Source organism: Spermophilus citellus (genome assembly GCF_964194105.1).
Source record: "Spermophilus citellus genome assembly, chromosome: 11".
NCBI lineage: Eukaryota > Metazoa > Chordata > Mammalia > Rodentia > Sciuridae > Spermophilus > Spermophilus citellus.
In genome coordinates this window covers 53,226,453-53,337,307 of record NC_138192.1, presented here as the reverse complement: position 1 = coordinate 53,337,307, position 110,855 = coordinate 53,226,453, and the positions used below count along the sequence as shown (strand labels likewise).

The 110,855-nt window shown below is 34.2% G+C and overlaps 1 protein-coding gene and 1 pseudogene across 2 annotated transcripts; both read right to left on the bottom strand.

Moving 5' to 3' along the window:
• Nucleotides 1-939: 939 nt before the first annotated feature.
• On the bottom strand, nucleotides 940-84,898 carry ACVR2A (activin A receptor type 2A). Its single transcript, XM_081261076.1, has 11 exons — nucleotides 84,767-84,898; nucleotides 35,792-35,999; nucleotides 33,155-33,264; nucleotides 32,817-32,971; nucleotides 17,821-17,964; nucleotides 15,755-15,898; nucleotides 14,690-14,835; nucleotides 12,703-12,817; nucleotides 9,313-9,451; nucleotides 6,043-6,173; nucleotides 940-4,978 (listed from the first exon to the last, which is right to left on the bottom strand). Exons 1-11 carry the CDS (start codon nucleotides 84,819-84,821, stop codon nucleotides 4,784-4,786), a joined length of 1,542 nt encoding a protein of 513 aa, XP_081117202.1. The 5' UTR covers nucleotides 84,822-84,898; the 3' UTR covers nucleotides 940-4,783.
• On the bottom strand, nucleotides 57,481-57,925 carry LOC308631221 (small ribosomal subunit protein uS12-like; annotated as a pseudogene). The gene has a single exon. The product of its transcript is annotated as a small ribosomal subunit protein uS12-like (transcript).
• Nucleotides 84,899-110,855: the final 25,957 nt, after the last annotated feature.

Genomic DNA, 110,855 nt, shown 5'->3' with positions numbered 1-110,855 from the left:
TCTCATTAAGACTAAGGCATGCATACTGGTTCTGTGTCGTAGTCCATGAATTTCTAGCTCATTTGCCAAAATACTTAAAACAGTAGCATTACTATTATTACTAGAGGGAAGAATTTTAAGCTTTATTTTTCCCTTTGAAAATTTTTCTGAACTATGTGAAGAAAGTATTGTCCACCTTAAAGAGTGAGCCTAATGAAAAGATGTGAGCATTCCTAATTTTTATTAGGTTTTCATGCCACTTGAAAGCTGAGAGCCCTCATGTGCTTTCCTGGCTGTGTAAAAACTATAGAAGATCCATCAACAACAAGGTACATGAGTTTAAAACTAAGAGGCAATAAGTGATTATAGTAAAATATGACAGTTAAAAGCAAATGGCAGGGGGACTAGCAGAAATATTGTACAAGTGATATGGCTACATCTCAAAGGCATTTTTGTGGGGAAACTTGATTTCATAAACTGGTTAACTATATAAGTGAAACAAAAACCAAATCTGAAAAGCTCTAGTTTAAAAAAACTTTTAAAAAACAATGTAAAACTTAGAAGCATAGCTTAAAGATACCTACATTATTTCTTAGGAGGAATTATAGCAAAAACAAAACTCAAAACTTCCCTCAATCATCAGACTGAAAAGCAAATGAAGAGTTTTATTCCAGAGCAATATTAACTTATTATATTCCTTCCCAAGTGGTCCACCAAAAAACCTTGTTCAAAGACCTGATTCAAATGTATGCCTGGGTTAGTAAGAAATTAAAACCCATGTTATCTAAATTTTTATTGTAATGCCATTTGTGTCAAAAGAATAATATCAGGTTCCTGAAGATTCAGTTTTTGGAAGAGCATGCTTTGGAAAGTTCAGTCTTTTAAGAGAATTCATGCACATCCCACCATGGTTTGCATTTTCATTTGGTTTAGAAGGCACTGCAATTTCTGTCAAACCACCATTACCTAAGTGCTGCCCTTTCCTTCCTTTTTATCCTAAAAAAAACTGATAATCTGTTGGAATGAACTGTTATACAAAGCCAACAGGCCTCTGGCTGCCTAATGCTGGCAGGTCCACCATATATACTTGGGTGCAAATACAGTCTGTTTAGATCAAGGAGGAGAATGCTACAAACCTCCTTTCACCACTATCCCCATTCTTGCAATTCTTAATGCAGAAGCCTCACAATAAATTACAAAGCTACCATTCCTCCCCTCTTTAAGAACATAGCTAAAGAAAAACTGCATATGCAAATCATACCATATTCACTTTTTTATTTAACTTGGGGATTGAATGGGGATAGCATACATTTTATTTTTACAATATTTAACAATCACTTAACCAAGATGGGGTTTTACTGGGGGAGGAGGGTTTGCGTGTATGTTGTTTTTAACTTTCTGTTAAATAAATACTTGCAGAAAAAAATAGCAAGTATGATTTGACAGTAGTACAACAACCTGTGCCCAAAACACTGACAAGAAATACAGAGTAAAGCTAAAATAATTGCTCACCAATATTTTGAGAGGTAACAAATAGGGATATGGGTTGAGACTGCATAAAAAACGTACTGCTGGTTGAATATCTGAGGTAAATGATGTTCAATCAAGATGCTACTTGTATCATTTTGCCCAAAAATTTTAAATTATTTTATGCACATTATACCAAATGTTCCTAAAAAGTAATTTTTCAAAAGTAAAAAAGATAAACTGGAAAATATCTATGATGAAGCATTTTTTTAAAAACGGTAATCAGTTTATTCCACTAAACTACCATCTGACCAGTTTTTCCAAACCATCTACATTTTACTTAAATGTAGTTGTTGGTCAGGGGCAAGGAAAGGGGCAAAAGAGAGTCTTTAATTTCGTGATTATGATTCTATTCCTAAATTCCAAAGGTGTTGGTGTTTTTCCTGATTGTATTTTCAAAAGGTCACCATGAAAGATAGTGCAAGGTCATGGGACCAACACTTGTGAGGCACAGTCTCTTTTCTGGAATTCACAAGGTACCTGTAATAAAAACATCCAAACAGGAATCACATATCACATGCTAAAAACTTCCTAGCATCTAAAATACATACAAGATCTCTACAGGGCATAGACTTCAAATAAAGCCAAACACTGGTTAATCCATCAGTCCTATGGCAGTTAATCATAAAGGATTTCTTACAAGGGAAATCTGGGTAAGGTGAAAAGTGAGTGAGAGCAGCACTTCTGATAGGTATCAGAAAGGCAAAGAACAAGACATCATGAGGAGCACCATACACACGAGGAAAAGTTATTGGGGTGTGTGTGGGGGGGGGGGTCTTAGTTTGCCCCCAAATAAATCACCATTTTTTCATCCTTTGATCTTTTTTCCAGTATCCCTAGCTTAAATTTTAACTTGCCCCCTCTACACTGATTATAAACCAATGCCCTGCAAAAAGAAAGTTTTAGTAAGATTACGTATCAGGACAAGCAGTCACTGGAACATTCTTTCTTTACTGCTTATAAAAAGATTTTCTAAATATATATTTTCAGAAGGATACAAGTTTTAAAATTGGTTAGACTTAAGTACAATACCCAGAATTTGTTTTTAAAAAAAATGTAACATGAAGACAAAATGTTTTATATTGTGAATAACTGGTCTTATAAAATTTATCTCTAGTATTCTCATAAGCCAAACATTCATATTATCCCTTTTTTTTTTTTTAAGTTTTAAAAGGGTTAAATGTTTACAACAGGTAGAAATCTGTCTTTAACTGTTTTCTTGATTGCACATTTTCCATATTTTCTCCTTGTTTAGTTTCCAGATGGAAGAAAACCCAAGTCAAGAATTTGAGAGGGGCCAAGTACTTTTTGAAATGGTAAACACTGAAATGGGAATTCTCAGGAATACAGTGAGACCTTGGGTACACACAAGATATAAAAACATAAACAGATCTGTATGGGATGTGGCACACAGACAAGAATGCTATTACTCTCCTTTTCCTCCCTGTTTAGAGTCTGTTGGCCTATGTTTTGTGTATAAATAATAATTTATTCTTCCCAGAGATTAAGTGCATTTTACATGTAAAATGTAGTGTACTGTGTGGTTAAATAACCATTTGAAGATAATGTATTCACAGTAAGCTCCTGATAGTGACATGTAAAAAAAATCTGTTTGTAAAGTTTATGTATGGATTTCAAAATGATCTGACAAAAAGTATAGCATAATCCTGGCTATTTCTTGGCTAGTAATCTAGAAATTCAGGAAACTAATGTTTTACTTTGGCCTGTATAAGTAAGTTTTAAGAAGCATCCAATTATACTCCAATACAGTATTGTTTGAAAAAGCACTTTGGCACCTACCTACCATCAATTCCATTTTCTTAGCAAGGATAAGGCATGAACTATCCTAAATTAATATCCAAGTTAGTTGTAAAAGCAATTTGGGGGAGGAGGCTAAGCTATGTTACCTACATCAACACTGGTTACCTCTAAATGTCATTGCATATTTTTAAGTTATAACTTTGTTATCCCTGATAGGTTTTAAAGCAGTAACATCTGAAATCTGTGCTTAAAGTTAATTAATATCTCTGTCCTAAGATAATTCTTTACATATCACAGACGTCAAATATTACTCTGACAAGATGGCACCAAGCAGAAGTGATAAAAGTTACAAGTCTCAAAGCAGAGAGTGAGGGATTCTGGGTAATGACACTTCCTGAGGTGGTCCTAAGACAGTGATAAAAAATATCCCACACACTGTTTTGGTGAAAAGAAAAACACTACAGTTTTACATATATAAATAGGAAAAAACAAAAGACTTTTAAAAGATAAAAAGAGCTTTCCAGTGTCACAGCTCATTTAAAAAAATTTAAATCATGCTTTAAATTTTTCAAATACTCATTCCCCAAACACAGCACACCTTTAAAAAAAAATACTTAGGTATGAATGCAATATTTTGGGATATGGATATAAGATGAAGCTTTAAAATACGGTAAGGGGGAAATGACACCATTTTTTTCATTTCAAAAAACACTTTTCCCTAAATTACAAGCCAGCACAAGAAAAGCTAAAACACTGTTTTACGAATGGCCACTTACTATTGGCACTAAGCACAGCTTACTTTTTTTTTTTCTTAAATAACACAGTGAATTTGTGATACCTTGTTACAAAACATGGATCGATTTATTATTCAAATTTTGTTAGTGTTTTCAATTTTATAATTTAGCAACCGTGGAACTGAGGTATACCTTGTTGAGAGGGAGGTTAAAGTAATGCTTGGAAGCCTCTTTACTGTACCCCACTTTGATGACTTTGTTTATGTACACAGAACAGCAGCACACTAAACATTCACAAGCTGTGTCATATTGGCATTACAATAGTCATTTATAGAAACAACAACAGCAAATGCAATAAAAACAAGTTACCCTTTTTAAAATCTGAAATGAAAAGTTTTTGATTTAAAAAAAATAGCAGTAGTTCATTTAAGGAATTAGTGTCTTCTGACAGACATTAAGAAATCTGATGTCAGTTTTCAACACTTGATTAGCCAGGTCCAAAAGATCCTTGATTTGGAGAGGGCCACATTCTTCATGTACATTTTCTCAAAAGTTTCTTTATAGAGTTTGCAATTTTTCTCTTAGCCTCATGTCCTTCACGTCTGTGCTACAGGCAATGCAGTAGTCTCCCAGAGCCACATTTTTCAACAAGGGGCTGCTTTCTTATATTTCCAGGAGGCATCCTACTCATTTCACACAGAAAATAAAACTGTAAGCAGTTTGTTAGCTTAGCAGCTCCAGTTCAGAGTCCCATTGCTCAGTGTGTACAGATGATGCAACCATCATAGACTAGATTCTTTGGGAGGAAAGTCAACATTTGTCACCATCGTGACCACTGTTACAATGTCCTCTGTAGTAATGATATTTGTGAGTCTCTGCATCTGGGTAATTCTTTCACCTACACATCCTGCTGATAACCTGGCTTCTGCATCATGATCCCAACATTCTTCTATCGTTTCACAGAGCATCGCCATTCCCTAAGAGAAGAAAAACATGGTCAAACACCACAACAATTGTTTCTATTAGAAATTAGAGTAAAATTTTCATAAACTGCTTTTTGTAGGCCAAGGAAATTTCAAGATTACCAAAGTATAATATTATTTAACATTCATTTTTTTTACTGATGATATGCAAGTCCATGAAAGAGAAGCACAAAGAAGAAAATATTTAAGTACTGGACACTACTACAACAGGAATATTTTTTAATTCCAAAAATTCCTATCCATTTTTCATAAACCAGATCATTTCAATGCAACCTTGAACTACACTCAAAAGCAAGGGTAATGGAGGTTATACTATTTTTCATCTTTTTCTTAGCTAATGTCAGCATTTCCATCTTGAAATTTAATTCAAAATTAGAAGGTGATCCTTCAGGATCTCTACCTGGCTTTATCCACATTTCTAATTATACTTGGACCAAAACAATCAAGGCAATAATATACTGTACCATCCTCTGCCTAATCTATAATTTTTTTTTAATGACAGATGAGTTTATTTCTTTTTCAAAATATTTTTATTTTATTTACTTATTTTTATGTGTGCTGAGGATCGAACCCAGTGCCTCATGCATGCACTCTACCACTGAGCTATAATCCCAGCCTCCTAATCTATAATTTTAAAGTATTCTTATAAACTTCAAAATCTAAGCCTAAATCAAAAGGCTTTTGAAAAAACTCCCATAGTGATTTGATGGATTGATGCTGTTCAATACATTTAAAAATGACATCATATGAAAGGTAGTGATCAACAAAGTTACTTAGCTGTCCACAGGCCCAGAATCAGTCATTCTTTTTTTAAAGAAGGTTTCCAAATAGAAGATACATGCACAGAATTATAGAGATGAGCCTTGTAAGGTTCTGTGACTTTACCATCTCCCTGGTTAGTACACAAAGCCCTGATAAAGTGACTTTTGCACTGTAGTATGAAATATCCTGTGTGAAGATCACCTTCCCAGAAAGTCCTCCAAGAAATGTGCAGAGAATAAATCATGCCTCTGAAAAATGTTTTATTCAAATTTCAAATGAAAAGCTGAGTAACTTACAGCATGTTTCTGCCAATAATCTCTTAAAACAGGCCTCTTTTTTTTATGTACAACAACTTCCTGCATATCTTCAAGAGATGGATGCTGGCCAATTTCCTCCTCAAATGGCAACATGTACTCATCTACAGGTCCTGAAATGTAAAACCAAAAAACAGGGGTGGTCATTTTAATTAAAATCTTCCTGACTTCCAAACTGGTATAAACTTTCTAAAATATATTCTGAATCACCTTTTTCCAATTCCACCTGCTGTAATGACAGTAAGAGCAAGAGAGCAACTACACTTACACTCTTCTTTAAGGGACCCACTCCTTCTTGCAATTCAGAGTGAAAGGTTAGCAGCGATGTTTCCACCTCTGAAGATTTTCGGTTAAATGTGTTATAACCACCTTTATTCTGTGGCAAACTCAACCCCCAGTACATGTCCCCTATGAGGAACTAAAACACGTCAAAGTCACACCTCTTCTCTACCTTTCCTCACAATAACTTTAATATTTTTTAATAACTTTAATATTTTAATATTCATTTTATGTTAAATTTTTTAAGTCACAACTATCTCCAACCAGGGTTCCCAACAAGTCAATGTACCTTCACAGATAAAATGTATTCAACAATAATTCTTTCTTTTACCTATTCATATAAGAGTTAATAATAACTAATATAAGAGTTAATAATAACTAAGATTCAATGAGCAGCCATCCTGACCAGAAACTTGTATTACATATATAATTTATCACCATTTTGCCTTCACAAGGTGAAGGTCCACTATCTGTATTTTGCAGATAGGAAGTTCAGAAATTTTTATGTAAATTTGCACAAAGGCACACAGCTATCCCATGGAATTTGAATTCATCTAAGTCTGCTTTTTTATCACTACATTAGCTCCTCTTGACAGTCAATACTGAGCTATTTCATTGACCAGACAGATACAAGTCTTGTGCAGTCTAAAAAGCACAATTACTGCTGGGTAGATATAATGAATCACCAAGAAGTCATTAGGTCTCCGCAAACAAGAATCTTTAATGCCTGGACAGTTGGTCTCTGCTTGAACACCTCCAGTGACCGTACTGATGTTCAACCTTGCATCTACAGGTCAGCACCACTGGCCTTAGGTGATGCCTTTTCAGATGTGGATGCTCTGGCCCCAACCCAGATCACTGAGTCAGAATCTCAATTTTAACAAGATTTCCAGGAGTCTGGTATGCATATTTATATGTGGGAAAAAATCACCAAATTTAACCATCAACAACTAGTCACCAACAAATTTAAAAGCACCCACACTGTCCCTTTGGCCCCAATTTCTGACTTATTAAGAGTCAGAAGTACCTGATTCTAATTGTGTCATTGCACATATGAAGCATTTAAGAATAGAAGGCATTTACCCTTTTCTTTTTCCATAAAATACTCCCTGATGACTCTTCTTCACCATCAATTTCTCCTATGAACTACCATAACACTGCCTTGTGTTATGGAAGTTACATTCATCTCAAAACATTTACTGAATGTCTAGGTACCAGGCACTGGGCTAGATAATTCACTTACTTTAGAGTTAATTGTCCAGAATGTTTTTTATTACCTTAACTGTATATTACTTAAAGACTGGGCTTTATGTCCCCTATGACACCCAATCCAGTGGTTTACTATGAAAAATTCATATTAAAGTTCTTATAAAATGTATTTTCCTATGACATCTTTCCTTGACCTACTTCCATTTCTATAAATGCATGCAATAATTGTAATACTACTTCTACTTTTGAGTCAAAACAAACAGCTTATGTGTTTTCTTATACACTTAAAAGCTAAAAGTTATTCTCAAGTTGCTTCAACCTTTCTTAGGTTCTGGACCCACCCCAATCCTAAAGAAATAGATCCGTCCATTTCTGAACAGATTTCTAAACGGTTCAGTAGATCTAGTAAAACTCAAAGTATCTTGTGGTCTACCCCTATATGTCACAAAACTTTTCAAAATATCACACAAGAATGTTGTCAAGCACCAACCAGAGCTAGCTGGTTTAAAGGGAACTTTTCAGTTCCCTTTAAAAGTGTAGTCCCCTAAATCAAATTTCACATTTCAGAGGAAGTTTGTTGTACACCGAGAGCCTTTAACAATATTTATTTTTTTAAGAATTTTTTTTAATATTTATTTTTTAGTTATTGGCGGACACAACATCGTTGTTGTATGTGGTGCTGAGGATCGAACCCGGGCTGCACGCACGCCAGACAAGCGCATTACCGCTTGAGCCACATATCCAGCCCAATATTTAGAAAGTAAAATATTCTTAGTTGGTTATACCTTTTGAAATATTCAACATATTTTTTCTATGGTTTTTGACACCTGGAAGAAGTTTTTAGGTAATTAAAAGAAAAAAAGATCAAGCTCATTTAAATTTATTTGGAAGTTTAACAGGAAGTTTGTCTTATCCAAAAAAAGTACTACCACATATTTGAGACAGAGTACAGACCTTATGAAGGAGCACTAAAGATCAAATATGTAGAACTTTATAGTTTTTACATTACAAATATGGTATGCAGATTTATAACCAATGAATAAATACCCAATGCTTATAAGATTTAAAGAAGAACTTTTCAATAACAAGAACAAAGAATAAGAAACCCTTTAGAGCCACCCTGCTGTGGTGGAGAATATGACTAATGTCTATGTCAGGTCAAACCTTCAAAGTTTTAGGGGGCAGAATTTTATCTGTGGTACATGTGAAAGCATGATCACAGTTCTGTCTTAGAGGATAAAACTAAAATTTAATATGGTTAACGATATGCTGGCATTTCCTGAGTGCTAAACAGACTCAGCCTCAGAGTCTTGAAAGGCAGTCAGAAGGCCCTCCCACTTTACATACATGTCCTCTTACCAAAATAGTTGACTTGAGAACAAGACAAGCAGGACCTACATGACCTAGCTGAAGTAGCAGCTCTTTCTTTACAACTGGATCAGAATCACAAATATAAGTTTCATCAATTACCTTGAAACAATTTCCTCACCTGTAAAATTGTGATAACTACTACCTCCAAAGTGGTTTAGGAAATAAGCTAAAAGTATGTGAAGTATCCAACAAAACATCTAGCAGCAGTAAAGAAGCAAACACTGACCAGTTCCCTTCTTCCCTGTCCCATCCTTTCTCCTTCCCTGCCTCCTGAATTCTCTATCATCTCTTGGTTATTAAAACAGAAATGTACTTTATTACCTTTGAATGTAACCATCCACTTCATAAATGTGGCATATGTACTTTTTAAAACAAAATACTTTTTTCCCTTACCATCTGCAGCAGTACAGCGAGAAGCCAGTTCCCACAGGACTAATCCCATGGCGTACATATCTATCCTCAAAAATGCATCCCTTTGGAAGTTTATAGCACCTTCTAATACCTCTGGAGCCATATACCTTCGGGTACCAACCTGAAAAATATTTTGAAATCAAACAGTACTCATTCATTAACTTTATGAACTAACATTTTACATTTTTTTAAGAATCAAAACCACATATGGTCTATTAAGAGGGTAAAGCAACTAAATTATGAACACCAAATTATAGCATATATACATAGTAAGATCATGTGTGAGTATACTTAAAAAAAATATATCAACAGATGTTATTCTGGTAAAGATTTAGAATTTTTCCCTTTCTAGAAGTAATCACAAGGTACTGAACAATGAACAACAATGGGAGAAGGATGGAACAGAGAAAGCTGCATAGTTTTCAACTGTACCTCTGCAAATATTTGAAAAGTATCTTTAAGAAACACCTTTTTTTTTTTTTGAGGGCTTCAATGACAGATATTATAAAATGTTTTAAAAATACTTAACCAAGCCTGTGCCCAACAACTTGGTATTTCTTAGTGCTATTACTATGGTTACTAAGCTAGTACAGCTAGCTCTATTTGGTGCCTGACAACATTCTTCTGTGATATTTTAAAAAGTTTTATGACATATAAGGTAGACCACAATATACTTGAGTTTTAGTAGATCTACTGAGCAGCTGAGCTATCGCTATTTTCAAAAAGCTCCATCCTTAGGTGACTGTGATTCCTATTCCACACTAGAAGTTGGGGAGTTACATGCAATAACACACACAAAAAACACACACAGCACAGATGTTAAAAATAAATAAATAAATAAATAAATAAGGACAGATCACTAAACTCTGAAGTTTTGAATATTCAATTTATTTAATAACGAGAACACTTTAAAGAAAGAAAAGGTAGCTTTTAATTTTTTTCCTCTTCTGAATAACTATACTACAAATTAACACCTCCCAGAAGCCTACTTTAAAAAAAAAAATTATTGGTGCAGTATAACTATACATATCAGTGGGATTCACTATTACATCTTCATACATATGCACATAATAAATTTCATTCCCCAGTACCTCCCCTTTCCCTCTCCTCCTCCCTCCCCTGCTCCCCTTTCTCTACCCTGTAGTCTCCTTTCTATTTTCATGAGATCCTCCCCCAACTTTTTTTTTTTTCTCTCTCTCTCTCTAGCTTCCACGTATGAGAAAAAAAAACACACATTTATGAGTTTGGCTTATTTTGCTTAATATTATGTTCTCAAGTTCTATCCATTTTCCTGAAAATGACATAATTCCATTCTTTATAGCTAACTAAAACTCTATTATATGTGTGTGTGTGTGTGTGTGTGTGTGTGTATGCCACATGTACTTTATATGTTCATCTGCTGAAGGGTACACAGGCTGGTTCTATAATTTGGCTATTGCGAATTGTACTACTATAAACATAAGTATGCATAGATCACTATAGTATTTAATTCTCTTAGACAAATACTTGAGAAGTGGTATTGTTGGGTCATATGGTGGTTCCATTTCTAGTTTTTGAGAAACCTCCACAGTGATTTCCACAGTGGCTACACTAATCCTACCAACAGTGTATAAGGGCTCCTCATACCTCCACATCCTTGCCAGCATTTATTAATGTCTGTATTCTTGACGACCGCTATTCTAACTGCAGGGAGATGAAATCTCAATATAGTTTTTATTTACATTTCTCCCACTGCTAAAGACATTGAATCTTTATTCACATATTTCTTGGCCATATGTATTTCTTATTTTGAGAAGTGTATATTTAGTTCATTTGCTCATTTATTGATTGGGTTGTAGGGGTTTTTTGAGGGAGGAGAAGTATTTTGAGTTCTTTATGTATTCTGGATATTAATCCTCTTTTTAAAAAGTTGCTGGCAAAGATTTTCTCCCATTCTGTCCTCCTTTTTTCTCTTAAAGATAAATGTATGCCATCTGAAGTTCTCTTTTGTTATAAGATCATGGCTTATCTAAATTTTTAGCCTAAAATATTCTCTTTTATAAATTGATAATAGATGAAAATTTGTATTTTTCCCCAGGGTTCTTTCTTTGCAATATATAAAATTTACAATAACATGCAAGTACCTTCAAATAGTGTTCCAATTTTCTGGTACATAAAATCTAAAGTCAAGGATCAACTGGTATAAGTAATTGGTTATTTTTATCCAACCATATGACCCAACTGCAAAGGAATTAAAAGTTGACATGAGTGAGTCCCCCAGTTTTTCTCAGAAAAAATGCCAGAGGGGCTTATGAGGTACCAAGGATGAAACTTTCCAAAAGTTCATCTTATGACAGTGAGTCATAAGAAGTACAGAAGTACAGAGGTTTGTCCCCAGGCTTTCTACATAACATCCATCTTGGTAGTATTTGCCACAAAAGTGTCTCCATTTCTAAAGAGACTTGGTGTCAACTTCTGTAGAGTTCTGTGACTGCTGACCATTGCCCTAAATTTTTTAATTGTTAGTCAACATTGGCAAAATTTGTGTGCCATGACTGTTTACAACTACGTTCTTAGAAACTTGAGGATATGCTGAAAAAAATAAAGCTCATAAATAGCTGACCAAAAATTGTATAACAAAATTTAACACCAAAGCCAATGAATCATTTGCTTCGTAGGAAATGTCACCTATCAGGTTAAACTGGTTTTCTTGAAAAAAGGTTATCTTATAGGAGTGAAAACATCTTTCCTAGCCTCACAGCTTCTGAGAATAAAATGTACAGACAATCTTTTCTCTTTGGCCTTTCTATAAGGTTTCCACTGCCAAGTTCTTGTTGTATAGACTTTAACTAATCAGGTACCTCACTTAGGCCTATACAAGGGCTTTGTATTCTGGAGAAAATTCACAGAAAGTAGATTAAGGAGTGAGTGAAACAATAAAGAAAAGCAAGAAACAAAAAATAAAGCAAGAAATTGTTGGATACAAAAATGGGAAGGGGATCTTAATACACTGAAGCAAGAATAATGGCTGATTTTTCTTCTATACCACAGGACGGTGAAAGAATAAAAGAATTAAAACTACTGAGTTAATAAGAAGATATCCCTAAGAATGTGGTCCGTCAAAAAAGGTGGGTTCTTCCATGATCCACTTTTTTAAAAAAAATCCTGTAACATCTAGGAGTTATATTATGAAGTAGTACTCTAAACCACCTGAGTCCTCCACCACAATATGAAAATGACATTTTCCTCAGAAAATGTAACATATAACTTTTGACTGGATGCTAATTTAATCTCCACAACAATTTATACCAATTCAATCTTGATATGCCAGTCTAACAAAATATGAGACATATTTATTTTTTGTTACATGTTATAATTACCACCCTTCCTTACCTGTCCATGGGTGTCACCTGCAGACTTGCCAGCCTCAAATTTTAATGCCAACCCAAAGTCAGCAATGCAAGCCGTCAGATTGTTTTTCAACAGCACATTTTTACTTTTGATGTCCCTTGCGAATATAAAGATAGTACAATTAAGTTTCAACAAGTTATCTTTTAAATTTTTTGCTCTTAATCGGAAAGAAGGAGAATATCTATGCTATAAAATAGTAGTTAAAATATGACATGCAAGGAAAAGAGAAAAGAAGAACCTTAAGCAGAGACCCCATACAGCACAAGAGTAAAGTAACAAAACTCCTATTCCTAACACAGATAGAAGAAATCCTCTCCATAAAGCAGTTTTATAAAGAAATGCCATTCCAAAAACACTTTATCTATGTCATTCTCACATATCAATAATAAAATTGCTATGATTTAAGAGGTTAAGAATATTTCAAAGCTTACAGTAACAAACTCCAAAAAAACTAAAATTTTTAAAAACTAAAGAATTTTTTTAAAAATACCTAAATTGTGTCCTTTTGTCAACTGTATAGACCTATATTTTAGAATACTCCCTTAGTGTGGTTAGTGGTTCTTATATTTTTTTTACCCAGTTGTAGAAAAACATCTCTAGGATATTTAACATCTCTAGGATATATAACACATTTTATCATAAACATATACTACTCTAGCTGTATCCTGTATTCTGAAAAGGGTAACAGTTTTGAAATAGGAAGATGTCTTTCTCTACACACTTGCCTCAATCAGTTCTTCCTAGAGATTACTATACTCTAATTAAATACATCTTTGCCATGACAAATGGCATGTGTACAGTCACAGGAGACAGCAAAGGGACAGGTATATATGGATGCTCCAAAAAACAGCTTGAAATTCAGGATTTTCAGGGCCCCTACTCCTAATAACCTTTGGGACTCCAAAGGATTAAATCGTTCCCTGTATGGAAGACAGTGCATGTAGGAAGGTGAGAAGAAAAAGGAGCCATTAAGCCAAATCTTAAATGACTTCTTCTTCTGAAGAAGAAGAAGTCATTTAAGGTTTGCAAAACCAGAATCTACATATAAGACATACGGTTAAAATAATGTCTCCCAGTAACCTCAAATACCACCTGGTGATAATCAACTAAATATTTGTTAAATGAATCAGTCAGTGCCTACTTTTAAAACAACCACTGTTAAATTGAATACAAGATGACAAACTGAATCCCATGTTGAAGGAAGTTAAATACATAGCAAACTGAATCAATGTTTTAAGGAAAAATATTTTGCCTTCTGAGAAATGACAACTGTCTGGATATTACCATCTCACTGACAATTGTTTGAATGATGTCTCCTTTGACCTTAGCTAAAAGAAGAATATAAGATAATTCAAAAAATAAGCAAAGAGATGAACATGGTAGTACCAAAGACTTGGGAGGCTGAAGCAGGAGGACTGCAAGTTCAAAGCTAATCAGGGCAACTTAGCAAGATCCTGTCTCAAAATGAAAAATAAAAAGGGTTGGGGATGTAGTTCAGTGGTAAAGTACCCCTGGAACCTGGATTTCACCCCCCAGTACTACAGTAAAAAACAATATATTTTTAATTAAAAAAGAAAAACAAAAAGATACACTCAAAAGACTTTCCTTCATTTACATCCCCTTGAATCTACTTAAAATAACCTTAAATCTTGACTTGAATTAAAATAAATTTATTTTTCCTTTGAGCTAAGAAAATATACTTTCATTCTCAACTATGGTTTTAGAAATGAGACTAAATTAAGAAATACGGAGATAATTAAACTTAACTAATGATGTTAATATATACATTTTCCAAAATACTTCCTGGCCATTATCAAAGCTAATTTAAAAAATAAATGAAAATCATCTGCCTCCTAGGGCATGACTGGATAACTAAGGGAAAAATTAATTTTACTCAAGGATTTAAAAGCTTATTAAACCATAAACATATTCTGAATCATCTGGAAAAACAAAATAAATTTTGCTCTACCTGTGAGATATTGCGGGTTTGTGGCCATCTTTGAGGCCAGGTATATCCTCATGTAAATATGCCAACCCTCTAGCCATGGTTTCTGCAATATGACACAGTTCATTCCAAGAGACCACATTAGCCTTAAGAAAGTCTGACAGTGAGCCCTAAAGAAAGGAGGGTAGAAAAACAAAAACAAAAAAAACTTAAGCTCTTGACAAAAGCCATACGTACACGGGAATTTTTTATCTATAAGTGTAAGACAGTGTATCTTTTCCTTTGAGTACATAAAAATATACAAAAAAATGGTCCCAATTTCCTTCCAATTCACATTATTCCAAGTTTTTCTTAATACATACTGAAAATCTAAAGTTCTAGAAAAAATTTTAAAGTGAAATTATAGCAATTTTAAATATATTATACCAAAGGACTAGGATAACAAACATCAGAATATACAAGCAACCACTAATAAACCTTTCTCTAGAGGTTATGGGCATTCTTATGGTGAAGAATTAAGGTATAAGAGCCACATACTTAACAATGATGAAAGTATCAAAAATGAAATTTCCTTATTAATGGTACTTTTAAACATCTCTGGAAGTTGAAAAATTGAGGGAAAAAAAACACAAGGGTTTTTTGGTGATAATTACCCTAAAAGATTATATAAATTTTCTGATTCTGGGTTTGTCATTATAGATTTTAAATAAGAGTTTTAAGGTACAGAATTCAAAGTGAAAATGGCTTATGAAATCAAAATAGGTCATTAACAAGTAAATGAAAATTACTAAGCACTGCCTATACTAAAGTATTTGCAAGAGAGGTAATTACAGACAGCACAGGAAATCTGGGACAAAAGACTGGTATTACAAATAGAGAGGCTACAAAAAAAGCTACTTCATTCTTTTGTTAAATAAGTTATGCTTTAAAATGGATTTTTATTTAAGAGCAATTTGCACTTTACGTTAAATAATAATCAACTATATAATATATTATCTACTGAAAAATAGGTCTGAGGGATTTGTAGTCAACATCAGGTAGGTAGGCCAACTCTTGATTTTACTGAATTCAAGTGTTAGGTAGTTTTACCTTTTCGTGAAATGCTGTTATTAGCCAAAGGTCCACATCAACACTGGTGCCTCGTTTTTCTGCACCAATGAACTGTAATATGTTTTCATGCTTCATTCCTGGTAAACTATAGACTTCATATTCATTTTGCCATGACTGTTTATCCTAGGGTTAAAAAGAAAGAATAGTAAGAACAACAACAAAATATTAAATAAATCACATCTAATAAATTACTTAAAAAGTTCTAAAGAAACAAAAAAAAATGTACTTAAGTAGAAAAGACCTTTTGTTTTGACCTTTCATTTAATGAAAGGAAGTTCTATTAGTTAACACTATCAGAGTTCTAGTAGTTCTATACTAAACGCCTGTCCACCCTAATCCTTTAAAACATCCTTTTCTGTGTTTCTAGAGGAACAGTAGTTGATCAGAAATGTTGCACTTTTGCATACTACAATGGCAACACATTCTACTTCCAAGTTATTATAAGTATTACACTGTAATTTCATCATGGTGTGAAGCTGCTCCTGTCAGTAATGAAAATAATCTCTCTGAAAGATGCAATTCAGGTGGAATTACTCTGTCCAAACAGAAAACATTTTTGTTTTCAACGACTAACATATTATGTAACATTCTTTAAAGTCACCATATACTCATTTGTGCCTGCAAATGATTCATGTCTACTACATTTTTACTTATAAAAGATTAGTTTCTTTTCACTATGAAAGGACACTGAAAAGACAGGCACCAAAGCATATGGATTAGGAAACCTCTGGCTCCAAGCTACCTAAACTTAAATTCTGAATATGCCACTGACCTTGGGCAATATATATAATCAATTTCCTCATTAAGTAAAACAGGGATGCAGTATCTGTCTCATAGTGTTGTGGTATTACATGTACATACTAATAATATACATACATATATGTAATATATAACACCTGACATAAGAGCATTCAATAAAATGCTACTCTTAATATCCAAATACGTTCATGTAATTTTTAAGATTCCTCACACATTAAAATAAATTTTCCCTGACTTTTTTAATACCTTTATTTTATTTATTTATTCTTATGTGGTGCTGAGGATCGAACCCAGGGCCTCACATGTGCTAGGTGAACACTGTACTGCTGAACCACAACCCTAGCCCCTTCTCTGACTTTTTAAAAAATAAATCCTGGCATTACAGACTGTACACTCTAGAGTTCTAAATTGTAATTTATAGGATATGCATTACTAACAAAAATAACCAATGAAAGTAATAATCTTCTTCATAGATTCTACAATACAAGCTTTAGGAGAGGTAAAAAGGCTAAAATCTAGTTATAGTAAGGCAAATTGCTTATAGGATAGCTTTGCAATAAGGAAAACTTAGGTGTAGGAGTAGAGCTTATATCCTCAAATCCAACCTGGGGCTTAAGTACTAAGGATAGCATTAGCCACAAGGGTACAAAAGCAAGAGCAAGGGAAAATGGAATCATCATCAAATTACACCACTGATGCAACAAAACAAAAGAAGGGTAGAAGCTTGATAAGGGTTTTGTGAAAAGTCCAGCTATTTTTGAAAGAAAAACAACTCAATAGTAAACCAATTATTTGGAGTCTTGATTCACTGCCTCTGAAATTCACCAAACAAAAACTTAAATAATTACATAAACACTCAAAGTAGAATGAAAATAAATCAGTCTGTTCACATACCTCCAAACAGCAATTCTAAAACAAAACACGCTACTTCTTCACTTTTATGTTTGCGATAATGTAAGGGATATTAAAATTTAACCAATGGGGTTTTTTAATTGGAATCCTTAGCATTTTTATAGGATTTTTATTGGCAAAAGATCACCCATGTTTATTTAATATAATTCTACCACTCCAAACAAACATGTTTTTGTACTAATAATTCCATTTCTCAGATGTGAAGGCAGACATAAAAAGGCTAACTGCTTTTCCCAGTATCACAGTATCACTTTGGAATATATGTCCTATATGTTTAGACTGCTTCTGAGTTATAATGTCCTAGTTGGTTTCAGATTTTAATATATATATATATATATATATATATATAAAACTTTATAACTGCAATAGCATACCTGTATTGGGAATATTTTAACGGCAACATATTCATTGAGCAACTGGGCTTTCCAAACACAACCAAATCTTCCCCTTGCTTTCACTTCTAATAATTGCAGTGGCTTCAAACCTAGTAATGGAGAAGGTGGGGGTGGTCCTGGGTCCTGTAGATAAACAAGAATAATAGTGTAAATAAGCAGACCCTGGAACATATCAATTCTAAAAATGAGAAATAAGTGAGTATACTGAAGAATCAACTGACAGAAATAAATGGTAAACACATAAGGATGACATTAATTTCAATCTTGCTAGAACTGAGTTTCTCAAGCATCACTAATCTGTAGGGATTACAAAGCAGGCAACTTGATTTAAGAGTTGTCATAATAACAGTTAGCACTATTGCTTCTCAGGTACAACAGTAGAAAAAAATCTAATACCATTTTTGATCCAGTCTCTCTAATTTTCCCCACTAAGATTTTCTGTGAGCTTTAGATCACTCATAACAATATTTCCTTAGAGAATAAGTATTTGAAAAGTGCCAGAAAAAGCAGATTATGACTATGTCTTAAAGAAAAGCTCAAAATATACTTTTTCTAATGGCTATTTAATTTAAAATTTTTTCTTCATTAATTAAAATATTTTCTTCATTAATCTTAGAAATAACCAGTCATTCTTAAGTACATTGTAGTTAGATGTATGAAATACAAAAGCATGTAAAAGAAATATGTTATAGCCAAATTGTTTATACTTTGTCCTCATTTTTTAACATATTAACAATTCATCACTTTGTTTATAATTATTCCCAAAATAAATTTGTGTTCTGAGGCCAACTGACAAAGAAAATATAAACCAAAATTCAAAAAAGAAGTGGTCATCATATTAGATAGCAAGGTATAATAAATAAAAGAGAAGAACACTGCTATAATTAATTTTTAAAACAGAACATACATAGTATATAAATAGGAGTACAACAAGGGAATCTTCCCTATACAAAGTAGGATGACAACTTTTCTCTGAAAACATTTTATTGGTTGGTTATCTGCCATTCCAGAAAGCTTCTAGAGAAAAGCAATAGAAATATTTCCAGGGCTACATAACAAATGTTGTGAGGAGGACATAAAATTTTTGTTGCAAGAGGGAAAAGTATGATGGCACTGGGTTCCTCAGACATTTAGAAATGTTATGCTACCCAGATCAATACATCTTACTCTGCCTTTCTTCTCCCTCTCTTTTTATCTCCTCTCCTAATGCCTCAAATACTCCTAGTGCTCCTTAGGCATCATTCAGCCTACTGGTGCCACTTAGGAGTTTAAAAGTTCACATCTATCATTAGAAAGACCCTCAACAATAGAAACACTGCAAGATTATAAAATAGGAAAAACATGCAACTAGACAATCTTTATAAAATGGCTTGAGAACTCCTATTTTAAAACAGCATACTGTAAAACAGATTACTGTAACTCATTTTAAACTCAGATATTTATTTTAAAACATCTACAGAAGTTGCTTTTTCTTTCCAGGTTCAAAATATGAAGGATTAGTAAGCTAGAGTGTTTCTATTAGCAAAGCAATAGGGCAACGAGGTCAGCTATTAATCTTACAAGAAGGACAGGCTCTTGAGAATGATTCTCAGTGGGAGGGAACACAAGACTCTCTAGAGTTTCTATGGAAACTACACCATCCCTATCTCATTCTTCAACTATCTCTACCTGTAATTAGAGATTCTACCAACAGGAGTAGTTTGCTTATATAAATGTGAAGACAGGCAAAAATGCTGAAAACTACTTTTCCAGAGGCAAAGAAAACCCATCCAGTCTTCAAGGTCCAAGAATAACTATATAACTGCATAAAGGAATGATTAAGCTAAATAGAAAAGGCTAGAAAGGTATATTTTTCAAAGCAAAAATGCCAAAAACTAAAGTATGCAGATAAGAACTGAAAGCTGAAGAAAGTAATATGGTAGAAAGTAATACAGCTCTAAACTGAAATTTTTAGTGACATAAATAAACTGAGAATGTTTGTAGATAACATATACATTTATATACTCTCTGTTCTAAAGGGTACCAACCACGGAGATATGATTCAATCTGTAAAACAAGATTTAGATGATTTAATTCACATCTCAAAAATATATCAGTAGTTCAAACAATGATTTGAGTATATTAACTTTAAATTCAGAAGATATACAATAATTTTTAATATGTATGTTTAGGGAAAAAGTAGTTATTTGTTTTCCAAATGCACAGATAAGGAAAGTTTCTAAGGCTCTGTTGAGCAAATTTCTAAGCTACCACTATTTCAGAAAGATATCTTAAGTCACCCTCTTAATATTACAATTATATTCAATATTGTATCATAACAACCATAACACTTCTTTCAAAATTACTTAAAAGTAAAAATCCTCAAATTATGAGGAAAAAACTGGCCTATTTTATTTTCAGAGTGAGAAAAAGGTCTACAAAGGCACATTCTTATAGTATTAAAACTTTTAGAAATGTGTTTTTAAATGTAATTTAAAATAATATTCTTTAACAATTAAAGGATTAGGTCTAAAATTGAATAACTTTTTAGCAAAGATAATTGTATAAAATCTATAGCACTCATCAATATAAACTTTTTGCTTTTTTAATCAGAAATTACTCAAATAAAATATTAAATGCATTTCTAATATGTTTTATTTATCCAATAATCTAAGAATATTAGAAACAATTTTCAGCTTATTAAGATCATTATAGTAGTTTACCCACACAAACACACACAAAAAAAAAACCTTATTTGATTCTAGAAATAAAGACTTAAACCTTTGAAATGTATGACACCCTGGGAAGACAAATGCAAATGTAAATGTCAGAAATGACAGCAGCATTCTGTCTGATGTTATCCACAAAATACTGCTTTGCCCTGCTATACTGAAAAACTACTTTTGGGAAAGCATCTAAAAAGGTTTTAAGAATTCATAAAAACTTTTCCTAAGTATCCAGTTATCTTGCAATATACATACTATTTGGAAAACTAAAAAGATATACATTAGAAATGGCTCTGATTATACTCATGTCATCAGAAAATATCATGCTAAAACTACAATTATTAGAAAAAGTCTTCTACCCCAGGACTCCTTCCCAATATCATTATTATAACCAACACTAGAATACACAGATAGAGATGGACAGTTGTGAAGTCATCTGTTATCATTTTACTATTTCTGAATTCTCCATTTGAAGGGTGAATTCTAATAAAGTTATATAGCCTTAAACATTCAGACAGCAAAAATTCATCAAAAGTTGTATTTCTGCAGCTAGTTCATTTGCTAGAAATGCCAAAGATAAAACTATCTGAAAATACAGATTTCACATTAAAAGATAATGGGCTGGACTAGAAAGCTCTTGTTAAAAATGAGCACATGCTAACATTGAAACTTATGACATCCTCTAAAAATTAAACGATACAAAATTTTTAAGGCTATTAGAGTCATTTGATGTTCTTTTAATCAGCTAAAACAGTCATTTCTATATTCTACTTTAAATAAGTATAAATACTCTTAGCATTCCTTTAAAATCAAAACCTATTACTATGTCAAATCAATCATATTTTTATAATAAAGGCAGGGGGAAATCCTTATAACATAAATGTATATAAACTAAAGGATGCACAGTAAAGCAACAATAACAACAAAAATCTTAAGGACAAATGTTTAATATGCATCCACAAAAAATTCCACAACCATAAAACAAACATCAATGCATCTTACCTCTATCATTATATGAAAGGCGTGCTTGTGAAGAAAAAACACAGGCAAAAGAAATTACGATTCATATTCAGAATGAGATGAAAAATGACACATCAGTTACAAAAGGAAAGAGAATAATGATTTAGCTTTTAAAAAGTTGGCAGTGATCCAATGTATTATATCTTTAAATGAATTTTGGGAACTACTTTCCTTATGAACAGAGGAAAGTAATATCAAAAAAAAATTCAAAAACAAAAACAAAAGGACCACTTGGATTTTACCTATCAGATGAGAGGTAGTAAACAAATTATTGACTCTAGAACAATACGAAGTTATCTGACCCAACATACTTCAAGCTAGCAAGTGAACTAAACCAAGTCTTAAATAATTTACTACTGATTTTTTGAAAAGTACCTAGAGTCTACACTTTAAGACTAAAACAAGCATTTTAACTCAAAATGATATGAGAGAGAACTGGCTTCTGGACACCAGAGGGCAGTATTGCTTTTAACAAAATCTAGCTAGCAGCCCTAAAGAAATTTCTATAGAGCTAGAATCTCTCCTCTGATTATATTTTCTGGGTTGTCTTAAGAATTTTTAGAATCTCCTACTTCTACTGAGTGAATTGCCCCACTCCTTTTTCATGGAAGACAGCAGAATCACAGCAGTAAGAGAAAAATGTTTCTGGTGTCTATGACTATGTACAACATACTACACTGGTAAAAATAATAATAATAAGACAGAAAAAACAAATCACCAGAATTAAGTAAAACAGTGACAGACCAGGCCTAATTTTTACCTACTTTCCAGACACATAAAGGCAAAGAAATTAAAATGAGTCCTAATTAAAATAGAATTTAAATGAGTTAATCCACATTTCAAACTGATAATATATCAGCAGTTCAAATTTTGATTTAAGTATAATACTAACTTTAAATTTGGAAACATTCAATAATTGGATAAGCAGTAGTGGCCTTGGGAATGTTCCACACACATGTCTCACAGTCTGAGGCCAGTCGACTGCTAACAGAGAACAAGATTTTCATTTTTCTAGTCATCCCCAAATAGGTAAGGACTTGAATTTATAAAATTGAGAGAAACATTGTTGCTGAGAATTATTCCCAATAGATGGTTATATTCCCCAGTTTCCAATATTTCTACAACATTTCTAAAGAGAAAAATAGCACAAAAAAATAACTGATAACTCCTTTATCTTTACCGGCTGCTTAGCCAGTTTTTCTTCCTTCTTAATATTCTTCCTGTGATAATGATTCAGAACTATTCATAAGTCATCCAAAAGGCTGAGTTAATCCCACCATTAAAATATCTTATCAGTATTCCAGAGAAAAATTCATCCCGTGAAAGCCATGCCATCTGGATAACTACAGATTCCCAAGGTTCAAGGATCACTCAGATCTTGCTTTAGTACAGGTGCTTTCAAAAATAAAGACACCACTGTACAAACACAGTGCAAATAGGTGCTATCCTTACATCTTACCAAAAAGGATAACTCTGCTTATATTATTCCTAATAAATAAACATTAGAATAAGTTATAAAATGACCAAAGCTTAAATGAGTGAAAACAAGAACAGAGCTGAACGTGACAAAAAGGATCATGACAGAATCCAAAAACAACAACAAACTCACAAAGAGATTTTTTATAAAAATGTATATTTGCTCAATATATTTCCAAATAAACATCAAGATAAGAAAAATGACCCACACTAAACAAAAGCCACCAACAACATCCTTAAAATATACCCTATGTGACAAAATAACAAGTTAAAATAATAAAAAAAAAAATCACTTAAATGTACAGATTAAAAAGTAACCAAACAAATGAGCTGGATTCACAAATTTAAAAACATAGCTTTGAGTATTATGTTCTACAACTCTAGGTAACAGCAAAAAGAAAATCAGCACATTAATGTCAAGTAATTAGTTTGGGGAATTAGAAAGAGACTTGCTGCTCATCCCTTAAGTGGGAAAAAAAATTAGTGCCAAACATCAGAAAAAAATAAAGAGTATTTCTTCATTCATCATTTCAAAAACTGTTTAATAAGCACCTTGTCTGTGTCAGGTACTGACTACCCGAACCCTCATGAAGCTTACAGTAGTCCAGGGTAGAGAGACTTACCAATGATTCACACTAAAGAATACATAATTATAAACTAACAGCAATACAAAGGAATTCAGAACCTTAAGCATCTATAAAAAGATACCTGACTTTCACAGGCAGGTAAAATAAGATTTCCCTGAGCACAGTCTCAAGTAATGGAGTAAGAACTAGAGGGATGCAGAAAACAATTTTGGGACTAGATATCCAACTTAAATGGGCAATTATTCCATTTATTGAAAACCAAGTTTCGGAGTGGTAAGTGTTTGAAGATCTAGAAGTGAGTTATTTAGGAGTTAAGATATGCAGATATGAAATACAAAGAAATCTTTCCAGAAACAAAGATTTTTGTTTATATACTATATATATGTTTACATGATTATGTACTATAAATATTCTTTTATTTACTATTTAATCTATTCCAAGATATCTATAGCTCTATCTATATACATATATAAATTTTTCCCTTTTTTTTGTATACCTCACTCAATAACCTGTTGGGACTATCAAAAAAGATTTGAATGTCTCCTCTTTATTATCTAATTATTTTACATTTTAAGAAATTCTACAATTGTTCATTTTTTAAAAGCCTATTGTCAAGCAGATAGAAATAAAATAACCCAGTGTATCAGGGCAAACATTTCTGAGCTAGAAAAGGCAAATATACAATTACAGATTCAATAATACTGATATTGTTAAATGCACAGCCATGAGTCTATCTAATTAGATCTTCCATATTCCTTTGTAATGTATCCTACTTCCTACAGTTCCTTTCACCTTGCTCCTCCTGAAAGCAAAGCAAAAATTAACATGAATGAGACAAGGATTCTGGAAAAGTTCCCTACAAAGTGGTTAGCACTTCAGAGCAGACAGAACTGGGATGAAAAGTCAGAAAGAAACGAAGGCATGCCCATTTCTCCTTTTGATTATTGGTCAAAAGCATCGGGTTTCCGACTGACTACAGAAGAAATTTTATTTATTTTAGAATTTGTATTCTGCAGATTAAGATGAAGAAAAGGAAAAGGATGATGTTGTACACAAATAAATTGTGTTGTGGGTAAAATGGTTGTTTATCTACTAGGCTATATATACTTGAAACAGAAACTGTTTTAAATGTAAATTACATAAACTTATCCCTTTATCCTACTTGAATTTTTTATAGATCCTATCAAATTATTTATTGAAATAAGTCATTTATAAGTAATTCAATCAATGAACCTCAATACTTGGAATTAAATGCCCAGGCTTTGCCACAGGGTCGGGGACTCTAAACAATTCATCTATATGTGCCTTAATTTTCTTTATGAACTGGACTTGATTAAACAGAACCCATTTCATGGGGTATTTAAAGATTAAATGAATTAACAGGTATAAAGTGCTTTGTATACTGCGTTATACAGAATTCAAAATGAAATATTTTATTACACAAAATTCCAAGTATTAACTTTGATATATATCAATGATAGTTTCAATAAAAAATGATTCCTTTTGAGTTCAATTTTTTTTTAAACCAGGTATCAGGAATTGTACCCAGTGATGCTTAAACAGGGAGCTACATCCCCATCCCTTTTATTTATATATATATATATATATATATATATTTTATTATTATTTATTTAGAGTCTGAGTCTTGCTGAGTTGCTTTAGAACCTCACTAAATTGTTAAGGCTGGCTTTGAACTAGAGATCCTCTTGCAGATGGGATTATAGATATGAGCCACCACACTTTGGGTTCAATTCTGAAGTTGCTACTCTGTTGGCAATAACAGCTAACAGTTATTTGAGCACTTAACATTAGCAAAACACCCCAATGTTTTCCTCCCAATCACTACAGAACTGGAATCAGACATTTCTTCCTTCATACTTTTCTTATAAAATGACTAATGCAATTCCTTTCATAATCTTTGCCCTTCATTTCTGAGCTGCAAAGTAATCAACCAATCAACCTGTTTTTAGTTTACTTAGATACTAATCCACAAAGCTTCCATAACAGTTGTTTTACTAAATAGAGTTTTTCAATTCTATTTTCTCAAATAAATTTTAAAAAATGACAACAATGAAATAGCTAGCATGAAGGAACAAGTCTAAGATGAGGTCTAAGAGATGAAGACTACAGAGAAAAAGCAAACTCACTCCCTCCTAACTACCATCTCTTTTTTGTCAGGTAAGAAAAAAGATAAATTATATACTCTGGTCCCTATACATGGTTCCCATTTCCAAAGGGAAAAATTAATTTAAGATTTTGAAATTTAAATGGAGGGCAGAGGCTATAGCTCAGTGGTAAAGTGCTTGCCTAGTATGTGTGAGGCCCTGGGTTCAATCCTCAGCACCTCATAAAATTAAATAAATAGAATAAAGGTATTGTTAAAAAAAATTAAATGAAAATCACTTTTAGAAATAAGCTGCTTTGGTTAATTTCAAACTGCTCTAAGCTATTAATAAAACTACATTTTTCTCCCTTCTCCCCCTTCCTAACTTTTTCCTTTGGGCATAGAATTTTAGCCATCTCCAAGTGACCCTGTCTGAGCACTTGTGGGTTGGGGGTGGAATAACTGAGAATTGAACCCAGGGATACTTTATTACTGAGCCACATCCTCAGCCCTTTTATTTTGAGTAAGAATCTCACTAAGTTGCTTAAGGCCTTCCTAAGTTGCTGTAGCTGGCCTCAAAACTTGCAACCCTCCTACCTTAGTCTCCCAAGTTGCTGGTATTATGGGTATGTGTCACCACACTCAGCCTCTAAGTATTTTTAAGTGGAATAAATTATATATGCCCAGTGAAAGTAATATTTTCTCAAGGGACATGTTTATGAATAGTTTATGACACTGCTCACAATTTTAAAGAAAGCTATAATTTAGGTTATCAATATAAAAGTAATCATATACCATAGTGGAACACAGAAGGAAAAAATATGTATAGCAGCCCTGTACTATCTCTTAGGCATATGGCAAAAAAGAAAAAAAAAAACTCCAAGCTGATAAAAATATCACATTGTGCACCTTAAATGTACACCGTTTCTCTCTCTCTCTCTCTCTCTCTCTCTCACACACACACACACACACACAGTTTTGATATTTCCTGAGCATACCAAAACACTCCACTAAATCTCACTTAAAAATACATCATTTAATCAAATGAGATAGATTACCCATAACAAACTGAAAATATATCTTCTGTATACTGTTAAAATAATTCAATTTTAGAAAAATACTTTATAATTGATAAAAGAGGAATAAACTATATTCTCAAGTGAGGTTACAGAAAGGTACAGAAGGATATTCACCAAGCTGTTTTATAAACTGATTATTTTCAGGAAAGTGAGAGAAAGGGGAAAAAGGAGGAGCAAATCATTCGCTTTTTTTACACACCTCTTTCTAAATAATTTATCTTGATACAACAAACATGTATTAATAAGTAGTACTTTAAGTAAAAGAGAGTTTTAAAAGAGAGGGAGAAGGCAAAAGAAAGAAAAGGCAAGAGAATAGATATGTATTAATTAACTCCAACCATTTAGCATCAACTTATGACTTCAAGATGTGCTTCTATGGATACTATAATAACTATTTTGTAATAAAATAAAATTTAATATATTTCCCCTGCATCCTCCCAAATAAGGAAACAGCATATTTTTCCAAATTGACTTAACAAATGTTATCCTACCCATTCCATGTCTTATTAATTCTAAATGGATCCAAACAGAGACCCATTATCAAGAGAAAAACTTCTACAAAGTACTTTCACAGATAACTTAGTTTCTCAGTGGGTACTAATTTGGCATAGCATAAAATGACAACCTATTATTACTTTAATATTAAGGTCAACAGGATTATTTTCCAGTCCAACTCAGGGATCCCAAACATCAGAAGGTCCTTACTTCTTATCAAACTAAGACCTATTTAAATGTCATGATGCAAGGACTAAAGAAACTGGTATCATTTTTATAACTATTAACTCTGAAATAATAAAGTGCTAATTATATAACCTTAAAAAAATGAACAAGTGGCTAACATCATACCCTGTTAAAAGGGGATCATTTCTAGCCCCTAAAGTTAATTTTCTTATCAAGTGGTGTTTTTTATTAGCACAAATATAAATCTTATAAGCAGGAAACTTAAACTCACATATAGTCATGAAAGCAATGCAAACAGTTTTATATTTTTACATTCAGTTTACTCACTATATTTTATAAGAGCAGCTTCCTATATGTGGAAAGATAGTTTCGGCACAGACAAAAAAAAAAAAAAAAAAAAAGTAACCTGGATAACACAAATTGACAGAAAGTTTCAGTCTCGTTCTCTTATAAAAGCTGGAATATTTCAACTTCTTTAAAATCCCTCCAAAAATATGACCTCAAGATTTATCTCAAGGCAAAATCCTAAAGCACAAAACGTACAATTGAAGAAAAAAAACTGGAATATTTTATTAACATCTTGGTATAACTCTACAAACAACAAATTCAATTCACTAATTCAGCACTTACAGAATGGTGATTACACACAAACACCTGTGTAAAATATAGCAGTAATTACAATATATACTCAGTCTTTAAGGAGCTTACAATCTAACAGAAGAATGGAATATGAACACAAATTGCTATAAGCCCTTCCCAACATAATTCATCCGAATTGCAGAAAACAGAAAATGACTTGACCACTATTTTGTCAATTTTTTCAAGGATGGTAAATAATCAAAACAATTCAGATACACAGGATGAATGTTCTATGGTGTAGTGGGAAGAAAGAACCACAAGGCAGCGTACAAGACACATGTTATGCTCAAATTTTATATCCTTTATAGTGGATCACTGGGCGATATCAAATATTTTTAAACACAGAAACAACATAATCAAACATGTAAAATGCTATTCTAACAATAGTACAGATGAAGGAAGAGAAATGAAAACAAGAAAACCAACTATAAGATACAGAATTAATCACAACCACAGATGTAAAAATGTCCTGAACCACAATAGGATCAGTAAGGAAGAAAAAGGTGAAGGAACAGGATTTAATAAACGACAAGGCCAAAGTCAGAAATAGTTGTCTACAGGGCTTTCATCCAGTGTAATTGGGAAGAAATTAAATAGTGGTAGAAACAACAGTAGTTATCCATCATAAAGAAGCATGGCTTCAATTTTTTTAAAAAATAACAAAATGCTTTTTCTGTTCTTTTAATTATGCTAGATTTGTTTTAGAATGATTTTTGTTGGTTACTAAAAATCATAATTAAAAGAACCATGTTTTAAAGTATTTATATCCCTGTATCACTTCTTCAAGATAAAAATACTAATGAAACCAGAAAAAAAAAATCTAAACAACCTGATGTCTTAAAGAATCCTACCATTTAAATATCAGAACAGTTTTATTAATTATGATGCCACCAATTCCTAACAACAGACTACTTTATTCACAAAATAGTCTTTAGCCAAGATATTTTTATTGGTATAATTATATGTAATAGTGGGATTCATTATATCATATTCACACATGCACATAATTTGATCAATCTCATTTCGCTAACCAAGGATTTGAGAAATTTCCCTAAGAAAGTAATAACAAATTTGGTCATTGTTGTAATACATTTAAAGAATTTGGAAGAAGAATACTCCAATAATCCATGGCAAAAATGTTAAAATCTTTTCTCAACTAGTCTTAAAATTACACTGGATATACATGAATGTGGGGTAAAATTCATAAAGACACCTTAATACCATACATTCAGTATTCCTCTCCTACCTACCTCTTAACCCTTCAAAATAGTCATTTTGGGGACTATTTTCCAACAGGGTTTGAACTTTGAACCCAAGGACACTTAACCACTGAGCCACATCCTCAACCCTTTTTAGTATTTTATTTAGAGACAGAGTCTTGCTGAGTTGTTTTGGCCCTCACTAAATTGCTGAGGCTGGCTTTGAACTCATAATCCTCCTGCCTCAGCCTCCTGAGCCACTGGGATTATAGGCCTCTGCTACCAAGCCCAATGCTAAAACAATTTTTTATTTTATTTTTTAAATATTTTTTAATTATAGGTAGACACAATATATTTTATTTTTATGTAGTGCTGAGGATCGAACCCAGTGCCGCACACATGCGAGGCAAGCACTCTCCCTGTGAGCCACAATTCCAGGCCCTAAAACAATTTTTTAAATGGAAAACACCTTTCTCTCTCTCTCTCTCTCTCTCTCTCTCTCTCTCTCTCTCTCTCTCTCTCGGGGGGGGGGGGGGGGCTTGTTTTGTCCTTTAAGATAATGTTAATGTGAGATAATGTTACTGCTTGTTTTGGTAGTTAGACAAACTATTCAATATCCAAAAGTAGAAAAATAATTTATCCTATAGAATGATTCTGAGATGGCAGGAGATGTTGAATTATGTGAAATACCAGAAGCATCTGCTTTCTAAAGACAAGCAGAACTGAATCAGCAATAGAAACAAAGCTTCAGTGTCAGAGGGTTCTTGGTTCACATTCCAACTCTAACACTTGTGAGTTTTGCTGTCTCAATTTCTCTATCTATAAAATTGTAACTTACACTACATATTTGGTCCTGTGAAGTAAGATTAAATAAGTGCTTTCCATATCTGGCTGGTCACAAGATTCACCTGGGAAACTTACTGAAAAAATAATTTCACAGACCACATTCCATATTTTCCAGGGTATCATCCAGGAAATTATATTTTCTAACAAATCCCAAATATAATCTTTATACACTAGTATTGCAATCTGGAAGTTATTGAAAAACTTTTTCTTTATATGCTTTTTATATTATGATTTATGTATTTATGTATAATATAATGGCACCCCAGAACACACATTTATATCTTATGTAAATCAAATTATCATTAATTATTTTTAAATAAAAGGTAACCCTTTTGTCACAGGATGGCTACTGAACACTCTTACAGAACTACAGTTTGTGTAAACCATACTGTTTCAGAGACAGTGAGAGGTGATGAAAGCGAAATTCCACATCAATGGCAATGCCTCTTTTCCATGGTTTATGCAGCAAGAAAGCATAAAGTCAGGCTCATCTTGCATTTTTCTTCAGGTTACTATATCACTAAATCTGTATTTCTACTTTTTTTTCTGCAATTCATATAAATTTATAACAGCAATGCAAGTACTAAATAAATGTGTACGATAACATTAGTAATTGCAAAAAATATCTAAAAGGTTCAGAGACAGATATTCTTATATGATCCAGGTTCTTATGGTATCTTCCTTTTTTGGGGGGAGGGGGAGATATTGGGCTTGAATCCCAGAGCACACAACCACTAAGCCACATCCCCAACCCTCTGTATTTTATTTAGAGACATTAAGTTGCTGAGCACCTTGCTTTTGCTGAGGCTGGCGTTGAGATCTTAATCCTCCTGCCTCAGCCTCCTGAGCTGCTGGGGTTATAGGCTTGTTCCACCATGCCCCATGCATTGTTCCTTTTTTAAAAAAAGGAACTCTTGAATTAATCAGTATTTCTAAATAAAGTGATCTGATATATAGATTAGCAAGTCCTTTATAAAAAACGTCTTAACTACAACTTTATATCTATATTGGATATAAACTAATATAGGATTACATTATCTTTTTAAAATTCTTTCTATAAAAACCTTAACAAATTTATTTAAATGTGGGTTCTAGTTTATTTACATCACATCACAAATCTATGGTAAATTCAGAAAACTACTATAATATTGAATACTCTTCTTAATTTAGGTACTAAAACAAAACTTTAAAGTTTCTACTGACAAAGGTAAAGTGCACCCTATGGTTATCTGGAGTAAATTATATACATTAAGTACTAAAATTTTTTACTTTAAAACACTTTTTACAAATGATTTTTAATAAATCCAAATGTAGCCACTACTGTTTAAAAGTTAAGATTTTTCAGTTATTTACATACATAAAACATTATGTTTTATTACATAATATTACATAAAATATTGTTTATCCAATTTATTGAACAATGTATTTTATTTTACCTTTGGGTTTACTTCTCCATATACATATCTTCCAAAGGTTATGGAGATCAATGATCTAATACTAACAGATTGCTGCAAGTACTAAGAAAGAAGTGTGTTATGTAAATAAAGCTTAAAGGGAAGAAGTTGTTATGGTCATTAAATTATAGGACTTTACCATTTTCTTCTATCAAGTTTTAACCATTAATCCTACTGGTATTAGAAAAACAAAGTTAAACCAAGAGATCCAGAAGGCCATAGTAATCTGATCTTAAGAGTTAAAAGAAACTCAATAAAAACTAGAATTTAGAGAGATGTCTCAAGCAAGTATAACCAAAAGTTTTCAGCTTTCCTGGGCCTGTATAACATTAAATTACCTCCATAAAAAGTTCTTGTAAGGTACTAGACCAGTGTCAATTGTCCTACATGTTAGAGAATGAGGAAAATGTAATGCATTTAATCTGATTACCAATCACATCTCTATTTCAAGAAATATTTAGGGTAAGATGAGTAAGAAACAAGAGTGTTAAAAAAAAAAAAAAGATTTTAGTCTTCAACAGGTACTTTGTATGTAGGGGAAAAAAAATTTTTTGAACTACCAGTGACACATGAACACATGATGAAAAATGTTGCTCTTCTGCTCCTCCTCTCCCCCCTAAAACACTTTTTATGAAGATATGTTCCTAAATTATGATACTTCTTTTTCATACTTTCTTGGTTATCTTCCTGGGTCCATCCTAATGTTTGGACAATAGTATTGAAAAAGGCCCAGAAATTTAAGAATAGAGAAGAGGTTGGAAAAGAAAAAAAGGGTTATGATGACACTTCTTCTCTACCATTAATTAATCCTCAAGAAGAAAGTAGGGTGTACCTCCTACTTACACATATTAGAATGAAAGCAAAATTCTTGCATTCTAATTAATGAACATTTGAAAATCAAAATTAATATTTGAAAATCAAATTTTTAAAAAATGGTATTCATACACATTAATTATACAGAGAAAATAGGAATAGGAATACCCCCCATTCTACTCTACCTTAACTTTTGAGAAAAGTTTAGAACATAGCAAATTAATGTTTGTAAAATAAGCTGTAGTTCTCATGACAATAAACATTCAAAAATTAACTCAAAAAGAAAATAATTTGTTAGCTTAGTTTTAGCACAGTAATAGTTCTTTAAAATATAAAATTTTAAATAGTACAAAGTATGGCGCAATAACTTACTTGAGTTGGAACAAGTACAGGAGGGTAGGCCATCTTGTGATGCCTGTATACCCAAAATGCACATATGACAATCCCCGCAATTAACATAAGTGGCACCAAGGAATAGAGCAGAATGTTGTAATAGGGTGGCTTAGGTGCAACTGGATTTGAAGTGGCTGTGGAAAGGGGAAGGAAAAAACAACTCAGATTTGGTCTATAAAATTCTACAATATTTATCATAGTGTCAAATATTTGAAAAAAATAGAATATGAAGAAATAGAAGTATCCTATCAACACAAATATTCTTTGTTTTCAGTCTACATGCTGAAAAATCTTATGTATTTTCCCTATGAACTTACGCTGTGTGACTTCCATCTCCGGAAAATAAGAAAATTTTTCATTACACATATTGCCCTCACAGCAACAAAAGTAGACTTCAGGACTGTCTTTTTTTTCTATACAATCAGTCCTACAAACAGAAGAGAAATAATCAAAATCAATATTCTCAGAGATAAATAATAAATGTGTCACTTATACTCAACTTCAAGATTTTTATTAATATTTGAGAATCACATTTTTTAAAAAAAATTTTATTGGTACACATTTATTATACAGACTAATGATCATTTCCTAAAAGCCAAAAGTATCCTAGACTGCTATTACTAAATCTCATCAGGAAAGAAACAAAAACAGCTGAATTTATGACATTCACATGAATTCCTTGAGACCAGTGCTTTAATACAGTTTTTAATAAATAATCTATGTCAAGCATCTTTTTTCTTTCTTTTGTTAATTATTAGAAAAGCTTGAAGAACAACATAAGTCAATGAGAAAATTCAGGCTAGCAGTGCTTTTGCTCACTGGAAATATAGCTTTCCCATTTTTATGAATATTAAAAACTAAAAACTTCGTATAAATCTGTGTATGTATGTGTATAATAAGGAATAATAATAAGTATACACACATACACATACCTATTTATACAAGCTCATATCTCATGTATAAGCATATTTCAAAATCAGAAATCCAAACTAGCTTTGGGAATTAATATTGTCATTTTTAATAGTAATAGATTTGTTTTCTGAACACAATGAGCAAGACTGGGTTAAGCATCAAGTAGTTAACAAATATACAATAACATACATACAGGACCTAGTAACTCAAATTGCTAAGAATTAGATGGAATTAAGAAGAAAAGGGGGAGGCAGTCAATGGGACCTAAGTCACTGAAAAGACGTGGATTCATCCTCTAGAACAACCCCTAATCAACTACCAAGAAATAGCTATATATATTTAAGTAAAAAAGAATCACCCTTTAAAATAAACTGAATCTTTGTGATGGCTGTAAGAAAAATAAAGTTAAATTTAACTATTAAGGGAAAAGTTCCAGAAATTTCAAGAAGATAGTTTTAACAAAATCAAATTTTAAATTATAATCTATACTAATATCTATTTAGTATAAAGTAAAAAGACAAATCTAAGTTTTAACAATGTATAAGAAGAAATGTACAAGTTTAAAAATTAATATTCAGATTCATACCTCAAGTTATAGGAGATTAACATGATTATACCTAGCTGAATTAGTTCAAGAAAATTACTTTTCGCCATCCAATTTCATTTTTCTTTATTTTCTTCCACATTTGGACACTGCTTGAATCTTTCTTCTTTTCTCTTACCATCCTTACTAAATTTTTTTCAATCAGATTTAGAGCATTAAAAAAACTCACAAACTTCTCTATTAGCATTTAGTCTCCCCAAACAAAGCTAGCGTAGTAGTTATCACTCTAAGAAAGCATGTATTTGCACTGAATAATGAAGCACTCCACAGACTTTCAGTGAATGGCTCACGACTCATTTCAACATTGAGTCTCACATGTTGAAATGCTGGTTTTAGGTAGGAAACAGTTTTTACTCTCCACCTCCCCCGAAAAAGAAATCTCTGATCTAAACTAATTAAAAAAAAGTTTCCCAAATCCCTCCTATTTACCTTTCATAATAGGTCATATCACTTGACTACTTTTGGTAGCAGACAGACTAATAATCAGAAATACTGCTAAAACATGTTAAGTGTAAAAACAAATAATCCTTGGAAAATTCAGACTTACAAGGATACCCTAATCACTAAAAATATACCAAAATAACTGCACTTTAATTTGTCATGAAATGTGAAACTAGTCCAATTTTCAGGGTTTATTCAATGTATGTTGTTATTAGTCACATATGACTAGCTGATCAGAGATCACAGGTAATCAACTGATGCTCCTGAAAGTAGATATCAGGTTCAGTATAAATGGCATCATTTACTTTCTGTTGTAATGGAAATTCTGTGGCTCAGTATCTACCCAACTTCTTAGAGAAATATCAAAGGCAGTCAATAACATGACCACTATATTTTAGTTCCAGTGCTGAACAATTTATAAAAGATCTTTTAAATAAAATGTAGCTTCCTAAGAGAACTATGTTAATTCTGCTGTAATTCTGAATGTCAACTTAAAATGTCTCTTGGGGTAAAGAACAAAGGCCTATGTAGCAAGAAAAAAAGTAGGGTGGGATGTAATAAGATCAATTTCTTCCAAATACATAAAGAAGAAAACTGAAAGGAAATTAAATACTACAATTAAGGTTAGGTCTCCTTGAGGATAGATTTTTCAACAGATATACTCTTATGAAGCAATTTTAAAAGTCCTTTTTCCTTAAAATTGGCATACAGGTTCATAATTCCGACATGGGCAATGAAATGATTTTTCCTTAAGAGGTCTCACTACTGGATATAATATTCAAAATATATCAAGAATAAAACATCATAAAGATACCATGTTTATTACTTTAAAATACATATCTTGTCATTAGAGCGTATTATAATGGTCTTCAAAATTCCATATTTAAAAAGCAAGAAAAATTCGTGTGACAATCTATACACTGATCTTATTTCAAAAGGGGGAACAGGTGCAGGAAAATTACTGAACACTTTCAAAGAAAATAAAGTATGTTCTCACCTGTCATAGCAGTTGATATCATCCAGCCAACAACCTTGTTTCACTATTTCAATGGAACCAGAAATATTCTTCCAGGTAGCAAAACAATGTCGCCGTTTATCTTTATCACCATAACAGGGTTCAACACCAGTTTGATTGGTTCTGTCTCTTTCCCAATTAGCATTAAAGAAAAGACACTCCTGAGTTTCTGATCTACCAAGTATAGCACCTATAAGATAATAAAACAACAACTTACTATAACATATTATATTATCATTATAAAAGAAGAGTTTGTCTCCCAAGATAGCAACTTCAGGTATTCCTAAAATGTCAAAATTTACTGTCTTCCCAGTATTATAATTTTAGATTTATGTTTCCAGGTTAATCCCTGGACTTTAAGTATAAAAATAACCACAATAATCTCAGACATCACAAAATTTCTCTGGACAACGCCAGTTTCATTTCATTTAAGAATACCCTTGATGAAAAGCAGCAGATACTATTAACTGTATTAATTTTCAATCATTAAATAGACTTCTTTTCAATACCTGTGACGAAATAGGAACTAGGCAAACACAATTCTGCTGCACAGCAAAGCAAAATGGTTGCCTCAAGAAAAAGCCCTTGTATGACTGTACAATATACAAATTCATACTTGGGTATCTGGCAGATAAGTTCTTAAAAGTAAACCAAGTAAAACTGTTACCTCAAGAAAAAAAAATGGACAGGGTGTATTGAAAATGCTAAAATTTGAGTTTTCAGGCAAAAATAAGAACTTTGAAATTTTTAAAATCTTCCCAATACTTAAAATTTTTTCTGAAAAGATCAGTGGTGATATTATCAATAATTTTTAGTTATACATGGACACAATATCTTTCTTTTGTTTATTTATTTTTTTGTGGTGCTGAGGATCAAACCCAGGGTCTCTCATGTGCGAGGCGAGCGCTCTACCACTGAGCTACAACCCCAGCCCCCAAAGGTCTCCTTTAAAGAGTGAACAATGAAATGCACTAATCTCTAGAAGGTCTATATAGTTGAGACTCAATATTTTCTAAATGAATTATGGGTACTGTTACAAAAGCATTTATAAGTAAATCCAATATGTAAGACAAATCAAGGGATGGAAAATTCATCAGTGATACCAAACCAACTAACTTTTAAGAAACTATGTTTAATCTTAGCTGGGAAAGCAAGTAACTAAAATACTCAAAATAATCTGTGAGGGGAGTACAAAGGTGAACTCATACTTTACTTTAAGGGTCACTATACTTATAGAACTGTGTATCTAGGGGCTGAGGCTGTGTGGCTCAGTGGTAAAGTACTTGCCTAGCATGTGTGAGGCACTGGATTCGATTCTCAACACCACATACAAATAAACAAAAAAGGCCCATACATTTAAAAACAACAACAAAAAAGAACTGTATATCTAAAACTATATATTTTATTCTATCATAAATTATATTTAAATAAAGCTGATTTGAAAATAAAATTGAAAAGAAACTACCTGAGTTTGGTATGGAATCAAAGAAAAGCATCCACAAATAGCTAATACATTATTAAAATATTACTCCTTTTCCTAACTATATATCTGTGTATGGCCAGATTTCCTTCATATACTTCATTCAAAATAAAATATCACAACAAACTTAACAAAGAGAAGAGTTCAGTTATCTTCTACTAAAACAATCATGAAAAAATATCTTGCTAATTTCTCTTTGTTTTGGAATATATTTTCATAAAGATCTGTTCTTTTACTAACAGATTTATTACTATTTTTAAACAAATTAATATTTTAAAATTTTCTGTCTTCCATTTCAAATATGATTAATATTAACAGATACAACCCACATTTTTAAAAAGTTCTTTGAGGTTTTTGAGAGCCTAAAGAAGTCCTAAGAAGAGCTGCTCTACAAATGTATTATCACAGAGATATAATTATAAGCCACTAGTATCTATGAGTAGTAATGGCGCCATAGACTTTCCCCTCAAGTATGGAAAAAATAATAGCATAAACTGACAGCACACTATGCTGGTAACTATCAACTGCAGTCTACAAAAGAAGGACTGATACTACTACTTATCTTGTACACAGCCATTTTCTAAGTTATTCCTTTTCAGAAACTTGTTCAAAATATGAGCAAACTAAGTTTCCTCCTTTACCAAAAAACCCCAAAGCAATCATTTACTGCCCACACTTTATCTTAAAACAGAGATGGCAAACTTTTTCTGTAAAGGTCCAGACAGTAAGTATTTTAGGCTTTACAGGCCATATGGTCTGTCGCAACTACTCAACTCTGCTTGTGAAGCACAAGAGCATCCACAGACAGTAAATGAATGAATGTGGTTGTATTCCAATAAAACTTTATTTATGAACACTATAAAAATTCTTCTAATTTTTGCATCTAAAAATTTTTTTTCAAAATTTTTCAATCATTTAAAAATGTAAAAATCTTTCTTTAGGCTGCATTTGACCCATAGATTGTGTGGTCTGCTACTCTGTCTTAAAACAATGTCCTAATTACAACAGTACAGCTAACTTGCCTTGTGTTTATTTTGTTAGGGATGGGTATCCTGTGAATTTTATTCATTTCATTTGTGTTAAAATACCACTGTTTAATTATCTTCAATTAATGAAAGAAGTTTCCACTGAGGCACAGTAATACCCCTTAAATTAAACAAAAATGAAGAACAAAGAACCCTGCCCTTTGCAACTCTGGTGTTAATTCCAATCAAGGAGTGGCTGCCTGGAGCACTGTACTAAAAAGGATTTTGAGGATTTTTCTGAAAGGATTTTACCATTTAGAAGGGAGGAGGGCAACACCAATGTCACATCAATTTAGACAGAGTAAATTTAGATAAAAGATAAGCTAATGGCCATTTTATTTATTTAAAAAGTATTCATACTAATTATTTTTTACAGGTAAACAATATTTCTGAGTGATTTTCTAGATGCAGACTATCATTTCATTGATACGAAATATAGGTAGAGAGAAAATGTCTTATGGAAAAAACTATGACAATCTCTCCACTACTCCTCAAGCTTATCTGTAATCAGTTTCTATGCTATCACACCTCTAACTAAACACTAAACATAAAGAGGTACTTATAAAATAAACCAAATTATATATATTTTTATATTCTTAAGCTCACATTGTAACATTAAAGGTGTGGTTTTAAAAAGATGGCAAAATAATTTACATGTATTAGGTTTTAATGGCAGGTCCTACTTTCTGAAACTTCATATCTCTCTCTCTCTCTCTCTCTCTCTCTGTCTCTGTCTCTGTCTCTGTCTCTGTCTCTCTCTGTCTCTCTTTTGTGGTGCTGGGGATTGAACCTAGGGTCTTGTACATGGGAGGCAAGCACTCTACCAACTGAGCTAATATCCCCAGCCCCTGAAACTTCATGTTCCTATACAAAAGTGTATTCTATCAAAAGTGTATTCTATCAAAAATAACTCCATATGCTTAATGTTGCCATTTTTAAAAGAAATAAACATACATGAAAGGTACGCAGAGTTAGTACAGTGATTCTTAAACAATGATGTACATCAGAATTCCCTTTGTATTTTCACACATTCATATATTAAAGCGCTATTTTCTTATGTCCTAGAAATGCAGTAGATGAAAAGTACATTTAGGGGATACACACACACACACACACACACACACACACACACACACATAGTATTCAGTTTGTGTTCTTTTTTTCTAATGTTCATTCCAAGTTAAGAACCATTGGCTAAATAGGCTTTGGCCTGTACTTGCAGACTAGTTCACAAACTGCTGCCTTGAACATGCTAGCAAATCCCTCAATTCAATTTCCAAATTTATTTTCCAGATCCATAATTCACACTCCATCTTATTACAGAAAATTTAGTCAGGTGGATCCAGCATCAGATTTAATTTAGATAATATCTATATATTAAAAATACTGGTTATGCATTGAAGACTAGTACTAACTGTTGCATTCATCCTACCATTAAAATATACATACATGTGAGCGTGTGTATGGAGTATGGGGGCAGGGGGGTCAATACACAGAATTTGACATTTGGTAGATTACTGGGCCATAAAATAACCTTGAAGAATTAATGTTCAGGGCTGGGGTAGTGGCTCAGTGGTAGAATGCTCACCTAACATGCATGAGGTACTGGGTTTGATCCTCATCACCACATAAAAATAAAATAAAGATATTGTGTCCACTTAAAACTAAAAAATAAACATTAAAAAAGAATTAATGTTCAATCTAAAATGTTTTTCCTTTGCAAAAAAAAAAAAAAAAAGAAAGAAAGAAAAAATTTCACCTGAAGCAACTGCATCTGAGAACAATTCAAGTTTTGTTTCTTAAAAACATAAAATATTAAAATACAGCTCATCAATTTTATACAATTTCTTCCAAAAAACAAAAGTAAAGGCATTTATTCATTGATGGGGCCAGTATTACCTTGATACAAAAAAAAAAAAAAAAAAAAAAAAAAAACGCAGAAAGGAAAACACACACCAATATCTCTTATCAGCTTAGAGAATCAGTTCTCCACATAATTTTAATAAGTGGAATCTAACAACATATTTTTAAAAGTGAAAACTACATCACAACCTGGTTTAATCCAGGTATACAAGGTTGATTGATTCAGCGTTCAAAAATCAGTCAATGCAATCTACCAAATCAACAAGCTAAAAGAGGAAAATCCCATGGTTTTATCAATTGATACAGAAAAAGCAACACCCATTAATGATTAATAAAAAACAAAACTTAGTCCCTAGGAATAGAGAGGAACTGCCTCAGTATCATAAAAGAATATTATACTAAAAAACCTACAGTTGACATCATACTTAATGGTGAAAGACCAAATGCTTAGGAAACAAAGTAGTAATAGCCACTCTTATCCCTCTTATTTAAAATGGTACTCAAAAGTTCTGGCTAATGCAATAAGGTAAGGAAATTAAGGGGATACTGGCTGAGAAAGAAGAATAAAATTGTCTCTATTTTCAGATGATGTTACTATTTATATAGAAAATCACAAGATACCTTAAAAAATAATTTCCTAGGATAAAGGAGTTCAGTCAGGTCACAGGACACAGATCAATAAACTAAAATCAACTGCATTTCAATATGCTGACAACAAAGTGGAAATTAAAAATGCAATACCAGTTACAATTTGAAGCTATAACCTAACAAATATATCATACATAAGATCCCTATGATGAAAATTATAAAATGCTGATGAACCAAAGACCTAAACAGTTGAAGAGACATACTATGTTCATGTCATGGAACTGAGACTGATAAAGATGTCAGTTCTGCCTAAACTTACATACAGTTTTAGTGCAATTCATACCAAAATTCAGCAAATTTCTTTGCATTAAACAAGCTTCCTTTAAATTTTTTTTGAAAAAGAAGACTAAAGTGGGAGAAATCACTCTCCACTTTCACAATGTTAAGATTTACAACACCCCTTAAGGCTTAACTGTAGTAAATCAAGACAAATGAAGTATAGGAAGAGGAAAACACACATAGATCAGTGGAGCAGATAAGACACCAGAAATAGATCCACACAAATATGTTCAATTAATTTTTGCAAAATGGACAAAGCAATTCAATGGAGGAAGGGTAGCTTTTCAAAAACGGGTGCTGGAACAACTGGATCTGAAGCAAATACATCTTGAATGCCCTCCCCCTCACTATATAATGCTATGCTAGTAATTCCTGAAAGTCCAGCTCTTTCAGAAAGCCACCCAGGCAAAATCTCATGTATGTGACAGTTTTCAAGTTTTTTTAAGATACACATATCAAAATCCTAACTCTTTTAATCAGGACTCTTTTTTCTCCTAAAGTGCTCAATAACCTATCCAACATAAATTGTTTTATACTTATTCAATGTTTTTAATCAGCTATTTATATATGTACTTTTACATATCAGAATGCTTTGGGGGGTTAGATTTTAAGCATTCTCACCACAAAATGTAAGTATGTAAGGCAATGCATATGTACATAAGCATCATTTAACCATTTCATAATGTACACATATTTCAAAACATGTTGTACATGCTAAATGTATATCATTTTGTTTCCACATATGTCCAGTTTAAGAACTGGGGAATATATGAGTTATACTGACATTTCTTTTCTTTAGACAGAAGATACAAGGTGATGATATAATACTGTCTGAAACTACAACTATGAATAAAGAGGTACGCCACTGAAGACCTACCCTAAATTTGTGCTTCCTATAAGCAACTCAAGTCTTCTAGGAAAGGTTAATGAAATTTCAAATATAATAAATTCAACTCAAAAAACAATTCTTATTTCCCTTTCACATATCATTACTCTTGCCACTTTATGGACAGACTACATGTTCAAAGAATCAACTATGGAAGACAGATCACAGTGAATGATGTTTTTTAATCCAAAATATCTTCTAATCAGGCAGCCCTCAATATGAAGGATCCCTAATTTTCCCCAAGAAGATTTTTTTTATCTTAACTTAAAATATACAAATTTTTTGTTTACCTGATACAGTTTAATGTATACTGAATTTATTAATTTAGCCTTATGTTTTAAATCACAAACACAAATTTAATAAAACAATTACATTCAAACTTTACCTGTATCTTCAACAAGTGTCTTATTACTTTCTTTTTGAGTCATCAAAAGTATCCTAAAAGGCATAATCTTCACTTCCATTTAAGTTGTTTTGAAAAGCAATACATTTTAAAATTCATATATAATACTCTCAATAAAAATATCTTTTAAGACAAAAATATTCATTCACATAATACTAAGGCAGTTAGTTTTTTAATATTTCTACACGTACATGTTGTGATTTCCATTAGTAACATGTTAAGCATCCTAATCCAAATATCTAAAACACAAAATGCTCCAAAATCTGAAACTTTTTAAGCAGCAACATGATGCTACACATTGACATCTCACAGTCAAAACAAGGTGCATTAAAGATACTGTTTAAAACAAACAAACAAAAACCTTCAGGATATGTATATAAGATGTATACAAAACTAAAATGAATTTTTGGGTCCCAGGGTCCCATCACTAAAATATCTCATTATATATGAGAAAATACTCCACAATTCTGGGTCCCAAGCATTTAGAATAAGGGTTATTTATCCTTTAGTTCTGTTAAAAATAACAGAAGTTTCAAAATATGAAAAATCTTGTAAAAACTAAAATATAATACCTTACTTTAAGGAATAAATTTTTAGAGAAAACTGCTTTACATTGGATGTATGCAGATAAAAGAACTGATCATACACTTGTTCCATAAATAAAATCACCAAGATAAGGGCTAGATAAATGTAGTAGGAATTTGGAAATGATAACCTAGGACCCCCATTAGAGTTTCTAAAACAAGTACAGTCACCACCTCTGTATCATCAGTGGCTAACACCATATAGACACTCAATAAATGTGCACTAAATCAATTCACAAAGACCTAGAAGAATTAGAAAAGGCTGTATAGCCAGGTGTGATGGCACCCACCTGTAATGCCAGTGGCTTAGGAGGCTAAGACAGGAGGATTGCAAGTTGAAAGTCAGCCTCAGAAACTTAATGAGGCCCTAAGCAACTTAGGGAGACACTGTCTCAAAATTTAAAAAAATAAAACAAATAGGTGTAGCTAAGTGGTTAAGCATCCCTGAGTTCAATCGATCATAACAAAAAAAAAAAAGAATAAAAATTAAAAGGATTTATGGAGGAAATGGGACTAGAGCATGACTACTAAATAATGACAGAACTAAAGTAAATATAGGCAGAGAAGATGAAACTATAATCAAGGTTGTGAACAGTGTTTGCCCTCACTGGATGGAAGCATTTCATATTCTTTAGTACTGGATATGGTACACTAAAGGAAAAAATGTCTTGAAAGACAATAAAAACATAAAATTGCATTTTAAAGACTGATCAGAAAACAATAAGTAAACTGTGTTGGAAATGGAATGAAACTCATAAAGCCATACTAACCAATCAATAAAAACAATGGTCTATAATATGCATGTCATAGGTATCATCAAAAGGATTAGCAAATTAGAGTACAGAGATCAAGTTTTTGCTTACCACAGTCCCATATTTAGTCTCCCTGAGCATATAAAAGTAATATATAAAAATGAAAAGGCTTATTAAGTTGGATGGCTGCATTTCTTTTTTTTCCTATATTTTTATTAATGCATAATTATATAATGGTGAGATTCATTATTATATATTTATACATGAACATAACAATACACTTTGGTCAATATCATTCCCCAGTATTTCTCCTTTCCTTTCTTTTCTCACAACTCCTAGTCCCTTTCCTTTACTAGGTAGCTACATTTCTAAATGTTTATCCAACTTCCAATAAAACAAAGCTTGCTTCCAAACATGTTTATCCTATGTTTCCCTGTTGCTAACTCTTTTCCTGATATTTACACTGTCATAAAAGATATATATTGCCCAGGATACGTTAGATATCTTCAAAGAAAAAGCACAAAATAAAGTACTTTTTGCCTATAGCTGCAAAACTTGGGGTATATTTATAAATGCCGAAGTCTTAAGATTAAAATAGTTCTATGTAGTCTTCTGGCATTCACTCAAAAGATACTTTATACCAAAACAGGAATAAGTAAATACAAGTTTTACTAAGATTTTACAAAAGATATTTCTGATATTAGATATTCATTTGCAGGCAAGGAAAGGGAATCATGAGGACTGTAGCTGGAGGCCAATAATCCCATCAGATTAATAGGCTATTTTTTAAAAATGTACAAAAGCCAAAACTGAGCATAAATTTAGGGGGAAAAAAAGATGAAAGGTAGATTCTTAAAATCACAACAGAGCTCCTAGTAGACAGATGAAGTACCCAAACACATAATATTTCTATCATTTATGCTTTCTATGAAAGTAATGTGAAACATAACCCTTGAAGAATCAATCAGCAGTGTCAAGAGCGAGAAAAGTGGGGGGCGGGGGACACAGCATGACAGCCACCATAAACACTCTCATCAAAGCAATATCTGGAAGTTAAATTAAAGGAGAGCTTGAAGAATAATAATAATATTTGTTAAAAGTAGCTTTTAATAGCAACACAGTAGTTATTTTAAAGTAAAAAGACGTAAGCTGATAACTCACTACAACACTAAATAACAGATGGATACGAATCACTTAGCTAAGCTTGTTTTTTTTAATCACCAGCTTTTTTCATATGTATAACTGTGTTGCTTCAACTTACAAAGAATAGAATTTCTAGTATCAAAAAAGAAAAAAGAAAACTAAAATTCTGTTTATTACATTTGTGCTACATAATTTCTTTCCTATTGAAGACTCATTAATTTGTTTCTGTATGATTACAAATACATTTTAGGTCTTTTGGTGCCTTTTCTTTCTATGTTAACACACAGCTTAGAGGTATCACCTTCCCTATTTGGCTGCTCTGGGCTGTTTTTAAACTTTACAAAAACTTAACACTATCCAAAACTTGCCCTAAAGTCTAATTTGTCCACAAAGACACAGAAAGGTTTGAAATATGATGAAGGAAATATTAACTAGCTCAAATTTTCTAAAAAATTATAAAGCTAAAAATAAAATAAATTCAAGTTAAATATATAAATCATAAACAACAGAATTAGAAAATCTAAACCAGGATTTTTAAAGGAAGTGAGTGTCACTGAAGTAAGAAAGTTATTACTGCAAGTCATCATTATCTCTGCCTGAGCTATAAGCAATACTCTTTTTACCTGATTTCCTAGCTTCTACTTTGTCCTATACAATCAGTTCTTCATGCATAAACCAGACAATTCCTTTATTAAGGTTAAAACAAAAAATATCAAGCTACTCCCCCAACTTAGAGCCATTCATTTAATGGCTGCCTGCCACACTTGCCTTAAGATAAAAAATCTTTAGCAAATATAAGAACTTTAAAAGTCTGGCTCCTCTTGAGCCTCAATTCCTACCAGACAAATGAACTTCTTTAAATATCAAACTCTCAGGTGACACATTCTACCACTCTTCCATCATCCTCAAATCTCCTCCCCCTCCTTGTGTTTCAAATCCAAAATTATTTGTTTATTTATTTTTATTGGTTCTTTTTAGTTATACATGACAGTAGAATCCCTTTTAATGGGTGAGATAATGGAAGGAAGTAAAAACATTGAGAAAGTGCTTGAAAAACTTTGCTATGATTTGAATGTTTATCACTCTAAAACTTCTGTCTGAATTTATAATTGCCAATAAAAGGTACTGGGAGGTGGGGTCTAATGGGAGGTGTTTAGACCATGGTTTTAATGCTCTTATAAAAACGGCTTTTAGAAGTAGGTGCTTCCTCTTGCCCTGGTACCATGTAAGGATACAGTAAGAAGGCCTACACCAGATGTTGGGACCTTGAGCTTGAACTTCCCAGCCTCCAGAACTATAAAGCAATACATCACATCATTTATAAATGACTCTGTCTCATGTATTTTATTATAGCAGCACAAAAGAAACCAAGTCAAATTTGAAAAAAGTTCACCAAAAAAATGCAAAACATCATCTCTAATTTAGTTTCTTAAACTACTAAAAACACAATTTGATTGCATTTTAAGTTTTCAAAATACATAAGTTATCATCTTCTCCACTCCCGTGAAACTACTTACATCTTTAAAACACTTAAAATCAGTTAAATTTCTGATAGTTATGTAATATTACCTCTCCCTTAAAAGAGACAAGGGAAAGCCTTTAAATCTAAATCTTTCTCTTAAAGAAAAACAAGAGAGAGAAAGAAAGTGAGACTATTCCTTTAGTCAGAATAACATGAACATGCACCCTTTCACAGAAAATCTGGAGAAAATCAACCAGAAACTTCAGATTTACATTCTACATCAAATGAACACCTGAATCTAGTTCACAGTTCTGAATTCCTGCTTAATAAAAAAGTAAAAAAATATATATTAATAAAAGTAATATCTGCCCGTTTTAAAGACCTTTCAATAATTACTAAAGTTGTTTTAGATTACTATCTTCTCTAGATATCATAAACAAAAAGTAGCAAGGACAAAATAAACACAACTTTTTACTTAATATTACAAACTACAATTAACCTATGACAATGGTATTAAAGTAAACTGAAGAATGGCAAATAAAGTTAAACCATTCACTTTTAAACCCACAGTGAATAAAAACCCAATACATCCTTATCTATATTCCTTGTGAATTTACATGTCACCTTTGCCCAGAGGTCTTGCTAATCTCTCCTATATTGTTTCAATTTTAGTACTTGTGCCTTATGTTTTAAATAAATGTCCTGAAAAGAATTCTGTAACTTTTGTTAGCCTATCTTGAATGCCATTCCACCATTTCTTCTACACAGAAATGTTTATATCCATCATTCTCTTAAAAAGAAACTTTAATAATTATTGGGGCTGTTCTCAATCTTTATTTGGAAACATTTAAACGAAGCAAAAAAAGTCATATTTCTAGACCACTGAAAGAAACTAAAATAAGACTCAAAGAAGTTCAAGTGATAATGTACTTTACTCGAAGTCAAAAACTACTTTGGAATGCTAGAAACTAAGTAAGGCCATGGCTGGCCAATTTTTTTAGTTCAGGTCTGCCCTCAGAATGGAAGCCTGAGATAAAGATATATGTTAGAGAAAACAAAATAATTTTGAAACACAGACAGCATCTTTAAATAATAATACTCTTTTATTTTTTTTCGTACTCAAGGATGCATGTATGTGCTGAGGAGATGGGAAGGGGACAGGAGCAAAAGACAGAAGCCGACAAAAATGAAGTTGAAAGAACAACTGTATCCATCAGAATTGTTCTCAGTTAAGCAGCTGGCTAGAGGATGCGTCAAGGGTCAACAATTCTAATCCACAGTCTTTACTAAATCTGAAAACCAATTCCTGGTGGAATTCACACACCCTCTTCCCATTTATCATTTACATCCATCCACCTGCTCCAGTTTCCAGTGAAGAACACTTTTACTTTTTAAAGACAAATTAAGAAGCGGGAACAACTGCAATAAAAGCCCACAGGAATTTACATACCTACAGGTATTTAAAACCTTGTAAGTCTGATAAAGACAAGGACAGTGATAGGCTAATGAGAACTGTATACTTAAATGCCAGTCTAAGAGCTCAGTCTTTAATATTATAATTTTTTAAAGACACATAAGAAATTTATGGTATATACCTACCTGAGGAAAGGAAGAACAGTGATATAAACAAATAAAATGAGTTTTATCAAACCAATTTCTTATCAGGTATGACTTACAGATAGTGGGTTTGTCCCTTCATTTGACATCTCTATAAATATCATCTTGAGTTCCCGTGGAAAATACACATGAACACACATGGCGTTGTGATGTCCAACATTTAAATGTTCAGGCTAAAATTATATTATCTCCAACTTACATTAAAGTCAGTACCTATAATCTGTGTCTCTGGAGGCATCAAGAAACAAGAGCAATGTTTCTCAATGTGTGGGCCCTGCACAACCTTCATAAAAATATTCAGCCAAAAAGTTGAATTCTGAGCCCATTCCAGATCCACAAATCCAATTCTCTTATATAATGCTGTTTAGCTGAGGCTCTACATATTTAATAAGTTACTTTTTTCATATCCAGAGAGAAATAAAAAGGGGTTCTATTAACTATGTATAGGAATTAAATAAGAAAATTTATAAGTATGAAACACTGTAACTAATACAAGGTAGATGCTCAATAACAGTCTGTACTCTCTGAAAATGGAGAAAATAGAGGATATCTTATCTCCAAAAAGTACAGTCATGATGGAGTGGCTTTTTGTTCTGTGTTGGTGTTTTTGTTTATTTGTTGAGGGCAGAAGAGGTTAATTGATAGAGAAGGGTTATTAAACATAGATTATAAATAATCCTAAATCTGGATAACCTCCTTTAAACAATTAAGAGTCACAAAGAGCCGGGCTCCGTATCAAATGCCTGTAATCCCAGTGGCTCCAGAGGCTGAAGCAGGAGGATCATGAGTTCAAATCCAGACTCAGCAATGTAGCAAGGCCCTAAGCAACTCAGTAAGACCCTGTCTCTAATAAAAATATAAAACAGGGCTAGGAGTATTGCTTGGTGGTTAAGCACCCCTGGGTTCAATCCCTGGTACAAAAAAAAAAAAAAAAAAAAAAACCTCAGAACCCACTGAAGATACCAAAATCCAGAGATTCTCAACTCCCTTATTTAAAGTGATATAGTATTTTCATATAACCAACACATATTCTCCTGCATACTTTAAATCACCTCTAGGTTACTTAACATACCTAATACAATGCAAATGCCATTTAAATAGTCATTATACTGGACTGTTTAGGAAATGACAAAGGGAAAAAGTCTGCAAATGTTCAGTACAGAAGCAATTAAAAAAACAAAAACATACATTTCAATCTGTGTTTGGTTAAATCCACAGAGGCAAAACCCATGGATAGAGAGGGAGACTGTATTCATCTAATTTGAATATCTATAATTCTACTTGGCTTCTGTGCAACTAATAAAACCAAAAAAAAATTAAAAAGGGGATAGGGATATTTAAAAACACATAATTTTGTGGACTGCAATCATGTACCAAAAGCTATTTAATAAGAACTAAGATTCACCAAAACTCAACTAGCACAGAAACCATTATTAATAAGTCACTACCACTTAGATTTTAATCTACAGAAGTCAAAAATTTAAATATCTTTTCACTTAATCCTATTTTTACAAACTTAAAAATCTTAGTTGATCCTTACAACAATCCTACAGTGTTAACAAAAATAGATACCATCATTCCTACACAACTCCTAATCCAATAATAATATGAGTAGATGCTTGCTTGAACCAAACCAGATCTTAAGAGCCATCCTTTCCAGTGGTTCTCCAAATGCATATGATGTACAACAGCTACAGTTGAGTGTGAAATAAAACATTCTTGGCTCTACCGTTAGATTGATGCAGTAGGTCAAACATGTAGCCTAAGAATCTGCATTTTTATCTACTACTCAAAAGTAATTCTAATAATGACAGGTCCTCAAATCACATTTTGAAAAACAATCCCAACTACGTCCTAGAGAGATAAGGTGATTAGGTCCACATACTCAATCCCAGACTTCTCATTTTTATTATCAACACAACTCACAAAATGAGATTTAGAAAGTACTTTCTTCATATAATTTATGTGTAAAACAATGTTCATCAATTACTGATCAAGAGGTTTCACCAAATCTTGAAAACTGTTCCCCCCTTAAATAAAGTGTTTATTACTCCATTCAACAGAGAAAAAATTGCAAGAGAAACACTCAAGTACAATGGTATTTCCTGAGTAACAATGACATGGTTTCCTTGGATATTGTTGAGATACTCAATGATCATACCAATATACTGGAGGACAAAGGTTTCTTGTAGGAAAAATATATAATGTGATCTGAAAGGTGCTACAGAAAATCAGAGGAAATTATGAAACAAAACGATTATCCTAACTACTCAAACAGGTTTTTTTTCCTGTAGATGGGTACCTTCCTCTTCTTAAAAACTGCTTTAAGGGGAGAGACAGTGTGAACATACATTCCAAAAATACATGATAGTCATTCTTTTCTCCCCTCTGATGTCCCCAACTAAAATTAATAACAGGAAATCTGTCATACTAGTCAAGGTCACTACATGCAGATTCTGTATTTAATTCATACAATTTAATCCATACAATTCTATGAAGTAGATATTATTTCTGCCCATTTTTTTGGATGAAGAAATTGAGGCTTGGGTGGTTGTAACTTGCCAATGAAAACAAAGTTAAGTGGTCCAGTCAGGTCTTAACTACATTTATATTCTATGGCCAATGACTCTACACAAGGCCCTCTTAGTCACTGCCTGAGCAATAAATTTTGATACCATATTCTGCATGAGCTTTCATTTGCTCTTAGGTCACCAAGAACTTTGTCCGGTTTTTACTCCATAAAAATCAATCATTTACCTCAGACTCTTCCTCTCTACTGTGTTAGTGTAAATCATCCTCTCTGCCTCCTTGCTACCCACATTATGCCTCTGCAATGAATTTTATCTGCTGATCTCAATAGTTTCTCTGGGGTATCATTATGAATGACTACCTGTCTCCTTCAAACTTTGTAATGACGACACAGCCTAGGATAAAAAGCCCTTAGTAGAAAAAGATGTTTTTCTTAAAATGATAAACAGTTACTCTGGTCATCTTAAAATAAACTGGTAATTGTCAAGTTCTGCCATTTTCTATTTTCCTGAAACCTTTTAAATTTCTACTATTCTTAACTTCCAGACAATTTCATTATCATCTACCAAAACTGTTTCATACCAATTTTTGATTCTTTCCCAAAACAATATGCATACAAAACAATTTCATACAAAATTCCCTTCATGAGGTAGGTCCTAAGAGTTTCATGTGTGTTCATCTTTGGCCTTCATCAATTTTCTAATTACCATAGTTTCACCTCACCGCATGCTCTAGACTTGAGCAATCTAATACAATGGCCACTAGCCATATGGAGTTATCACACATTAGAAATGTGCCTAATCTGGACTGAAATGTGTTTAAATGTAAAATACATGCTGGATTTCAAAGACTTGGTACAAAAAAATTCTCATTAATAATTTTCATACTGATTACAGGTTCAAATATTTTGATGTAGCTACTAGAAATCTAAAATTTCCTTTTGTGGCTCACACTTGTAGCTTGCACTATATTTTTTGTGCAGTACTTTTCTAGACACTCCATCATTGCAAGCTTGGCAGTCCATCAATATAATACATATAGCAATATAAGGCCTTCTTAGAATATACCCACTCTTATATGTTCAATCATCTCCTCAAAATTATATTAGTTCATCTGATAAAAAAACAATGTTTCATCACAAATAATATATGTGTGCATTTGAAGGAACACATCTGGAAATGAAGCTACAAAGTGAGAAACTACAAGTTAGGTGTCAAATGGGCTATTCCAAAGCACATAAACCACTCTGCCTTCTCTACAAATAGTCCTGTACCTGGAAATTATTCTGTGCAATTTTTATTATTGCTTTTTCTCCTATGTACTTAAAAAGGTTCCTCCAAGAAGGTAAGGCAATGGTTATTTCTAACAAAGGAAAATCCTAAGAACTATTAAAAGGTAAGTATCACTTCTATTACTAAAATGTTTATATATAAAACCAAATATATCTAAGATGCTGGGAGTTAGAAGACATGTTAGTAATGGGGGAAATCATCATAATTTTCAGAAAGAATGCATTTAACAGCAGCTGCCACAAACCTTGCTCTACTAGATGACCTAGGGACAGTGGTGAGTGACCCCAGACTCCTACCATGGTCATCCAGTAGCATTCCTGTCAAAGGAAGAGGTCTAATCAATATTTCTTCAATTGTATGAGCCAAAATTGCAATGTTTCTGAATTTGTAGAAGTGGCAGTTTTACCAAATCATCAGATGAAAAATCATGGCAGTCTGTTGTTGTCAGACTGAAAAAGAAGCAAGAGAGAAAGGTGTCTGTTCAGAAATACTCTGATAATATAAAGTATAATACAATGTAAGCTACCAAGGTTTTAAATCAACTGCATAACATGCTAAATACTCATGAAATCAACTTTCTATTAGGACCTAAGAAACTTTTATCATAAAGGCATATTTTACTTCTAATGAGACTTTACTCCTGTATATTTTTCTTAGGACACAATATCATCTTTATTTTATTTATTTATTTTTATGTGGTGCTGAGGATCAAACCCAGGGCCTCGCACATGCTAGGCGAGCGCTCTACCGCTGAGCCACAACCCCAGTCACTCCTGTATGTTTAATATGGAAAAAATAATGTATTATTTGTTTTGATGGATACAAAACTAGTAAGTAAGAGCTAGTAAGAAGGCAGTTATCAGTCTTTAAAATTGTACTGTAATAGAATGCATACATAAATACCAAACCATGGACCCATGTTTTTAATTCTAATTTGTAAGAGGAAATGGAAAGTAGACAAGCAGGTTTGCTGCTATACTGGGTAAAAATAACCTGTATCTGAGAGCAAACAATCTTTACAAGTAAGAATCCATAATACAGCTGAGGAGTGGTGGCACGTGCCTGTAATCCCAGATGCTGAAAAGTCTAGGGAAAGGGAAAGACCCTGTATCAAAATCAAAATTTTTAAAAGGGCTGAAGATGTAGCTCAGTGGCAAAGCACTTTCCTAGCAAGCACAAGGCCCTGGGTTCAATCCCTAGGATCATATTTAGGGGGAAAAAGAAAAGTCCCTATTATAGTAGCCACTCAAATCATTCTCTCTCCTACTCATGTCAAAGACCATGAAAAAACAAAATCATCTCATAAGGAATGCAAATGGAAAAAAGAAATGAGAAGACAATGAGCAGAAAGATCAATAAGGTGTCACTCTGAAGAAAAGCAAGATGCTGGCTATATAAGCAGCTCTATGGGTGACCCCCAAAAGCAGGCAGCAAGCTTTAAAACAAAATCTTACGAGATGGCCAAGGATGTGACTTAGGCCTCAGAATATTTATATAACAATTTTTTAAAATACATATCTGCTCAAGTCCACTGAAACTGAAAAGACAGAAGATGTAAGAGCAGCTGTTCTATACTTTTGCTTGCTGTGACTTACCCACAACAGAGAACACAGCTTTTTTTCTCCTTCAAAAATATTGATATATCTGTTGTAAAAATGTATTTGTAATTAGACACATGACATATACATAAATGCAGGGGCATGTAGGCTAGACATTCTATAAATTTTCTTATTTGACTAAAACCATGACTTAAAATGCACAGCAAGTTAAATTATTTCTTGATGACCCTTCAAGTCCTTAGAATCTAGGAATTAAAATGCAAAGAAAATGATTAGTAGCAGGTAAACACAGAATAAATATTACTTAACAATTTGATTAATATGCTGTATTAACTTGATGACATTTTATTTACTCAAAACTAATCCAAAAAGGGGGGGGGGAATATATATATATATATATACTTTCTTTCTAGGGACTGTTTAATATCATTAAAATCAACAAGTATTGGAACCAGAGGACTTTCAACATAGGTGAGGCACCTCTCCATACATGAGCTGTGTGAGCACTCAGGAGAGGGCTCAGGAGAGGAGACTGAGCTTCAGACATTAACCATATCTAAATGCTCAAAGTTGGCAAAACATTATGGAAACACACCAAAAGAAAAGAGTCTTTTTCTGCCTAAGAGAAATCTGAAATCCATTTTGAAAAACAAACATATCAAAAGTATAGGAATTATTTAAAATAATTTGTGTGCTTACTGGCAAACAAAGTATAAAAGAAATGTGAAGAAAGACCAAAAAGGATAAAAAGAACCAGTTAGAAAAGATTCCACACAAGATGCAGTATATGGAAAAGATTCTAGCTATACGTAGAAAGCAGAAAAAGAAAGTATAAAGTACAAAGAAGGAAAGGAGTATGGCACATATGGAGAAAGCAGCCCACAATGAGAAGCAATTAAAAAAAAACTCATTAAAAGAGAAAAAGGAAATATGGGGTCTCCTTCATGATATAGTCAGTGGATTAAATAGGAGGAATGAAATAAGTCAGGGTGAACAGCTCTTACAATTTAAAAACAGAGTCATGATAATTATGGTATTTACAGTCACTGTACAGTTACCAGGCTTACAGGTGTTATGGCTAAAGCATAAATCTCCAATATTTAGAGCCAACTCCCTTGTGAATAGCCACAGGGGACTAGATAAGGCAAAGATTTGTACAAACTGTGACATCTGCTCTCAAGACATAAATGCTTTAACAAGAAGAATCAGAAATGGCATGTTAAATGTGGCATTCTGGCAAAGGTATAACTTTACTCAAGAACTAATTCAAAAAGGGCAGATAGGCAGAGTTATTTGAAACTAACATATTTTATTAAATAAATAACAAGGCAGGATGACCAAGTAGAATATTAAAGGGAGGAAAAATAAGCCAAGGCTTAATTTGATGCTATGCTACAATGGGCATTTCTAAGTATCTAAGATTTTCTTATATTTTATACTCTACTAAAATATATTTTTGCCTGAAAGAGAATATAGTCACACATACACCTCTTCTCGTATCTACCCCCACATACCACCTTGTACACCCCTAAACCCCTTATCCTCTATTTACTCTGACATTCAAGACCCTACATACGTAATGTGGCAATAATTTAGCCTCTCAATCATACCCTCTCAACCTTATCTCCTGTGCCAGTTTTAATTCCTACACTGCAAGTATACCATTCTCGCTGTCCCTATCTTAGTTCAAGCCCCTACCTGCAACCCACCACACACCACCCACAACCACATTCCATCAACCTGAATTTTAACTCATCTTTCAAAGTTCACTGAAATCCCATTTTCTTCATGAAATTTCCAGGTTATTTTGCCTCTTGATGTTTTTCATTGTCCTGGATTTACTTGACTAGTATTCAGCTGGTTTTTCATGCAACCTAGCATTTATATATAAACTACATTGTAACATTTATTGTTGATTTATTAATAGAATTCTCTCTTCAGCTACAGCAAAGCCACAGCTTTCTGTTTTCTCTACAAAAACACAATAAGAGACACATCCCTTTTGTATGGCTGCTAACTCTATACACTATTCCCCTCTTTGACATAACTTGTCTATTTCTCAAATATATTCAGTCCCTGGATATACTTCCATGATTTCAAAATATCACATTTAAATATATCAAAATACAACTGGGGATCTTACAACCACAAGTTAGATGCTGGCTTAAGGAAATAAGCAAAAGGCAAGGATGAAGAGTTACTCCCCCTCATGAATGATGTAAAATCAATCTCTTAACATTTTTACAAATAACCTGAACAAGCAAGCGTATGCACAGCAAAATTTGCAGATTTACAGATTTCCCCCAAGCAATTCTGGAAACAAGTTATCAAACCAAAAGGAAGCAATGTTATAAAGTTCTTTAAGGGTATTCTATATTAAAAGAAAAATAATGTAAAATGCCTTGTTAAATGATTATCTCTGAGTTTAAAAAAAATCTAGAGGTCATCAAGGTCTGAGGACATGAAAACACAATGATATAAAATACTTACATATTCAAAAAGGGCAGTACCATTTTAGGAAGGTAATTAAACCTTAATAAAAAACAGAAATTATTAAAATGTGGCACAATAAGACAGGGTTATCCACATCTGATAATTCCAGAAGATACAGAACCTTTCCTCAAAATTCAAGAATTAGTATTATTTCCCAGATTAACAATAAAAAGATTTGCCCATTGCTACGGCGAAAGAAGAAAAACCTTAAAGCATGAGATCCCAGACTCCAATTCATCTTCACTCAACTTATTTTTCTAACCATATCTCCTGTTATATTTTCTACCTCTTCTCTCCTGTCTAAAAGGAGTATTCAGCATACTGTAAATATTATCACACTTACTGCCTCAATGCTTTGTGATTTGCCAGCTACTGTAAATAGAATGTTTTTCCCATCAAAGGCCACTTGGTGAAATCCAACCATTCCTCTCAGGCACAGTCACAAGCTACAACATACATGCATTACTCTCTTCAAATCTCAATGAACATGAGTTAAGCATCAACTCCACAATCAGTAAGCCAGGCAACAAGGACAGAGATGAATTAGAAAAATTCCTATCGATCTAATATGAATAGTGAAAACTGAAGAAATGTCAATCACATAGAAAGTGATTATATGATATTATAGAAACACAGAAAGGAGCACCTAACAACTGGTTACAGGAGAGAGGAAACGGGGGAGAGGGTCCCCAAGGAAATTGCAAGACGTACAAAATGATGGAGTGTGGAGGAAAAAACAAAAACAAGTATGTAGGAAAGGGAGAGAAGAGAAATTATAAAGTCTTATTAATGTGTTGAAAGATCAAAGTGGTTGGCAGTATGTGGCAGGAAACGAAGGTGGAAAAAAATCCCTAGGTTACTGCTGTACATCATATTAAAAAGCTTGACCTTCATCATTTGTTGGTGACAAGAAGTCAGTGAGGAGTTTTAAGAAGCTGAGTGTCGGGCTGGGGATGTGGCTCAAGCGGTAGTGCGCTCACCTGGCATTCGTGCGGCCGGGGTTCAATGCTCAGCACCACATACAAAGATGTTGTGACCGCCGAAAACTAAAAAAATAAATAAATATTAAAAAATTCTCCCTCCCTCCCTCCCTCCCCCTCTCTCTCTCTCTCTCTCTCTCTCTCTCTCTCTCTCTCTCTCTCTCTCTCTCTCTCACGTGCTTTAAAAAAAAAGCTGAGTGTCAGGGTCAGATTTGTAGATCCCTTAGTTTCTACAATCTCCATGGTTTCTATCAAAGACTGTGAAAGATAGGATTTCTTTTTCCCTGGTGATTTTTTTGGCTTACTTTGTTTTGTTTATGGAGCAGAAGAGGAAAAGATCAAAAAGGTCTATTCAAGACTTCAAACAAGGGATGGTAAGGGTGAAACTAACACACTGATGATGGGAATGGAGAAGCAAGTAGTAAACAGAAATAAGAAACACAAGGTCAAGTTGACAGGATTTCATAATTATACAGATTTGAAAGAACAGTAAAAAGAACACAGTGAAGATGATAGCCAAGTTTCTGACTCCAATTTTGATTTTCCCTTTTCTGTAACCACTCTCCTGAACGAATACTTCAAGCAAATAAACATTTTTACCCTACCTCTTCTCCAATCTCTTTTTTTTTTTTTTTTGGAATATGAAAATTTCTTACTATGTTTTCATCAGCAAAATTTATGATCTTGGTCTTTCCTTCTTGCCTTTGTATAGGGCCAAAAGGGAGACATGACTACTTTAACAACCTTGAAGCGGACTCCAGGAATGTCACCAACAGCATGACCTTTTCGACCAAATCCAGCAACTAGAACTTCATCATTTTCCTCAATAAAGTTCAGGAAACTATCGTTGGGTACAAAAGCCATGATTTTCTTGCCATTCTTGATCAGCTGGACTCTGACACACTTCCTGATGGCAGAATTTGACTGTTTGGCTTCAACCCCTACTTTTTCCAGCACAATTCCCCTTGCATGGGAAACACCTCCAAAAGGGTTGGCCTTCAGGGCTTGCCCAAATGGGCCTTCTTGTATTGTTTATCATGCCACTTTTGGTCCTGTCAGTGACTACAGAGCTTCCTGGCAGTAGGAAGACCGCGACACTTGCCCATCTTGTCGATGCCACGGGGCCAAGCGAAAGAAAGAGTTCCCCCCATCTCTTCACAAACTTTCTCAACCAATATTTCTTAAAAATAATGGATCACACCGGAATCCACTTCCTCATCTACATTTCACTCCTCATTTTACAACATGGCTTTTGTCTCCAGCACTCCACTGAAAATATTTCTTGCTAAAGTTACAAATAACTAACCTCTAACTGACAAACCAGTGATGAGTATTCAGACTCTATCTTATGACACTGTTTAATAGTCTCTCTACTTAGGAGGGAATGAAACTGCTTGTTTTCTTTCTATATTTCTGGACACATCTTCATCTTCTTTGTCCTCCTCCCCCTCTGCCCTGTTAATGTTCATATTCCCCTGAGTTTGGACTTTGACTCTCTTTTCATTCTTCATTCTGCCTATTTGATTCCATGCCTATACATATACTGGATGGATATTCAAATGCCTCTCCCCAGCTTAGCTCTATAAATCTACTCATATGAAATCCCTATCAGGATTAGCCACAAGTACTTAACTTGATAAAAATATAATGTATCTCTTTATTCTAAAGCACTAATCTGATGAAACATTCTACTTCTGAAAATGGCCCCTCCACAGCCTCCATCATGAAGTTAACATTCCTTAGCAAATCATCATGCCCTTCATAATCTGGCCCTACTTAACCTCTGCAGACTCATCCTCCAACATGCTTCATGACCCACTTATCCCTTATGATCTAAGCTTCCTGAACTAATTCCAGTCCCTCAAAAATGTAACAATTATTCACGTACTCATGTAAGTTGTTTCTTTGGCCTTAGTCTGGACATTCTTGGCTCCTTTAATCTCTTTTTATTCAAAATACAGTCCCTAAACAGACAGTACAGCAACACTGCAAGCTTATTAGAAATGCAGAACCTGGGCCCCACTCCAGACATATCAAATCAAAACCTGCATTTTAGCAATATCTTCAGGTGTCTTGTGTACATATTAAAGCCTGAAAAGCATCACTTTAATCTATCATGACCACTACTGCAATACACAACAGGTATCACAGTAAAAGGCAAATCTAGCACACATGCAACTTTGAGAGCTTTGATCTAAATCATTCCCTTACATAGGCTCTTTGAATCAGTAGTAATGAAAATGTTATTAACTCTCTTGTTTTCACAGTCACTCCTCTCTCTCTGGATTTAACTCTTTATACAATTTTGCAAACATGACATTGGCTTACAATTCTCAGTCCGATGAGGTTGTCTTTCATCTGGTATCAAGGAACTTGTCCACACTGAGCTGTCTCACCCCCAGGGAACATAATCACTAGACTTGGTAGAAACAAAATTATTCTTCTTTCTTTATTCATCTGGTGAAATCCTAGTCATCCTTCACGATTTCTCCAAGCACCACTACAAGAAAACATAACCTGATCCACTCCAAACTGAACTGGGCCATCTTGTTCTGTAATCCCAAAGCATTCTAATCTATGTATGAGGTGCTGTATAATCGCTAGTTTACCAATCATTCTCTTCCAATGAGGCTGTGAATCCTCTAGAGTAAGGTAGTGTCTTATTTATCCTCATAGTTGCAGACATCAATATACTTACTAGATGACTAAGAAGTCTGGAGCTCAAGAGGGAAATCAAAGTCAGAGACATAACTCAGGACATCTACATTTAGCTTTAAAAAAATTACAAGAGATGGGATTACTTCAGCAAGGAAGGGTATACAGAGTAAAAATTACATAAGGATTAAACTCTGAAAAAACAGCAACACAAAAAGAATGAATATGAAGGTGGTGAGGGCCTAAAGTAAGAAGTTAAGGAACAAAAGAATTTCAAGAAGGAACAGGCAGACAATAACATCAAACTTACAGAAAAGTTAAGTCATAACCAGATACACAACAATTTTTTAACCAATTAGAAAATCAACCTTTGAGGTAATTATTTCACTTATTTCAGGTTAACAGTAAGCTGAAGAGAGAATAAAAGGTACAGATGTGGAGCCAGGTATAGATAAAGAGCCATCTGAAGAAACTGGACCGTGAGAGAAAAAAAGAAGACTCTTTCCCATTAATTTATTTGACAAATACGTATTGAACACTACAGATGCAATGATACACAGGTGGACCACAATCCTTAAATTCAGGAAAAAAAACAATAAAAAGAAGCATCGAAAAAGGCCAGATGAAGGAAAATCTAAAATGCATCTCTCACCTAGTCCTAAAGGCAACCAAACAAAAGAAAAAAAGGAAAGAAAAAGAAGGACGGTCAGTCAATAATTTGGTGCTAGACAGCATTAATATTAGTAATGAAGGTGTTGAATTTTTTTATACTGCATGTTCAGAGTATGTACTGTGTTAGAAGGCAAGGGTATCATTCCAAAGTGACTAATTTCTTAGACAATCAAAGACTATCCTTCTTTTGTTAAGCTCTGCAGAATCTACCAAACTTGGAAGCCCATAGTAGATATCCTTAATTGTTGGTTGATATCAATTATAACTAAATGGACCATGGATATGACAATACTAGATTTCCTATAAATTCAGTTGCTTAAGTTCAAATAAAACCCCATGGATTTATTATTGCCTTCACTACTCATTTAACATCTTTTATTCATACTTATCATTCTAAAAACTGGAGAAATAAGGGATTTCCTTTTTTTCCTATTCTCTTCATCACATTTCAATTTCTGTAAGCTAACCTATGCTTTAAAAATTATAGTAACAGAAAATTGAGGTCCTTGGATTTAGAAAAATAAATTAATCTATTTATCAAGCCATCTTAATATAAATGAAGGGAAAGAAACCAGACTATTCATGCTTATCTAACATATTCTTCCTCATGAAACCAGAATTTGTAACAGGCACCAAGTGAGTAACTAATAACCACTATCATTAAATTATTTTCCATGTATGAGTCAAAAAGAACATGAATTTGTTTCCTTCTACATGAGCAAATTTCAATTAATTCAACTTTTCTGAATCAAGGTGTATCATTTTAAATAGACACAATTACTTTATACATTTGATTCACTAATTACTCTGATTCTGGTTCATTGTATAACCAAAAGAAACAACTTCTTTTTCTCAGTCTTTAAACAGCTGTGCACAAACAATTACTTTTATTTAAGAGGTGGAGAAAGCTCTGCTTTATCAGTCACTGCCAACCATCAACACCTCAACTGGATAACCTACCATTTCTGACATCATAAATCTCAAGGGGTGCAAAAAAACAGCAGTTTTTGTTAGGGTAGGGGGAAGTGGAAGGAACTTTGGTAGAATGGGTTCAAAGAAAATCATACTGCCCAAGAATTGGTAACTCATCTTTTAATATGTTTTAGAGTATCTGAATATTTGATTCAATATAAAGAATAGAATTAAGTCCTGAAAAATCTAGATTAGATACTCTAACTCTGCTTAGTTATACGGCCTTCCACAAGCCATTGACTCTTGGTTTCCTCATTTATAAAATGGGGTAATATTTATCTTGTACTGCAAATCACACATATTATCACTAAAACTTCAAACTACTTAGCCCAAAGCATGTTATAAAAGATGGATGCTAATAGTGATGGTTTTAACAAATGATAATCCTAGTAATATTATTGATATATACAATGACTGTGACATAACTTGCCTGTTTAGAAATATAACAATGTAAAAGTAAAATTATGGCACATGTGTAATGAGATTGACTTGATTATGAACCATTAGGAAAACAATTTAAAACATTCACAATCAAAATACAAAAGTGACTGAGAAAAGCACTTCTTCAGCAATCAAGGGCAGGATTTACCTACAAATTTCCTTCAAGCAACAACCAACACATGTGGACTCTTAGTCACCATCAAGATAGCCAAGCAAGAGTATATCTATCCTAAAATTAAAGCTCACTTTGGTACTTTCTATTGCTGCATTGCTGTTTCCAGCTCTCTGGGCTCTAAACATGGATTTCTTAAAGTCTGGTACAAAAGATTATCTGCAAAGCAACCACTCTAAATTACTGCAAACATTTCCCCCACTAAGGGTGAGAGAGGGCAGTGGAGTATTCTCTAAAAGTTGGTAAGCATAAAGAACCCTGAACTTAAAAGTCAGGGTTTTAGTTCTAGCTCCATTCGTTAGTGACTTCAGGCAAAATGTATTATCTCAGAGTCTGAGTTAAAGCAAATAACAACACAGAACCTATTTCAAATAGGATCAAATAGAATCAAACAAGAACAAACATGAAATCACTTACAAAACTATAAAGCATTAATAAATGAAAGCTATTTTTCCAGAAACGTTGGTATTTGAATACTGAGAAAATAAAACAAGATATAATTTGGAAATTTCAAGTTATTCCCCTAACACAACCATTCTGCTTTATCTCATTTGGGAAAAAAAGGTTTTGAGGTGCTCTCATTTGGGAATATACTACTAAATTACATACTATTTCATTCTATAATATTCTGAAAAGATTCCCTAAAAACTTCTGTATAAACAATACCACTAAATTATGAAACTGAAAATATCAGTATTATTCCCTGAAAACCAACTAAACTGATGATGTTCTAGATTTAAATCAAATAAATATTATAAAAATATAAATAATATTAATAAGAAATTATTTGCATCCTGAACACAATAATGTGGCCAACTGCAAAAGTGTAGTTTCTTACTAAATACATTGGAGTGGCTTCAGTTGTCAATTCACTACACTCCAACTTGTCATATTCAATAAATGGTTTAGAGATAGCCACCCAATGCTTAGTAAAAAACAACAAGCAGCATTGACAATTAATTATATTTAATAGGATTCTGTCATATTTCCATTCTCTAACCAGATTAAATATGGTTTTGTTACTTTTCTAGTGAAGAACAATAGTCTTTCCATCTATTTCTTCCAAAACTATGACAAACCAAGGTAGAGATCAGAATTAGCATGAACTAGTTCTCGTGACATTTGCACTCAATATTTAACAGAGACAGAAATGTATTAATGACAAGTATTGTGATTTTTAAGTATTTAAAATGGGTAACTGGGTCGCCATTTGCAAGAGATACCACCATGGCAGAGAACTGACGTCACCAGACTGCATCGAGGAGATAACTTCATTGAAACCTGCGGCTACAGGCGTGTAATTCCCTAGACTTCCCTCTCCACACATCGGGGAAACCTTAAGGGCCCCTCCCAGCTCTCCCGTGAGCGCGATAGCCAGACCGAGGGAATCAGACGTGGCGCGGCACCCACGGCGCCGAACTCCCGGCTACCGCTCCCACGAGTGCTGACAACTGAGGTCTCTTGCACCAGCTACCGGGGACGTGGCTACCGGAGGGCAAGTAAAATTCGCTGAGGATTCTCAGCCCCAAGCTCTACAAACTTAGGGTCTGAGGGAATGGCAAACAGGGAGAGTGTGCCCAGTCGTTCATGAAAACAGGGCTCCCTGGAGCAGCAGACCTGGTGTGTAGCCAGTATTGTGGTGAGCAGCACCCGTGAAAGGGGCCTGGCTAGAGGAAAAGTGGGGAAGTGACTAGACACAGGAGGAGGCCCTAGGCACTCAGGATTGGAGACTCGCCCAGTCTGGGAGGAGGAGCTGCTACACAGTATTGGTTCCCGCGTATTGACAGGAGAAACTTGGCCTGGTGGGCACAGCGCCACCTACTGGAAGAGAAGTTAATCAAACTCTAAGACTGCATTTATTAGTTTTTTTTTTCTCTTTTTTTTTTTTGATTTGGGTTTTTTCTTTCATTTTCATTTTTCTTTCTTGTTTTTTAATTTTTTTTCAATTTTTTTTAAATTTTTTACCTTTTAATTTTAATTTTAATTTTTTTATTATTATCTTTTTAATTTTTTTTCTTTTTTTATTTTCTATTTTTTTCTTCTTTTGTCTTTTCATTTCTTTTCAATTTTCTTATTCCCCCTTCCTTGAATTCTACCTGCTTACTCTCATTCTCTTTAGTGACTTCTTCCCTTCACTTCTAATACCTTTCCTCCAAAGCATCAGATAAATCTATAGGAGTAAACAGATAAATCTATAGCAGTAAACAGTAACTCAGCAGTCAAACAGAACAAGAAGTAACATGAGCAGCATTAAAAAGCAAGGAAGAAAAGGAGTACCAACAATACAGGACAGCCTAAATATTCAGGAGGACCTAGAGTCATCAGAAAAATGGTCATATAAAGAATTCAAGGAACACCTTAGACAGATGGAATGGAACCTTAAAGAGGATACGAGACAGCAAATTCAAGCAGCGAAAGAACACAATGAGAATGAATTACATAAACAGATAAAAGAAGAAGTTAACCATCTTTATCAGGAGATAGAGATTATAAAAAATAATCAAACAATAATTCTAGAAATAAAGGAAACGATAAACCAAATTAAAAACTCAATTGAGAGTATTACTAACAGAGTGGAGCAAGTAGAAGCCAGAACGTCAGATAATGAAGACAAAATATATCATCTTAAAAAGAGTCTAGCCAACTCAGAAAGGCTGGTAAAAAATCACGAGAAAAACATCCAAGAGTTATGGGATAACATAAAAAAACCAAACTTACGAGTCATCAGGATAGAAGAAGGTACAGAGATTCAAACCAAGGGAATGAGTAACCTGCTGAATGAAATAATTACAGAAAACTTTCCAGAAATAAAAAAGGAAACAGATATACAAATTGAAGATGCATACAGGACACCGAACACACAAAATCACAGTAGACCAACACCAAGACACATTGTTATGAAGATATCCAATATACAGAACAAAGAGAAAATATTAAAAGCTACAAGAGAAAGGAGACAGATAACATTCAGGGGTAAACCAATAAGGTTAACAACGGATTTTTCATCACAGACGCTGAAAGCAAGAATGTCATGGAACAATGTATTTCAAACACTGAAAGACAATGGATGCCAACCAAGAATTCTGTATCCAGCAAAATTAAGTTTCAGGCATGACAACGAAATAAAAATCTTTCATGGTAAACAAAAGTTAAAAGAATTTGCAGCCAGAAAACCAGCATTGCAAAGCATCTTGAGCAAAACACTACACGAGGAAGAAATGAAAAACAATAACCAAAACCATCAGTGGGAAGTGCCTCGGTAAAGACAGAGGGCGAGGGGAAAGATAATCATGGAGAAACAAACTAAATTTTTTTAAAAAAAGGATAAATAACCAAATATGGCTGGAAGTACAAACCATATATCAATAGTAACTCTAAATGTTAATGGCTTAAACTCTCCAATAAAGCGACATAGGCTGGTATCATGGATTAAAAAAACAAATCCAACAATATGCTGCCTCCAGGAGACACATCTGATTGGAAAAGACATACACAGGCCGAAGGTGAAAGGACGGGAAAAAATATACCACGCACATGGTCCTCGTAAGCAAGCAGGGGTGGCCATCCTCATATCGAATAAAATCGACTTCAAGACCAAGTTAATCAAAAGGGATAAGGAAGGACATTATATACTGTTAAAAGGAACCATTCACCAACAAGACATAACAATTATCAATATTTATGCACCAAATAATGGTGCTGCGACATTCATAAAACAAATTCTCCTCAAGTTCAAGAATCAAATAGACCACAACACAATAATCATGGGTGACTTCAACACACCTCTCTCACCATTGGACAGATCCTCCAAACAAAAGTTGAATAAAGAAACTATAGAACTCAATACCACAATCAATAACCTAGATTTAACTGACATATATAGAATATATCAACCATCATCAAATGGATATACTTTTTACTCAGCAGCACATGGATCCTTCTCAAAAATAGACCATATATTATGCCATAGGGCAACCCTCAGTAAATATAAAGGGGTGGAGATAATACCATGCATTTTATCTGATCATAATGGAATGAAACTGGAAATCAATGATAAAAGAAGGAAGGAAAAATCCTACATCACATGGAAAATGAACAATATGTTACTGAATGATCAATGGGTTACAGAAGACATAAAGGAGGAAATCAAAAAATTCTTAGAGATAAATGAAAATACAGACACAACATATCGGAATCTATGGGACACAATGAAAGCAGTTTTAAGAGGGAAATTCATCACCTGGAGGTCATTCCTCAAAAAAAGGAAAAACCAACAAATAAATGAGCTCACACTTCATCTCAAAGCCCTAGAAAAGGAAGAGCAAAACAACAGCAAATGTAGCAGAAGGCAAGAAATAATTAAAATCAGAGCGGAAATCAATGAAATTGAAACAAAAGAAACTATTGAAAAAATTAACAAAACTAAAAGTTGGTTCTTCAAAAATATAAATAAGATCGACAGACCTTTAGCCATGCTAACGAAGAGAAGAAGAGAGAGAACTCAAATTACTAACATACGGGATGAAAAGGGCAATATCACAACAGATGCTACAGAAATACAGAAGACAATTAGAAATTATTTTGAAAACCTATATTCCAATAAAATAGAAGATAGTGAAGACATCGATAAATTTCTTAAGTCATATGATTTGCCCAGACTGAGTCAGGAGGATACACACAATTTGAACAGACCAATATCAATGGATGAAACTGAAGAAGCAATCAAAAGACTACCAACCAAGAAAAGCCCAGGACCGGATGGGTATACAGCGGAGTTTTACAAAACCTTTAAAGAAGAATTAATACCAATACTTTTCAAATTATTTCAGGAAATAGAAAAAGAGGGAGCTCTTCCAAATTCATTCTATGAGGCCAACATCACCCTGATTCCGAAACCAGACAAAGACACCTCAAAGAAAGAAAACTACAGACCAATATCTCTAATGAACCTAGATGCAAAAATCCTCAATAAAATTCTGGCGAATCGAATACAAAAACACATCAAAAAAATTGTGCACCATGATCGAGTAGGATTCATCCCTGGGATGCAAGGATGGTTCAATATACGGAAATCAATAAATGTTATTCACCACATCAATAGACTTAAAGATAAGAACCATATGATCATCTCGATAGACGCAGAGAAAGCATTCGACAAAGTACAGCATCCCTTTATGTTCAAAACATTAGAAAAACTAGGGATAACAGGAACTTACCTTGACATTGTAAAAGCTATCTATGCTAAACCTCAGGCTAGCATCATTCTGAATGGAGAAAAGTTGAAGGCATTCCCTCTAAAATCGGGAACAAGACAGGGATGCCCTCTATCACCACTTCTATTTAATTTAGTCCTTGAAATACTAGCCAGAGCAAATGGACAGACAAAAGAAATTAAAGGCATAAAAATAGGAAAAGAAGAACTTAAATTATCACTATTTGCAGACGACATGATTCTATACCTAGAAGACCCAAAAGGGTCTACAAAGAAACTACTAGAACTAATAAATGAATTCAGCAAAGTGGCAGGATATAAAATCAAAACGCATAAATCAAAGGCATTTCTGTATATCAGCGACAAAACTTCTGAAACGGAAATGAGGAAAAACACTCCATTCACAATATCCTCAAAAAAAAATAAAATACTTGGGAATCAACCTAACAAAAGAGGTGAAAGATTTATACAATGAAAACTACAGAACCCTAAAGAGAGAAGTAGAAGAAGATCTTAGAAGATGGAAAAATATACCCTGTTCATGGATAGGCAGAACTAACATTATCAAAATGGCAATATTACCAAAAGTTCTCTAGAGGTTTAATGCAATGCCAATCAAAATCCCAACGGCATTTCTTGTAGAAATAGAAAAAGCAATCATGAAATTCATATGGAAAAATAAAAGACCCAGAATAGCAAAAGCAATTCTAAGCAGGAAGTGTGAATCAGGTGGTATAGCGATACCAGATTTCAAACTATATTACAGAGCAATAGTGACAAAAACAGCATGGTACTGGTACCAAAACAGGCGGGTGGACCAATGGTATAGAATAGAGGACACAGAGACTAATTCACAAAGTTACAACTATCTTATATTTGATAAAGGGGCTAAAAGCATGCAATGGAGGAAGGATAGCATCTTCAACAAATGTTGTTGGGAAAACTGGAAATCCATATGCAACAAAATGAAACTGAATCCCTTTCTCTCGCCATGCACAAAAGTTAACTCAAAATGGATCAAGGAGCTTGATATCAAATCAGAGACTCTGCGTCTGATAGAAGAAAAAGTTGGTTCCGATCTACATATTGTGGGGTCAGGCTCCAAATTCCTTAATAGGACACCCATAGAACAAGAGTTAATAACAAGAATCAACAAATGGGACTTACTTAAATTAAAAAGTTTTTTCTCAGCAAGAGAAACAATAAGAGAGGTAAATAGGGAGCCTACATCCTGGGAACAAATTTTTACTCCTCACACTTCAGATAGAGCCCTAATATCCAGAGTATACAAAGAACTCAAAAAATTAGACAATAAGATAACAAATAACCCAATCAACAAATGGGCCAAGGACCTGAACAGACACTTCTCAGAGGAGGATATACAATCAATCAACAAGCACATGAAAAAATGCTCACCATCTCTAGCAGTCAGAGAAATGCAAATCAAAACCACCCTAAGATACCATCTCACTCCAGTAAGATTGGCAGCCACTATGAAGTCAAACAACAACAAGTGCTGGCAAGGATGTGGAGAAAAGGGTACACTTGTACATTGTTGGTGGGACTGCAAATTGGTGCAGCCAATTTGGAAAGCAGTTTGGAGATTCCTGGGAAAGCTAGGAATGGAACCACCATTTGACCCTGCTATTGCCCTTCTCGGACTTTTCCCTGAAGACCTTAAAAGAGCATGCTACAGGGATACTGCCACATCGATGTTCATAGCAGCACAATTCACAATAGCTAGATTGTGGAACCAACCCAGATGCCCTTCAATAGATGAATGGATTAAAAAAATGTGGCACCATGGACTATTATGCAGCACTAAAAAATGACAAAATCATGGAATTTGCAGGGAAATGGATGGCACTAGAGCAGATTATGCTTAGTGAAGCTAGCCAATCCCTAAAAAACAAATACCAAATGTCTTCTTTGATATAATGAGAGCAACTATGAACAGAGCAGGGAGGAAGAGCAAGAAGAAAAGATTCACATTAAACAGAGACATGAGATGGGAGGGAAAGGGAGAGAAAAGGGAAATTGCATGGAAATGAAGGGAGACCCTCATTGCTATACAAAATTACATATAAGAGGTTGTGAGGGGAATGGGAAAATAAACAAGGAGAGAAATGAATTACAGTAAATGGGGTAGAGAGAGAAGATGTGAGTGAAGGGGAGGGGGGATAGTAGGGGATAGAAAAGGTAGCAGAATACAACAATTACTAATAGGGCATTATGTAAAATTGTGGATGTGTAACCGACATGATTCTGCAATCTGCATTTGGGGTAAAATTGGGAGTTCATAACCCACTTCAATCTAATGTATGAAATATGATATGTCAAGAGCTTTGTAATGTTGGGAACAACCAATTAAAAAAAAGAAATATTAACACATCTGGAAAAGATGTATTTTGGTATAAAATAATTTAAAGAAATGGAAATCAAATTTGTCAAGGAGATACAATCAACTGAACCTCCAAAAGTGGGAAGAAAATTATGCAAAAACAGAGATGATGGGTAGGGTTGGAAACCAGAGGATCAGCAAAAATTTTAACATAGCCTTATTTTATTTTTTATTGTTTTGATTTCTTGGTAATGCTTGATTTGTTCATTAAAAAAAGTTCTTAGAAACAAAAAAAAAATTAAAAAAATAATAAATAAATAAATAAATAAAATGGGTAACTGGGTAAATAAGTCGGGACTACCAAGTTACAATTATCATATCAAAGCTACCCATCTCCAAAGCCAAGACTTCTGCTTATACATTTTAACAGTAAGTCCTGTTTTACCTACACCCACTTGTAAATTGCCACATGGGAACAGCAAACCCATCTTGGTGACCAGGTGTGCCTGCTACTTGGGTTTCCCCTCTCAGTTAACGCCATGATTATATTACTCTTCCTCACTAAACTTCATCCTCAATTCCCTGCTATTTCTAGTATGAGTAAAGAGCCCAACTGCTGATGAAACATGAAGGAACAAAGAGTATAGTACAGAGAGAAGAAAAACTAAAAGTAAAATTTCTCCTCTTACACATTCATTTGGACAAAGCACAGAACAATGTGGAACCCAAGGATAAAACTTTTTCTGGTGCCTGTAAGAAGCTTACAAGCAAGGATATTAATTCTGAACTCCCAGAGTTTCAGATGTAAACAAAAATGCAAAAAAGTATCATTCACAGTTAAAAAAAAAAAATCATACATGCCTTCTTTCTTTCATCCAGGATATAAGGAATGAAGCACATACTCTACTCTAAAATGAAATGAGTCTGTTTGAAACTCAGTTATAAAGCGTATTAGCTATATGACTCTGTTTTCTCTCCTGTAAAACAGGTTACTACCTCATAAAGTAACTCAGTACCAGAAACACACTGCAGTAAGCAATCAAGAGGCTTCCTTTATGTATTTCATTTGGCTCTCACATACAATTAAAAAAAAAAAAAAAAAGAATCTCAAGATCAATATCCCAAACCCTTAGAACATAGGCTTTTTTAATATTTATTTATTATTTTAGGTGTAGATGGACACAACACAATGCCTTTTATTTTTATGTGGTGCTGAGGATCGAACCGTGCTAGGTGAGCACTCTACTGCTGAGACACAATCCCAGCCCCAGAACAAAGGCTTTTAATAAAACTTTTCTGACCACAAACTACAGTAAGAAATAAACTTTTCATTGAGATCCATTATATACATATATATATATAATCACACACAACTGAAGATTCACAAAACAATACTATCACTTGTGTGATACATTTTAATAGTTTCTATTTTTTCGTCAAATTGACGCTCTACAATGATTTCATGACCTCTAATGGTTTGTGACTTCTAGTTTGGAAAAAAAAAAAAAAAAACTACCTTGTACTCTTCTCTCTCCTTGATTTTCTCCTCCCATCTTTTCTTCTCTAATCAAATGCACAAAGTGTTTTTAGTCTTCCTATGCCACCCTACAGGAGCACCCAGAAGCAGGGTATTTCCTAAGATGTAAAGCCCAGAAAGCAAAAGAGAGATCATGGAAAGAGGAAGTTTTGAAAATAATGGGGAGAGTCTTTATTAAGGTCCAAGAAGGATTATTAAACCCATTTTCCCTCAGAGATAGCATTATTCCTGATGGTAAAGTCTATAGGACTGCTGGAATACAATACAGAAGGTTAAGTAGGTTTTCATATTAGTCTAGGAACTTAATGTTTTTATAAGAAACATGATTTTATAAGAAATGATTTTTAATGATTTTATAAGAAAATGCTAACTAGTTTCCAAAGAAAGTTTCTTAAACATATTTCTAAATTGAGGGAGTAATGCCATCCATACAACCAACAAATGCAACCTACAGCCAACAGGTCAAATCTACTCTGTGACCTGTTTTTTACACAGCCCCTGAACAATGGTTTTTATTTTAAAATAATAGAGAAAAATCAAAAGAATATTTGTGACACATTAAAATTATATGAATTTGGGGCAGGGATTGTGGCTCAGTGGTAGAGTGCTCACCTAGCACATGCAAGGCCCTGGGCTTGATCCTCAGTGCCACATAAAAATGAATGAATTAAAAAAATTAAGGTATTTTGTCTATCTACAACTAAAAATAAATAAATATTTTAAAAATTACATGAACTCCAATTCCTGTATGCACAAATAAAGTTTTAGTGAAAATCAGTCACACTGATTAATTTACATATTGCATATGACTGATTCTGTGTTAAAAATGGCAGAGTTAAATAACTACAAAAGAGACTGCCTAAAACATTTACTATCTGGTCCTTTACAAAAAAGTTTGCATATCCTGTCCTAAGCACTTGAAAGCATTCGACATTCATTCACAAATATTTGTTAAGCATCTACTATTTGCCAGATACTGGACACACTACAATAAATAAGTCAGCTATGGTCTCTCTTATGAATAGCAATGAAAGGCAAGTGGAAAAAAGCTCACAGAAATAAAAAGCAGTTGATTTCTTGTAGGAACTACCAGACAACAGATATGGCAAATGTGGTTGGACTTGGGCCATAGTATGCAGTGTCTTTAAGGTCACTGTAAGGAGTAAATACTCTTCTAATGTTTTATATTCAATTGCCTATGGAATTATTACCTGTATTCACTGACAGCTTAAAGATGAATTTCTACTCATTAATAATCACAAATTCTGAATCAGAAGTATTATCATAGTTCCCCTGAACTCTTCCTATTGTTCTCTACTCCTTGAAAACATTGTTGTATTCCTTAAAAATATTTGGTGTAATATTTCAAAGTTTTAAAGGTTTCATGTATATATGTATATGAGTGTGCTTGGGCTTTTGTGTGTAACCTTGAATCCTCATTGTAATCTTATGAGGTGAGCAACATAATTTCCACTGAAATGTAAAAAGTCCACAGAGTTATGGAATTTCCCCAGGTTCACACAGAATCACACCATGGTAGAGAAAGGTCCAACACCCAAGGTTTCTTCCTGAGAAATGTCTGCTCTTTCTAATATACGATTCCAAGAATGCAAAATAGATGACTTACATTGAATTTGAGACAAAGGAAATTCTTATGGCTGTTTGTTTTAGACAGCCATTTTTGTCAACAAACGACTACTTGTACCAATATGTTTTTGTTTCTGTTAACTAGCCCTTATTGGTAAATCACATGCACCAACAGCAGAAAATTCTAAATCTATAATATATTGGGTCAGCTATTCTTCTGTTCTCTGGCTTAGTGAGATCATGGAAATAAGGGTAATTATTAACTATGAAAATACTTATATTAAGGCTGCTAAATACATGCTGTTAAAGTAGTTAGAAATTATAATTCTTGGTATAGTAATATTCTTGGGATACAATACTAAAAGATAAGACCTGAAGATAAAAGATCCCAACTATGCTTCACTGACTCCAAAGAGAAAAAAATAGTCCAACTAATTCTCTTCTGACAATAACCTATTACTTTTATTCCATACTTCAGAAGTAAGGATCAGCTTGGGTAGTTTATTCTTCTTAAAAATCATCAGAGGTAGTTACTGGAGAAAATGGTACTTGACAGGCTGTTAGGCCCTCTCAGTAGTCAGAGACTCCTAATTTCCTAATTAACACCCAAACCAAGTTATATATCTAGAAAGAACAAAAAAGAAAATAAGAAAAGGTTACCAAATAAAATTTGTCATATATTTATATAGAATAGAAGTATTGTTAGTTTCTATTCAACTTCTTTTTATTTCCTGGTCTTTTAGAAAAGTATTTTATTCTGTTTCTGAATACCTGCTAAACAAATTGTTTTTCTAATACTGTCTGTCCTCATTGGTTATTTATCAACATTCTCTTATACTTTTCAACTTTTCAGTTCTCCCCATATCATTTTAAAGTACACTTGTGCAAGTTCAAGTTCATTATAAAAATAATTAGTAAATTCTACTAACTAGAGCTTGGTTTGTAGCTTATAGAGTGCTTGCCTAGCGTGTGTGAAGCACTGGGTTTTATTCCCAGCACCACATATAAATAAATAAAATAAAGTTCATCAACAAAAAGAATTTTTAAAAAATTTTCCACTAATCCTATAGTATCAAACTCCACTAGAGGGTAACACAAAGTCTAGCCACCAGTTTTTTGTTTTGTTTTCCTAGAACTACTTTACTGAAGGTAATAACAAACAGAATGTCCTATAATATTTACAGGGTATGAAACTATACTTCTTTACACAAAGTGACTCAAATACAGTTAGTTTTTCCTACTTCAAATGATAGACATCAAATGAAAAGGTAGCCACCATTATATTTTTTAAATTCAGTAAAATTTTATGTCTCTTCTGCTTTCACCTTTATGTAATAATGCAGTTATTTCCTAGTCAAAGATGCTGGTCAACTTGGTGCCATAATAAAAGCCAATATCCCTGCCCAAAGCATTACTTCCCTAAACAAGAGTAGAAGCTTGAAATCCTTCCAGATAAGAATACTGAAACTGACTACCTACAATTAGAGGCTGTAGCACTAAATAAAGCTAACAGCCCAAAGTATTAACTATTTACATTTCAGAATTTATTGTAAGAGCTTAATTACCTGAAAAAGATCTATTCATAATAATTAAGATACAAAATACAGTATATTACATATTTCAAACAATAAAGAGGTAGCGATCTTATGAAAAAATAGTACAAATGATTGAAGTTGAGCAAATTATGTTATATGCATTTATGAATGTCAAACTGAACCCCACTATTATGTATTACTATAATACACAAATAAAAACATTTAAAAATAAGCATTTGAAGAAGAGGAAAGCCAAAGTTTCAGAAGTGGGAATGCTTAAATAAGAATATAAATTAGCAGATGCACAAAATATAAATATAGAAATTTATTACAAAAATTCAATAACCAAGTCCGAGTTTTATTATCTTTTTTTTTTACTTTTTTGAGACACTATATTCAAAGTTCTTATGTCATAAAAAAAACCTTTTTTCTAGTAGAAAACATCGGATAACTAAATAATACTAGAGGAAGACTGATAAGTGTAAGCAAGCTGTACAATACAATCAGAGAACATTCAATGCTAGGAGAGATCTTGGAGAGTCTAGCTCACATTGATGCAACAGACTGCTAACTAGTCTTCACCTATACCCTATATACCTATACTCCTATATCCTCCCAATATATTTTTCAGATAGCTGCAAAAGAGATCTAGTTCCTCCTTAAAATTCTTTGCTTACCACTGGTTCTTTGCATTTTTATTCTAATCCCCTCCCCTATTAGATCAAGGTCCTGTATGATCTTGTTCCTCTCTCTCCAAATCTCCACATTTACTTCTTTGGGCAGCCAGTTAAATATTTCTTGAGTTTCTGTTTTGTGCCAGAAACTGTGCTATGTCCTGGGGATATGGTGATGAACACATACCCTGCTTCACTGTTGGAGCTACTATTAGAACTTAAACTCTAGCAGTGAAAAGGATAAATAATAAATAGGAAGGTAAACAATTAGAGATTGTGATGTGTGATATGAGGTGAATAAAAAGCAATCCTCTCAGCACCCTGCTAGTTTCGACAGTAGTAAATATGACCTCTATATTTAGTTGTTCACTTGACTGCTTCTTGACTGCTTACTTCATGACTATAAGCTCCATAAGGGCATAATATGTCTGTCTTGTTCACTGCCAAATCCCAAACACTTAGCAAACCATCCAGAATTTATTTGTTAAATGAATGAGCACCTATTTTATCATCTTTAATTTGGGGATAAGTGAGGTCTTAATGGTTGTCAAAGGTCAAAGAAGAGTCACCAGGAAAGTAGGAATTTGAGTGAAAGATTCTTATTAAATTTTACTCCAAAATATTATACCACACTCAAAATACTGATTTTAAAATTCAACTAATTGTGTTTTCAAAGCTTAAGTTATTGGCACCTAAAAAGAGACCTGAGAATCTTTCAAACACAAAAAAATTCTATATCAAAAAAGAAGTTTTAAAATACCTAAAATTGAAATGAAATAATCATTTTTTTAAATTCTGACAAATACAGATGCAGATTTATGCCAATGTTTCTTTTTAATGAGTGAGAACAATGAGACCTTAAAGAACTCTTTGTAAAGAACCATGATATCTGAATGTTTATTTCCTGGCATCTATCTAGCACTCTATACTGATATTTTGTCTGTATCATTTTTAGTTAGAATGTGATTTAACATTAGTTTATAAGTAATATACCTGCAAATTTAAAAATATCTCCCAAGAAAGCCAAACATGGTGACACATCCTTGTAATCCCAGCAATCTGGGAGGCTGGACAGTAAGATCACAAGTTTTGAAGTGAGCCTGGACAATTTAGAGAAATCCTGTTTCAACATAAAATAAAATAAAAAGACTTGGGGATGTTACTCAGTGGTAGAACATCCCTGGATTCAATTCCAGTACCACAATAAAAAAAAAAAATCTCCCAAAAACTGAATTTATACTTTTAAATGTCTTACACACTATATCCTTCTCAATTAGACTCAAAGACAGATTAATGATTAACATATGTATGTGAGAGCTACTCTAGATTTGCCACCGTGTTATGTGGTATAGTGTTCTATTTAATACAACTTGGTTTACACATCTAAAAAATTAATCTCAGAGTTTTAGAAACCTGCTAAGATCTCATAATTTACCCATGCCCTTTCCTCTTGAAATAATGCCTTGGAACAAGCTTGGTTTTTAATATATAGTCATAAAGACGTGAACAACAGATTTTTCCTAATAATGGCCTTTCTATAAAATATAAATTTTAAAGTCAATAATAACAACTAGGAAAAATCTTCCCTTCAAGCTTTATAACTAGACAGACTTATTTCTATCACAATATGTAAAGACTTAATTTAAAAATCTTTCATAAGGCAGCCCCTCCCTCAAATGTGTAGCTAGTCCAATTTAGTATCTCCTTGCTTAACATTTAGTAAGTATCTCCTTGCTTAACATTGTTACTTCAGCAACATTAGGGGATAAATTGATTCCCAGTGTGATAACAGACCCCCCCCCCAAAAAATGAAAAACTGTCTGTATTAAGTACAAAACAATGATCAATGAAAGGTTTAGGTTTCAGGTATGAATAGCATATACCAAGATCAGAAAAATATCTAAATCTATTTCTATAGCACAGTATAATTTATTGTTAGGAAAATGCCTCACACAGATTTAGAAAAATATAAAAAATATAAAATATAAAAATCTAGATAACGAGTCATTATTGTAATTACTTGAATTTGACCATTATTTAAACATAATCTAGATGACCAGTTAAGACTCATTACTGTAATTACTAGAATCTGATCATTATTTAAGCACAAACAACATATTGAGCCATTAAAGCTCAGAATTCTTTAAGTAGGTATCACGATAAAGACATATTCATCAAACAGTGTTCACCACATAAGAGAATATCACAGGCTCTCCAGTTTTTTATGTGCGCTTTCATTTTTCCAAATCTGTGTGCATATTTTCATTCATAGTTATCACTAAATCCATGTCTATCTGTGTATTTATTCAGTTATGAAAGCTCTTTCTATTTTTTTCTGGCTTATAACTTCTTTACCAATTTTATTTAGTACTACCTCCATCTACATTAATATTCAAGTTGCTCTTCTGTCCTATATTCCACATCATACATTTGAACATCCATCAGGATCTATATCACTTCTACCTTTTCTAAGTTTTAATTACTTTCATCTGCATTTACCCCTTTGACCAAGAATATCCCACCTCTTTAAGCAATTATGAATATCTCTTTATTACATAAATCTTTTCTTCAGATTAGGTCATAACTCCTCTATCCCAATTTGCCTTCCAACCATGGTCAAGTCTACTCTCAACTGTTCTTGTGCTCCTGATGCTATTTTGTACTTTTTGCTTCATATAAGATGAATATTCTTTTAAACTCCTGGAAAGATACTATTTTTCTCTAATATTGGGCTATAATTCCTCTAATTTTCTTAAATGAAAAAAAAAGTCTGAATTCCCCAAAATTATCTACAACACCTTCTTATGTACTTTAATTTATGCAACTAGTCCAGAACAGAAATAAAAGTGTCCCTTGAGACCAGTTTTCCCTATATTCCAACACCTAGACACACATTCTCCATTACAGATTAAATAATGACCATATTTTTCAGTGCACAGTTTTGTTCAGTGTATATATTTTTGACTGAACATAGTTCCTTCTCTGAAGTACTGGTTAGAATAAGAAGTTGATGAGCTAGGTCAGTGTGTTTTAGAAGTTTACAATCCATTGGCTGGTCACTGACTGATGGGTCAAATTCAACATTTTAAAAATGAAATCAAATTATTTTTTAAAAGTATCCTACTCACATTAAGATTATATAGTTCATGAAACTTTGTTCTGCTACATACACATACACACACACACACACACACACACACACACACACCACACATACACAATTACATGAGAACTAAGACATGACACAATGTATAATTCTTATTGTGGATTATGGCCAAAAAAGCATGAAAACTACTGAAACTTGAAGATATCTAAGATGTCTTCTAAGTATAAAATTTCAAATTATATTAAAAGATTTAGTCTAAGGAAAAAGATAAAGCATCTTTAAAAATGATCAGAACTTAAGGATATCAAAACAACTACCAGCAAAATAATTTTTCTTAACAAAATGTCACTACTGAACACTAATCCTAAAATTATAGAATCTTATGTCTTTTAAAGTAGGAAAAAAAATCAGAGATCATCTAATTCAAGTCATCTAATCCAAGTTCATCTCTTAACATAAGAGGAAATCTCTGGCCCAGAAAAGTGAAATAATTTCATTTCATTCATTCTATAAACATTTGCTGAGTGCCTACTGTGTACCAGGTTATAGGAATGAGTCTGTACATTAAGAGAAGATGTTTTCAAGAGTGCAAACAGGAAAGTAAACATCTGCACTAGTGTAAAGTAAAAGCAGGAAAGTAAACGTTTGCAATAATTATTGAAATCAAGGTGACTTACTAGATGTTAGATGAACACAAAACAACTAACTGAATCTAAGTTGGGTGATACAGAGAAAGTAATTCTAAAGAGGTGATACTTAGTCTTTTAAAACAACAGGAGTTAGCCAGGTAAAGGAGGAAGAAACAACATGTACAAAGATACCCTACTGATACACAAGATGACATCCAGAAAACTGTAATTCAAATTTGTATGAATGAAGTATTGATTGAATCCACACTAAAGAGAAGCAATAGCAAAATATTTAGCATTTATGTGCCATTTAATCTCAAACCAATCTCTTAGGCAGGCACTGTTAATATTCCCATTTTGTAGATGAGGAAACTGAGGCACATGAATTTAAAGTGAGTTTGGCCAAGGTTAAGCTGTGAAGTAAAAATTTAAACCAAGGAAATCTAATGTCAGTGCCTATACCCTTAACTACTATACAAAGAGATTAGAGAAAATAGGCAAGAACCAAAAATCGAAGGACCCTGTGTACCATTCTAATACTTTAGATTCTATAAAGGTGACTCAACATGAAAGGTTTTAAGCAAAAGTGATGTCAGATTTATTTTTTAATGAGGCCACTCTGGCAGCTATCTGGATGAACTGGAAAGAAAAGTAGTAACAGGGAACTAACTGGACTTAGCTAAAAGACCAACAATGATTCAGGAAAGAGAAAATGACAGATGAGCTAGATAGTGGTAGTACTGGCACAAGAACCCAAGTCAACCAACACTACAACCAACATTGGTGTGTAATATCCATAAGAAACTCCAAATTTCCCCCCTTAGGTCTACCATTCTAAAAGTTCTAGAAATTCAACCTCAGGATCAACATATTTCCTTTAAATACCTTTATTTTAAAAAACCTGACCACTAGATGTATTGGGTATATGAAAATGACTAACTGAAATCTAGTTCGAGAATGATGGAAAATCAACTGCTATCTAAAATAGTTTTCCTGCCTTCTTCCTCTATACACTATTCCTGGAACTTTCATGTTCAATAGTTAATTTAAAATCAATGTTCTGTCTAGACATGGCTGTCATAACTTAACAGAATTAAATGTACCACAAAGAAAAGCTAATGTGGGCCCATCAGTGGCAAGAAATATACTTTCAGGTATGGCCAAATTTTGGCATGAACAGAGATGATGAATTAGTAAGAGACTACATGACAGCAGCAAAGAGTTAAGAAAAACCTGAATATGAAAAGGAAAATAAGAGCAATCTAAAGTTCAAGCTATTTGATTATAAGAGATAACACTGCTCCCAAATGTGTGTACAGTAGTTCAGAAACCAGAGGGAAAAAAAACTATCTGGTCAATCTCAAACCTTCTAAATTCAATCTGCTTTCATTGAAAATAATGAGTGAGCCCTATTAAGGCATGGTGAATACTTAGCATAGGTTCCACAAGTAAACAGCCTACAGTATAGGAAAGTACAGAAGGAAAAGGAGGCAGGGGAGTAGACAAAAGGAAGAATATGAAAAAGGAACTGTAACAGGAGGAAATGATGAGTTTTATAACAAAAATAGTGAAGGTATACCAGTAACCCCAGTGTTAAAGGTTGCCAACTTCCTCCATGATCTGAGGAACACTGTAACAAGTGGCAGCATAAGAAAGCATGAAAACACAAATCTGATATCAAAGATGAGAAGTAATAGTACTTATAAAAGAAAAATGCAAAAAAAAATAAGTCATAAGTCTTAGACTCTAAAAGAAAAATTAGTGAGTATTAAAATCTCATTTGGTTTAATTAGTCTTCATTTCTTTGCAACAGACTCTGGTGGATCCAAAGGTGAAAATATCAGTAGTACCACACCAGAGGGCCATGAAGAGATGTTAAAGAGACAATATGAGGCTGATCTGCATACTTTTTGTGGAAGTGACTTCAGACTTCCTCTGAATGGTATAGCACTACTTAAAGAGTTTCACTATAAATTCAGGCATGGTGGCACATGCCTATAATTCCAAACACTTGAGAGGCTAAGGCAGAAGGATGGTTAAGTTCAAGGCCAACCTGTGTAACATAGGCAGACACCGTCACTAAAATAAACAAACATATAATCAAATCGAATCAATCAATCTATCTCAAATTTCACTATAATTTTCATCCTGGCTGGCTGAGTTAACGTTAATAAATCCAGGATTCAAAATAAGGTATGCATTTATTAATTATGACCAACATTTAATCTTAAAAAGGGCAAGGGTCGGCAAGAGATCATAGAAGAGCATTTAGTGTATCCTAAATAAGTCTAATGGTAACCAAAATCCAACTAATGATTGTCAAGAAAATTATATAATTAAGAATTCACTTGAAAGTTTCTTGAAATTATAGTTGGACAAAAGAAATCCTTTTTAAAGGGTGAATTTATACCTTGAAACTATTCAAGGCACATGTGATGGTGAACATATTTCTTCCATTCATACAAAACTTTTAGGCACCATGTTAAATACGTACAGACACATGTACACACATACCCCCATAGCCATGCAGCCCAGTGATCTCAAAAAGATAAAAGACAATATCCTTAAAGATGATTGGTATAGCAGAGAGAATCCCAGATCCAAAGCAATATAATTAGGCTTGATACCTTGACTAATTTTCATCATATCCATGAATATGCAGTTTTCATGAACACTATTAAAATAGACCACTGTAAGTTTACTGATAAAAGTCAACAAAATATTTTTATTAAAATTTAATGGGATGCAATAATATATATAACCTATACATATAGCCTATTTCCATAATTTAATCATATTTTAATTTTAAAAGATTAAAAAATCTTTTAAAATCTTTTAAAATCTTTTAAAAGCACAGCACTTTTACTTCTATACTAAGCTTTTAAAAATTAAGTGTTTAAACTGAGCACAGTGCACACCTGTAATTCCAGAATGATGAGACCAGCCTGAGCAACTTAGCAAGATCCTGTCTCAAAATAAAAAAGCCTGGGGATGTAACTCAGTAGTAAAACGCCCCTGTGTTCAATCCCCAGTACTGCAAAGAGAAAAAAAAAAAAATTAAGAGTTTAGAACAGGTCTTCAATCTCAACACTGAGTCAGATAATTCTTTGTTATGGAAGACAGTCCTATGCATTATAGAATGGTTAGCAGCATCACTGCCCTCCACCCACTAGATGCCAGTAGCACATACACTCCAAGCTGTGACAATCAAAAATATCTCCAAATGTACCCTGGGGTAGAGGGGAGAAAAAAAAAATCACCCCAACTTGAAAACTACTGATGTACCTCATAAACAGAAAAAAAATATAAATAAAATGGGGGGGGGTATGTCGGGATTTTTTCCTAGTCTGAATGTTTCAACAGGTTATATTTGATCACAGACAACGTTAAGAGATCCTCCCTCTTAGAAAACAACGTTTTTAATATCTACACTTGTTAGCCAAAGTTAACAAGAATCTCAGAAGATTCTCTGCAGTGCCAACTCTCCCTCCAATCACACACATACACTATCGAGGGTGCACAAGCAAATATGCATACACACACACACATACACACACACACAGATAGCCTAGCTGAACTGAAGAAAATGTAACATAATTACCATACTTTCATTTATTCATCAAATACATCGACCACACTTTCCAGCTTCCACAGAATCCAAAGGAATTCTTACAAAATGTAATGAAGCTCTAATACCACAATAGCTTCATTATTCTAGGTAGAATAAACTAAGTTCTAGGACAAGTATTAAATTCATCCTTATATTTTAACAAATTATAAGAAAAGATACAAACTAACCATGAAGCTTTAAAAAGGAAAAAAACTGAGAAGCAGATTTGTCAAGAGATAAGAGGAATGAAAAAATTCAAAATCAAAGGAAATCTGAAAGCATTCCAGGATGAGGGTAAAACTCAAAATGTTTCCCCTGGAATGAGAGATAGGAGGAAATTATACACTTGGCTATATCTTGCATAATCAAGTCTCCAGAATACAAACCATGGAATGAGAAACTGAAAAATCAAAGTCCACAAAATACTAAAGAAAACATTTCCACCCTGAACACTTAGAAGGACTGTTCTTTACTATTGTTTCCCACTCAAAAATTTTTAAATGAGATATCAAAGGAAAAAAAAAAAGAATCTGACAACTTGATAAATTTCTTAATTCTCATAAAAAACAACCACTCTGATACTTCCAGCATGCCAGATTACACATTACACAGAAAAATCAATCAGCAGGAGAAACACAATAATCCTTTTTTAAAGTATATTTGATTCATAACAAAGCCCTTTTTAAAAATCAGACATTTTAAGTACTAAAAACCTTCATGTAAATATGGATTAAGACTTTTAAGATTACTTCAATTATATTCAATAGGACCACATATTTTAATTCAAATAGGAATGTTCATTTAAAAAAACAATCTATGCAACAATACTTAATATTAATTTAATGTAAATGAACTATCTCTATGCTCCACAGCAACAAAATACTTTATATAAAAATTTTCAATATTAACCTTTGGCCCAGTGAAAAATCATCCTCCAAGAAACTAATGCTCAATTCTTTTTACTCCCAAACCAGAGGAAGCTGTAAGATCTATAGCGACAGCCTGCTTTTCTAGAAGTAATACCTTAAGACCACTCAAGAATAACATCCTTCGCCAATTAATGTGACTCAGGTGGGTTTGGGAAGGAATAATGTCCAGGATCCTTTGGTCAGTGGCCATGATGCCCCTCCTTCTCAAGGGCAGGAGATCAGAAAAAGGGATTTGAATAAGAGGAGTTCACCATTCAGAACATAATAAGGGACAGAGGAAAAAGAGTACTACAGGAAAGATAAAAACTACATGGTTAAGTCATTTCACAAAAGCAAGATGTTTAATGTTATCAAGGCCTTCATTCATTTCAGACACACCATTGTTTAGCTTCCTCCCTAAACCGTGCACAAAAAGAACTGTCAGCTTGCCTTAAGCATGTTTCTTCTTCCATTTAAACAGACATGATTCTTTTGGTTAATCTCTGGCAATGATCGCCATTTCACAACACAATCAGCCCACCCGGAACTGATCAATACCACTACAGACATAAGACTAGACTTTATCCATTTATTAACCACAAGGAAATGTACCATTCAGCAAAATTCTATACATTACAAAAGATTCTATTAAAAGGGGGGTGGGGAAGAGGGACACACACACACACACACACACACACACACACACACATATACACACACACCACAGAGGTACACAAAGAAAAGACTACCACCCTCTAATTTCCCTGTGGCAAACGAGATAAAGACATGACCATGAAACCTGTCAATTCGTTCTTCCCCCTATAATTCTATCTCACAACCTAGTAACTGGATAGTGAATACTTAGGATAAGTATATCCATTATGATTTTTAAACTGTTTCATCTATGCAACTAATTCTCCTGTTATGTACATTTGCACACCTTGCTGCTAAATATTGTATTCATTTACAGAATTTCAAATACAAAAGACTAGTTTCCAACCACTGGTTGCAACACAGAACGTCCTCACAAAATCAAAATCTCAAATATAAAATGGCCAGATCACTCTTACCAACCTTAGGCTAAAATATATCTCATGAGCATAGCATATTTAACAGTACGAACAATTTCACATGGGCTGTTCTTAACCAAAAACAATGCTTCCACACAAAAGCGTTTAAAATAAGTATTCCGTAGGTAAGCAAAATCTATGCCTGAAAAGAGCACACAAATAAATGATGGTTGAAAGCCAGCACATTACCAACAGACAGCGGCATACCTCTCCTGCACTGAGTTATAGTTAATACTCCAACAACAACAACTATTTTTAACACTGCTGGACAATGAAGTTGAAGAAAACGTGAGAAGAGACAAATGAATTGCTGATAGGATTCATTGTTTCTCACGGTCAAAATTAAATATCAACTGACTTGATTTATGTCGTAATATTCACCGGAGAAGCACTAATTAGAAGACTAGAAAATGACATTCATAAAAGAAAGAAAGAAAAAAAAAAAACCTTGTTTTGGAGGAGCTTACACTAAATGACATTTCAGAATACCCCTTTTGGGTCTCAACCTTTGCATAAATTGTCACTTGTGGTATTTGTGGCTTAACAGCAACCCCACCAGCGCTGTCATCCAGTGTTATGGCCACAAACCATGACTTTCTCACTTCCACAACAACACAGCACTCACTCTTATCAGTTCGTCAACCTAACTCAAAACAAGAAAAATTCATGGAGATTTCCAGATCACAATCAGACCAGGGGGTGGTGGTAGCAGCAGACGGGCTCGGGGTGTGGGGAAACCTCCCCAGGCTCCACTGGAGCTCACCGACCCAACAACAACCGCGGCCACCAGCAGCGGCAGCCGCGGCCGCAGTAGCAGCCCCGCCGCGCTCCCTGCACCTACCTGAAGAACAAGAGATAAGAAAGACGGCAAACGCCAACTTTGCAGCAGCTCCCATTTTCCCGAGGCGCCGGGGAATCCGAAGGAAGTTCTCGCTAGATATCCAGTTTCCTGCGTCTTCCTCGGAGACAAACCTCCTGGTGTAAAATCAACCGTCATAAAACATATTCGGAAGCCCCCGAGGATGGGGGTAAAAAAACGTTCACGGGGTTCTTAAAAAAAAAAAAAAGAGGGAAAAAAAAAGCACAACAATAAAAAAAAATGCACCACGGGGAAAAACCGCCACACACACGCACAACACACAAAACCAAACAACGAAAAGCCAACAACAACAAAAGCGGGTTTAAATCACTGTCAAAATCACTGTCAGCTCCGCTCGCCTCTCGAGTCTCTCGGAACAAAACGCCAGGCTGAGGCGAAGAGGAGGCGGCGGCGGCGGCGGCGGCGGCGTCCACTGCCGCCCGGACAGTTCGGGAACCGAGCTGGGTCCGACGTCCGGACCGACCTTCAACCCGGACACCCAAAGTCCGCGGACCACTGGCGACCGAGCTCGCGACTGTGGCGGCCGAGGAGGCAGCGGCGCGGGGAAGGGTCGGCGGGAGGCAGTGGCGACAGCAGCGCAGGCGGCGGCCAAGTTCTGGTCCAGGCTCTGGCTCCGGCTCCGGGCTCCGGGCTTGGCCGCGTTTTCGGTCTCCTGGCCTCCGCCGGGCCCCGCCCCCCACACTTCCGGTTCCGGCCCAAAGCTGGAAACTAGGCGCAGCGGAGAACGCTCGGCGGCGGCGGTGGCGGCGGCAACGGCGGCCGGGCGCAGCGCGCGTGCCGGCCCGGGAGCGCGAGGAGATTGTCGGGGAAGCGAGGCGGGAGCGGGGGAGGGGTGAGAGCGTGGGCGGGGCTGACTGGAGGGCGAGGAGGCGGGGCGGACGGAGGCTCGATAACGCGAGGCCTCGGCGTCCGGCCTGCTTGGTCGGAAGATCCCTCGACAAAGGGGCGCGGGTGCCTCAAAGTCTCTGGGCCGTGGCAGGGCTGTAGGTGGGCGGGGTGGTTGCGGCCGGGTACCTTGCACGGCTGTTGTCCAGATCGCGCCCAACTGGACTCTCTGGAGTGCCCGCCCAATCGTTCAGGGACAGTCCTGGAGGAACCCAGGATGGTGGACGGTGACTCCAAAGGGCGTCTGCGGCGCCCAGCCCTTCCTCTGGGGGTCGCCTAGTCGCCAGCACCAAGTGGGTCGAATCCGCGGGTGGGAACCGGTCTGCCGCGCCCTTGAAGCTGCTGGAGGGAGCTCGGGACGCGCGAGCTGGCGTCCGCGCCCCCAGCCTAGGCGATGCGACCTACCGCTGTGACTTCTATCTCAGCGTTTTGTCTTGCATCTGAAAAACTAATCAAGAAAGACCTGTCCGACGGGTTGGGATATCCACGCCAATTATCGCAATGTACAATTTGAATCCTTTTCCACCATACCTTTTGTACTCAAAGCGTTGTTTTGAAAACGGTTCTGTAGGTAATAGATTCGCAGATATGTGTGTGTTACGCTTTGAAGAAAAACCTGAAGGTTTCCATCGACATACCCAGTGGTCAGACAGGTGTTTACTTTTTAAATTTTTAGCTCTTTTAGGCCCCAAAAGACATATAATCCATGTTGTTTGCTTACAAGGTGCTGTGTTAGGCACATAATGGAATCCAAAATGTGAAAATAGGATCTCTACCACATGGAGCTCAGGGTATATACTATATTGGAAGTTGACTACAGAATACACATTAAAGGCTATTAAAGTTAACTAGCTCTGTCTTTTGCCACATGTTAGTGAGCTAACGTTAGAGATCTTGTCTTTTTCCCTATTTTTATCTCACCACGGAGAAGTGTCTCACATAAGTTCTTAATAAGTTAAAGAAAATTATAAATGATTCAAAAGTAACTGACCTCTTTCTTAAATACAAATATCTTTACATCTACTGTTTTTCAACAACTGTATGGTAGGCTAATTGATATTTTACTTAGGATTTACCAATTCCCACATTTTTCCACAAAACTCAAGCCTTCTCTTCTCACTTTTATTTATAGTGTTTTCTTTTTCTCTTTTCTTAAATTACTCTGTATTTCTGTCTATTAAGTTCATCCTGTAATTATCTGCCTAGTTCTACCTCTTGTCAGGGTTATTAATAATCATTGTGGCTCTTTAAACTCTCTCCAAGATTTCCAGTTCTCAAGTTGTGGTGCTCAGAATTTGACTGATATTGTGCAACAAAGTTCCAAGTTAGTCTTCAAGGTGTCCGTGATCTCATGCAATTCTGCAGCTTTTATGAGCTGGTCAGAAGAATATGTATAAAACTTCCATTCTTTGGTTGAATTAAGAGTTTCCACTATCCATATGGGAAAGTGCTTTTTTGATTTAGAACCACTTTCAGTCCATTCAGGAATTTGATGTCAGTTATGCCCTGGATGCAGGCCCTACTGTTGTCTTATCACTGCATCACTTCAATATTCTTGTGTTGTGAAACCAAAGCAAGTCGAATAACTGGAATAACCAGAAATGGAACTGAAACTTGAAAACATATTGCTTATCTTCTTACCACTCAAATTTGTCATTATAAGAGAATATGAAGATTATTTTTAATGTATGAAATATGATATGTCAAGAGCTTTGTAATGTTGTGAACAACCAATAAAAAAAAAGATTATTTTTCTGTAGTACTTAAGAGGAGCAACAAATCTAAATCTTCACTAGAATATTCTAACAGAGTTAAGTAACCCCATGAGAGAAGTTATTAACATCCAGTAACATTAGCTATGTATCTACTCCTACATCTATATTCACTCCTCCCTCTGCTTTTTTTTTTTAATTTCAAAAATAATAGTAAAACTACAGAGTATGTGACTAATTCCCACTTGGAGTTCCAAAGCTTAAAAAAGATAAAGGTAGCTACAGCTAATCATACTGCCCTTCTTTCCTCCCTATTTTCTTTTTTTTTTTTTTTTTAAAGAGAGAGTGAGAGAGAGGGGAACAGAGAGAGAGAGAGAATTTTAATTTTTATTTATTTTTTCTTAGTTCTCGGCGGACACAACATCTTTGTTGGTATGTGGTGCTGAGGATCGAACCCGGGCCGCACGCACGCCAGGCGAGCACACTACCGCTTGAGCCACATCCCCAGCCCCCCTCCCTATTTTCAAAGGAAAAAAATTGTGTGTGTGTGATGTATGTTTGACATGGTGTCCCCTGCATTGCCCAGGCTGGCCTCAAACTTGCAATGCTCCTGGCTCTGCATCCCACATAACTGGGGTTACAGACCCCTGCCACTGTGCCCATTCATAGAATCCCTTTTGGGAATCCACAAATTGAGCACTTTCCTAACATTGTACAAGATGTACAACCTGATTTGGGAAGAAAAAGAAGGAGGGAAAGGAAACAAGGGATTTTAGTGTACTAGAACATTTGATGTTATGAGATAAATAGATTCAGTTAATGACACTTAATCCTCACACCCAAGATCTAACCTTGTTATCAACCCAGTGTTAGACTTTCAAGTTCTAGAGTCCTGCTAAGAAGTTCAACTGAACCACAAGCTAGTGTTGTAATAATCTTGAGAAGTTGGTTCAATTTAGACAGTAAAGTATATTTTAGTTGGATGAGATAGTGACACAGAATGCTTGAGTAAAAGGTGATTTTGTTTTTGAATTAATAACTTATGTGGCTCAAAAAGATGGACAAAGTTTCAATTCTGAAGTAGCACTAGAATTGAACTGAGCTAGAATTGAATTTGCCCTGAGATTGAGTATTATGCCATTTCTGGAGAAATTCACCCTAAGAATTCAGTTGTTTTGGGACAAAGGACTTATCTGAATATATCACTGAAGCAAGATGTCAAATCTCTTCATCTTCAGGAAGATACATGACTGAAAACCTTTGGTGTATGTTAGAAGGTTAAGTTCCCCTTCAATGAAGGCTTTGGAAGTATTTCTGCTGTTTCTAGCTACTATAAAAGTTTACAGCTATGTTCTCATAACACAAGCATTCCTGAAAGTGACACAAATTTCTTCTATACCAATGCTCTAAGGCATAATAGGTAAGGAATAAACTTGGTAACTTTGTAAGTCAAAGGAAGACAGATAATGATCAACATATATTTTATGACTATCTTCTCTTTATGCACCCAAGGTGAAAAGGAAACCCCACACAGTAGCTTTTGCTTTATTCCTCCCCTTTTGTTATGCCCAGCAATAGCAATGCTATGCCAATGGGGTCAACAAAACATACTGAGGAGAATGAGGATGTGGGATTAGATAAAAGGCAAAGCAGTGAGATAAAATATTTTAGAGCAAGAATGTAAGTAGAGTTAAGAGAAACTAGTTGTGACAGAAATAACATACTTAGCACTTTGATAAAAGGCTATAGTAATCCATCCAGAAATGTAAATATCAACAATCAATTGGTTTCTCTGTAACACTGCATAAGCAACATTTTACTTTTTCTCCCCACTATCATCTCCTTCAAAACCCAGTATGAGAAACAAAAATAACAAAATTAATTTGAAAGGATGTTTTTTTTTTCCAGAGAGAGAGAGAGAGAGAGAATTTTAATATTTATTTTTTAGTTTTCAGTGGACACAACCATCTTTGTATGTGGTGCTGAGGATCGAACCTGGGCTGTACGCATGCCAGGCGAGTGCGCTACCGCTTGAGCCACATCCCCAACCCGGAAAGGATGTTTTTTCCCTCCCTCCAATTTATGTTGATTACCACAGTACTCAGTTTTCCTCAGGAACTAAGACTCAACTCCTCCCCAGACTGAAAAACCAAAGTGCCTACTCTAAAACTGCTGAGTGGCTGGCAGAACCCCCTTCCCTCAGTGGTTCTGAATTGTGGCATCACCAACCCTTCCCTCAGCAGCTAGAAATGTGTATGGGGATGGAGGTTGGAGTCGGGCAAGGTGTTAGTTTAGACAACAACTGGTAAGGGTGGTGCTACTAGCTTTTAGAGTACCAGGATTAGGATGTTAAATTCCCTTCAGTAGGTTGATTAGTTCTACCCAACAAGTAGTATAGCACATTAGACGCCCTGGGTTCAATCCTCAGCACCACATAAAAAATAAGTAAAATAAAGAATTTGTGTCCAAATACAACTAAACAATATTAAAAAAAAAACAGTGAATTCCATCCATTTTGACAAATGATTAAAATCTTAACTAAAACTTTGACCTTTTAGTACTGAAGTTCCAGAAAGCAAGATTGCATAAGGGTCAGTCATTTTCAATACGTTGTCCATCTTTACCTGTGATATTCATTTATTCCAAAATAAATTTTTAGGTATAGGATTTGTACTAGGTATTAGTTATACAAGTAATGGATGAAATAAATATAGTCTCTGCCCTCACTGAACTTACAATACCATGAAGGAGACAGAAAAAATAGCCAGTAAACAAGTAACTGTCAAAATGGGAGGGATTATTTTGATAAGTGGACAGAATGCTGAGATAAAGAATAAGAGTAGTAGGATAGGGTAGAAAGAGGGGACTTAGAGAGAGTGATTCAAGAAGGGCTTTCTAAGAAAGTAGCGCTTAAGACTGAAAGCTGAATAATGAAAAGGAGATAGCCAAGACAGAAGTTAATGAAGAAACAGTAAGTACAAAACTTAGATTGTATTTAAGACTCTGAAACAAGGCTCTCATGTCAAGGAGGAGAGTGGTATGAGTAAGTGAGAGAAAAACAAGGCCCGGAATACGCAAAATCTCAGGAAAAAGTAAGGTCCTTGGGTTCAATTCAAGGTGAAGCATCAAGCCATTGGTGGTCAGGTTTATGCTTAAAATATTACTCTGTTATATGGAGAATGAGTTTGCAGGATATTCTCAAAGAAAGTAGAGACTAGTTAGAAAGTCATCCAGTCAGCCTAGAGATGATGGTATTATGAACTGATATAGAAAGGAGTGAGAAGATTCAAGATATATTCTGGAATTTGCTGATGGATTGAATGACTCTTGATTTTTCTTCGTAAGCAAATTAATTGAGGTAGTGTCATTTATTGAGATGGGGAAAACTTTATGGAAGAAGCACTACTACATATATCTCAAATTGATGAGATTCAAGATACAAGATTAAAAGGTTCAATTTTGAAAACGTTAAATTTGAGATGCCTGTGAGACACCTCAGTGAAGATATAAAGTAAGCAAGTAGATTATGTGACTAAATTTTGGAGGAGCTTGCAATGCTACAAATATAAATACGGAAGTTTTCAGTGTATGATGGTATTTAAGGCCATGAAATGAATGAGAGCATCTAAATAGGGAGTAGAGAAAGATGCATATTTTGTGTAAAGAAAGATAAAGTACATGACAAAGGACTTATCTGAATATTTGCTACTTTTATAACATGGAAAGAGCATTTTAACCTATGCTAAGATAAAATTATTATTTTAGAAATAATTATTTTAAACTCTATGCTTAAAGAATTATGAATAGGAAAATGAAAAGATTGAGCTTATTGTTTTTATTTTGTGTGAAAGTTATTTTTGCACTTTCATAATAGATAATATTTATACATTTTATATTTATATATATAAATATTTTGTGGTAAAATAAAGCCAGTGGTAAAAGAAAAAACAATTCTTTTCCATATGATTGTTTTTTTTAATTTTTGTTTTCTTAGGTTTAACTACACTGGATTTTCCCACCTGTTTAAGCATGCAAATTAAACAAAACACTTAACTGCACTTTATTGTGCTTCTTTTTAACTTAGATCAGAAGAATTTTAATCAAAGCTGTACTGAAGCTTTAGGGGAATCTTAAGTTGTAGGGATGTTAGTAATTTTAACTAGTCCAAATACATTCTGTGTACCTTTTTATATTCAAAATCATTTATTACTAGCTGCTCTTGCAAATAAGTGATAATTTTATCCCATTTTTCAGGTGAACAAATACAAAGGTTAAATGGTTTGCCTAGAAGCATAAATTGAATCAGTAGCAGAAGTAGGATTATAACTCTAAACTACTGACTCAAAGCTTAGTCCAATGAGCCATGCTGTTTCTCAAGTAGTAGGCATATTAATTGTTCCTCCAAGCAGGAAACAGAGCTCTAAATGGAGCATGTCCCATCCAGAAAACCTATGCAAAATAGTAAAGAGACCTATTTATTTAATTTAGTTAAGGCAGAAAGAAAATAACTTACGCACAAAATTATCAAACTTGCTTTTTTTGTTAAAGAATAAGTATATATTATAAATTCAAAAAGTAATACAAAATAGGTTACAAAAATATACTGTTTCCTAGTTGTAAACCCATAGAATGTTTTGTTTTTAATGGTGGCATCAGACCTAGGATACACAGAATGATGAATTTGCTGTATAAAATAAACACATAATTCAGTAATCCATGTACTCTTTGTTATCTAGGCTAATCATAGAAAAGATTGTATAAATATTACTTAATATTTGAATAAATGTTACCTTACTCATTGCTCTTATTTCAAGTCCACCCAGGTATGTAATATTTTTTACTCAATTTTAACCCTGTACTTTCAAATCCATAAATGGGAAGGAGATTGTATTGAAAGAGTAGATTAAGGAAAATTACAATTAAAAGTAAATGGGTCAGGGCTGGGGTTGTAGCTCAGCAGTAGAGTGCTCACCTAGCACGTGTGAGGCGCTAGATTTGATCCTCAGCACCACATATAAATAAATAAATAAAATAAAGGTATTGTGTCCAACTACAACTAAAAAAATTTTTGAATATTAAAAAAAAGTAAATGGCTCAGGATTGGGGTTTTAGCTTAGCAGTAGAGAGCTTGCCTCACATAAGCACCACATAAAAATAAATAAAGTAAATGTATTTTTTAAAAAAAGTAAATGACTCTACTTCCATTTCTGGATATGATAGAAAAACTTATATACATTAATTCTCCTGCTAAGAACAACAATTTATAAATAAGATATGTCACAACTATTTGAAACTACTTAAAAAGTAATTAAAGAATCCATTATTAAAGGGACAAAAATCCTAGAGAGGATATAAGTTTAATGAATTGAGGTCCATATTTACCTATGCCTTTCACTTTGGTTTTTGCATTCAAGGTATGGATAATAGATGAAAACAAGAGAGTGGCAGTTAGGACTGTGGCTTTTTCACTGGATTAGGGAGATAAGTTGTAGTTTATGACTGCTAAAGTGACTTGATGAACTAGAGTTTAGAAGTTGAGGCCTACTACCACAAATGACCTAACTTCCTACAACTAGGCTCCACCTCTTAAAGGTTCCACCACCTTCCCACAATGGCATGAGCTGAAGTCCAGCCCTTTAACACCTGGGCCCTTAGGGGATACTTACCCAAACCATAGTAAGTGTTGCATAAACATTTAATTATTATCTTAATCTCAGTCATCATACTTGCCATCACATATTTATATAGAATGTCCTCTGTATTAAAAAAAAGAACTCATACAAAACTACCTGTTTGTTACTACCACTGTTCTTACCAAAAATTTAAAAAATGTATATCCATGTAAAGCCCAATGTAGTTTAACTTTAGTATAGCATGTTGAAGAAAAAAACTCAAGTGTATACAACCAACTTCTCATCAGTCTTTCAGCTGTATTGGGTTTTACTAAGTAACTTAAATGAGCTGCTTTGTGTTTGTGATGGCACAGTAAATCAACCTTGCTGAAATTTCTAAACCCTCTTCCCCTAACAGTGATCTCCTTTGTTGATCTTCAGGGCATGATGTCTCATCTGTTTAGTTTGGCCTTTTATTTGACCTTCATTTACTTTGTGGCCAAGCCTGTTTTCTTTGTTTGATATGCTAGTTCAACTATGTAGGTGAACCCAACCACTTAGTGGTGGGTATGTAATTTTTATAAACAACACATGATGTTAGTGAGAGAATTCATATTTTCCTAGCAAATGAAAACAATGTTTGACTTTTGAGTAATATCATGCTATCTTTTAGCAAACTTGTCTAATTGCTACTGAATTTCCATCAGGTATTTGGTTGTTTTTAAATATACAAGGCTCTACCTTAAACTAGATGGGACAACTTGTCTTTTCTAAGTGCTTCCTAGGTGTTAGAATCTTTTAGTCTATTTTCTGGAGACCTATAACTGTTACCCAAGCCTTAGTACTGAGTTAGCCATCATCATACAAAATTTGGTATAATGAATAATATTTTCAATTGAGGTACATCACAAGTTGTATCATGTCTCCAACTGTTAAAAAAACATAAACATGCATCTTGGGCGGTAGTATCAATGAATATAAAATAGAGAAACCAAAAGTAGTAAATATCAACATTTGTACCTTTTGGTACTGAAATTCTGATTTTACAGTAGTAAATTCAACTTCATTGCCTTGTTTCAGTTATGATTGGATTTTAATATTTTACCTCTTTTCTACAAAATTCTGTTAAGAAAGCCAAGACATAAAATGATTTTTTAAATCGGAAAGGTTTATATAAATTTTAGTTTTCTCTGAGGTAGTACTTCTGAAACCAAATCAAGTCACACAAAGAATAGAAATTTTAAGGCACTTATTATTCTTAAGTGTATTATTGGGGTGGGGGGATACTGGCAACTGTAATACCATCATCAGTGGTAAGCTTCTGTTGGCTCCAAATGGGAATTACTTTTATAAAATTCCCTCTAGAATCTTTGTTTATGGGAATGAGACCTTAGGGGATGTTAGAAAGGGTGTAGTCTTGTTTTATAGGCCTTCTTCTCTTGCAACATACTTTAAGTTTCAATATTCAAAATTCATTAATATAATCTCTTATTTTATTGATGTGGTTTTTTAAAGTTTCAGGTACCTACTTGCAAATGTTTCCCAAGAACATTTCCTTGTATCTGGGATGCTATGACTTTTGCCCTTTCTCTTTTTCTTTTTTTACTGTTTTAAAACATAGTGGTTTTAAAATATAGTGGATATTTCAAAAGAAAGAAGATTTGGAGAAGAACAGAAGTAGTCAAACTTAGGTTTCCTCATATGCCAACAAAAGTGCAAAGATAGGAGACCCTCTTAATTAAGAGGGCTCTAATTTTATTCCTGGAAGTTGTTGATTATGTCAGTCTTTTGGTGCAAATTGATAACAAATCAGTAAGCAAAATCTTGAAACAATTTGCAGCCTTTGGGATTATGGGAGTGTGAGGCAGTAGGTAGACAACAGGAGTAGGTCTGAGGAGATGTTTTTTGGTTTTGTTTTTTCATTAAATTTTTAATGAAAGGTATATATGATTACTTTTATATCCCTCGAATCTTTATTTTTATAGCTCCTATATTCCCTATATTTTCCTCCCTGGTGAGATTTGACTTCATATTCAAGGTTTCTTTGCAATCTTTGTTCAGTGATAACCACCCTGTTGGGGTAAATGACCACATGGATGATGGTGCCATTAGCCTTCTCCTGCTGCACCCATTCGATGTAAATAGCATATTTCTTTCTGTAATCCTGAACTTGCTGGTCTTTGTAGTGTCCTCACACAACCTGTACTTTATTATCCTTTTGGATAGACATGGATGGAACATTGCATTTTTGTCTCCGTTATTTGGAAAATGGGGAAGACATAATCTCCCTGTGAATGTGAGAAGGTGCATTGAAATGGCTTTTATGGTTCTTGCTCAGGTCAAAAGTCTCAGAGGGACTGGGCTTCATTTTGGCCTCTTTCACTTCAGTGATGACTATAAAAGAGAAAAGAAAATAGGATTTTCATTAAAGTTTCTCTAGCTTTAATTCTTTTTTTTTTTAAACTTTTTAATATTTATTTTTAGTTTTCGGCGGACACAACATCTTTGTTTATATGTGGTGCTGAGGATCGAACCCGGGCCGCACGCATGCCAGGCGAGCGCGCTACCGCTTGAGCCACATCCCCAGCCCTAGCTTTAATTCTTTTAATCTGAAATAAACCTGTAGACCTATTGTTCTAATTTGTACTCAGCCTTTTTCCAGGCCTTCTCATATTTTTTTCCTTGAAAGCTAAAATTTGTAATTTTCATATCCTTGGAATCCTGCTCAAGCATTTAGCTATATTATTTTAAACAAACATTTGATTTTATCTTTTTCTTTTATTGTTGTTGGTGATGATTTTTATTTAAGTGCAAAGAAGCATTTTTAGTCACATTAGGAAGAGAATGGACTCTGTAGTCAGACTTATTAGGGTTTCAACCCATATATATGTTTTGCTACTGGGGATTGAATCCCAGTGGTGCTTAATCACTGAACCACATCCATAGCCCATTCTTATTTTGAGTTGCTCAGAGCCTTGTTAAATTGTTGAGGCTGGCTTTGAACTTGTAATCCTCCTGCTACAGCTTCCCAAACTGCTGGGACTACAGGCATGCACTACTGCACCGGCTGCTTTTTTCACTTTTTTAAACTAATTATATAACATCTCATCTCTAAGACCAGCCACATAATATCCGCTATGTAAATTCCTTGAGATCATACTTGTGATGTGCTACTAGAGTCCAAGTCATGATTGGCCCTCCATATATGTGTTTCTTTTAAATTTACTTGAGGTATTCAAAAGTCTGTTTATTTTTGCAAAAGGACATACGTTTGTATTTTTTTTCATTCTTTCATTTATTCATCAAACATGTTGTGCATCTTCCTTATACCAGGCATGGGTTTAAGAACAGGAAATGTGTAATGAATAAAAAAGAATATTTAACAAATATTAAATTTATCCAAGAATTTGTATTCTTTTATTTTTTATTTTATGGTATTGGAGATTGAACCCAGAGGCACCTAACCACTGAGCCACATCCCCATCCCTTTTTTGTATTTTATTTAGAGACAGAATCTTGCTGAGTTACTTAGGGCCTTGCTAAATGGCTAAGGCTAGCTTTGAACTCATGATCCCCCTGCCTCCGCCTCCTGAGCCACTGGGATTATAGGTGTGTGCCACTGCACCTGGCAAGAATTTGTATTCTTATGGGGAAGCCAAACAATAAACAAAATAGGCATGCAAAATATCTCATATGTCAATGATGATCACCACTGCAGGGAAATGAGTTGTACAAGGAACAGGTCACATTTGAGTGGAGACCTGAAGGTGAGGGAGGGAATGATTTGGAATCCTGGGGGGAGAAAGAACAACAGGTACATTGTCCAGAAGCAAAGAGGCTGGTTTGTCTGGAGTGGAGTAGAAGATGCAGACGGACAGCAGAGCCAACATCAAGTGTGATCTTGTAGGTAATGTAAGGACTTTTTAACTCTGAGTGAAAGTGGAGCCAATGGAGGGATTTGATGAGAGGAATGACATGATCTGACCATGGCTTAAAAAGAAAGCAATCTGGGCTGATCTGTTGGGAAAAGATAATTAGAAGTATGAGGACAGAGGGGGAGACCAGTGAGGAGGCTGTAGCCATGACCCATGCAAGCAATGATGGTGGCTTGACCAAAGTGGTAGGTAGCAGAGAAAGCAGTGAATCTATTTTTGCATATAGGAATTTTGTAAGGTATCATGGGGAGCAAGTAAAGGATGACTCCAAAGTTTTTGGCTGGCCTAAGGAACTGGAGTTTCTGGTAACTGAAAGAGGAAGACTGGAACATTAACATATTTGGAGTAGGAGTGAGGGGGAGATCAGCAGTTTGGATTTAGATATGTTAAGTTTGAGATTAAAATGACTATTAGACATAGAAGTGAAAATGTTCCTTAGACTTTTAAGCCATAAAAGTGGATGAGGACTACCAGAGGAAAAGTATTGATAGGCAAGAAACCAAGCTTTCTGGGGCCCACTAGCATGAAGAATAGCTAGAGATGAAGAGGAACTCTGATCTACAAATATGTTGTTTATAGTGAAAGTGCAGTGTGGGGAATACATTGTGAGGAAATTTATCTATATTTACCACACTCCCCAATTTTAACTCTAGAAAAGTGAAATATTTGCTTCTTTGAAGTAAATGTAGCCTATCTATTGGTTAAGAAGCATAGAATTCTAGAAACATTCATGGAATTTCTATAGAAAGTAGACCAAAAAAAAAAAATTATCTCTGTACTGAAGACACTAAAAGGTCTAAAAAAAAGTCTCTGTAGCAAGCAACAGTAAATTTAGAAATGGCTTATAAATACATCAAAAGTAGAAAAGTGGGGTAATGGACTGGGTTGGGAAGTGATGGTCAGTGTTTTTAGTAAGTACAGCCATGTGGCTGATTTAGAAATGGCTTATGAAAGAGATGAGCATCAATTCGAGTTCATGAGGAACAGAACATGGATTGGTAGAAGAGAATTTCAAAACTGAGAATGGCCTATTAGCCACTGAACAAGTAGGACAAGCTTTTTGGTGAGTGACTCACTTCTTCCTTATAATATCACTCAGGATCCCTGCAGGAAACAGATGGTTCAATCAAAAGGAGCAATTGAGGAGAATTTGATGAAGGAACTATTTACAAAAGTGTAGGCAGGGTTAAACCTTTGTCTAGTATCCTATTGATGCTTCTCCTTAGTAGGCTCCTGCAGGAAGCCCGAGGACAAGCAAGTCTAGTAGCCTCCTGAGGCACAGAGCAGGTAGGAAGGATGGCTAATGGTTCTGAGGGACACATTGGGACTATTCAGCCCCTTATCTCCATAAAAAAAATTTATAATTAGCTTCTGTAGAAAGTCAGAGAATTATGAAAAGTTAATTACCATTATGAACTCTGAATGACCATAAATTGAATAGTGTTCTCCCAATCTTTCAGTGTTTATACCTAAAAAAAAATAATAATAATAATTTTTTTCACCTTTTTTCTCCTTTGTTTTTCTTCTTGGCAGTGTTGTTTTTATTTATTTTGTTTTGCTTTGGCTGCTTGAATTTTTGTTAAATATTTATAAAGACCTTGATATGCTTCTTCCTATTTGAGAATAATCTACTTTTAAGCAGCTGCCAGGTTTTCAATCTATACAGTCTCACTTTGCTGTGCAGGTATATTGTAAGCCTTAGTAATACTGACTCTAGTTTGAGTTTTCTACTTGTTTGTGGCAATCGGATAACTTGCCATCAAAGATAGGGAGTTAAAATCTTATTCTTGCAAAACAATCACTTTCCAAATTGCCTTATACATGGTGTTAAGTTATCCTATTGACTTCAGTAGTCAGCATTCTCCTTCTGACTCTACAGTGTTCTTATTATAGATATCTAGTGAGCAAATTTAGGCCAATTATATAATTAGAGTTAGTAAGATGAGGTAGAGACTAAATAAAACAAATCACAAAGTTACAATATCAAAGATGTGAAATATTTACTTTTTTTGTTGTTGTTCCAGTGTTGGGGATCTACCCCAGGGATTCAAGCCTGCTAGGCAAGTATGCTACCACTGAGTTATACATTCTCACCAAGATGTGGAATACTATCTTGAAAATTACCTGAAACCAAATGTCATAATCTGTTAGAAATATACAACCATGTGCAAATATCCATTACTTTCTCCTAAGATCATATTTAGCACCATATTGCTTCTTCCTTCCTTTCTTTAGTAATAGAACTCTTTACAATTAGCTGGGCACTTGGGGGCCAATATAAAGACTGTATTTCCCAGTCTCTCTTGCTGCTGTGTTTGACCATGTATTTTAGGATCTGCCCAATGATATGCAGAATAGAGTGATACTGATGAAAGTTACAAAAGCCATTTTAGTCCATAGGATGGAAACTATGTCTTGGGAATGCTGGAAAATGTAGTAGAAAGTGCTGAGGTCTTCAAGAGTTTGGAGTGACTGCCTCATGATCCTTGGATGGTTAATGCTCCAGTTCTTAGGTAAGAAAAAAGTCAGGGTCTATTTGTTTGAGTCGTTGCTTTTTCAGCCTTTATGATAGCAGCTAGACTTGTATCCCAATATATTCATGGCCCTTTTAATAAAGGCTAGTGTGCTAAAGTATAATAGTTATTATATTGTATCATCTGTTGATAGAAAAAAATGCTTAATGAAAAAGGGGATATTGTAAATGCAGGAAGGTTTTCAGTGAATTTTTATTTAATTAGTCACAACTATATACATTTGAAAAAATTATAATAGGATTAATGTAGGTGGAGTTTATTTCCTACTTACTCTATTGATAATGCTTGGACTGGCATGTGGACATAAGGACTCTTTGCCAGACCCCTTGCCCAAACTGCTTTTTTTTTTTTTTAAATTTTATTTGTAGTTGCAGATGGACAGAATGCCTTCATTTTCTCCTTCCTTCCTTCCTCCCCCTTCCTTCCTTCCTTCCTTCCTTCCTTCCTTCCTTCCTTCCTTCCTTCCTTCCTTTCTTTCTTTCTTTCTTTCGCGGTGCTAAGGATTGAACCCAGTGCCTCACACATGCCAGGCAAGGGCTCTGCCACTGAGTTACATCCCCAACCCCTCAAACTGCTTTTTGAAGTCTATGGACTTAGGCCTTGGAGTTCAATATGAAATTAGACATGATGGGATCTGCTTAGAAGATGAAAATAAAATCTGATATGCCTGTTAACTATAAAAACCATTGACTGTAACCAGGTAAGTGAAGAGAGCTAAAGCCCAGCGGGTTCAGGATCTGCAATGGACTTTGTGGTGACTTACCTAACATTGCATTGCCATTTTCCCGTTTCATAGCAATCATTTCACTTGGATGGGTGCACTGGGATAACTAGTGCCCCACCCCTCCCAAAATTCACGACCAGCCTAAACCTGTGATTATGACCTTGTTTGTAAATAAAGTCTTTGCTGATATCATCAAGTTAAGATATGGTAAATTAGAGTGGGCCTCAATCCAATGACTGAGAAATTTAGACACACACACAGAGAAAGAAGACGGCCATGTGAATAGGCAGAGGTTGAAATTATAAGCCAAGAAACACTGAAGATTACTGGTAAAAATCAAAGGCTAAGCAGCAAGGGGGAATTCTTCCCTAGAGCCTTTGGAGAGCGCATGGCCCAGCCAATACCTCGATTTTAGACTTCTAGCCATCAGAATGATGAGAGAATAAAGCTCTTTGTTTAAGGGCCCCAATTTGTGGTTATTTGTTATGGATGCCTTAGGGAATTAATATGGTATAAATTAATGCTGCCCTCAGTTGGCATTGTATTCAAAATGTTTTAATAACAAGTACATGATCCATCCAAATAGAAGGGATGTCTGATGCATTGCTAGAGCAGGGTCCAAATGGATTCTTGATTTTCAGATATTAATGTTTTAGTTTCTGGAATTTGGAGAAGACCTGCTCTGGAGAATGCTTTGGGCTGGAGAAGTAACTCATTGGCTACATATCCTCTGGGTTTAGGAGCATTTCAATATTTTAAACATCCATGGGACTGTATCAATGTATAGTAGGCATGTACCCTGGATGGTCTAAAATGTTACATTGTGCTTTCCTTCTTGCCACCATAAGCAACTCAAGAGACCCAAACGGGGCCAATCAGAATGAAGCTCAGGACTTTCATTCTTTGGTTGGAGAATAACATGCCATCTTAGGAGACATGGAAATGAGATGTGGACCCAGTTGTTACTGGATGAAACTTTGCAACCTGAAGAGAATCTATTTTAAGGGTAGAGCTATTAATCAAAGAATGGAAGAACCAAATAATTACAGCCAAATGGACCTAGAACTCTGATCAAGTGTATCTGAGTCTTTCCCATCCTCTGGACTATTAATTACAGGAGCCACTAAATTCTCCTTATTGTTTATGCAAGTTTGAATTATGTTTTATATTTTATCTTATTTTTTTTGTAACAAGAAGCCTCCTAACTGATACAATCTCTGTGATTTTATTGGTTCTTCTCTTTGAAACATTTTATTTTGTTGTCTGCTAATGTTCATTATTTTGTAATTACCTTTTACCTTTGTATTCTGTTAATAAAAGAGATACCAACTAGACTCCAAGAAAATAGGACTTTGCTGAAAGACTACTATGGGCCATCTTTATACTAAATCCTTAGACTATAACTTACAAGCAAACAAACGTGCACTTGCACACATACACTCCTGCAATTTCTCTCATATGTAATAAGAACTAGTTTGTATTATAGATGCAGTGGATGGGAAGAATAATATAAACAAATGAGAGAGTATCTGTAATCTATGGGGGATAGTAGAAAACTGAAAGAAGGTATTAATTCAAAGAAATATGGTTTTGTAAATGGAATTCTCATCTCTATGAATAAATACAGAAATAAATCAAATTGTAGTGCAAGGCCAATTTATTTTTTTATTTTTTTATTTTTTTAGAAGTAAATGTTTTTTCTTTTCTTTTCCTTTTTTTCTTTAATTTTTATTGTTGGTTGTTCAAAACATTACATAGTTCTTGACATATCATATTTCACACTTTGATTCAAGTGGGTTATGAACTCCCATTTTTACCCCGTATACAGATTGCAGCATCACATCGGTTACACATCCACTGTTTTACATATTGCTATACTAGTGTCTGTTGTATTCTGCTGCCTTTCCTATCCTCTTCCCTCCCCTCTTCTCTCTCTACCCCATCTACTGTAATTCATTTCTCCCCTTTGTTTTTTTCCCCTTTCCCCTCACTTCCTCTTGTATGTAATTTTGTATAACCATGAGGGTCTCACAAGGCCAATTTAAATACAGAGGCTAGCCAAGGAATGGAGATGAAGAGAGTTGAATAGAGGGAACTCAGGGAAAATCATGAAGGTAAAGTACTTTCCTATGTCTGAGTTTATAGAACTTGTCTTTTGAAGTTCTGGGTGCCATTTCAAAAACAGGGTTAAAGGGAGGAAGAAACAATGTAACAGTATTCTTTGTGCCTCAATAACAATGAAAAATTTGAGTTGAATAAATTGATTTAGGTTACCCTGAATTGCTATTCATGTATTTGTATACTGAGTTTGAACCTTCTGCTTTACACTCCTCCTGGCAATTACTATCTATACTTTGTTAACAGTAAATATTTTTAAAAATGTAATTTCAAATTTAGCCAACATTTAAATTGTTTTTGATCAATTTTTAAATTAGCATATTGCCTTAAATAAGAAAAAAAGTAATTTTAGAAATAAAACTAAAAATGATGAGTTAATTTTTTTCCAGTATACAATTCGTGTTAAATCACTGGTTCTGAACAATCAGTAACTGAAATTTTATCAATACACGTAGTAACACACATTTCTCATTTTAGTTGATAATTAATATCCAGGTATGCAGAAGAACACATAAGATTAAATGTCAGTGTTGCTTTGTTTTTGGTTTAACATATACAAATTGTTACTATATGCAGTATTTCCCTGTCTTTGCACATGTATATTTGTTAATTTTGTTCTTTTTCTTTGTGATCATAATATCTTTGTGTATTCATTTGATTCAATCTTCTAAGGAAATAAAAAGAATAAATCTTCTTGGTTTTAAAAAATAATTGCCTTATGTAATTCAGAAATGAAAAAAGATATCTGAGAGTCATGTTTAAAAGACTGCAATTGAGGACTTAGTTTAATTGATCCACTAGTATAGACATTTTAGTTCTTTTCCTTGCTTTTGTTTCATGTAATTTATGATTAACAGCTATGTAAAATGGTGAGCCACCTAATGAAAATAGTTTTATAAATATTGCATGCCATTTTATGTTCTTCAATCTCTACTTCCCTTATCAAGTATTTTTATGTTAAAAATGTTCAAAGTTAATGTGTGAGGAAGTAACTAGCTATTTTAGTTAGTTAGATTTCTCTTCCCTGAAGAAAATTACTATAATGGTTACTTTTGCTAAAATGCAATTACTGTCACTATAATAATCAATCATATTTTTATATAAGAAACTTTAACAACTCTTGAATGCATTAAGAAAAAGCAAATGAAAAAGACTCAGTGTGAAATAAGACTAGACACTCCAACCACTTCACTCATATTTGGTGAGAAAAAACTCATCTACCTCTCTTGTAATACATTTTAATGCCTTATCAAAGATTACTGTGAAAGTTATAGTAGTGAGCAAGTTTCTCAGATCATTGAAAAATGTTACATGTGTTCAATAACTAGTAGCTATTATCACTTCTGGTGAATAACAGTTTAATCCTAACCCAACAGAATCTATAGTCCTCAATTTCACAAATTAAACCAAAATACACCATTTGAAAAGGTTTAATTTTTTAAATATATTTATTCAGATGAAAACATCTCCACATGAAAAAGAAGGCAGAATGTATCAGTTGCATCAGTTCTCACTTTATAACAAGAATAGTAGTTGAGGTCAGAAAAAAATTTGTCTCTAAATATTGTGCAGTTACATGCTCTATACACAGTATTTCCCACCAAATCATCTGTAATTAATATACTACTCATGAAGGCAGAATACTGAATAGAGCATGAGATGACTGTCCTCATATAGTATTGAGAATATAGAAATAGATGGTGTGTTTCATACTGCTATTTAATAACATGTGCATTGACATGATGAACACATTTATAAGTGACATTAATCAAAATATATCAAAGAATAATGTACTATGGATAAAACTAATATTTCACGTAAGTATTTGCACTAAAATACAAAATTAACACACAGTGGTTAGGTGATCACAGTTCTCTTCTCTTTCCTAGGGTATCCCTAACTTGCCTTCTGCTTCTATGTCTTTGTCTTCTAATATCTTTAATGCTAACACCATCCAACTAATCTCCTAAACTGGACATATTAGAGGTATTTTAATCCCCCCCGTCCCCAAGAGCCTTCTTTAATTCAGTTACTTGATTTCTATTCTAACTTTGGGAAGTCTCTAGAGACTTTCATGGTCTTTGTTTAGGCCCCCTGTTAGCCTTCTCCATAACCTATGTAAGATCTTGGTGTTATCAGTCCCTCTCCTGTTTGTCACTCACCCTTTTTTCTGCTCCCAGTACTATCTTTTCAAACCCTTTGGCATACTCTACCATTCCCATCCTGTTCAATTTGCTCTCATCCCTATTAATTCCCCTGTCCTGTCAGTGACCCTGTTAACCCCAAAGTTCTGTAATAGTGGAAGCTACTCTTTCTTACTGGAATATCCTTTTCTCTATTTAGAAAATTCCTCCATCTTCACCACAAACTGCATCTAACAAGAATTCTCCTCTGATACCCAACTAAAAATTAAATGTTTGCTTCTCTATACTGTTATAGCATTTGGGACTCAACTGGTTTATAGCAATTTCTGTGTTTCTTGAATTTTCTTCCACTACACTGTGAGCTTATGCAAGGGAAGGATGCATCTTGTTCTTTTTTGTATCCCTCATGCTTAGCTCAGTGAGTGTCATGTAGTAAGTATCCCCTCAATACAGAGTGAAAAGTACTTTAGTACTTTTAATTCTGAACTAATTTCAATGTTTTATTTCCAGATTCACATTCTGTCTGGGAACAAGGCCATTAAGAAAAATAATTTTAAGTCATGCTTTAAAGATTAGCTTTTACCAATTTACCTGAAAGTAAAAATCCATTATAAGGGAGCTGGCTTGGTGGTAGAGCACCTGCCTCACATTTGTGAGGCACTGGGTTCAATCCTAGGCACCACATAAAAAATAATAAAGAAATAAAATGAAGGTATTTTGTCCATCTACAACTAAAATTTTTTTTTAAAATCCATTATAATTAGAAGACATTCTTCATTATCAGGAAAGTTCTCTATTCTTGTGTGTGTGGGTACCCCAATATATACATATTTGGGGTACATAAATATGAGCTGTGAATAGCTAATTCATAACAGCTATATGAATGATTGTTTGGCAATAAAAAAAACAAAAACAAGCAAAACATTATAGAATATCTGCTAGATGTCAGATTTCTTTTATTTCACTCAAAATTAAAGTTTTGGTTATAAAGTTTGTTTGGTTATAAAATTTCTCTGGTAGAAATTTTTTCAATGTATTTTAAATTGTTGACTGTAGCAGGCTAGTGCCATGTACAGAAAATTGCATTGGATTCTATTGCCAATATGTGGTGGTTTCCCCTCTGTAGTCTGTATGTTATTGGGGAACTAATAAAAGTGCTTCTTTCTGTTACCTCTGTGCTTTTTGGGAAAAAGGGAATAACAGCATATGCTTCAACATCCTTTCTCTTTCAATTAAAGGAGACCTTACAATTCTTTGATTTTTGGGTACCTTTGAATTAGACACCAATCATTTTAATATGATCAGAATGTCCATGATTTTTGAGAAGTTGTTCCTCTCTTGTGTCTGGGGTTTTGGTGAAATTTCAGTCCCAGTAAACTACCAGTTTCTGGCTTCAGGAGTGGGCAGAAGGCAGACCCAAGCTTGTGCAGTCATGGTGTCTTATCGTTTTGTTTGTTATGTTTGATCCACGTGGTGGTCATATGATCCAGACAGGACAACATAGAGTCCTTCAATGAAGTGTGTGTGTGCATGTGTAGACACATTCTAGAAAGGGTTTATAATTTTTTTTTTTTTTTTGCTTCTAGAGAGATAGAGATGCACACTTGGAATATTGGCACTTATGTGTTCTGATAAGTGGAGGTAGTCCATTTAGAGTAAGAAAATATGAATCTTACAAAGAGATACAGGAGCAAGCAGAGTTGAGAGATATTGAATCAATCTTAATGATAATATTTGTACCACAAATAGCTACACTTAAAGCAAGAGTCATCCTTGAATTTCCAGGTATATGAGGCAATAAATTCCCTCTTTTCTCATTAAGCTAGCTTAAGTTGGATTTCTATCACTTTAGTCAAAAAAGTATTCATTAAAGTGGAATTATTCTGTGAAAAACTGTTAAGGTGCTTTAAATGTGAAATGTCAGTATAAAATAGATGAAGGGTACCCATGATTGTCACTGTATCCTAAAAGAAATAACCTCGTAACGTGACAATGAAGAGAAGAAGCAGGGGAAGAAGCTTCTGAACATGAGTCTTCTGATACATCTTAATATTTTCTACTCTATGGTACTTGAAAGTTTTAAAGAATCATTTTATGTCATGTCTTCCTATTTTAAATGTTTTAAAATGTTCACAGTAAGAGTTCTAACAGAGGCTGATGACTTTGTATCATGTTGATTGTCTAGCGTTCCCTTCCCATCTGGTTCTAGCTTACCACCAGCTAGAATTCCCTGTGTGGGATTTGGACATGAAGGGCAGCTATGTTTGGGAAAGGTGGTGGCAAGGCAGATGCTGCTTCAGTTTGCACAGTTCCAGGGATTTATTATCAACAAGAGGCAGCTGCTGGGCCTCTAGCTCCTCCGACTCCTAATTAGGCTCCTCCAGACTCTCAGAACATTGGGACAGTGGAACATACATACCTGTGGTAAGGATTGTGGTTTATCCCACCCAAACCATTAGGACCAGATGTTATGAGTGATTAGGTGATATTTCATTTTTTTCCTTGAACTTCCAGTTTGCTCTTGTTCTCCCCAACTTTGCAACTGTTATGGTTTAGATATGGTATCCCCCGAAAGCTCAAGTGTAAAACAATGAAAGAAGGCTCAAAGGAGAAATGATTAGGTTATAAGAGTCAATCTAATCAGTGACTTAATTCCCTGATAGGGATTAACTGAGTGGTAACTGAAGTGGTAGGGTGTGACTGGAGGAGATGAGAATTGGGGCGTGGCTTTAGAGTATATATTTGTATCTGGCGAGTGGAGTCTTTTTCTCTCTGCTTCCTGATCACCATGATGTGAGCTGTTTCTTTCTACCAACCTCTCCTGCCATGATGTTCAGCCTCACCAAGGAATGGAGCCCACCTTCTACGGACTAAGATCTCTGAAACTGTGAGCCCTCAAATAAACTTTTCCTCCTCTACAATTGTTCTGGTCAGATCTTTTAGTCACAGCAGTGAAAGAGCTGACTAAAACAGCGACCATCTTCTTTTCTTGACTGCTCACCTTCTGCTTTTGCAGTAGAACTAGAGGTAACATACATGACTGTCTAAGGGTTAATCCCTATCATAATGAATTCTTTCACTCCTATTAGTTCTGCTTGCCTGATTGAACCTTACTTATCCTCCTGTGGTCCATTTTTTTTATTATGCATTTCTGAAATCATAAGAAATTGGGAAGCAAAATCAATGAGGTCAAATGAGTTTAGGCTTTATTCTCAGGATGATTAGTCTTTATATTCCCTTCCTACCTTTGCTACTTGTCAGTTGGCTTTTGACTAAGTTGATTAATCTTTTGATGCCTTAGTTTCTTTAGCTGAAAAATAAGGAAAAGCATATCTACCAATGGGATTGCAATTAGGATTCACAAGGAATAATATTTGTTTTTCCACTAGACTATTGTTCATTACTGCCATCTTTGTATTAGCATAATTGTTACAATGAACCTTAGTCTAAGTATTTTCTAAAATACTATAGATGACTAAATGTGTATGTGCTTAATCCATGTTAATTTTCTCCTCATCCCTTATTGAGGGAATGTGGTAACTTATTGTTCAGATAATATTCAGTCTCTTCCCCTTCAAAAACCTCTGTGGGAGATGTATATTTCCCTATCACATTGATTTGATTTTAGCAATATGCCTTGTTTTTTCCAATGGGACATTAGATGATAAGATGTGAACAAAGGTCTGGTGAGTGCTTCTGTAGGAAGGATTTTTCTTTCTTGCTCTTCTGCCTCCACCAGTCAGCAGAGCAGGTCTTGTCCAGTCTGAAATAAGAACACTCCAGCTAAACCATGAAAATATGACAAAAGAAAAATAAATATTTTTCTTTCTCTGACTTGAATACTGGGGTGACTTATTATGGAGAATAGCTGACTGATACAGAAGAGTTCAATTGTAAAGATGAAATCTTTATAGACAGAATGTAAAAGAAATATTAAAAATCAACTGGGTTTTATGTGTTTATTATAAATTAGAGATATTTGAACAATAGTTAAGCCTATCTTTTATCTGATTAACCTAGCCACTAATATGATCCACAACACCAATTGTGGTAATATATTGTCCTGGGATAGCTATAATAGATATTCAAAGAGTTCTGGTAGCTATATGTCCTCAAGAAAAGTGACTGTCTTATAAAAAACTACTACCTCGTCAAAAAGCCTTGCAACTGGCTTTCTACAAAATCATTATGTTGCTTCTCATTTGGACATGGAGAAAGAATTCTGCACTACTTAAAAGCTATGGCCTTGGAGAGAAGAAACTCAATTTTATTTCCTCATCTGTAAACTGAGGATAATAATAGTTACCATCCAATGGAGTTGTGAAACTTAAATGAAAGCATACATATAAAGCTCTTAGCATACTGTCTGGCTCATAGTAAGCAGTCAATAGAAGTTGGCCTTTGTTGCGGTTGTTATGCTTGTGAGTGACAAGTGCTTAGGCAAGAGGCCAGGCTAATTCTGTCACTCCAAACCATAATGGAGTGATAGAGAATTCCAGCATGGCTCTGTGATAGGATAGGGAGTCTAATAGCAAGAAGAATTCATTATGGGGACAATCCAAGATAATCCAAGACCAGTAAATCTTTATCCTCAGATCAAAATGTTGGTTTTTTTTTTTAGAACTATTCCTATGGAATATGTTGATCAAGATTTCAAATTTCCCTTCCTTAGGCTAAGGAATTTAAATATTTCTAGTTTTCTTTGTTGTTTACTTGTGAATTGTCTATACAGTTTTTGCATTTATCATTTTATTTTGTGAAGACTGTGACTCAAGGAAGGCCTAATCTGAGCCAACTATAGCAGAAGATGTATAGGCTGATATAGAGAACATATTTAATTCTTCTGTCATTTACTCCTATTTTGTCTCAAAATATTCATTTCCCATGCTATCTCCATCCACTTTCAGCCAATGGTTTTGTAGTTAGTATTGACCCTATTCTTAGCCCTGGCCTCGGCTTTAATCAGTTTATCAATATCTCATTTCTATGGCCCTCATAATTAGTTCAGAGGCATATGATCCCACCCGGACCAAGGATATCCTAGCCTGCAATTTATATTTTACTTATGGAACTTTTTTTCTTGACTTGGTGGATAGGATGTCAGATTTTCAGTTACTAGAGATAGGGTCAGTAGAGGCAAGTATGTGGGATTGGAGGGTAAAATCAACACAAAGGGAGATAAAATGTGGAAAATAGAGACAAACTGACTCATTTGTAAAATCAATGAAGCTGCTAAATCCAACCTTTCCTGAAGTAATTTAACTCCTTAAGCCTAATAAATTTATTTTAAGGCAATTTGAGTGGGGGTTTATGTCACCTGCAACATAAGATCTAATATACCTATATGCCACACCCTTATCAAATGTCTGAAGCTCAGATCAATGGAGTCCTGCTTTAGCACTGTGGCGTGTTCACTGTTCAAAAAGCACTTTCTTTTTGACTGGGGTTGTATAGCAGAATAGGAATCCCTTAATTGCACTTTCAAACTCTTTCTTAAGAAAATGCATTGTTGGATTCTGGATGATAAAAGCAGAACAAAAATAAATCTTTCTCTATACATGCACACTCACATATATAATCCATGTATATTCTATAGATAGTACAACCTCAGCTAGGTAGACAGAGGAAAATATTACCTTGAAAACAAAAATAATAAACACTATTAAACATACCCCTTTCTACCACAGAGCTGTTAAAATAAACTGTTGTCCTTCTTAGAAATGAAACACTCACTACCTACATGTCCTTGTGACATTTATGTTACACTCATTTGTCACACAATCATTTCACTTAACAACTAGATTGTGATCAAACATTACAGCACACTAATTCCAAAGTGAGACAAGTTAGAATATAGTGTGCCCTGCTGTTTTGTCACATTTCCCTCTTTTTATTGTAAAGTTCTTTTAACATCACCAAATTTGGTGCTTTTATCAAAATGATTGACTCTTAAATTGGAAGATTTGTTTGATGGTTAGGCTCCATATCTTGAATTAGAGAGTTTTGCTGAAGATTCATAAGTGCCTATGAGTGGCATTATCTCCACTAGCCTCACGTAGCACATGTATTAGGTACAAGATTTCTTATTCCTAAGGCTGTATAGCTAAGAAACAAAGGGAAGTGAAAGAAAACATTCTACTCTTGAAAGGAAGTATAAAATGTATCAATAAGTTTCCATGTACCATCTAATCATTATGCAATTTTATTGTTCCTTATTCAACATAATACTTGAAATTTTAGCCATAGCAATCAATATGTATCTTTAAAATGATTGTTTTGGGGGACTAGGGTTGTAGCTCAGTGGCAGAGTATTTGCCTAGCATGTGTGAGGCACTGGGTTTGATTCTCAGCACCACGTATCAATAAATAAAATAAAGGTCCATTGA

Coding starts and splice junctions, on each gene's coding strand:
- ACVR2A (XM_081261076.1), bottom strand. CDS start 84,821: ATGGGAGCTGCTGCAAAGTTGGCGTTTGCCGTCTTTCTTATCTCTTGT. Junction 14,836..15,754: donor TAACAGCATTTCACGAAAAG/GTAAAACTACCT, acceptor TCCTTTCTTTAG/GGCTCACTGTCAGACTTTCT. Junction 6,174..9,312: donor TCGCTGTACTGCTGCAGATG/GTAAGGGAAAAA, acceptor TTTACATTTCAG/GACCTGTAGATGAGTACATG.